Source organism: Rosa rugosa, chromosome 2 (genome assembly GCF_958449725.1).
Source record: "Rosa rugosa chromosome 2, drRosRugo1.1, whole genome shotgun sequence".
Classification (NCBI taxonomy): Eukaryota; Viridiplantae; Streptophyta; class Magnoliopsida; order Rosales; family Rosaceae; genus Rosa; species Rosa rugosa.
The window spans coordinates 640,550-760,283 of NC_084821.1; the positions used below are offsets into that span (position 1 = coordinate 640,550).

Genomic DNA, 119,734 nt, shown 5'->3' on the forward strand with positions numbered 1-119,734 from the left:
AATATGTGTCTGGCCCAAACTCTAGGTTACTTGACCTAGTTGTAATAGGGTTTTGAATTAGAGATATTCTCGGAGATATTCATAGATATCCGATTAATTGTACGATTATCTTTCCTTGTACAACTCTGATTCTATGTCTTGTAATCCACTATATAAAGAGGCTCCTATTATCAATAAAAGCACGACTCAATTATCTCCCAATTCAGTTTTCCTTAAACACGTTATCAGCACGACGCCCTAACCCTAAAACCTAATAGCCAAAACCCTAAATCCGAATACAAAACCTTGAAACCCTTTCGGCCCCCGCCGCACACCTTGAAGCTCTCCACACCAGGAGTCCAGAACCGGCCGGAAACCTACCGAACCTGCCACCGGAAGCTCCAAACCACCCGCAGAAAATACTCAACCGGTTCACCGCCTTCCGGACCTCCAATTGCTACCAAATTTTGCCAGCAGCAGTGTCTTGATCCCAGAATCCGGGAACCGGAAAATTTGTTCTCGGAACCGGTCTCAAAGTTTCTGAACCGGCCACAATAGAAGCTGCACCCTTGAACCGGTAGAGAGAAGAAAAGAAGAAGAAAGAAAGAAGAAAGAAGAAAGAAGCAGGCCCAGAAGCCCAATTGAAAAAAGAAAAAGAAAAAAGGAGGTAGCAGACCCACTGCCACGTCAGCTCCAATGACCTACTGCTATGTCAGCTCCGGCGACAGGTCACCTCAGGCCACTTTCTGGTGACTTTTTCTGGCCAAATTTTCCGGCGACCTATTTCGAGATAATTTTTACTAAAAGTTCCCGTTTTTGAAGTTTTTATTCTTTTTCTCGGGGACTTGCAACCTCCCTTCTTCATAGGGGAGACCAAAAAGCCGAACTGTGGGGGTTCATGCTCACTCCAAGCTTGGAGTTTGTAGAGTCCTCCAAACTTAGAGTTTGTTGAGAAGTTATGATTGACCACAAACACATCATTGTTTCGATCTAATCCAATACCTCTTGAAATTGGATTTCTTGGAAGCGACTACGCTCAGAAATCCCTAATTTCTTGGAAGCGACTATGCTAAAAAAATTTATATGTTTTCGTGGTAGTTTTTTTCGCTCCAAAACTAACCCTTTTTTCTTGTTCTCTTTCAGGATGAGTAACCTAAACAAACTAGACTTCGCTCCATTGGGAACAACTGGCTTTGGATATCACAAGTGGGTTTGTGATGTCCGCCAGCATCTTAAGGCCGATGGAATCTTGGATACGATTCTCGAGCCTAGCCAGGACGCGCTAACTGTTGAGCAAGCTCAAGCTTTGGAAGCAAAAGAGCAACCTTAGAGGCAAATAAGGCAAAAACCATCATCCTAATGACTCGTCATATGGATGATTCGCTCCAGTACGAGTATATGAATGAAGAAGACCCCAGGAGGCTGTGGGTCTCACTCGAAGAAAGATTTGGCAACGTCCGTGACTCCCTGCTTCCTGAACTAGAAGTGAGATGGCATAGCCTCCGCTTCTGTGATTTCAAGTCAGTTATTGACTACAACTCGGAAGCACTTCGCATTAAATCCTTAATGGAATTCTGTGGAACAGATATCACAGATGCGATGTTGATTGAGAGGACTTTCTCTACCTTCCCCGTCTCTGCTTTGATGGTTGCAAAGAACTATCGAATCAATGTTACTGCAGGACGCATCACAAGGTTTCATGAGCTCATTGGAGCTATGAATGTCGCTGAAAAGCATGACAACATCCTTGTGAAGAACTATAATTTGAGACCTTTTGGGAACAGAGCATATTCCGGAGTCCAATTATAGTCGTGCCTCTGAGGAAGGGCGCCAAGAGCGAAACCCTAAACCTAGGGACAATTCTGGACGTTCTGGTCCATATTCTCGCTCTAATAAGGAAGGTAATCACCAAAATAGGCGAACACGGAACCGAAGAGGTCAACGTGGAAAGAGAGAGGGAGGCAACGCCTCTGGCCATGTTGGTGGCGCCACCAACACTAAGAGCCATCCAAATGTCGCTTTCAAAACTCCTCAAACAATGGAGTCTGAGCATAGAGATGTATGTTCTCGATGTGGATCATCCGGTCATTGGGCACACATTTGTAAAGCTCGTGAAGAAATTGCCACCGCCTACAAAGCATATTGTAAAGCAAGAGAAGCTCACTATGTGGAACAAGAAGATCAAGAAGATGATCTAGAGTGAAGGGTTGAAGACTACAAATCTGGCTAGGATCAATAGATCGCCAATTCTGTTTAAGTCTTTATTTTTCAAGAGATGTAATAGGCAATTGCCATATACTTTGTGGTAAATGCCATTGGTTTAGTTTTCTTCACATAGGCTCATCCAAAATGAGTATGATGTCTAGGAAGGTGTTGAGATAAGTGGTACTTAAGCGAGCCTTGCTCCACCGACATCTCTCTACTCACCTGGTCATATTTATTTTGGAGTTACCGAAAGAAGTCAAACGACTACCTTTGTTTTGCATTAGCTAGCATTTGGATTAGATTCTCTTATTGGTTAAGAGACAATGATGTACTCCGTTGGCTTATGAATAAAATTTCGAGTTCTTTTCCTGATTCCATTTTGATTCTGAGCATATGACTTTGTGACTACGATGGCTGGGCCATCAGTATTAATTCAAGGACATGGAATAGCCCAAGTTCCCCTTGCCAAATGGCACCTTGATTACTGTCACAGAAACTCTCTACGCTCCTAGGGCAAATCGCACCTATGAATAGCCAACAAATTCCATGCAGAAACGCATGTAGAGAACGAAAAATGAGTTCCTTTGCAAATTGCATCTTAGAGAAGTTTATGTGTCTCTTTAGTGGACTCTATGTCACTATTCGAGCTATTAAATCCAATAAAGTTATGAGAGAAGATCTCTTAGATTTAGACACATAATGGCTTTGTCACGACATGATAGGTCATCCTGGTCATGATATCATGATCCGTCTACTAAAGACTTTACAGGGACATCCATTTTCTCGAGCGAAACGAAGCATGAATCAAAAGTTGATTCCTGGACTAAGTGTGACCGCCGCCGCTGCCTCTAGCGTCGCCGCCGTCCACCACCAGCCTAAGGCTGGCACAGTCCCTATCCATGACGCCATGAATAGCATCCATCATGGTGATGGCGCCCTAGGTGATGCTGCAATCACCAACTTTGCTTCAAATAGCGTTTCAGACGCTCAGGCCCAACCAAATCCTTATTGGTTGCTTCTAAAGCCTCTCGCTCGTTTTACAAAGCCTGTTCCTTAGGGAAATTAGGACTGAGACAGTCCTATGCAAATGATATGAAAATACTCATTCTGTTCTTACATAGAATCCATGGGGATTCTGTGGACTGATTCAACCAACTTGTGGAAGCTTAAATATTTCATGATGTTGGTTGACACGCAAACACACTAGTCACGTGTTGTGCCATTGTCCACCCGTAAATGCTGCTTATACTACACTCCTAGAAAATATCATATGACAACGGGCTCACTCCCCGGATCATCCTATTCAGTCAATTGGATTTGACATTGCTAGAGAGTTTACATCGAAGACTTTCGATGGTCATGGCATATCACTGGGACTGATGTTGGACATCATATTCTCATGTATACACCCAAATGGTCTAGCGGAAACGACTACGATGGTAGCCCGGAATTTGGTAATGCGCACCAATATCCTTATATCCGCTTGGGGTGAAACAATATTCCATGCAGCTATGCTAATTCATCTACGACCCTCCGCCACTCAATCTACCTCTGCGTTACAGCTAGTGACTGGGTACCATCTTGTACTTACAGAAATTTGAGTGTGTCATTTATGTGCCAATTGCGCCGCCACAACGCACTATGATGGGTCCTTACAGACGAATGGGCAACTACGTTGGATTTGAGATTCCAACAATTGTCCGCCACTTAATGCCCTTGCTAGGCGATCTCTTTACCGCATGTCTTGAGGATTGTCAGTTTGATCAGACAGTCTTCCCGTCGTTAGGGGGAGATAAGAACACTAATGTTCAGCAGGAACGACATGAATTGTCGTGGTCTGTCCCCACTATGTCTCATCTCGATCCCTGTTAAAGTGACGAGATCACACATATCTGCTGCAAGGATGGATGTCCTTACAAGAGGACGAAACGCCACCCTACACGGAGGTAGGCATGGCACCAACGCCGTAGAGAGTGGCACTCTGGCGTTATAGGCCATGGCCCCAGCTAGGATGCGTAGGAGGCCAGTGGATTCGAAGGATACTTTGGCACAAACCAATCCTTGGGTCATCGACACTCAAAATCCGTCTCATGAGAATCTTCCGGATTATGGTTATCGTTGGGGGACGCCTCAAAGTCAGAACCTATTCTTGAGAATATAGAGCTCTATGAAAATTACACTAGTGTACATGAGACGTGGGATAGAAACTCCATCATGATTGATGATGTATTCGCGCATTTCATTGCGCATGAGTTCGTTGAGTCCAATGATATCGAACCACGCTCCCTTGATGAATGAATGCCAACGTAGAGAAAATTGGCCTAATGGAAAGATGCGATCCAGGTTAAGTTGGATTCTCTAACAAAGAGGAAGGTTTTTGAGCCAGTGATGCCAACACCTCCTGACATAAAACCTGTTGACTAATGGGTCTTCGTTAGAAAGCGTGATGAGAAAAAGATATAGTAATCTCGCCTTATGGCGCAAGGCTTCTCACAAAACGTCCTGGAATCGAATACGATGAGACATATTCTCTCGTAATAGATGTCATTGCACTCCACTACCCTGTTAGTTTGGTACTTTCCGAATAACTGAACATGCAACTTACGAATGTGGTCACTACGTATCTCTATGGGGATCTAGATACGGAGTATACATGAAGGTTCATGGTGAACTTCATTTACCCAAGTCAAGTGGCTCTAGACCACGTTGAAACGCTCACTAAAGTGACTACTTGATTGGGAAGGGATATGCCCACGCGTTTCCATAACAAGTTTCGGATTCTATCGCGGTTCATGTTGGACATGATCTTCATTGGAAACCCTTAAAGAGTTAAGGGAAACTGCTGAACATTTGAAATCCGATTTTGAGATGAAGGATTTTGGGAGAACACGATTATGTCTCAGTTTGGAACTTGAGCATCGTGTTGATAGATGCTTAGGCATTTTGACAAGGTCAAACCTTCAAGCACCCCCATGATCGTCCGTAGTCTTGATCCTCAAAAGGATCCTCTTTGTCCAAAGGATGATGACGAAGATGTGCTAGAGGCATAAATGCCTTACTTAAGTACAATAGGCGCATTATTGTACTTAGCTCAATGTACAAGACCGGACATCTCATTTGCAGTGAACTTGTTAGCTAAGGTATAGCTCTGCGCCAACGCGACGCCATTGGATTGGTGTAAAAGATATCTTTCGGTACTTGAGATGTACGATTGATATGGGCTTGTTCTATCCCTACAGAGAGACGATGGATTCGGACCCATTACACACCAGGAACGCCGCCAACACTGGCCTGCGTCCTCTATCCCCATCCCAAAATGATAAGTGTTTTGGAAGGTTTTGCTGATGTTGGGTATCTCTCTAACCCACACAAAGATCATTCCCAAACTGGTTAAGTGTTCACCATGGGTAAGACCGCGATATCTTGGAGGTCTATAGAACAGACCCTAGTCGCTATATCTTCGAACAATGCAGAGATTATTGCTCTTCACGAAGTGGTTCGTGAATGTATATGGATTGAATCCATAATTACGTATGTTCGAACAATTGTGGTTTGAAGTCTACCACAGATATGCCTACGAGCATTTAGGATAATGCTGCTTGTTTTGAACGAATGAAGCAAAGCTACATCAAAAGCGACAACACCAAGCATAATCATCAACAACAGACTCTCCTCAAGATCAAAGTGAATTAGGTTTGATTTGAGGATAGTATGACAGACTTGCTCACTAAGTCATTGCCTAAATTCCACTTTCGAGAAACATGTTGGTAGCATCGTTTGCAGAAGTTATCCAAACTCCTATGACCGTAGTCATCAGGGGGAGATGCAGACATCAGGGGGAGATGTCTACATGTATGGTTTCGAAACGTGAAGGGTGTGTTGTGCTCTTTTTCCCCTTCGACCGAGGTTATTTTTGTCCCACAGGGTTTTTGTTACTCGGTAAGGTTTTTAATGAGGCAACGAGAGGAGCACCACGTTTGGGTGACACAAGGGGGAGTGTTCAAGTAAATCCAGAATATGTGTCTGGTCCAAACTCTAGGTTACTTGACCTAGTTGTAATAGGGTTTTGAATTAGAGATATTCTCGGAGATATTCATAGATATCCGATTAATTGTACGATTATCTTTCCTTGTACAACTCTGATTCTATGTCTTGTAATCCTCTATATAAAGAGGCCTCTATTATCAATAAAAGCACGACTCAATTCTCTCCCAATTCAGTTTTCCTTAAACATGATGTTAATTTATATTTTCTTAATCACTCGGGTACATCGGCTAAGGCTCGATCAAAAGGAGAAAGAATTGTTTGTCGGCTGCCATCTAGTGATTCGGCAGCAGTAAAAGGCCAAGGTTCTCTATGATCATGGCTGGAAAATATTTTTGATGTTAGGCCAAGAGTAATTTTCTTCACTTGGCCAAGAGTTCACTCGACAACGAGGCCGACATTGTTCACTAGTTCCTTAACCACTCGACTCAAGCCGAGGCTCAAGGAACTGGGGCGGCTATGTTTGTACCTGATTTTGGTAAATCGGCCCTTAAATCTTTGGCTGATAGATGAGGAAAATATGCTGGTTTTATTGTTGATACTCAATAAAATTTCATATTTATGAGATTTTATTAGATATTAACTTTTGGAGAATAAATTAGAAGGACAATAAATAACGGCGATAATTATTTTTTAGAATAATTAATGCCGAAACTTAATTAAGTTTGAAGGCATTAGAGAGAATATTGCATATTTAAGAGCAAATCAATTATAATGCTCGCCGCAAGAAGGATGCAATTATGGTGCGATGAAGGAATTTATTATGCCAAATTTCAACAGTATTTTCTTTCCTAAATGTCATGTTTGTAATAGTATAAATAGGAGGCATCTAGCTCATTGTAAAAGGTCCCCGACCAACACAACTCAAAATCAATACATCAAATTCTCTACAATATCAATCTTTTCATTCTTTCTCTAGCCTACTTTAATTTTTATCGCTTTCTTTACCTTCCACACTTTATCTTTCCTGCAATTTACTCTTCAGTCTCTTTAAATTTCATGCAATTTAATTAATTTGCATTTAGATTCTTGCTCTTTCACTTTCCGCACTTTACTTTCTGCAACCTATATCAAAAAATCCAAAAGAGAAGCAACATCGATGAAGACGCCAAAAGTCCTTGCAACAAAGGCAAGAGAACCCAACGGCCGAAACGGTTCCTTTCTCGGCCTACAGTCACTTGAAAGAAGTTAGATCAAGCGCAAATCTTATCAAAACCTTGCTTGGCCAATTGGTCGCGAGTTGGCATGCCTGCGTATCAAGAAGGAAAATTGGACTTCAAATCCCTCGGCTACTAATTTGGGCTGAGACGATTTTGAGGCAAACAGGTTCGTTCATTGATTTAATCTAGTTCGGTACCTTAACGATTAGTAATTTGAAAGCAAATTTTCAGAAGTGATATATTTATGCATACATAAACATGAACAACTAAGATGAGGACTAGTTGAGGACTTTTGTGTGAGGCCCACTTTTCAATCATATTTTCGCAAATGGAAACATCTAACGGTTGATTTGCAGTAATGTAATCGAAAAGTGGGTTTCCCAAACCATTGATAGAAAGTCCTCAACTAGTCCTCATTCTATGAGAACCACTAAAATGAGGACTAGTTGGGGACTTTTGCGTGAGACCAACTTTTCAATCACATTTCAGCAAATCAACTATTACATGTTTAGATATTTATGTGTAGATCATTTATGCAAATTTTCAACCAAATTGAAAATCGTTAAGACATTAACTTGATTTATTAGTTATGAACATGAATGGTTCATGTTTGACAGATTTGGTTCATCCATTGATTTGATCTAGTTCGGTAAGATAACGATTAGCAATTTGGAAGAAAATTTTCAGAAGTGATCTACTCATGCATACATAAACATCTAAAGGTTCCCTTGTCAGTCAGCCAACAATGAGGTGATCCGAAATCATCAACAACAATGAGGTGATCCGCCAGCCAGTTATTAGTGACATCAATGTTACTGCTGCCAAGGGAAATGTCGAGGGGAATCTGCTAATGCCTTTTAACTATGGAGTTCAACAGACGTGACATATTGGTGATTCAATGAACGTTAGGGTCCTTGAACAAGAAAAAAAATTAGCCTTTAGGGTATTTCTTCATGTACGTACTATTCAAAAAATCCCCAATTATATAAGATTTTTGTTCACTCCACCTGATTTTGAACTTTGAAGGCAAACATAGCTCAACTGAAGCTGTAAGGTATCTCATTAGTTTGTTACTTTGTTCTGGTGATCAAGGAATGGCTTTATGCTTTGCTGAAAATTTGAAATGTCCCATAACAATCAAATTACTTGTGGCGTATAAAGTAGAAATGAGGGCTCGATCGTAATGAAAATAATTCAAACAAGTTATATGGTGGACAGTTTAGAATTTAACAAATTACATATAAGTTATTGACAAAAGATGACTTAACAAATACATCCTCTAAAGATTGAATTAAACATATAAAGGACTAAATCTTACAAATAAGGACAATGTGCTCTCCACTTACCACATGTCATGAGTTAATTTACTTTTTTGCCATTAACTACATCTTTTGACTTCTAATCCCTTTATAAAGATTAAATCTTACAAATAAGGACAATCTACTCTCCACTTGCCACATGTCATGAGTTAATTTACTTTTTTACCCTTAACTACTTCTTTTGACTTTTAATCCCCTTTTTTACTTTTTTTTTCTGAGAATAATCCATTTATATTACTTTTTTTTTTTCTGAGAATAATCTTTTTATGTTACTTTTTTTTTTTTTCTGAGAATAATCCGTTTATGTTACTTTTTTTTTCCTTGGGAATAATCCCTTTAGGTTACTTCACAAAACCTCACTCTCCTACTACTCTCATCTCATCGTCTAATCCTGCTACTGCACTCACTGCACTCATACTCGTCCAGTTCTGCTACTCGTGTTCTGCTCCTGCATTCGTCATCGCCTAATCCTGCTACTGCACTCATACTCGTCCAGTTCTGCTACTGCACTTATACACTCATACTCGTCCAGTTCTGCTACTCGTGTTATGCTACTGCACTCGTCATCGCCTAATCCTGCTACTGCACTCGCTGCACTCATACTCGTCCAGTTCTGCTACTGCACCTGTACTCGTGTTCTGCTACTGCACTCGTCATCGCCTAATCCTGCTACTGCACTTGCTACACTCATACTCGTCTAGTTCTGCTACTGCACTTGTCATCGCCTAATCCTGCTACTGCACTAGTTCAATCCTGCTACTACACTCGCTGCACTCATACTCGTCCAGTTCTGCTACTCATGTTCTGCTACTGCACTCGTCATTGCCCAATTCTGCTACTGCACTCGTCCAATCCTACTACTGCCCTCGTAGCAGCTTCATTTGCAGTAGCAGGAGCAGTAACAGTAGCAGGAGCAAGAGCAGGAGCAGTAACAAGAGCAGAAGCAGTAGTGTCATATAAGTATATACGACACTACTTTTATATTACGAACTTAACAGAGACTTCAGGGAGGATAATTGGGTGAGCTATATATAGACATTATTCTGTAAACCAGTATACTTCTCAGATAACGATTTATTGGACTAAATTTGGCACCTACAGAGTGGATATAAGTGTATACATACACGTGATTCATATTCGACTCTCATAAAACACAGATTAGATGTTATTTACAATCCGAAAGCAAACTCGTCCCTCTTTTTTTTATAAAAAAAATAAGATCAAGAGAATATGGAAACTTATAAAGAAAGAAAAGTATTTCATCCTCGGTAAATAGAGAAACGAAGCCTAGAGATACAATAATACTACTCTTAATTTAGAGGCAATATCCAAAGCACCTCTCACTGATCACCAGGCAGCGACTTGATAATATCCGAATCACCTGGATCAATAATGCTGAGGCATGAAACGTGGAAGTACTTTCCACATGTTGTCCCCAGATCAACATTGTTTCCATTGTAGTGGTGGACCCCAACCTTGGCAAGCATGGCATAGTATTCGATCTCGGACTTGCGCAGAGGGGGGGGCAGTTGTTGGAGATTATGATCAGCTTCCCTTTGGATCTGCGAAGAGAGTCGATGACGGTTTTGTAACCGAGAGTGTAATTGCCACTCTTCATGACGAGAGCGAGCCTGTTGTCTATACTCTCATGGGTCTTCTTCGTTTTCTTCACAACAACCATGGTGCTCTCTCTCTCTCGCGCACGCTCTCTCTGCGGCCGAGTCAGGGAGTGAGGTTTGGAGGCCAGCAAACTCGTCCAGCTTAAACACTCATTATAACAGAATATGTACACAGATACTTGTAATTTCTCATCTGAAATACAACTCCTAATCTCATCAATTTCAGTACAGCAAAAGCAGCAGAGAGAGAGAGAAAGAGAGCAACAGAGACGATACAGCTGGCTTAATGTAGCAGCCGAGTTCACCAGTAATCACACTCTCAGTCTCGACGATGTTGATGAGGACGTTGGCAATTCGCGGCAGCTCCGGTGGGCCGGAATCGAGTGTGATCCGAACGAAATCGAAGATATCGAGCTCTTTAAGCTTGGAATTGGCCTTAGCAGATGCCTCGAGAAGCTCCTGCATAGTCGTGGCCTTCCTAATCCCCTCCAGCTCGGCCTCGATCAGATACTCCTTGGTCTTGGTGTTCCCTCTGATCACAACATCATGCACCCTCAGATTGGACCATGACTCGGGTGGCGGAGTCAACGAGGACGGAGCCGTGCCTTGACCAGGCGGAGCGGAGCTAAGGCAAGGGACGGAAGTGGCGCGTGAGAGGGTTACAGACGACAAGGGATTCGGCGGGTCAGATTTGGATTAGGATGTGAACGGGTAAAACGGCGGAGAGAAAACGAGAGATTTTGGATAGTGGCATAAGCGTAAATATTTCATCAAACTGAGCATTTTGGTCATTTTTTATTAAAATTGGGAGTCAGGCTTGCATCATTCTACTTTTGGGCCTGAGCTCATGTCCTTATTTGTATAAATCTTTTTTAAAGTGGGTTTTCTGTGTTTACATCTTTGGTCATGTGCTACTATGTAATTTTCTATTTTCATGGTTAATACTTTTTCCCCCATTTTGCTTTACCCTTATCACATACAGGTGAGAACCTATGCACCTATACAAGGAAGGGCATAAATCCATTTGAGAATGATAAGAACTGCATATGTTGGTCATCAAACTAAATACCAACAACAAAATAATAACCAAATTATATGACACTGGAAATGTAATTGTCCTATGTCTCATTCTGCTATGATTAAGGAGTTTTAAAATTGTGTTGTGAGATAAGTGTATAGAGCTATAGATAAGTTTTTATTAAGCTATTAATGCCTGAAAAATCAAGTAATTAGGAGAGGATTTTTACCCAGCTGTGCTCTTGTTTCGCTTAAACCACATGAGTCCCTGAGATAACAGAGGCTTGGATTATATGATGCGAGCATACCCTCATTTGTCCCCATTCTTGTCTTCACATAAGGACCAGCATTTGTCCATAGTGCTGAAATTTTTCTATTGCCACTCATAGAGTAGAGAGCATCAAATATGTTTCTGTATTTGGCACGCTGCACTACTGATAAAGTCGTAGGATCAACCTGCGGGAGACATGCAGAAACAAATGGAAAACTGAAGTATGCCTCAGCCGCCCCCGGCAATCAACCCGCAAGCAGCTTCCTGATAAAGAGTTAATGCCATTCCATCATTGCTAGCAATTGCTTTGTTTCTTAGAGTCCTAATAGAATAAAGGCAATAAAATCAAAATTCAAATAGGACATTCTAAATCAGAAGAACAGTAGTTAGACTTAAACCAGATAAACAGCCATCTAAACTCATTAAACAACAAAGGTTATCACTTCTTAACCCGAATAACAAACATTTGGATTTCTCTATGTGTCATAAGAACTAGTACAAAATCAGTAAAGAATTACAGTGAATACTTGTATGTTTTGGCTCATTGGGCACTCGGAAACTTACTCAAATAATCCAAGTTGAAGGCTTGTAGATAAAGTACGAATCACAATCCCATCAGGACACGACTGCAAACAACAATGAAATTCACCCAAGTTTAATCTTGAAAGCCCTTGTCAGAATTCAACATCAAGAATTCAAGATGTTAACTGTTAATGTCTAAAAGTTCGGCGGTAGCTGAACCTTCGTTAACGCTGATCCGGTGGGCGGATCGATACTTGCAATGAGTAAAGAGAGAGAAAGAGAGAGAGAGAGTGACACAAGATGTATAGTGGTTCGTCTCCGCCTTAGCGGGAGACTACGTCCACTTGAAAGCTTATACTAGTGTGTTGAGCCTTGCGGCCCAAGAGGGATTACAAAGCATGTAATGGGATGAATGGTGTTTAAGTGGGAGGAGAGTTCCTTTTATAGGTGAAGGAATGCTTCTCCTTTACATTGTTTTCGATGTGGGACAAGTAACAACTATTCTAGTATAGAAATGCCTAGTTGTGAGGGCATGTTGGCAAGGCCGGAAAGGTGGCTTCCCGGCGACGGATTTGCGACTTCCGGATACCGTAGCGTAGCTTGAACATAGGGCTACAAGATGCAAGTAGCGGTTGGGCCTCACCATGGCTTGTGGGTGTCCCAAAGAGGGTGTTAATTATGCTTGGTGAGATAGCAAATACTCTATATTGTTGGAGGTATGTACAAGTCCCCGAAGTCCCCAAGTAAGAGGAGCTTCTTGGTTGGGGAGTTCAAATCATGAAGTCATCAAGCATAAGTAACATCTGAGAGACGCACGGCCCCTACAAGTCCCCGAGCTCCGCAAGCAAGAAGGGACTCGCCATCCTGCATCACAAAAGACAACAAAGTTCGTGTATGTAGTTACATCGGAGGTGCACTAATGTATGAAGTGCATGAGATAATGGGGCGTCGCCCTGCCGCACGGCGGTAGGTCGTAGACTATAGACTCGTGGAGCCCGGAGGCTAGACCATATGTAGGAAAACGTGAAAAAGTGTGGTGCCCGGAGGCTAGACCACATGTATGAAGCATTGTGAGCCGAGAGCGTAACTAAAGCATGTTGGATAAGCGGAGCGAGTTAGGTGTTCGAGCGAGTTGGGTGTAGGCGCTGTATGAGCGTGCGGGGCGTAGCCCAAGCGAGTCGCGGCCATGCTTTGATACCCAAGCGAGTCGTAACCGTTTCGCAAGCGTTTATCCGAGCACGTTTAATTGAGCTATAAGTGTCACAAGGTTCACAATGAATGTCACATGAAAGTGAATTTAAGCATGTATGTGTGTAGCATGTACTTGTAGGAAAGTTGCTAACTAATAACATGTTGTAGGCATGCTTAAGGGTTATAGAGACATGTATAGTCATGGCATCAGCGGTAGCTCAAATTGCAAGAGCGCAAGAGATAAGAGGAAGGCACTTATCTGGCGGATGCGGTGTTTCGATGTCGAAGTTGGGCGGAACTTCGAAGTTGGGCGGAGGCCTGCAGTGGGCGGAGGCCTGGGGTAGGCAGAGCTGTGCCTTACCGTTGAAGTTGGTTGGCGGTGCCTCAGAGCTCAGCGAGGCTACAGTTGGCGGTGCTGAGGTGACGGCCGGTGCTGGTGCTAGAAGGAGGGTTCCAGAAGAGGCTGGTGGCGGTTGTGATCCCTCTGGCGGAGGACTCGTCGGCGGAAGGATTGGCTGGCGGAGCGGAGGTTTGGCCAGCGTTGAAGCTCGGCGGAGCGGAGCACCTACGGAGAGGATGATCGAAGATGGAATGGTGGTGGCCATGGTGAACAGATGATCTCCATGGGTGCCCAGACCAGGTGGGGGATGCTCAGCGGAGATGGAGTTCGGCGGTGAACAGTCCAGCGGAGGAGAAGTTCGGCGGTGAACAGTCCAGCGTTGGCTCCTTGAGGGGCAGCGGAGGCTCGTGTCGGCCTTTTGCTGGCGGGGGTTGGCCAGCGGAGCGGAGCCTTGGCTAACGGAGGATGCTCGGCGGAGCGGAGCTCGATTTGGTCGGCGGAGCCTGTCAGCGGTGCTCTGTCCATGGCCGGCGGAGGCAAGCTAGCGAAGACAGTCTGGCGGGGTGGAGACAGTCCAGCGGAGCGGAGCTCGGCGCTTGGCGGAGTTGGCTAGCGGGGTCTGGATGAGTTTCCGCTGGAGATTGGCGGTGCTGCCACCTGGCGGTGTCTCAATCCGCTGGCGATGGTGGTGAAGTTGCAGGCGCTTGATGGGAGAAAGGAAGCTTGTTTGGCGGTGCCTGCTGGGCGGACTGCCCTTGTGCTTGCCGCTAAGGAGTTTAGCGGGGGAAGCTCAATGGTAAGCTTAGCGGGGCTGCCGATGAAGCTTGGCGGATGATTGCTAGCGGTTTATTGCTTGGCTGGTGAAGTTCAGCGGAAGTGGCTGCCAGCGGTGCATCCCGGCGATGAAGCTCGAAGTTCGGCGGTGAACTTCCAGCGGTGTCGCTCGGTGGTGATGAGGCTGGCCGCAGGTGGAGCGAAGCGTGGTCAGCGGAGATTGCTTTGACTTGGAGCTCGGCGGAGGCTCAGAGTTCGGCGGAGCTGGGGTGCAGCGGACCTGGAACTCGGCGGAGGACTCCGAAGAGGAGCTGCGGAGCGGCGGTGATGTTGATCAGACCTGTGCAGCGGAGCAGATCGTCATCTTCATACCCTGTTGGGCGTTGACCCGCCATGGTCAGCGGAGATCAAAAGTTGATCAAGCCATGATGGGCGTTGACCGACTCTGCCGGGCGCTGACCAGCCATGGTCGGCGTTGACTCGGCCGATGGCACAAGTTAAGATGGTTGAGATGACTTAACTCAATGGTAAGTGTGATGAAGCCTTTGTGTTGGCTTCCTACAGACGGCGCCAATGTTAATGTCTAAAAGTTCGGCGGTAGCTGAACCTTCGTTAACGCTGATCCGGTGGGCGGATCGATACTTGCGATGAGTAAAGAGAGAGAAAGAGAGAGAGAGAGTGACACAAGATGTATAGTGGTTCGTCTCCGCCTTAGCGGGAGACTACGTCCACTTGAAAGCTTATACTAGTGTGTTGAGCCTTGCGGCCCAAGAGGGATTACAAAGCATGTAATGGGATGAATGGTGTTTAAGTGGGAGGAGAGTTCCTTTTATAGGTGAAGGAATGCTTCTCCTTTACATTGTTTTCGATGTGGGACAAGTAACAACTATTCTAGTATAGAAATGCCTAGTTGTGAGGGCATGTTGGCAAGGCCGGAAAGGTGGCTTCCCGGCGACGGATTTGCGACTTCCGGATACCGTAGCGTAGCTTGAACATAGGGCTACAAGATGCAAGTAGCGGTTGGGCCTCACCATGGCTTGTGGGTGTCCCAAAGAGGGTGTTAATTATGCTTGGTGAGATAGCAAATACTCCATATTGTTGGAGGTATGTACATTAACTTTCTTGTTCAAAACTCAAAACCCAAAACCCTGAAAGTGGAAAAGATGGGACCTTGGCAAGAATGTTGAAGCCCAGAAATCTGGGACTTCGGCGAATGGGAGATAACAATGGGGAGTAGTAGATGGCAGCGAAAGGAACATAAAGGGTCAAGCCTTGAAGAAACGCAGCGAGTCCGCCATTGACGAAGGGCTTTAGCGACGGCCAACGCTCAATAAACCGCACGTCGTACTCTGGCTTGGTCTTCTTCTTCTTGTTCTGGTCTATGATGAAGCTCATATCATTTGCAATTCTAGTGGCTACTCTCTGATTCTCTCCCGCCACCTTCTCTCTATTGTGACCAAACTGGATCCTAAAGTTACAATGCCCCGTCCGTCTTTGCTCATCAGGCCCATGATTTTTCTTGCAAAAAAATTGGAGGAGGGTGCATCGTAGCTGTAAGCCTGTAATAAAGGTATGCTTTTTTTTGTTTTTTACTTTTTTTTGATCAGATAGTTAGTTGTTAGTAACTCACACACCCATGTAGTGGTATCCCAACGCCAGGACACCTGCACCGACATTGCGGCGAAAGCCAGGCAAAGCCAGACTACTCCACTGCACCGCAGACGCACGAACCCAAAGGGTCCCTCAAATCTGCTAATGAGGTCATATTTTACTCTTTGGAGTTTGGATGTAATATCCGAACGTTTTGAATGAAATTCTATATTCCGATAAAAAATAATAATAATATAATATATCTTTTGAATAAATTTATGTCGAATTTTGTTAACTCAAGTCATAATGACATATTACATAGTTACATATCTTTCATCTATTAATTATGGACAGATAAGAAACAAATGACATATAAATTAGCATCATCATCATTCAACAGTTCTATACTCACTTATTTAAGTAAGCTTACGCACTATGAGACACAATGACATAGTGAATATGCAAAAAAAAAAAAAAAAACAATTAGAAAGATAAGTGTAAATAACTAAAATTTAAATATTAAAAGTAAATCGGCAGTCATGATAAAAATTGGAAGGATAATTTAATCATTTTGCCGATAAATAAATGTACCTGAGTTTTTTTTTTTTTTTTTTTTTGGGTTGAGAATATTTATAGAATGACATGAGTTTCCAATTAAACCCCGATAGATAGTCCCGTCCCCCAAAACACAAAACACTGTAAAACCCTAGCAAAGTCTCTCTCTCTCAGTCCCTCTGCACCAGAAATCAGCCCCATGGCGCAGAACCTTCTCCGCCTCCGGCGAAGCCTAAGCAGCAGCAGCAGCCTCGTCGCAAATCTCCACCGTTCTCTATCGTCCACCTCCGCACTCTCCTCTGTCCCACGCTCCTCTTCCCCTTCCCCTTCCTCCTCCTCCTCCGCCGTTGTTCAATCTCTCCAATTCCGATTCCAATCTCGATCATTCAGGTCGTCCTCCTTCTCTTCTGCACGGCCGCCTTACGGTAGCAACAACCAAAATGACGAGATTGGCCCCGACACCATACTCTTCGAAGGCTGCGATTACAACCACTGGCTCATCGTCATGGATTTCCCCAGAGATAACAAGCCTTCTCCCGAAGAGATGGTCAGAACTTATGAGGAAACCTGTGCTAGAGGCTTGAATATCAGGTCACCTTTCTCTCTACATGTTTCTACTTCTTTTAGTGTAAACTTGCTTGCAAAATTGGGTTGGTTGGTAATGTTATTGCTGTTAGATGCTGTATTACAGAGCCAATTGAATGTTAGCTAGGGCCAATAACGGAGCCATCGACCAGTTTAACCGAATTGAATGATAGAGGAAATGAAAACTAATACCATTCAAAGCAAAGCAAAAGTTTCAGCTTATACATATCTTCTTTCTTTGGATTTTTTCTGCCTTGCCTACCATGCCTAGCTTTCTGCCAAAAATATTAACCTTGTGTTAGTTCATGTGCTAGTATTTCGTCACTGCTTGTAAATGGTGACTGGTTTTAGCCAGAGCTACCACCATTATTAGGCTTGAATACGATGAAATTGTTTTCAACTCACTTGTTGATTTCAAGTATGGTCTTGTTAAAAATGAGTCAAATGAAGTCGCTTGGGACACAAAGTCCCATTTGCACATAGTTAGAGGGGGACTCGAAATACGTATGTATAGGTGTGGAGTTGGAATGAGAGAGATAACTTCAGTGCTAGTGACTACATGCACACTGGATTTGTAAATACATACATTGGCTAGATTTTGTATTTTTTATTTCTATTTTTCAAAACAATATCAAACACACAGGCCAGAGCTCAAACAATCTGTGGGGCTGTTTGTTACACAGGATTAGGGACTGAATTAAATAACCCAGCTTTCCGGCATTTGCATCTGTTTACTCTGTAGCTTATAAAACTTTAATTGTTTATTATCTATCAGCTCAAAAGCTTTTCTTTAATTGGAGAGGATTAGGGTTAGTTAGCAGCTTGCTGCTATATGGTTCATTTTGCTTAAGAATGAACTGGGTCATGTGGTACTGTAACTAGTTATTTTGTTCTGTCTCTGGAATTTCTCTGTTGGGCTTGCCATCGTCTTTGCCATGTTGTCATGGACTTATGATTAATGCTTGAGTGCTGTGTTAATCATTGCAAGTTGATTGACGCCAATTGCCTGATTGGTTGTTTTTCTGGTTTAGTTTTGGATGTAATGTAATGCTTGGTTGTGTATGGTTCATTGTTTGTTTGATGCATTCAGTGATTAAAGCACATTGTTTTAGATTGCCAACTTATGCCTCATTGCTTCATTTTTCTGCTTTAATATATTGAACCATATAGGTTATTTGGTTATGGAACTTTAATTGGTTATTTTCTTTGTGATTCAGTGTGGAAGAGGCAAAAAAGAAAATTTATGCTTGTAGCACAACAACGTATACAGGCTTTCAGGTGTTGATGACTGAGGAAGAGTCTGAGAAGTTTAATGGTAATTTCACAGCACTTTATGTTACCTTCAATAATCCTGAGACTTTTCAAAAAGTCAAGATAGTCCTGAGACTGACTTTCCTTAAACAGGTGTATCTGGAGTTATTTTTGTGTTGCCCGATTCTTACATTGATCCACAAAACAAGGAGTATGGAGGTGTGTTTTCTTTTCCTCCAACTTTGATGTTTATTTTCTTTGAGAATGCTGAGGTTGTAATTTACCAGCAGATTCAACCAATTATGTTAATTTTTGGTTTCCATTTAGATATGTAAAATAATGAGATAGTTAGTAATATCTCAAGCAGATTAGTTTTCATTTGAAGTTATTTTATTTATTTATTTAATTTATAAATTTCAGGAGACAAATATGAAAATGGGAAAATTACACCCAGACCGCCCCCATTTCAGTATGAGAGGCAGGGCTCAAGATACCGTGATCGTAACAGATACGAGCGACAAGGACCAATGCCAAATCAGCAAGGGAATTCCTCGTATGGCCAACAGGGTTCTCCACAAGGTGGAGGAAACTATAGGACTTCACAAAATTATCCACCCCAGACTTATGCCCCACCAGTACAAGGGGAACACAGAGGTCATACACCAGTTAATTCCCCTGGAGGAAGGGACGCATATCAGCCAGGTAGAGGTCCAACTCCTTCATATCAGGGCAATTACAACCAACAGGTGCAAGGGAACAGACCACAAGGAGAGCAGAGTACATATGCTCCTCCTGGTCAAGGGGAATATAGGGGTAATGATGGGACTTATGGTTATGGGCAAGGTCCAAGCTCTGGAACTCATGGACATGGTTTGAGTGGGCTTCAAGGCCCGGGAACAGGTGGATCTTATGGGCAAGGACCCAGTGGTGGATCTTATGGACAAGGACCGAGTGGTGGAGGTTATGGGCAAGGACCGAGTGCTGCAGGTTATGGGCAAGGACCGAGTGCCGCAGGTTATGGTCAAGGACCGAGTGCCGCAGGTTATGGTCAAGGACCGAGTGCCGCAGGTTATGGTCAAGGACCGAGTGCCGGAAGTTATGGCCAAGGACCGAGAGCTGGAGCTTCTGGACAAGGACCTGTATCTAGTGCTCAAGTCCAAGGACCCAGTGCTGGCTACCCTGGGCATGGAGATCAGAGTTTCACCCAAGAGGAGCCAAGGAGAATGCAAGGAGAACAAACAAACTATGCATACATGGGACAGACAGGAACTGACCAAGTAAGATCTCCTCTGTATAGTAACTAGATGAACATTTAACTACTGAAGTATCATTACCATTTGATAATGAATGAGGAAATTTGTAGTGACATTTTATGAAGCTCATGCTTGTTTTTTGTCATTTTTTTTTTTTGCAGGGAAGATATTAGTGATGTGTCACTCGCAGTAATGCAAATATGGATCAAGGAAGGACTTATGACTCATTTCATACTATGTACCTTCTGATGAAAAGCAAAAATTTGAATGTTTTGGAGTCTTTCTGTGCCAAATAATCAATCTACTTTCATCTGTGCGTCCCTTTTGGACTAGTGTAGTCAGAAATTTTAGTTTTCCTCTGTTTCATGAGCTTGAACGGAATATTTACTAATTGAGTATATAAGTTTTCTAAGATGCCCATGGAAGTCATTTTAGGTATGAGAAATGAATAATGTTGGTTTAGGGGAAGAAATTTTGCTCATCCCCCCTTAAACTGGAGCAAATCTCCTCTCCAACTACTCAGTCTCTTATTTAAAACTTGCGATTGGTTCCTTTAGTCCACAGTTCTACAAGCTTATTAAAAATTATAAAAATTTGAACCTGCAATGCCCCAATGGTAGCAATTACTATAATGTTTAAATTTCAAACACTGACATGGAACAACATGTAGATGCAAGATAAACATAAGGCATAACAGTTTACTGACATTAATCCTGCATCCACATGTTGTAGGATAGACATTAATATGAAGTCCTTTTTGTTTATCCACTGAAGTAGTCAAGAAATGTATCATTGTGTGATTTGTGTCTAATAGACCAACTAAAAGCTTTTTGAGGTTTACAGTGTCTCCAATGTTACAAGATTGGAGTGAAAGGAAGGAAAACCCCAGAAAAACTTTGTTTCATTTTGATTTGTTCCATCAGCCAAAAGAAGTACAAAACTTGTGCAGAATTACTGCAGAGCGGCAGGGTGAGGCTTCTATATCCTGATGCCTCACAAATTGTCTTGTATCATCTCCACCGTTTTGCCTTCCATAAGGATTTCTAGGATTGATTCCATTTCCATGTCGAATTCCATCCACTCTGTGCATGTTCTTCCTGAACAGTGATGCACTGCTGTCTAAGTTGATATTTCCCTTAGGTGGATTAGAAAAGCAAAATGAAGAAGCAACAGCCTGTACAAACAACATCACATAGCAATTAATCAGAATTCCACAAAGTTTACGAGTTTGAAACATCCAAGGACTAGAGATAAATTTAGATTGTAGCAATCCTTCATTTTCGTTGGACAAGAAAACGACAAGTACCTGGAGATCAAGCCGGTGAACATTAAAGATGTCCTTCATAGAGTGTGTATTATATGCTAATAGATAAGACCTATGTGCATGTTTTGCTGCACGGTTCAGATGGTAGTTGTTGGCAACTAACTTCTCCTGCATCAGTTGAAGCAATTTGATCTAAATTCGTGAAATCAGTTATTATCTAATGTTAATTAACAATAAGGAACAGAAACGTTTTTTAGCTTCTTCTGATTAAATTCGTACTCTTTAACAGGGACTTTTGCTTTCTGAAAACAGAATGAAAAATGAAATATGAAATGGAGAACAAGTCCCCTAAACACTAAAGCTACAATACTTATTGTATTAAAATTTAAAAAGCTTCCACATTAGACTGAAACGGACCAAGTTAGTAGCTTATACTTGGATTCTATTTCAGTTTCTTTGTTTTTTTGTATTCTTTTCATCAGTATATGAACCATGCCCTCAAATAGCCTGCAACTCTTCGGGAATGAGGAAAAGTAGTGCTTTTCCTTTTCCACCTTCCCCACGAGCTGTTCGACCAGCCTTGTGGATATATTCCTGCAAGAACCAATTCCATGGCACGCAGTATTCAGCATATGGATTAACAAGAATAACAAGAAACCAAAATCAACTGAAGTCCGCTCAAGAAAAAATATTACACACCTTGGGTTCATCTGGAGGATCACACTGCATAATCCAGTCCTACAAGCACAGAAAGGAAACAGAAAGAAGCTTACAATTAATATGACCACTCAATACAAACATTTCTAATAAAGAAGCATAGTAGTATAGCATACTGTTCAATTGTTTTTCCTATTGTGTATCCACCTCATGCATAATAACGAGTGAGATCAGAGTGCAGGGCAACTAAAAAGAGAAAAAAGAACATACCACGGCAGGGATACCCAGTCCACGGGCACCAACCTCAGTACAAAGTAAGATTATTTTCTCTGCTTTGCAGTAGTAAAAAAAAGTACCCGTGGACTGGATATCCCTGCCAGAGTAAACTTGTCCACATTAACGTATCTAAGAAGGTCAGAGTGGAATTTTACTGAGTTGCAAGAAGAGAAGAAGACCATCACTTTCTTTGATAGATTCCTCGTCAGGAAAGAATATAGGAGAAAAATCTCTTGGCACTTGGCACAAGACAATAGCCCTGTTGCAGCCCTATGTTCGTGGCCTGTAGTGCACACAATCTTGTCAGGTTCTAAAGATTACGGCTAAAATACAAGAATAAATAGGTCTATATGAGTATGAAGTGGACTTAATATTTAGTGTGGAATCCAAAAGACCAGTTGGATTCCTATCTTAGTTCTCCCATCATCCACTTCTATATACATAGGCGTTGTCTGGAAGGAAAAACCAGCAAGATCTTCAACCTACAGGTTTAATGGGAAAAGAATTAATATAAGAAGTAACTCATGTAACATATGGGCAATCCAGTCATGTAAAGAAGAGACAAAAACATTTTAGAAACTACTGAACTATGGCAGCATGTTAGGTCAATAAGTTATGCTAAAACAATGAAAAATAATGTGGAAAGCAAGAGATTGACTGAATAACTGCTATGAGATAGAGATATAATGCACAAACCTTCTTAGTCTGGGTTGCAGAAAATAAAGCTGTTTGCCTATTCTGCACATTCAATAGAAACTTGATCAGCTAATGCATATAACAAGGTTAAAGTCCATTTGCAATTGCAACAAAAACCACAGAAGGAAAAAAACATAAAAAGTTATTTTGAACTGCTGCAGTCCTGCTACTAGAAAAAAAAAAACCAAAAACATATGGATGCATCATGGTTCATACTTGATGTCACTTCTTAAGTTGCAATACTACCCAAGTACCCAGTTTGTTCAAATTATTTATCCGTTAAAAATATAGCAAAATACATTAAGACGGCTAATGCAAGCCGTATAAACTCTGCAAAGGCAAGATATAAGTACTAAATCAGTTCAGACAAATATATAACATCTGTCACAGGTTATCATCCAGACAGTACAAAAGCACAGTGTATGGAAATCAGGAACGCATTAAAACAATTGAAATACATTGAACTTCAAACTACACGAGGGATAGCAATACATATGTAAATGGCATCAATGACTCCCAAAAAAGGTTTAATCAGTACCTAAAGGGTAATTAATAATCAACCAAATGGTACAAATGGCATACTTATATTAGAAACAAAATCAACCCAAATGTTACAAGTTGCACACTTGTATTAGAAACAAAATCCCTCAAAATCAGAAACATAACTTTGCTTTATTTTTGCTTCAAACTTGTTCAATTGAAACTACTAAGAAATTATTATTCCATTGAATTCCATTTGTAAAGAACTCAGCAAATGCATCGCCAATAATTCAACTGGCCCTGTTCATTGAAACAATTAGGTTTCACATGCAGAAAAGGTTTTGGCTTAAAGTTCTACAGATAAGGCTTTGAATTACTCATAAACCAACACTGTACCCGTGAGTATATCTGGCAAAGAGTGTCTGAATGCATACGTCACTGGCAGAACATAAACTAAACTACATATTCATTTTTTCTCACCTACACAACACTCGATGAGAAGATCTTGAGCATCTCTTGCAACGCGTACATGTGGAGGCAACATCTCCTTAATGATCTTGATCATGGTTTCTGTGAAGAAACAGTAAGTTTACATCATTCAGTATTCAACTTCAATATGAGAACTAATAAGGTGTAACACAGAAATGCTGATGCTCTGATTTGAAATGAAACCAGTAAAAGTTCAAGCATGCTATAGATTGTATTTGGAAACCTCCAAGATATTTGATTAAGGAATCATTTAATCTATATACTTAAAAAATGCATCAAGTGAAGTATAAAAGGTAGACATAGAGTGAAAGCAAAATTGCTACCAAAACCAGTGAGCAAATTAGATCTACTTAAACATCTCTTAGGCTTCAACAGTCCATGTCCATCCAACTAAAACTACAGGGAAAACCAATTGAAATCAAGTGGGAAATACATGAGGCAGTTCGATTCAAGAAAGTGGGAAAGCTATGAACTGATACATGTTTGGCCAAACCAACCTCAGTTGTCATATCAAAACAGCCAGAGTTAAGATTGCTAGGATTCAATTGATGGTTTGGAATATTTCTGGAGTTCTTCGTGGACACAGAGACCAGAAAATCCTGTTAAGAATCCAAGGGGTCCTCTTAATCTTATAGTTCTGCGAGTCTAATGTCTATCAGTCTTTGGTGAATGAAATCATGTACTGTGTGACTTTTCTGTGTACCGTTACAGTTTACAGATACTTTCTCTTTTCCTTGCATTTTTGATGAACAAACTAAAATAACTTGACGAGGTAAACTTACGCAGTAACTAATAAAAGATCATGATAATAGTAGTAATAGTGAAATGATAATCAAATGTGCAGTAAATCTATTTTCACAACATAAAACCTACCAGTGAAGTTTAATCTTGAAGCCCTACAGCCAAATGACACGATATATTCTAAATTAAACACTACTTTTTCATTAATCACTTGTCAAGTTAGAAATTGAAATTACAAAATGAACAACGGTATAATTAGAGGGATGAATCCAAGCATGGAGGAACTGAGAGTTGGACTAGCAGCATTGCTTGGAGTTGACAATGGTACGGCCCACCGTTACAACTCACAAGAAACTATAGCTCAAATGCCATGGATTCTCACAGAACGTAGAAGCACTGTTGTAAAACCTGTGCAGCAACCGCAACTAACGCCATCCCAGATTGTGAAGTACACAGATACAACCAGTGTATAAACTTTAACATCATTCCAGTCGTGGTGGCTGAAGGAGGCTTTTCTATTGTTTCCTCATTCTTGCATTGTTGGAATTTTTAGGGCTTTCAGGATATTTCTTTACCTATAAACTGGTTTTGAGATCAACGAAGAGCAGTTGCTATTTAAAGGGTATTGAAGTTGATGCTGAGGTTAGGATTTTGATTGGATATCCTTATATTCGTATATGGTCAAGATGTCCAAGACAGTAGACGTCGTCGCAGCCTCACAATTAATGTCATGGACTTATAAAGATGGTAGAGAGCATGTATGGATTAATTTATGGCTCTGTGGACCGCTTGGGAAAGGAATGGTAATGGGAATATGGCAAAAGACAATTAAGATGGATGAGCACTGGGGAATATGGCAAAAGCTAGATTCATATGGTATTTTTCCCACTCTCAACGACTTTTGCCATTCTATGAGATTTATTTTATTTGAGCCTTGCTCAAGCACGATAAGTGATCAGCAACTTACTATTTACTTGCAAACTAAGCAATGGAGAATCATGTGTCATCCTATTCGATATTTATCTAATGAATAAGGTAGTAATTGTTGAAGGAATATCGATTTAGTGTGCCTTATCAAACTAGGAGTAGCAATAGGAGAGAAGGTTCTAGATTTCCCAATCCTACACGGATTGGTATTTCTTGTAACATTAGAACTAGTACTTTGTAATCCCTATATATAGGGCTCCTATTCTCAATAATAATACACACTTCTCTCATCAATCTCTCTCAATACCAATATACTTAAACACGTTATCAGCACGACTCTAGCCACAAAAACCGAAACCAACTATTCTGCCTACCTGCGTGCCTACTGCCCCAGCAGCCCCTAGCCCGAGCTAGCCAAGCCTTCGCTGCAGCCTGCTCCTTGCGCGCCCAGCGCTACGCGCCCCTGCGCTCCGTGCTGCCCGCCTACGAGCCCGTGCGTCTGCAGCCCCGCGTCGCTGCACTGCTGCTCCTACAGCTCTGCCGCACATCTGCTGTCCCTGCAGCACCTACGCGCCCCTGCGCACGCATCCCTACTGCCCCTGCAGCACCAACGCACACCGACTGCACCTTTCCCCTTTCCTGTGCACGTCCGTCTGTTTGCAGGCTCCGAAACATCTAGTTCGGAACCTCGGATCAAAATCTTTTCTTCATCAAAGTTGTTCATCTCTGTCTCTTCCATCTGACCTCCGAATTTCAGCCATATCGGAGTTATTTTGAGACCAGTACAACAATCAAAGTGAAAACTGTTCAGAAGAGAATTTGCTCCAAATTTCAACAAGCTTGACCTTATAAACATTCGCTGCACGCCTCTACTCGGATTGCTTCGCTCCATCACGCCTGCATCGACACGCGCGTGATCCAAATACATGTAAGTATTCAAAAGAGTAAGTTTTGAAGTTCCTATAATTCGGAATTTATATTTCTTCTTCTTTTCTCGGGGACTTGAAAACCTCCCTTCTTCTACATCCCACCTTTCTTATAACGTGGGTTCGATCATTGAAAAGCGGAATCGTGGGGATTCACGCAATTAACGAACTAAGAGCGTTCGTAAGACTTCGGACTAAGAGCGTCCGTAAGCATCGATTTACGACCATACAAACATCATTGTTTCGGTCTAATCCAATCATTCTTGGAAATCTTATTAGTTTTCATGGAAGCATTGACTCCGAAACTAACTTGTCCCTGTTTCATCTTTCAGGATGTCAAACATGAACAAACTCGATTTTGTTCCATTGGATTATGCAGGCAAAAGGTACTTAATTTGGGTCACTGATGTCGAGATCCACCTTATTGCCCGTGATTTATTGCATACAATCCAAGAGCTTTGTCCTATAGAAACAGCTCCAGACCCTCAAACTGAGAAAGATAATTCCAAGGCACTTGCCTTCATGAAACGTCACATGGATAGTGACCTACAGTTTGAGTTCATAAATGAGGATAGCGCCATAAAGCTTTGGCATGCGCTTCGCGAACGATATGGCAATGTTCGTGACTCCATACTTCCGAATACAGAAGCAGAATGGAAAGATCTTCGCTTCTCTGAATTTGACACTGTCATGCAATTTTATTCGGAAGCTCTCAGCATCAGAGCAATGATGCGTCTTTGTGGAAAAACAATCACAGAAGACCAGTTGATTGAGAAAACCCTCAATACCTTCCTCGTCTATGCTATGAGGTCCTCTGACTTACTCCGGACTCATGTAAATGCAAGACGGATCACAAGTTTTCAACACCTTATTGAAGCTATGGCCACTACTGAAAGACGTGGCAATGAACTTGTGCAAAGAAGATTTGATAGGCTTCAAGATAGCTATCAAGAGCATCGTCTTATGGCTAGAGAAAGTCGCCATCGACGTCATGATCCATACGATCGAAATGCTCAAGAAGGTAATCGCTCAAGGCGACAATCCCACGACCGTAGGAGGCGTGATTTTGAGGGACATAGGGTTGGAAACCATGGAGCCAACGTTGGCCATGGGCACCACTTTCCAACGCCACCAGTCCTAGGGACTATGCATATTGCGCCAATGCGCCTCAATCAAGGGAGAATCATCTTTATGGTGTCTATTTCTGATATGGAACGTCTGATCAATGGACCTGAATTTGCAATGTACCTACGAAGGTAGTCGCATCAGGGTGATCAAGACATCGAGTTCACAAAGACTTTAACTCTGGCGATGAAGACAAAATGCCGCAGATTTTTATAGTCTTTATTATTTCCAAGAATCATGTAATGGCAATTATGCCTTAAATCAATAAAATGACTTATTGTATTAACTCTTTCCCTCTAGGCGTACTCAAGAGTAATTGTGATGTCTAGGCAAGGTTTGATCTGAGAGAACGGTTTTAAAAGTGAGCAACGCTCCACCAAAATCTCGCCTTACCTTACCTGGTCACAACTAAATTGAAATTACCGAACGGATTGAGTGACTACGATTTGTCTACGGTTTGATTTTTATATTGGATTAGATTTTGGTCAAGAAACTTTGATGTAATCATTGGCTATTATTAATAAAGTATCGATTTATTTTTCATGTCATGGACATATTTTTTTCGAACTTTATTACTTCAAAGATATAAGAGCCAATGGTTTTCATGTGGAAACACATTGTGAGAATGGACAAGAGTTCCTTTGCATCACCTCTAATGACTACGGACATAAACGAGTCTTAGAGAAATTGATGTGTCGCTCTAGTGGGTTGTATGCAACCACTATTCGAGTCATTGAATCCAACCATGTCATGAGAGATGATTTATGGGATTCCGACACATATAGGCTTTGGCACGACCGTTTGGGACACCCAGGTCGTGACATGATGATCCGTATATTAAAGACTTCACACGGACATCCCTTTTCCAGAACGAAAAGAAGTAAAACTCGGTTTTTTGGACACCGAAGGAGCCCCTGCGCCTCACGGCGCCGTTCACCCCCAAATCCGGCCATCCTTGGCCGGCGCCGCCTTCCCCCTGCGGCCTCAGGGTGGCATTGACGCCACCAAGGCTCCTTTGTCTCCAACTTTTACTTCTAAAGTCACTTGTGATTTTGTGGCTCAACCAAAATCCTCATTGATTGCTTCTAAAGCCCATCATTAGTTCTGCAAAGCCTGCTTTTTAGCAAAGTTAGGATCGAGACCATCTTATGCAAAGGACACCAAAGAAAATATACCATTCTTGCAAAGAATCCAAGGTGATATTTGTGGACCTATTCAACCATCATGCGGACCATTTCGATATTTTATGGTATTGGTTGATGCATCGACACGCTGGTCACATGTCATGCTATTGTCCACAAGGAACGCTGCATTTGCTAAACTCCTAGCACAAATAATTAAGTTACGGGCTCACCACCCTGATCATCCTATTAAGTCTATAAGATTAGACAATGCTGGGGAGTTTACATCAAAAACTTTTGATGAATATTGCATGTCCATTGGGATTGATGTTGAACATCCAGTTCCTCATGTTCACACCCAAAATGGTCTCGCAGAAGCCGCCATTAAACGACTACAAATGGTTGCTCGAGCATTGGTGATGCGCACCAATCTCCCTATTTCTGCTTGGGGCTATGCAATATTGCATGCAACTGTGCTTATTCGTCTGAGGTCCACTGCCACTCAACCCTTCTCTGCGTCCCAGATGGTTACTGGGTATGAGCCTGATGTCTCACACTTACGCATATTTGGGTGTGCAGTTTATGTGCCTATTGCGCCTCCACAGCGTACCAAATTGGGTCCTCAACGACGATTAGGCATTTATGTTGGATATGATTCTCCAATGATTATCCGCTACATAGAACCCTTGACAGGCAATCTCTTTACCGCTAGATTCGCGGATTGTCACTTCGATGAGACAGTCTTCCCGTCGTTAGGGGGAGATAAGAACATCAATGTTAAACAGGAACGACAGGAATTGTCGTGGTCTGTCCCCACTCTGTCTCATCTTGATCCCCGAACCGCACAGTCCGAAATTGAAGTGCGGAGAATTCTCGATCTTCAGAACGTAGCAGAATCGATGCCTGATGCGTTTTCTGATATCGCTAAAGTGACGAGATCACACATACCTGCTGCAAACGTGCCTGCAAGGATTGAAGTCCCTAAAAGTAGAGGACATGACGCCAACTCAAGAATGCATGAGCATGGCGCCAACGTCCCATCTCTCAATGATGGTGACGTTATGGCTAGGCCCACGGCTCCTGCCAGGAAGCGCGGGAGGCCCATAGGTTCGATGGATTCTCGCCCAAGAAAGAAAGCGAGTTTGGCACAAAATAATCCATTAATCATCGATGTGAATAATCCATCTCATGAGAATATTCCGGATTATGGTTATGTCCAAGAGACATCATTGGGGGACGCTCCAATGTCAGAACCAACTCCAGAGAATAGAGAGATCTCCATAAATTACACTAGTGTACATGAGATGATGGATAGAAATTCTATGGCGATTGATGATGAATTTGCATATCATATTGCAAAAGGAATTATAGAATATGATGATATCGAACCTCGCTCTGTTGAAGAACGTCAACGAAGAGCAGATTGGCCTAAATGGAAAGATGCGATCCAGGTTGAATTGGATTCACTAACAAAGAGACAGGTATTTGGGCCTGTAACGCAGACACCCCCAAGTGTAAAGCCTGTTGGCCATAAATGGGTCTTTGTTAGAAAGCGTAATGAGAAAAATGAGGTGGTAAGATATAAAGTCCGCCTTGTGGCGCAAGGTTTCTCACAACGCCCTGGAATCGACTATGAGGAGACATATTCTCCTGTAATGGACGTTATAACGTTCCGCTACCTTGTCAGTTTGGTAGTTTCCGAAAAACTTGACATGCAGCTTATGGATGTGGTTACAACATATCTCTATGGGGATCTAGATTCAGAAATATATATGAAGGTTCCAGATGGACTTCAATTACCCAAATCAAGTGGCTCTAAACCACGGAGCGCGTTTTCAATAAGATTAAAACGCTCACTATATGGATTAAAACAATCCGGACGGATGTGGTATAACCGTCTAAGTGACTACTTGATTGGGAAGGTATATATTAACAATGAAATATGCCCATGCGTGTTCATTAAAAGAACAAGTTCCGGATTTGCAATCGTAGCAGTTTATGTCGATGACATGAACCTAATTGGAACTCTAGATGAGTTGAAGGAAACTGCTAAATACTTGAAATCCGAATTTGAGATGAAAGATCTTGGGAAAACACGGATTTGTCTCGGTTTAGAACTCGAGCACCGTAGTGATGGGATTTTGATCCATCAGTCTGCATATACTCAGAAGGTCCTAAGGCGCTTTAATGAAGATAAAGCGAAGCCTGCGAGTACTCCCATGATCGGCCGTAGTCTTGAGCCCGGAAAAGATCCGTTTCGTCCAAGGGATGAGGACGAAGAACCATTAGAGGGCGAAGTGCCCTATTTGAGTGCAATAGGCGCATTATTGTACTTAGTTCAATGCACAAGACCGGATATCTCATTCGCAGTGAACTTGTTAGCTCGACATAGCTCTGCGCCAACACGCCGCCATTGGATTGGTGTAAAGACAATCTTTCGATACCTAAGAGGTACGATTGATATGGGCCTATTTTATCCCTACAGAGAGAAGAGGAACGACGAAAGAATGGGATCGGACCCCATTAGGCATGGAGCCGCCGTCCATAACATGACCGTCGGCCATGTTGTCACCTCCAGCGCCGCCGCCGCCCATGGTGGCCGGCCTCACCCTACTCCCCTCCATCAAAACGACAATGATGGGATTTGCTGATGCAGGGTACCTCTCTGACCCTCACAAAGGTCGCTCCCAAACTGGTTATGTCTTTACCATGGGAAGCACTGCGATATCTTGGAGGTCTACGAAACAGACCCTTGTTGCTACTTCCTCGAATCATGCAGAGATTATTGCTCTACATGAAGCCGTTCGTGAATGTATATGGCTAAGGTCTGTGATTCGACATATTCAAGGAAGTTGTGGTTTGAAGTCCACCACAGATGAACCTACATGCATTTATGAGGATAATGCAGCTTGTATTGAACAAATGAAGTTAGGTTTCATCAAAGGCGACAACACCAAGCATATATCGCCTAAGTTCTTTTATAATCAGCAACAACAATCACTTCTAAAGATTGAAGTGAATCAAATCCGATCAGAGGATAATGTAGCGGACTTATTCACTAAGTCGTTACCTAAATCCACCTTCGAGAAACATGTGAAGAGCATCGGATTGAGAAAGTTATCCGAACTCCCACGATTGTAGCAATCAGGGGGAGATATCGACATCAGGGGGAGTTATGATGTCTACATGTTCGATCTCGAAGAGTAAAGGACGTGTTGTGCTCTTTTTGTCCTTCGACCAGGGTTATTTTTATCCCACAGGGTTTTTGTTACCTGGCAAGGTTTTTTAACGAGGCAACGGATGAAGCGTCACCACCAAGTTTGAAGCGGCACAAGGGGGAGTATCGAAGGAATATCGATTTAGTGTGCCTTATCAAACTAGGAGTAGCAATAGGAGAGAAGGTTCTAGATTTCCCAATCCTACACGGATTGGTATTCCTTGTAACATTAGAACTAGTACTTTGTAATCCCTATATATAGGGCTCCTATTCTCAATAATAATACACACTTCTCTCATCAATCTCTCTCAATACCAATATACTTAAACAGTAATAGTATATCTTGGTTATGAATCTAACCTTATAAGGTAATTGATCGAGAATCCTTTATATGTGCTTATGTCCGATGGTTAATTAGAGACTGGAATTTTGAAAGACTGTGATTGAATTTATTTGGTTTAGTAAGGAAACTAGGAGTATATTGTTTCATGACGATTTCCCTCTCTCTTTGTTTCGCTTCTTCCACCTCTTTTCCTACAACTATCCTCTACAAAGTAGTAGGATTTGCAAGTTTGAACTCAATCGTTTTACTTGGTTTTAACTTTTAAGAATCCGTTTCTATTTTTCTAACATGCTACATAATTGGAAACCTTTTCAATCCCCAATTAGGACAATTAAAAGACACTGCAAAGAAAGAATTTTATTTATTTATTTATTTTATTTTATTTTTTTAATAATAGTCCCTCCTACACAAAGTGGGATTTACAAGTTTGGACTCAATCTGGATTTACAAGTCCTTCTAGGAAAAGATCTACTTCTCTAATATGCTAAAGAATTGGAAACCTTTCAGTGCCCAACTAGGCTAAAAAACACTCACTATAAATAGGGAGAGGGTGTCTACAATATCTTCATTAATTCAATACTCGATATCTTTCTCTTATTTTCAGTCACATATATATTTTCTTTGTCATTTTCCTCGCAAAGATGGTGCACACATATGCTAGATTCGTGGTCGGTGTGGTTGGGAACGTCATTTCTGGCGGCCTTTTCCTCTCTCCAATTCCTACGTTCACACAAATATGGAGAAAAAAAGATGTGGAAGCTTTCGATCCAAAACCTTACCTTACAACAGTGTTGAACTGTTTGTTCTGGTGTTACTATGGATTGCCATTCGTGAATCCAAACAGCATTTTAGTTGTCACTATTAATGGAATTGGGCTATTTATAGAGCTCATGTATCTTACCATATTCTTCTATTATGCCGCAGCAAAAGGACGAAAGAGGGTTGCTATATACTTTATATGTGAACTTATTTTATTTGGGGCTTTGGTGGCTGCAACTATGTTGGCAATACCTGAGCATAAGATGGCGATAAATCGACGTTTGAGGGCTGTCGTAGTTGGTGTGATCTGTGATTTTTTCAATGTTCTCATGTATGGCTCTCCCTTGTTCAACCTAAAAGATGTCATTACAACTAAGAGTGTGAAATATATGCCATTCACTCTCCTAGTGGCGAACTTCCTAAATGGTTGTTGCTGGACATCCTATGCTCTTATTGGAAAAGTGGACTACTTCATTTTAATTAGCAACGGACTCGGTGCAATTTTTGGAGCAGTTCAATTGATGGTTTATGCAAGATACTACAAAACTACACCAAAAGATGAAGACCTCTCTAGCAAGACTACTAATGAAGTGCAACTTTGTACTAACGTCTAAATATCGCATATCGATCCATCTAGTCATAATTGCTTCAAAATTATAGGCCCTTAGTTTAATTTTCATATTTTAAAAGTACTATTTACCTTTTTTTTTTCATCTTTTTGGGATCAATGTTGTAGTTTTGATCAAGTATGTATAAAATTTGCTTATGCAGTCCAGGGCATTGAGTTACATTGATATTGAAAATTTCAAATTTTTTCAAACGTTGTTAAAAAAAGCGCATTATAGGATGCAACCATACCCATGCTTAACCCAATTCTTGGCATCAACCAATAACCTCCACTTCCCAACACATGTGACCATTTACTTGCATGTGTCTGCAATCGGTCCCGTGGATATGCGATTGAACCTGCTTACCAAAACGCCCCAGAAGCAATGGAAAGCTGAAATTAATATGCCCCAGCTACTCCAGCAATCAACCCACACCCAGCTTCCTGATAAAGCTTGGTCGCATACCATCATTGCTAGCTACCAATTGCTTTTCTTCTCAGATTCCTATTGATTAAAGCAAATCAAAACCCAAATACCAAGTTATTGTTGCCCTCGCTTAAATCGAGTCTACATATGTAGCTAGTATTTAATTGGCTTCAGATCAAATACGTACTTACTCGTAGAATCCAGCTATCTGACTAAAAGCAAAAGCATCAATCAAAATCATACCACGAATCATCTGCAGGCATCATATCTTTATCTGGCTATGCATCAGATTATTTAAACCCTGTTTGTTTCTTAATATGAACATAGGCGTGTTTCAAAAGTCAGAGGAAAGACCTTGACATTGTTCTATGGGAGCATATATATGTTGACGCTTTGGGAAATTAAATAGCGCCTAATAGGGGTATGATAATGTATTGCGGCAAGCATTGAATGAGAAAGCAACAAGCCCTGCTATTCCGCCATTGACAAAGGGCTTGATCAGCACTGAAGACGCCGGCCTCGTCTTTCTTCTTCTCTTCCAAAATCCTCTTTTTAGATTTTTTTTTTTTCCCTCACAAAAACTTCTGCACGCTCTCTTTTAAACAAAGGGTTTGTTATATCCAATTAAAAGTACACCATTTCCTATTACCATGGAACATATGGTGTAGATAATGTTCATCTCCTACTTTAAACTTCTGTTTAGATATCCCTTAACAGGTGGGAATTTAAATATCCCAAAAACACACGTTCTCTTTGCTTATGTTAATTAAAAGACCTAACCAGAATACAATATTGTTTGGACTCGTATAAAAAAACAAAACAGAAGCTGATGATCAGCACTAGCTGGTACTTAAAATTTATTCATGAAGCAGAAAATTAATGCCTTTTTGTTCTAGCTAAAATATTAATCTAACAGGTTTAGAAAGACAGAGAAAAATTGGATGAAATTGACTATATACCGTAGAGTTATATAGTCGGATTATACAAAGTCACCATACCCACACCTAACCCAATTCTTGGCATCAACCAAGGACTTCCATTTCCGAAGACATGTGACCAGTTACTTTTGAGTTTTCAATGTCGCTCTGTGATTCCTCCCATGAAATCAGCCTGCTTAAGTCGACATGCTAGAGCTAATGGAAAGCTGAGATATGCTGCAGCTGTTCCAGCAACCAACCCACAAACAGCTTCCTGATAAAGACTGGTTGCATACCATCATTCAAAGCAATTGCTTTCCTTCTTAGTATCCTATCATAAATTAAAGCAATCAAAATTCAAATACCAAGTTATTTTTGCCCTTCTCCTACAATTAATGAATGATTCAAGACTAGATAACAACTATAGCTAGCTGTTAGGTACTGAAATGGACCCAGATCGAATACTTACTCGTTAAATCCAAGTATCTGACTATAAGCAAAAGCATTAACCAAAAGCGTACGGGGAATCAGCTGCCGACAACAAGCAAATTTTGTAACTTAATTTGGACAGGCAAATAATTATCACATTCATAATATCATTTTCTTATGAAAATAGTGAAACCAAGCATCTTTATCCAGCTATGAATAAAATAGTTAATCCCCAAAACCTGTTAGCCATTTGCATTCTTTTAAACATAGAACAGTAATTGGAAAAATTAAAAAAATTAAAAGTAAAAAAAAACTTGATGAAGCCTTGATTTTCAAGTTCACAAGATTGTTTCGATAGGGAAACATGTCCTTTTCCCAGTTTGCGAGTTTGTAATCGAGGAACCCAGTGATAGAGCTAGAAACAAGCCCTCTGACTCCGCCATTCACAAAGGGCTTCATCACTGATCTCCACCTCTCATTCTCTGCACCTTTCTCTTCATCAACCTCGATCTATGCACTCCTCTCCCCGGTTTTACTAAAAAAAGTCCTTTTTGGAGAACCAGAAAGAGAGGAGTGATGTCACTCAATTTTGGTCCATGATGAATAAATGTGTGTTGTGCCACTTAGGAGGCTGTGGCCGGCCATATATTAACTTAGAGCTGCCCCTAAAATTCAATTACAATATTACACCCCAATTATATCAAGTAATAAAAGCCCGTAATGGCGTAACCCAATCATCCTATCATACAGTGAGAGGACACCATTTCAGTCTATGGTGAATGAAGTGTACGTACTGCGTGACTTAGCTGTGTACTATCACAGATGCTCCGTTTACCCAAAATATTACTTTCCATATTTACAGTTTTACACTTGTATCCATCCATGTGTACTGACATGTGACTTAGCATAAATAAATGATGAACAAACTAACTGATATCCTTCGGCAGGCTTTCTGCTCTCGGCTACCTACAGGAATTACCCTCGCACAAGGCACAACAAGGTAAAATTTCACATCAGATCATATGTAATTCCAGTTTCTCTTAGCTTCCACTCGCATGGAATAAGCACAAACGGAGTGGCGGCCGGTTGTATCCTAGGAGAAGAGCTCTCCGCTTTTAAAAATAAGTGTTAGATGAGGAGTAATGTTGTTTTAAGAGTTTGATGAGCAAAATCATCAAGCAGGAGCAAGAATTTGGTGCCAGTAAAGCGCATGCAGCAGCTGCAGACAATGCTGAAATTGCCCTGCACCTGATCTAACTAAAAGAACACAGATCGATGTATAACATACAGTTTCATTCAATACTCAGTATATGATCAAGAATTAATGCACAAAACTTTGGGGTTAAATTGCAATCTTCCATGCCATCTGTTATATCATAAGCTCGAAATATAGCTGCAGCACAATACCATTTGGACATCAAAATGAACAGCAGAACGTACTGATCTGTATTAACAACTTTCTTTGTTCATGAGCAAGTAATGCCTTCAATGTTCTAGCTAAAATATTAATTTGTATAGGTTTCAATATCGCAAAGGGACGAATTAAATGGATGATTATATCCTGGGAGGATGAGATATGCTCCAGCAAGCAAAGCCAAAAATATGTGCTTGAGCACTGCAACTCCGCCATTGACAAAGGGCCTGAGCATTGAAGCTTACATATATTCTAGCTTCAACTAAAAAGCCAAACAACTAAACAATCATTGTTTGCAATTTGAACGCTTACAGACCACAATTGCAACAAGGTGTGAGTAATTTAAAATTAAGTGACACAGTAAATAATTCAATTCTACAAACCATGGTCATGTCAAACTATTGATTAATCAAATCCAATCCAAATCCAGACTTAATGAGGTTAAACAAAAGAGGATATGAGATCTCAAGGAAAGCTTGACACCAACACTCAAAGAGTGAGGCTCCAGTGGGGGAATATTTGGCCAAACCAACCTCACCTCACCTGTCATTTCCAAACAACCACAGCGGAATATTTCTGGAGTTGTTCAAAAACAGCCCAGAATACCATGATCATAGGCGCACCTCTACATAGATGAAAAAAGAATCCAGTAGGATGCAATTGTCGTTTTGATTTTACAGCTTCACTCACAAAATCGAAGGAGGAAGCAAGCGAAGCACATGTAACAGCAGACAATGCTGAAATAGCCCCTGCGCCTGAACAAAAACAAGACAGATATGTAACAGATTCATTCAGTCAAATTCAATAGTCAGTTGGAGATTACATTTTATTTATTAATCTGAATGAAAATAGTAGATGTACTACTAAAGATCTTATCAACCTACAATACATATCCATGGAAGTTTGGAGCTACATATTCTTCCATATGCTATATGCTAGGCTAGATAACCAGAATAGTACTGTTTGGATATCAAAAGCAAAAGCAGAAAGTGATCAGTGTTAGTAACTTTGTTTGTTCATGAAGCAGAAAATGCCTTCTAGGTTCTAGCTAGAATATTAATCTTCATAGGTATAAAATTAGACAGCAGGGTCGACCAATCAAATTGGATGGTTATATCCAGGTAATTTTAGTTCTCTGAAGTCTATATGCGATTAACAAGTTCCGATCCGTGGATAAATAATACCATCAGCAAATATAAGGGTAGACATAAAACAATAACTAACAAATAAGTGGTCTTTGTTCTAGCTTAGTTTCAATTAGCAATCACATTTATTGATAATGCGTAGAGATTCATGTGATAAGGAAAGAAACGGTACCAAGCTTTGCATCCCCTTCGGAAAAACGCTTAGATTCCATGAAATAATGGAGACTTGGATTATAGGAAGCAAGCATACCCATGCCTAAACCAATTCTTGACCTCATGGAAGGACCTAACAATACATCTGACCATTTGTCTCTGATTCTCCAACAATCTGCAGTTGGTCCCATGGATTTAACCCTCTTATTGTGCCACGCTATGAATAATGGATAGCTGAAATATTCTGTTGCTGCTGTAGCAATCAACCCACAACCAGCTTCCTGCAAAAGACTCGGTGGCTTACCATCATTGCTAGAAATTGCTCTTCTTCTCAGAATCCTGTTAATATCTTTTACGGGTCAAAATTCATAGATACAATGACTCAAAATCACATAGCTAACCACTAGAATATACTTACTCGTATATTCCAAGCTGCTGACTATAAGATAAGGTTCCAAGCAAGGCTGTAACAGGAAACATCTGCAAACAAAAGCGAGATTTATAACCGAAGATTTGGATCTTGTGCAAAAATGCAAGCATCGTTATCTAACCATGAATCAATCTCAAAACCTGTTTGTCATGAAACAAAAACTCAAAAGCCTGGATGGAACGTACTACCTTGACCTGGACGTGAAAGACCGCCCTCAACATGGGATGGTCTCGAAGGTGGTCCTTCAGTACCATGTGGAATTTTGAGTAGGCGTATGCCCTTGAGCAGACTCAATAAGAAGCGCAGCCACTCCGCCATTGACAAAGGAATTAAGCACTGTTCTCTCTTTCTTCTCTTCCATGCTCCCTTTCAACTTGGTGCAATGGAGACCTTAAAACAATAAAGGAAGTCCTTTTGGGAGATATCAGAAAGAGTAGTCCTGCCACACCATTTCAGTGTGTTGAGTGAGTCCAATGTCAGTTGGTGACTGGATACTGTGTGACAGTGTGACTCTTGGGTGGACCATCATAGAATAGATGCCATGGTTTACCAAAAGAGATTTACCATCATAGAATAGAATACTTGAGCAGGTAACTAATGATAGTAGTGAAAGATCGAAGATGGCCGATCACACATTTATTGAAATAGTAATTAAAGCACAAATCCACCCAAGAGTTTCTCTCACCTTCTCTTAAGCTTACGGGATGACGCAGCCAGAATAACAAGGGCTTTACAACAATAAACCCCAAGATAGCCCAGCCCTTGTGAACCTCAACACATGTGACCGTTTACTACGGATCGAGCTTCCAAGTCTCTGCAATTCGTCCCATGGATTTAACCTGTTTAATAAATGTAACGGATTTAACCTGTTTATTAAACATAACGTACACGCACGCCAGAAATAATGGAAACTGGAAAGCTGGCTTGAAGGATAGAGTCTGCAGCTTTTTAAAGGTTGCTTAAGTACTAGAAAACAAATCCTAGGGCAACTAACAATTAGGCTTAAAACGTCACGGATAAAAAAAATCCAAAACAAACTAGAAAACTTAAGTTGCTAAAAAAAATAGTAAAAAGCAGTTTCGAGGCCCGAAAGTATCTCAAAGCCCGAAAAAGTCCATACATTGTGCTTGACTCCTGGCACCGCTTCCTTCTCCTAAAGGGTATAATAATTAGCATTATGACACCGAACGCCAAATTTGCAGTGTACCGATTTTACCTTTCTCAAGATCAAACTCCTCTTCAATCATTTTAACCAAATGCTCTATTTTTTCTTTTGGCAAACCTCGACGAAACGAACATAATTTATTAAATAGAAAAGTAAAAATAGTACATCAAAATCGGCAAGGGGAATACAACAACCTAACCCCTCGAAAATTAAAGAAACAAACATTTTCAAGAACAATAAAAAACTACAAACTAGCTAAATCAAAAATTAGGAAGACCTAAATGGTCTCTAGCACAAAAAGAAGTTGCAAAGTGTGGTATCGAACACATTATAGCAGTACATAATTAACATTAACTATAGGTAATTGGCTCCAGAATACTTACTTAGAGCATCTTTAGCAGACTCTTTATTTTGGCTCCTTAGCTATTTTAGAGAGCATGTTTAGTTTTTTATCTATTTTAGCAGCTGCACCAGACTCCTAAGTGGCTCTCTATTATGACTTTTAGCTATCTCGCTCCTAAATATAGAGAGCGAGATGAGGCTCTCTATAATTTAAAACATTCATTTTAAGTTATTTTATATAATTTATAAATACATTTAAACTATTTAATCTTCATTTAAAAAATAATATAAATTCAAAACTAGCTAAAATAGAGAGCATTGATGCAGACGTAATTATAAAGTGGCTAGCTAAAATAACTTTTTAGCTATTTTAGCTAAAATTTGATTAAAAAATGGCTAGCATTGCTAAAGATGCTCTTAGAGCATCTTTAGCAGTCGACTCTCTATTTTGGCTCCTTAGCTATTTTGGAGATCATGTTTAGCTTTTTATCTATTTTAGTAGCTGCACCAGACTCCTAAGTGGCTCTCTATTATAACTTTTAGCTATCTCGCTCCTAAATATAGAGAGCGAGATGAGACTCTCTATAATTCAAAACATTCCTTTTAAGTTATTGTAATACCCCGAAAAATCCAAATTAAATTCCGTGGATTTTTAGAAAGGATTTCGCGGTAGTAGGAGCGAGTACGAAGCTTGGAGAAGTTGTGGAATTAGTTTGAATGATTTTATTTCGAAAACGAACGTTATTTAGGGGTTCGTGAAAAATCGACTTTTTGTACATACGGAATTTGGGGAAACTTTCTTCATGAAAGTCGTAGAGCTCGTCGATACGAACTCGTGCATATGTAGAACGCGAAAATCGGAGTTCGTGTGAATTAGTTATGGATTTTTGAAGATATTTCCATTTTGGTATAAGTATATTTCTATTTTCGGAAATTGCAAGGAAGGACAGAAAATTTGGAAAACCAAAACCGAAACCCTCAGTTCTCTCTCTTCCTGCCCGAGCCCCCACGCAGCCACCACCTTCGCCGGCCGATTTCTTCACCTTCCGGCCACCATAGGTCGATTTCTTCAGTGGGTTTTGTTCACCACACTCCCTCCTACACGTCTGTGGAAGCCATATAGCACGGGAAGCACGGTGAAGGCTGCTGCAAGTCCGGGAAGTTGCGCCACCGAGCTGAAATTACCTCCAGTCGCCGGCCTTCATTCTCCCAGCTCCGGCCACCTTAGCTCGTGATTATCAAGGGCTTTTCTAGCCCAGAAGACGTAGATGCTCTCCTCAAAACGGCTTGCAATGATTCGATCTGTGGAGATCGAATTTTGGAACTTTTGAAACTAGGGTTCATCCGATCTGAAAATTTTGTGAGGTGAAATTCGACTCTTTTGGCTTATAATCTGACTTTGGTGTAGTTATGAAAAGTGAAATTGGAGTTGAGATGAAGGACTTTGATGTTGGGAGTTTTGTCAAATTTTGACTTTGGATGGGCGGCAGCGCCGCCACTGTGATGGTGGTTTCCGGCGACCTCCGGCCACCTTAAGGACAGTTTCTGTCCATTTTTGTGTTCTACGTGTCGATACGATCGTTTGCATATATAAGTCATAATTTTTAGAGATCGTATGATTAAGTTATGAATTTTACGATTTCGATCGATTTCGATCGTTCGATTTGTGATCTGTGAAGATCGGACAGCCCGATGGAATTATAGTTTTGATATGTTGATCGTAGGACTGTCCCAATGATTTTGTGTGGTCATGGGTGAAGATCCGACCGCTGGATCTTCGTATAAGTGTGTTTTATGATTTGTGCGCTAAGATAAATATCGTATTTGGTTAGGTGATTGACGGTTTGAGTTGGTGGACGATTGTGAATCGTATTTTGAGCTGTTAAGAAGACGCAGCGGGATTATAGGTGAGTAAAACTCACGTGGTTCATATTACGAACCAAGTACTCTTAATTACTTTATTTTTGTCGTAATTGTGTGAAAATATTTATGGAATAAATATTTGTTTTAAATCATATGGACTTGATCAACTACGGTCCATAGGTAAGTAGAACGATTTTAATTATACAAAATGAATTTCACGTTTTTCTTGTGTGAACTATAGTTGGTATTAGTGGTCATTCCTGAGTGGGTGATTACGTATATATATATTTACGTGATTATACGTAGAATGGTGTGACATTGAAGAGTGTGGAATTGTGATGATTTAATTATTATGGATTGAGATATGTTTTACCATATTTATATGTGATGATGATGATTGATGAGTTCATGTTGATATTCATGGTTGACATTGTGGGATGTATAGAGGTGGAGAATGTAGTGCTCTGAGGACATGGGAAAAGTCCGAAGAACGCCGGTTAAATAATAATCGAGATGTAGTGCTCTGAGGACAGGGGAAAAGTCCGAAGAACGCCGGTTAAATAATAACCGAGATGTAGTGCTCTGAGGACAGGGGAAAAGTCCGAAGAACGCCGGTTAAATAATAACCGAGATGTATACCGTTTACTTGAACCTTGGCCGAGGTGACAGGTAACGATGTAGTTAGAGCTCTAACGTGTTGTTGGGATGAACCAAAGTGGTGATGTCGCGCCCCGAATTTTGAATAATAAATTCAAATCCGAAACATGAATAATTACAATTACAAAATTCAAATTATTATTTTTAACTTTCAGAGTAACACGCCTCACACACTCAATATTACAATTCACTCTCACAAGCAATATTGTAAAGCTCTAAATGAGCATAACACACCTCACAACTTACAATTGCTGTAAAACTATAACAATTGCTCTAACCGCACGATCACCGTCCTGGTTCTCCTGTCCTGTAGGATTACCCGCTACACAATTTGAATAGTGTACCGGGAGTTGCAACAACACAAAACCCGGTAAGCTTTTTACAGCCAGTATGAGTAAACAAGAAAGAACTGTTGATTTTAAATTACAATTCTTATAACTCAACAACATCCATGCAATCACAAAGTAACTCCAAGACACCACAACATAAATGAAATGATACTCTTAAGACTCTCTTTTAAAAACTCAAACTTAAAAGACTCAAATATCCTCAACATTTCTAACAGGAAGTAACCACTCGTCCGGCCAAAGACGTGATTACCTATGTCCTGCCTAGGTCACCGTCTGCGACCTGTCACCGTCTGTGACATCTGATTTTGGACCCGTCTGGTCATAATCAGAAAAGTAACCACTCGTCCGTGCCAAAAGACGTGATTACCTATTCCCCACTTTGGTCACCACCTGTGACATCTGATTTCAGACCCGTCTGGTCATAAATCAGACAAGTAACCACTCGTACGGGCAAAGACGTGATTACTTATTCCCTACTTTGGTCACCATCTGTGACATCTGATTTCAGACCCGTCTGGTCATAAATCAGACAAGTAACCACTCGTCTGGCCAAAGACGTGATTACCTATCTCCTACCTTGGTACAAGGACCAATACATTTAAAACGAGACACACTTGACTCAAAAATGTAACCTCAAACTCACACAACTCTAACCATACATATTATTTCACCCACATAATACATATTATTTCACAACTCACATAATACATATTATTTCACGTAAATAATATATATACATAGACATTCACACAGGAATGCCTATTAATACCAACTATAGATCACACGATTGCATTTCACGTAAATAATATATATACATAGACATTCACACAAGAATGCCTATTAATACCAACTATAGATCACACGATTGCAACAATTAAAGCAATTAAATGCAATGGGTTCGTAATATGAACCACATGAGGTTTACTCACCTCTAATTCCCGCTGCGTCTTCTAAACAACTCAACAACGATTTTACGAATCGTCTGCCAAATCAATCAGTCAATCACCTCATAAGGTTTGAAACCCGAAGAACCCTAGTTTTGAATTCGTTCCAATTCGATCTCCACAGATGAAATCGATGCAATCCACCTTAGGGGAAATGATCTACATCCTCAGAAGTGCAGAATCCCCTCAAGAATCACGGCAAAAGGTGGCCGGAGGAGGGAGAACGACGGTGGGGAAAGGAGGTGATTTCCAGCTCGACTGCACCGTGTTCTTCGACTTGTAGCGGCTACCACGTTGGTTATTTCCCCTCGATGTCTTCTACAAAGTTGTAATATAGCTCAAGCCCAGCAAAATCCCTTTTGGAATCAACTCGATTCGAGGTTGGATGAGAGAGATATCGGCCGGTGAAGGAAGAGCAGCATCGGGCGAATTCCAGCTCGAGCTGTGCAGCTTCTCGGCCTCCTAGCACCTTCCATGGTTCTTTTCTCACTTTGATGTCTTCTAGGAAGTTTTAACTGACTTCAAGACGAATGAAAATACTTTTGGAATCAAGTCGATCGGAGGTCTGTGGAGGGAGATATGGCCGGTGGAAGAGAGAGGAACAAATCTGGGCTCGGGAGAGAATTGGGGAGAAAATATAGGTTTCTGAAATTTCTGTCCTCCAATGCAATTTCCGGAACTTTTTTTTGTATTTATAGAATTTTCCCGATTTTCAATCGCTTATAACTTTTTCATACGAACTCCGATTTTTGCATTCCATATGTCCACGAACTCGTATCGACGCGCTCTACAACTTTCATGAATGAAGTTTTCCCAAATTCCCAATGTATAAAAAGTCACTTTTTGAGACCTCCTAAATAACGTTCGTTTTCAAAAATTAATCATTCGAACTAATTCCATAACTTCTCCGAGCCTCGTACTCGCTCCCACTATCGTGAAATCATTTCTAAAAATCCACGGAAATTAATTTGGATTTTTCGGGGTATTACAGGTGATTTAGGGGGTTGAGTGATTGTAGGACCAAAGTGGTGATATTGTGGTTAGAGGATTGTGGAAATGTATTCGTTGTGGATTTCCGTGTGCTGTTTGATGTTTCCTTGCAGATGTTGAGATTGTTGGTTGTTTACTTGAGTTAAAGGAATAGTAATTTAATAAATCAACAGTTCTTTCTTGTTTACTCATACGGGCTGTCAAAAGCTTACCGGGTTTTGTGTTGTTACAATCCCGGTACACTATTCAAACTGTGTAGCGGGCACTAATACAGGTCAGGAGGATCAGGAAGGTGATCGAGCTGCGTAGAGTAGCTGCAAGTGGGTTATTCTGATTTTCTATTGAGAGGTTTGTTATGCTCATTTAGAGCTTTACAATTTTACTTGTGAGAGTGAATTTGTAATAATAAACTCGAGGTCTTCGAGATTTTATATTTGAGTGACGAGTGGTGTGTTTGTTTCTGAAAAAAAAATTCAGGACGTTATTTGTAGTCGTTTTATTCATGTTTCGGACTTTGAATTGATTATTCAAAATTCGGGGTGTGACAGTTATTTTATGTAATTTATAAATACATTTAAACTATTTAATCTTCATTTAAAAAATAATATAAATTCAAAACTAGCTAAAATAGAGAGCATATATTGATGCAGACGTAATTCTAAAGTGGCTAGCTAAAATGACTTTTTAGCTACTTTAGCTAAAATTTGACTCAAAAATGGCTACCATTGCTAAAGATGCTCTTAGTTACTTCATATATCTTCGCATCAAATCCAAATCATACCATGAAACAATAAAATTAAAATTAATTCTCTATATATTAAAACATGGCACATAATTATCGGTCAATAAATCCCACCCCTACTTACAAAGCGTTTGGTTTGAAAAATTTGTCCAAGTCAAGCTTGGTTTCAAACAAGTACTGGATACTACTTACAAGGCGGCATTGAATCAAGTCAAATTTATGACCAGGCCTGAGGAAGCACGATATCAAGTGAATTCCTAGGCAGAAAAGGAGACTGAAAAAAATGGGACTCTAAGTTTATAGATCGCCACTTTGTACTTATTGGGAAGGCTCCAGTTGATAGATTTCTAATCCCACCACAGTTTAAGATATCTACTGGCTTTGAAGCTCTAAATATATTGACACCGTTCGGATTATGCCTCAAACCTTGACAGAGATTGTGGAGGCTAGGGTGAGGACACAGGTGTTATAACCTTGAAATTAATGAAGAAGGCACAGAAGCTGCTGTTGTCGTGACTGCTGCAGAATTTGTTACTAGTTCAGTAAGATTTTGTGGCAGATCACCCATTTCTTTATCTGATCAGAGAATAAGTGAGTGGAACAGTGATGTTCATTGGGCATGTATTAAACCCCATTTCAGAAGAAGCCATCTAAGCAAATTTGTATTATTTGTTGGCGTGAGTCATACTTACCTTATTTATGTAGATATTCTGTAATATTCCATGATCTGTAATATTCTGTAATATCTGTAGTATTATTAGGTTTACTACTTGCCTTAGGAGTAGTACTTGTCTTATTAGGCACAATTGTAATTTGTATATAATTCCTTCTTGTAAGGTTAATGAAATATCTGAGTTATTCAGTCAAAATTATCTCTTGTTTTTCGTTATATTTGACTTGGTATCAGAGCAGAGATCCGATCCTGGACTCTGACTCATTGTTCTTTGATCCTTGACCCTTGTTCTTTGTGCTTGGATTTGTTCCTTGTTCTCTGATCCTTTCATCACCGTTGCCTTCTTATATTTCCAAGTACTTTGGTGTTGTTTTTTCCTTCCGCTGCGTATTCACCATGGTGAAAGATCAAGACGTTTCGACCGTGATCAAGCAAGATGGAGATGGTGATACTTCTCATGGTTCCAACCAAATTTTTGTCTCCGTTAAAGATGATTCAACTGGTAGTTATGGAGGTGTCAAGCTCAATGGCTCGAATTACCGAACCTGGAAGAAGATGATGGAGGCACACCTCTGTGGAATCGATAAGGTGGGCTATGTTGATGGTTCAATTACTGAACCACCAATTGCAGCCAACAATTATTCAAAATGGAAGACTGCAAATGGCTCGGTAACCTCTATTCTTTACAAATCCATGACTGAAGATGTTTCACAGATGATTATGGGATGTAATACAGCTGAAGAAATCTGGGAAAGCCTCAAGGAGATCTACTTTAACAGAACGGATTTTGCCTAGGTTTATGAGTTGAGCACTCAAGCCTCCCATATGACACAAGATGGAAAAACAGTTGCCATGTATTTTGCAAAACTGAAGGGGATTTGGCAAGAAATTGATCAGATGCGTCCATGTCGCATGAAGTGCTCGGATGATGTCAAGATTTATAAGGAGGAGCAAGATCTCATGAGAGTTCATATTTTTTTGGCCGGCCTAGATCCAATATTTGAGAATGCAAGGAGCGAATTGCTTCACCGGACTACCACACCAACCTTGCAGCAAGCCTTTGCTTATATTCGCAAAGATGAGACCCAGAGGGCTGGAACTAGAGCAGTTACTTCAGAAGTTGCAGGCCTTGCAATACAATCAAAGCCATCCAATCCCTCAAGTAATCGGTTACTCTCAAGCAATCGGCCTCCTTCTTCTGCGTCCCTCTCCTCAAGGTCCTCCTTCCGGGTTCTCCTCAAGTCTGACTTGTAACTACTGCAAGAATCCAGGCCACATCAAAGCAAATTGTTACAGGTTGGTTGGTTTTCCAGCAGACTACTTTGATAGGCCCCGACCTCAGGATAACAAACCCAAGGGAAAGGCTATTGTTCATCTTGTTCAAGACCAAGATTACTATGCGGTGACAGAACCAGATCACACCAACTTTGCTGGTAAGGATACCGCATCCGTAAGTCGCGGTGGTAATGGTAAGATTGGAGTTGCTTTAAAAATTTCTAGCTTTACTGGTGGCAATACTTGGTTAATTGATTCTGGAGTATCTGACCATATGACCTATGATCGTAGTTTCTTTCTTTTTCTCAATCGACCCTCTATTTCCTCTATTGTCAATGCCAATGGTGATTCTTTTCCTGTTTTAGGAATAGGGTATGTTCGTCTCACCCCTTCTTTGACACTACATGATGTTCTTTATGTCCCTGATCTCTCTCATCATCTTATATCTGTGCCTCAGCTTAATACTCAATCTCGGTGTTCTGTAACATTTTTTCCGTTGTATGTGATTTTTCAGGACCTCCTCACCAGGGAAATAATCGGCAGGGGTTATCTGAGGGGTCGACTATTTCATCTGGATTGCATGTTCGTTGGAATGAAGCCGGAGAAGGCAGTCCAAGCAGCTTTGATTTCGACTGGGGTTACTAATCAAGTTGAAGAATTATGGCTATGGCATCGAAGATTGGGACATCCTTCATTTAGTGTCATGAAGAAATCTATGCCATCCTTGTTTCTGGGCATTGATGAGTCTAAGTTACATTGTGAGTCATGTGTCTTAGCTAAAAGTCATCGTACTAGTTATCCCTTGAGTACTACTAGGAGTTCTTTTCCTTTTGAGCTTATTCATTCTGGTGTATGGGGACCTTCCCGTGAGTCAACCTTGTCTGGCAAACATTGGTTTGTTTTGTTTATTGATGATTATACCAGTCTTACTTGGGTCTCTTTATTGAAACACAAATATGAAGTCTTCTCTGCTTTCCAAGAATTTTTTGCCCTTGTTCAAAATCAATTTGGAACCAATATTAAAGTCTTTCATTCTGATAATGGGGGGGGAGTTTGTCAATTCTTAGTTTCACCAATTCTTTCATTCTTATGGGATTACTCATCAAACTACTTGCCCTCAAACCCCTAAACAAAATGGGATGTCAGAAAGAAAGAATCGTCATGTTCTTGACATAGCCCGGTCTCTTCTATTTAGTGCTCATATGCCTAAGTATCTTTGGGGAGATGCAATTCTCACTGCTTGTCATCTCATCAATAGGCTACCTTCCTCTGTTCTCAATGGTCAAACCCCCTATGTTGCCCTTTCACATCGTGTGTCTGTCCCTTCATTTTCTAATCTCCCTGCTCGTGTCTTTGGGTGTGTTGTGTTCATCCATGTTCCTAAGAATCAACGGTCCAAACTCGATGCCAGGGCATTAAAGTGTATTTTTGTGGGCTATGGTGTTAATCAGAAAGGCTACAAGTGTTTTCATCCTCCTACACAGAAAGTTTTTGTTACCATGGATGTCACCTTTTGTTTGGACCCAAAATGAACATTTTGGCCTGACAAGGCACGTCTTGGAGAAATTGAGCCAATATCAGTGGCTCAAGCTATATATTGTCGACAAGCTCGAAATATATATTTAGAGGCTAAATAAAGCCTACTATGGAAGTATGACAAGTCAACTTTAGCATATTTTCCTACTTCGGCTAGGAAAAACCGAGCTAGACAAGGAAGGAGGGGTGGCAGACTAACCAAATGAAATCAAAATGTGCTGAAACTTTCCAGATCCATTCTAGACAGCCCAAGGATCATTTCTTATGAAGAGTGCAAGAGCTTTTTTTGAGTGGAAGGCCTTCAAACAATCAGCCCAATTTTCTACAGAAGCAAAACTGGAAAACTGGAACTGTAAGAGGTCCAGCAGCATTTTCGGCCCAACCACATGGAATAAAAATCTGAAAATTTGTCAAGATGATCTAAACTCATAGTGGAACATTTCATATGAAGAAGTCGAAGGCATATAATGAAGTCTTGTTGGAGAAATAATTGAAGGAATAAAGGGGCAGAAACTGACCTAAAACCAGCTCAATATTCACATGTTCATGTTTCCTACCCACATGAAGAAAGCTAGATGCTTTTCTCTTTTTCCTTGGATATATTTTTCTTCTACAATCTCTTTAATAGATCATCACCACTTCCATGTTGCTGCACCTTCATGCTTTGCTTTCATTTCATCTTTTCTCTATCTTTTCCATATTTTACAAGTGAACTTAGATCTACTTTCATTATTTTTCTTCCACTCATCATTTCACTCTTCTTTTTCTTCCCTATATAAACACCTTCTCCTCTCATTCTAACACACACATTCACATTCAACAACAACATCTCTAAGATGATCTAAGTTCTCTCTAGAGCAAACCTCTCTAAGAGCAACTCCTCTCTTTCTCTTTCTCTTTCTCTTACCGGTGATCACACTCCTAGTCCTAGTCTTCTCAGAAGCCGACTTTCAGTGCCACCAAACCCTCTGTCAACGTGCTTCGGTCCTAGTCTCCTCGGGAGCCGACGGTAGTGCCGCGACCACAACGGTTACAGAACCAGCCAAGCAAGGGTAACGCCCTAGCAACCCAGCCAAGCTAAAGTCACGCTTTAGCAAGATCTCAACATTTCTCGGTGATGTCGCTCTGCTCGATCTACAATATTGAGTATCGATTGTGTTAACAAGAAGAAACTTCAGCAAAGTCCTCACCACGAGGCACAAAGAATCCCACGACGAGGTTGGTGCTCTCCTCGTCTACAATCGCTTGATAGAAGTCAGGTCAAGGGACACCCCCGACGACCGCACCCGAACGGTGCTGGCACGCCCACGCAAGAAAAGAGACTGTTGACCAGCTGCAGCAAAATTGGAGCCAAACACCTTTTATGAGGATGCATGTTATTTTTCTCCCATCAATCCTTCACTTCAGGGGGAGAAACACACTTTTTTGGAAAAGAAGTCTTGTGGGATTAAAATTCAGCCCATTGAAACCAATGACACTCCTGCAGAAACAGAAAAAACAATTGCCGAACAGAGCATTGTGAGTTCCGAAACAGAAAAGGCAATTGCCGAATCGTCTACCCTTCACCATGCAACTGTCGAACAGAGCATTGCGAGTTTCGAAACAGAAAAGGCAATTGCTGAATCGTCTACCCTTCGCCATGCAACTGCCGAACAGAGCATTGCGAGTTCCGAAACAGCAAAGACAATTGCCGAATCGTCTACCCTCCAAGAAGACCAAGCTCCTCCACCCCTCTTAGATATAGATAACCCTTGTCAACCAATCCCTGAGGAGCGTCCCAATCTTGAGGTTAGTGGTGTTTCTTCTAACTCTGATATTGGTGATAGTGTGTATGTTTTGCCTCCTAGGTCCACCCGTGGTAAACCACCTCGTCAATATGAACTAAGTTTAGATGTTAAGTCTAAGTATGTCATAGCTAACTTTGTATCCACCCACCGGTTATCCAAATCCCATGCTTCTTTTGTGAATCAAGTATCCTCTGTATGTGTTCCCAGTAAAGTGCAGGATGCTCTCAAGGATCCCAGATGGTCTCAAGCGATGAATGAAGAGATGGAGGCATTGGAGAAGAATAATACTTGGGAGTTGGTGCCACCTCCACAAGGAAAGAGAGTTGTTGGATGTAGATGGGTGTACACTATCAAACACAATGCAGATGGTTCAGTGAATAGGTATATATAAAGCAAGACTTGTTGCAAAGGGATATACTCAAACATATGGCGTGGATTATGAGGAGACCTTTGCTCCAGTAGCAAAGATTAATATTGTTCGAGTGTTGATGTCTCTAGCAGCTAATCTAGATTGGCCTTTGCAACAGTTTGATGTGAAGAATGCCTTTTTACATGGATAGCTATCTGAAGAAGTCTAGATGGATCTACCACCAGGATATGAGAAAACAATCACCACGAGCTTGGTTTGGAAGATTCTCTCAAGCTATGCGTCGTTTTGGGTACAAGCAGAGCAACTCTGACCATACATTATTTCTGAAACGCTGTGAAGGTAAATTAACTGCCTTGATTATTTATGTTGATGATATGATAACTACTGGTGATAATTCAGAGGATGTTGAAAGATTAAAAGATCTGCTTGCATCAGAGTTTGAGATGAAAGATCTTGGTTCTCTTAAATATTTTCTGGGTATTGAGGTCGCCAGGGGGAGTTCAGGAATTTTCTTATGCCAGAGAAAATATGTGCTTGATTTGTTGACAGAGACATGAATGCTAGGGTGTAGACCTGCTGATACTCCTATTGAGCAGAATCATAAACTGGCTGAGTACCCTAATCAAACTCTTACAGAGAAGGCTTGCTATCAGAGGTTAGTTGCCAGATTAATCTATCTCTCACATACTCAGTCAGACATTGCATATGCAGTTAGTGTTGTGAGTCAATTCATGCATAATCCAAGTGAAACTCATATGGAAGCTGTGATCCGTATTCTGAGGTATTTAAAGTCTGCACCTGGAAAAGGCTTGATGTTTTCAAAGCATAATCATCTGGATATTAGTGGTTATACAGATGCAGACTGGGCAGGTTGTGTTACGGATAGAAAATCCACTTCTGGTTACTTCACTTTTGTAGGTGGTAATCTTGTTACTTGGAGAAGTAAGAAACAAAAGGTTGTGGCCAGGTCAAGTGCTGAAGTAGAGTATAGAGGTATGGCTCATGGAGTTTGTGAATTACTTTGGTTGAGAAATTTACTTCGTGATTTGGGATTTAAACCCAAACGAGCCATGGATTTGTATTGTGATAATAAGGCAGCGATGGATATTGCTCACAACCCAGTTCAACATGACAGAACTAAGCATGTTGAGGTTGACAAACATTTCATTAAAGAGAAGCTCGATGCTAAGCTTATCTCTTTTCCTTTTGTCCACTCAGAAGAACAGTTAGCTGATGTTCTCACGAAGGCAGTATCAAGACATTTCATGACTCACTTGACAAGTTGGGCATTCGTGATCTGTATGCGCCAACTTGAGGGGGAGTGTTGGCGTGAGTTATACTTACCTTATTTATGTAGATATTCTGTAATATTCCATGATCTGTAATATTCTTTAATATCTGTAGTGTTATTAGGTTTACAACTTGCCTTAGGAGTAGTACTTGTCTTAGGAGTAGTACTTGTCTTATTAGGCACAATTATAATTTGTATATAATTCCTTCTTGTAAGGTGAATGAAATATCTGAGTTATTCAATCAAAATTATCTCTTGTTTTTCGTTATATTTGACTTTATCAGTGTGACATTTGAGTCTTCACATGCGTTTAAGCTAGCTAGCTAGGTCGACCTATTTTCAGTTGTCTTAAATTTGTAGCTTATGTCAAAAAAAGAAATAAAGAAGTTTTTCCTTTTTCTGAATGATACACGCATTTTCTATGGAATGCTCAAAAGTTTGGAGCTAAAATGCATTCTTCCATCTGTTGCATGCTAAGAATTATTTCCTCTTCTCCCCCATGCTAAGCTAGCTAGATAACCAGAATAGTAAAAACAGACACTGATCAGGATTAGTAACTTTGTCTGTTCATGAACAATCTCTTCTATGTTCTAGCTAGACTATTAATTTTAATAGGTTCAGAAATAACAAAGAGAAAAATTAATTATCTTCTAATTGATATAATGGCCCATTGGGGAACTCACCCCTAGCAAAAACGATCATATATGTAATAGCCTCAGAAAGTGAGGATCAAGTGGGAAATACATGACGCAGTTCGATTCAAGACTATTAACTGATACATGTTTGGCCAAACCAACCTCAGTTGTCATTTCAAAACAGCCAGAGCTAAGATTGCTCGGATTCTATTGATGGTTTGGAATATTTCTGGAGTTCTTCAAAAACAGCCCAGAATACCATGACCTTAGGCGCTTCGTGAAAACAGAGACCAGAAAGTCCTGTTATGAATCCAAGGGGTCCTCTTAATCTTAGAGTTTCACGTGCAAAAACGAGGGAGCAAGCATATGGTGCCAGTAGAGCGCATGCAGCAGCAGACAATGCTGAAATAGCCCCTGCACCTGAACAAGAACAACAGATATATAACAGATTCATCCAATGAAATGCAATACTCTATCAGTCAGAGACTGCATTTTGTGTAGTACATTTAATACATTATCAAGAATGCACAAAAGTTAGGAGCGAAATTGCATTCTTCCATCTGTAACATGCTAAGCTAGATAGGCAGAATCAGTATTAGTAACTTTGTTTGTCCATGCACAATGTCGACTTTTATGTCCTAGACTCCTAACCAGAATATTAACTTTAATAGGTTTAGAAATTAGTAGTAACAAAGAGATAAAATAGTTGGATGATTATATCCAGGAAATTTTGAATTCTTTTATGTCTGTGTGTTTACCAAGTTCATCGTTAAATCAATCAGCAAGGCAAAAAACAACTCGAGACACTCAAATAAGTGCTTTTCAGACCAGTTTTACTTAGCAATCAACTTATTAATGTCTAGGCACTCGAGTAATGTGGAAAGAATTTCTACCAGATTTTGCATCCTCTTCACTAAAACCCCGAGATTCCACGAGATAATGGAGACTTGGCTTATAGGAAGCAACCATACCCATGCCTAACCCAACTCTCCTCTTCCATGTGACACTTCCATATCTGAAGATATGTGACAAATTGCTTCTTAGTCTCCACCGCCCTGCAGCAGCCCCCATAGATTCAAACCGCTTCCGATAAAGCGCTAGATACAATGGAAAGCTGACACATGTTCCAGCTGCTCCTGCAATCAACCCACAAGCAGCTTCCTGATAAAGCCTTGGCTGCATACCCTCATTTGCAGCAATTGCTCTTCGTCTCAGAATCCTATTAAAGCAAACCCAAATTTAAAAACAAGTCCTGTATACTATTGAACACAATTGATGGCCATCAATCAAGATGACACAACAACTATAGCTATGTACTTAATTAATTGGTTCTAGAACTAGTACTTACTCGTAAATTCCAAGTAGCTGACTATAAGCCAAAGCATCAATCAAAACCAGACCAGGGATTATCTGCTAACAACCAAGCTTAGTAACTTTGTGCAAAAGCTGGTTATGTTTATCTAGGCTATGTATAAATTAAATTTTCTTATAAATCAAAATTAAGAAATTGGCGAGCTAGAAACCAAAGGAAGCCTGAAATGTACCTTGACAAAGATCCAACGGGGCACATATGTGGGATGGTTTCGAAAGAGAGGGACGTTCTTTAGGATGTGGAATCCTGAGTACTCTATTGCCCCATTCATAGAGCCTGTGAGAAGCCCAGCGACTCCGCCATGCACAAAGGGCTTGAGCACTGAAGGAGGAGGAGGAAGACCCCAAAAAGGTTTCAAGCCCTCAAACTCTGCTCTGTCTTTCTTCTCTTCCATGATCTTCATTTTTTCTCACTAAAACCTCTGCACTCTCTCTCTGTTAATTGCAATGGAGAACTAGAGAGGACCTCACTTTTTACATTTAATAGTCTTGAAAGAAGGGTCTTGTCACTCTTGTGTAGTTGTTCTCTTATACTAAAAAAAAAAGTACTTTCAGAGGAACCAGAAAGAGGAGTGCTGCCACTCCATTTCAGAGTTGGAGTCTGATGTCCACCAGTCTTTGGTGAATGAAATCATGAATATATACACTGTGACTTTTCTGTGTACCATTACAGATGCTTTCTCTTTCCATATTTACCTTGCATATACGATGCACAAACTAAAACAACTGGACAAGGTAAACTTACGTAGTAACTATTAAAAGATCATGGTAATAGTCGTAATAGTGAAATGATAATCAAATGTGCTGTAAAACATTGATAGATTTCACTACATAAAACCTACAAGTGAAGTTTCAATTTATCTTTTGAAAGGGTTAAAGAGTGTGTATTGATGGAATGGAGATCCTCAATTATAAAGAATTCAGCAAGCTGTTTCCAAATCCACAGATTTCATAGTCAATTTGATGCCAAAAATAACACATTATGCAGAACTCTAACAATTGTAAGCGTTGAAAACAAACTGCAAAACTTGTTTCTCAAAATGTCAAACCCCTGTTTATGCTGTGTACAAAACTTATTTCACTTCAACGTTCCTTGTGCACGTGCCTAATGAGAACATCTCTCAACTTCAGAATCAGCAGGGGTTGTAATATCCTATTCCAAACACGCCCCAAGAATTACTAGTACAAATATTTTAACTTCAGTAAATCCTACTCCAATCCCGCTATAAAAATTCCAATAATTGTTTGACTTTGTGGGCGTGAAACGGCCAACAAGGGGACTACAACATAACTAAAGATTATTGTTTGCAATTTGAACTCAAACACCGGTTGAAATAGCATCCATCCAGCAAAACTACAACCCAACTTTAGCTTCCAACTTCTGGATCTGGTTGAGGAAGATCCATGTCATCTGCATAATCAAGCATCAAACAATCAGAATAGCATCACGAAAAACTCAGAGACAGTTAAAAATAAAACAAAACACCCATCGTTCCCCCAGCAAATCCAAACTGTGTGGTGTGCATGTGAGTGAATGAGTGAAACAGAGAAAGAAAGTACCATGACATGGGGGGCAATTCTAACACAATATACCGGAAACCCAGTGTAAAATTTCAATGGTCCTCCTGTTTTCAGGGTTTTCATGGCACAATCAAAAGACCCAGTGTATGGATACTTCCCCTCAGCATCAGGTTGCATTTTCTGAATCTGGGTTTTCACATAATCAAAGGGCAAACTGCAGGCTGCAGCAAAAAAACCTGAAACAGTACTTGCACCTACAAAGAGCAAAGGTAGTGTCAATTCAACCAAACAGACCTTAGTAGACACATGAGTATATGAAACAAAAAGGCATCCACAAGTGCATGTGACCTGATATCTGAAATGCATTGACATTACTCAGAGCAGTGTAATTTGGTGTTCTAATGTTATACAAGATGTTTAAACAAAAAGGAATTATTCACCAACCAGAGGAGAATTTCATCTCCAAAAACATTTCATTCATCTGTTTTGTCTGAAGTGAGTTTTCACTTTAAGAAGGACAGTGTAGGATGGAATACAATGTAACTTATTTCAATGGGGGATCAGTACAGGGGGAAAATATACTTTCAAAGTACTGCAACATATGATGATGATGCAGAGAGAGATGTATATATTTAAACATCATAATTGGAAAAGAAATCTACCGCTTAACTATAGAATTTCACAATTATACAAAAGAATAATCATGTGACATTATTCAAAAGAATGTTGGTCAATAATATATGTAGAATTATTATAAAAACACAAAGTGAAGTTTGACGATATAGAAGAACTTTTCATATTGAACTTTTTGTAGCAAACTCCAAAACCTGCCATTGCATAGTAAGGAAATTACTCTTCATGCCGTGTTAACAATACTGTATACTTGCAATCCTCACATGCACAATTAGAAATAAAAAAATAGGCTATATTTATTAAAGTTCTGAAATCAGGAATATCAACTAAATAGAACCTAATTGCCAGTAAAGCCCAAAATATCAAAGAGTCAAATCTGTCAGATATATACTACTAGGGAAAAACCTTACCCAATATTGTAGTAGCTTCACCACAACCAAGGGAATCCTTGAAAAACTCAACACTTTGGTCATAAGAGGCAAGCATTCCCATGTTCAATGCCATTGCTCTTACCACAGTAGGGCCTGCACCTTTCCAAAGTGCCAAAACCCCTTCATCTGCAACAATGCGACCAAGAGCATGGAAAGCATTTGTATAGTGACGGCGCTGAGCAAGGGGTAAAGTGGCATCTGCCTGCATACGAATGAGAGCTAAATCTGCTGGACTTCCAACAGATGCTCCAATAGCACCAGCAGTTAGCCCACACAAGGCTTTCTGGTATAGAGGTAGGGGCTTCCCATCATTGGCCGCAATTGCTTTGTTTGTCAGAATCCTAAAAAAAAGTTTTAGAATAATAATGTTACAATGTAATTAACATGCTACATATAATACCACAGGATAAACTTACTTAACAAGATTCAGAAAATGGGACTGACCATGACAAAGCTTTAAATAAACAAATCTAAATTCTATAAAGTAGCAGGATGCAATCTGACTCGAGTACTGAATGCTGCAAAACACTCACCTGAATGATCCAAGACGAGCTGTGGTATATGTAGCTTGTCTTAGTAGTCCAGCAGAGAGACCCTGCACATAAAAATCCCAATTAGAGATTATAATCTGACAAGCTCTATGTAACTAAAGTTCAACCAAAAACATTCTTCCACATTTTGAGCCTCAAATCTGAGGTGCATTGGAAGGCAGCCATCATGGATGTGGCTAAACTTGGCAGATGATGAATTTTAAAAAACATGGTACATAACACATTTTAATAAACATGTAATAAGCGATACTGTTGAAGCCTTTCTTCCCATACAAAAGTCCATCAAGGTAAAACTACTAATAAAAACCTTTAATTTTCAAATATCATGTTCCAAATATCATGGATGTGGCTAAACTTGGCAGATGATGAACTTTAAAAAACATGGTAAATAACACATTTTAATAAACATGTAATAAGCGATACTGTTGAAGCCTTTCTTCCCATACAAAAGTCCATCAAGGTAAAACTACTAATAAAAACCTTTAATTTTCAAATATCATGTTCCAAATATCATGGATGCGGCTAAACTTGGCAGATGATGAACTTTAAAAAACATGGTAAATAACACATTTAAATAAACATGTAATAAGCGATACTGTTGAAGCCTTTCTTCCCATACAAAAGTCCATCAAGGTAAAACTACTAATAAAAACCTTTAATTTTTCAAATATCATGTTCCAAATGCAATATATATTAATGTCTCAGCCTGTTATATATTAACCTGTACCAATCTAACAGTCCCCATTTTATTGGAAAGGAATACATCTCTGATTGACATGAAGAATCTAAATCATTCCCAGTTCCTACAAGTAACTTCACTGCTACAAATTCAAAGCTAAATTAAGATCGTTACTTTAAGCACACCTTGATGCAAGACCTCAAACAGATAAAAATTCCTCATCAAACACATCCAGCACTAGATCAAGTAAATTATGAATCAAAAACTCAAACTCTATTCACACCGAATAAGCTTACCTTATACAATGAACCAAAACCCTCCTCCTTGATCATGGCCCTGGCAACTTGTCCAGCTGAGCCCTGACCCAATTGAATTCTCACCTACACCAAAACCAACACAACATAAACCCATTAAACCATCAATCCCATTCAACCACATTACACCACTAAACCAAATCAAAATCCAAAACAGACCCACAAATCACAGATCTGAAACCCATCAAAAGAAACCAACTTTAAGCTCAAAAACCCGAGTTGGAATCATGGGTCCAATCCAAATCTCACAAAAGTTACAAACTTGATGAGTTTCAGCACTCACCTTGATCATATCGATGGGTTGGATGACGCAGGTAGCGAGCATACCAGAGGCTCCGCCGTTGATGAAGGGCTTAACGGTTGGCCAGACACCAGTCTTGAGCTTATCCTTGTCTCCCATATTTTGGATTTGAACTCAGAAAGGTGAGAGCTCAAAGAATGAGAGACCAGAGATTCAAAAGGAGGCTGCTTTAGAGTTGCAGAGAGAAGAGAAGGAGGAGAACACAAAGGGCAGCACTAATATACCAACACTACACTCCTTTGCTTTCCTCACAATATTATTTTTAATTTTAAAAATAAATAAATTAAAATAAAAAAGACCTAGTTGTATGACCTCAGATTTCTATGGAATTACAGTGTTACACCCACTTTTTGTGTGACTGAATTTGATATTTTAAGTCCCAGTATTTCCTTATTTTTTTTATGGTAATAAACCTAATTTTATACTTTGGAAAATAGATTTTCATTCCAAAAAGAATAGCAACAACCTTCTTCTCCATAGCCTCCTTTGAACATGTCCATGATGGTTGGCAGCAGCACTTTCTCTACTTCAAAACTTAAAAAGTCTTTTTCTTGTCAAAGCAAAAAATAATAAGATGCATATTACATTTTATTTTTTTTGTTACAAAAAGTTTGGAGAGATGAAGGCTATCCTACATTTCTACGCTATGGCAGACCTATAATCTCGACCCTAAAGAACTGACATGGGACACGTACCTGTCTCCACAGCCTCTAGATATGGATTTCTGCATGAGATTCACAGATCGCACGACCCAACGCATGACTGCTGATAGTTGGGATTGAACTTGAATTGGGTCTCAACCACAGGCACGCTCATACCAATTGAACCAATCCACGTTGGTATATTACATTTTCTAATATGAAACCGGACAATAATTGTAACACTACTGTGAATGATAATTTTAAATTAAGATGTGACTTTATGGATTTCACTTGAAAATAAAAGAAATAGAAACTTGCAACCTTTTTTTTTTTAATTAAATCATGTAAAAGCCTGGTATTTGAGTCATGCAAGTAGGATACACATTTTACTTAAAAATTCAAGCAAGTGAGGAGTCAAAAAACCAGAAAAGCTGCTATATTAGGGGGGAGGAATTGAATGGGTAGGTGCTGTGGTTTGTTGTAGCAACTTTGACTTTCTGTTAAAAATGTGACTGCTGACCAAAGAAATTCATTCAATGCTTGCCTTATACTTGTGTATACAAGATTCACTTTACAGCCTATAACTCTAAACTATATATTAAAATCAAAAAGGGCAAGTCAGTAATTTAGTCAATGCAAATATTGGGCATTTGGACCAACCTCTTTTCCTTTTTTGGCTTGAAATATACCATAAGACTGTGGGAATGACGCTAAGAATCTTTTGTGTACAAAAACGATCGATATTTCTCAAGGAATCCATGTCTTGTCGAAAAATAAATGAATGGAGCTGCGTGTTGTGTTGGGTTGGGGGGTAGGAGGGCATTTTGGGGAATTCAATGACAAAGATTCATGTTGCCAACTTGCTCATTGCCCGCCTCACGAGGATCTCAGCTTTATCGGCTTATCCCAACCGGCGAGAGGGTTACGCATCCACACACCTTCAATTTACAACTTTGTCCCCCTCTGCACTTGACTCCAATATTTTATATAATCAAATCTATTTCTTTAAATTATTGTATTGGCTTTGTACAATATAAACAAACAATTAAAACGTGTTGGCATGTGCCATGCTAACTACTGGGCTCCATACAAATTAAGCAATGGTCTCCGGAATAGTTTTGTTTATTAAAATCAACAGTAAAACCATACATGCGTATAAAAGTTGACTTAGTTGAAATATTAACAGAAGAAATTCAAAAGCTGAAACTAAATCGTCTTGATCTAAACTCGGAAGACAAAGTTTGGTGAAAAATAAAGAGAAAAAAAATCACATTCACAAATGAATGATGATGATGGCATGGGATGGGATGGGCTGGCGGTTCATTTCAATCTATGAAGCGGCCCAACCTCCGACTTGTGTGTGGTCCTTTAACCTTTTTAGATATTTACTGCAGATTAACGACCTTTCAATCTATGGAAGGAGAAGCCCGTTAACGACCCAAAAGAATAAAGAACATGAAAGAAGCCCAACTTTGATGGATGTGGAGTATAACAATAGAATTAGAAGGTGAAACAAGCATGTTGATCCAATAGCCGGCAAACAAAGGATTAATATAAAACCAAATACAAGAAAAAAGGAGGACTAATTTGGAGCTACTTAGGTCCACTAGTAGTTGGGATTTTTTGCATTTTTTGCATTTTTCCTATTCATAAACTAATTAATTAGCATGTCTTACAATCATAGCTTGCTAGAATTATTGGCATGACCAAACAAAAAAGACACAACTATTAACATTTTCTGATTTTCCTTCAAATTGATAGCATATCCATACTTCAATTGTACAATAATTTGGTGAACAGACAACCTAGCCTTCAACATATCTCCATTATATAATGTCATAGAAATTACAATAATTAAGAAACTTCATATATAGAGTTCAACTTTAATTACACCAAAATGTTCATTATTCATCACTAGTGATGATTGAAATGGGTGCACTCATATTTCACCAACATTTCTGGTTGGTGTTATATGCTGTGTATTGAGTATCAGTTACTCCATTTGAAACTCATACTTCTGAAAACAGAGGTTTCATTTTTCTTTTTGTGAATTATATTGAAAGGGATGGAACCTTTAATTAACTCTAACTCAATTCTTGAATATTCCACCGTTAATTAACAAGACGTCAAGACGAATAGAAAGCATTATTGATTATGTAGATAAGTAATTACACAAAACTGAACAACTGTCGGTTTAAGAACCACTTAATTTGTTATTACAAATTATTTATTATTTTCGGGTTTGTTTTATGAGAGATTCTTGCTTAGGGCACCCGCACGGGACACGTGGTGGGGAGGGCCAATCACCGCCCAGCAGGGGGGGTGTTTTGGGTATTGCACATTAGAGAGCAGGGGCATTTTCGGAAAAGATGAAAAATTTTCTTTCCTCTGATTGGGTGGCCGTAAGGCCACGTGGTGGGGAAGCCCCCACCTAAGTATTTTTATTGTTTTATAAACAAAAAATTTGAAAGATGAGTAATGTTATCAGTGAGCAACAGCTAATCCAACTCGAGTGACACTTGGCTTGCTTCACATGGCCAAGCTGGTCCGCCAAATTTTCATCTTTCCTATATTACCCTCACCAAATCAAACTTCTGTCTCCCTCCATTTCCAGGTCTTAATTTGTCGTATTATCCTCTTATAGAATTTTAGTATTACCAACTCCACTAGTCTCTCATGCACAATTGAGTTTTTAAATAGTCGACTAAGGGCGGTTGGCAAGATTTGCAAGGTCTGGGTTTCAGTGGAACTCGTACTTAAAGTTTAAATCTCAACAATTTCAAAAGTCTCTAGGTAATCAGATTAAAACTTGTGCAGTTATCATTGGAGAATACGGTGAGATTTATGGGTCCACCAGTACGTTGTCGAGTATACCGATTCAAAAGCGGCTATCGGCGATGTGGAAAACCTCGGGACCAAAGAGGTCTATCCCACTCTCATAATTGATTGCAGGTAAATCAGGTGAATCAGCTGCTGGATTTGGAAGTTGAACTCTTAACATCAACGGATATTGATGGTGGTTAAAAAAAAAACAAAAACAAAAACAAAGGGGTAGTCGACTAAGGGCAAAAGTGACAAAAGAGAATGGCCGCTGGGACCCAAGGCAAGGTAGCTAGGCTGGCGCCAAGTGGCAAGGAAGGGCAAGCTGTCACATTTTTCCCTTCTTTAGCAGCGGACTTGAAATATTTGTCCATTCCCATTTTATCGAAAAAGAGTTAATATCACACACACACAACTCTATCATACGTTGATACACACACCCAAGGAAACAGTCAAGACCTGCTTTTATAGTTTCTGAATCCCAGTTTCTTCTTCTTCATCAAGTTTCGATTTTTATCAGACACAAAGAGTGAGTGAGAAAGATGAGAGAGATCATAAGCATTCATATTGGGCAGGCAGGTATTCAGGTGGGAAATTCATGCTGGGAGCTCTATTGTCTTGAGCATGGAATTCAGCCTGATGGTCAGATGCCTAGGTTTGGTTTCTATATACATGTTTTTCTTCTATGTTTTTACGTACCCTTTTGTTGTTTGTATATAAATCATGGGTCTTTGTTGTTTATCTTTTTGGTGGGTTTTGTATGGTGATGGTTGATGAACATGGGTTTTGATGTGTTAGGTCTTGTTGTGTGTTTTTTCATGGATGTTTGAGATCTTGATATTTGTGGACTGAGATTTTCCGTTTTATGGTTGTCTAGGTATCTGTCTATCAGTCTATGTGTAGTTGTTTATTGCATTTGGATTTGTGGGAGTTTTGGTTTTGGGGTTGTTTTTGAAATCACTTTCGTTGGACTTTTTTTAATGGATCTGGTGAATGGATTTTATGGATATTCCTAATAAATGATAAAACTGAAACCACATTAAAAGAAGTTCGGATGGAGTTAGATTCAATACGGTTGAGTGTGTGTATTTGCTTCCTCTGTAAGGTACTACTAAGCTTGTTGTAATCGAAATCTCTTGATATATTCTGTGTTTGTTTTCTGTAAATTGTTCGGATTCCATCTCAGTAAATCTTCTGTGTATAATGTGAGTGCTTAATGGAGTGTTCTGTTTTGTGTTTGTCTTCACAGTGACAACACAATAGGTGTTGGAAGGGATGCTTTCAATACCTTCTTCAGTGAGACTGGATCAGGCAAGCATGTTCCTAGGGCCATATTTGTTGATCTGGAACCAACTGTTATTGATGAAGTTAGGACAGGCTCTTACCGCCAACTATTCCACCCCGAGCAGCTCATTTCTGGTAAAGAAGATGCCGCTAATAACTTTGCAAGAGGACATTATACAGGTAAGATATGTTGCTTCTAAGTTGCATTGATGAGCTCTTTTATTATGCTAATCTTGTCGATTTAACCCTTCGGTTTTTCCTTTGCAGTTGGAAAGGAAATTGTGGATCTCTGCCTTGATCGAGTGAGGAAATTGGCCGACAATTGCACTGGTTTACAAGGGTTTTTGGTGTTCAATGCTGTTGGTGGTGGTACCGGTTCTGGTCTGGGGTCCTTGTTGTTAGAACGTTTGTCTGTGGATTATGGGAAAAAGTCAAAGCTTGGATTCACCATCTATCCTTCTCCCCAGGTACTTGCAGCTACAAATATTATTAGTTTCTACTTTCCTGTAATAGCTTATGTAATTTATTGCACAAACTTAGCATATGAGACATCATCTAGAAATGATTATCCTTAAGAATTTATAAACTGTTCTGTCATAGATAGATGTTTCTATATTAACAAAATGACAAAAAAATATGTTACTCTTTAGAATAAAAGAAGAGGAAAATTATAAAACTTGGTAGTATGTAACACTGAAACTCATATATGGCTTAATTCTTTTGCTTTTCAGGTTTCAACAGCAGTTGTCGAGCCTTACAACAGCGTTCTTTCTACTCATGCCCTCCTTGAACACACAGATGTATCTGTGCTCTTGGACAATGAAGCTATCTACGACATTTGCAGGAGATCCCTAGACATCGAGAGACCAACTTATACCAATTTGAACAGACTGATTTCACAAGTCATTTCATCCTTGACAACATCATTGAGATTTGATGGAGCCATCAATGTAGATGTCACAGAGTTCCAGACTAACCTTGTCCCATATCCACGTATCCATTTCATGCTCTCCTCATATGCTCCTGTCATCTCAGCTGCAAAGGCATACCATGAGCAGATCTCTGTTCCTGAGATCACCAATGCAGTTTTTGAGCCCTCAAGCATGATGGCGAAGTGTGATCCCAGGCATGGCAAGTACATGGCGTGCTGCTTAATGTACAGGGGAGATGTTGTTCCCAAGGACGTTAACGCTGCTGTTGCAACTATCAAAACAAAAAGGACTGTACAGTTTGTTGACTGGTAAGAAGACTGCCCAAAAAGGAAAAGCAAAGAACGGAAGTTAATAATTTGTTTTGTCTCTTTAGAAATTATTCATCAAATGATTTTGTGGTTGGATCAGGTGCCCAACTGGATTCAAGTGCGGTATTAACTATGAACCTCCAACAGTTGTACCTGGGGGTGATCTGGCCAAGGTGCAGCGAGCAGTTTGCATGATCAGCAACAACACAGCAGTGGCTGAGGTGTTCTCACGCATTGACCACAAGTTTGATCTCATGTACTCAAAGAGGGCTTTTGTCCACTGGTATGTTGGTGAAGGCATGGAAGAAGGAGAGTTCTCAGAAGCCCGTGAAGATCTGGCTGCACTTGAGAAAGATTACGAGGAAGTTGGTGCTGAAGGTGTGGATGATGAAGAGGGGGGAAGTGAAGATTACTAGAATTGATATGCAAGAGTGTTCATCCATCTCCCACAATCTCGGTTGTTCCGTTTGTTTTGTGTAGTGAAATGATGCAACATCTGCTGAGATATTTTCACAAGAACTATGTCATTATGTCCTAAATACGTGTTTATTTTTTGTGGTATCCATGAACATGAAGTGACATTTTAAGAAATGTGAATGGTTCTCTCAAGTTTCCTTAATTTGGTGCATTCTATCTCTTTATGACCTTTCACAATGGTTGCACGAAAATGGTTGATGTTCCTCACAAAAATGATTGATGTTTCTCACAGCGATGACATGTACTGAAGTCACATATTTTTGTTCAACTAAGGTTGAAGGTAAAAGTTAATTTCAATTTACTAGATGCTTACAGAGAACCCATTCTCCTCTTTAAACCTTTGAGGACCTGCTTCATTTTGTTCCCCTTTCGTGTTACCAATATCAGATGATTCAAATCAATCGTTAATCAAACCCAGAGAATAGCCGAGACAAACATTTCAGTGACTATTAATATGCATAATACATTATACATGGATTCTCAAGAGTTCCTTAAAAAATTACCCTTCACTAAATTCACTCATACAACACTAGAGTAGTAGGCGAGAGAAGAAGACTAGCCAATTCAGGCATCATCGGCCAGGCAGAACAACTGAGACAGAGTAGGAAGATCCCACAAGGCATCACTTGCATCATCATATGCAGTCTCCAAGTACTCGCTGACTCCGTTCATTGCATAAAATGAAGCAGAAGTTATCTGTCTTTCTATCTTTGCGTGTTCGAATTCTGTCAGCTGATTTGGCTCTGCTGCACTATGTGACACTCCAGTGGCAATGCCTTTTGTTAAATACAGCCCTTCATGGTTATGCGGAAGCTGATCAAACCCGCTTAAGAATTGCCATGGTTGATCGAAGTGGAACATAGCCGGTACTTGAAGATCCCCAATGCAATGGCTGAGGTCTGGTCTATATGCATCACCAGAGACCTCAATGTTCTGGGATTTGAAACTAGGCAGAGAGCTGCAATTAGCATTGTAGTAACTAGAACTCTGAATATTGTTATCGGTAATAGTACTACTAATTCTAGTACTAGCTTTAGGGGTGGTTTTTATGGTGTTGGGGGTTGAAGGGCTTTGTTGTTTCAAGCTCTTTTTGTGGTTGAGGAGGTTCTTGATTTTCAAAGACAGTGGAGAATTTGAAGGAACATGAGTACTGGTAAAGTTGGTTCTGGTATTCGAACCACGAAGAAGGCACGCAGCTTCATCATAAGCTCGAGCAGCTTCCTCGGCAGTTTCAAATGTTCCAAGCCACATTCTAATCTTCTTGGTTGTGTCCTTGATCTCTGCCACCCATTTCCCTGACGGCCTTTGTCTCACCCCAACAAACTTGCTTTTGGTGTTGTTGTTGCTGCTGCTCCTCTGCTTGAACTTGCTTTCTTTCTCGGCCAAGACCCTCTTTTCGTGCTTCTGCGATTGAAGTCCCATACCAGAAGGTGAAAGAGAAGAGAGGTTTCAAGGGGAATGAAAGAGGAAAATGAGTGACATTGTTATATATAAGCTAAGAGTTAAGACAACAAGGACTTCAGGCTCTAGTTAGTGGTGGGCGGCTCGTTTTCTTCTTCCTGTCAGCACGTCAAACTTAACTTTGTTCCTTACCTAGGATGGACTGCATTCCCAATGTTAACCATGACCAAATCATACTTTTGTCTGTTACTATTTGTTTACTTGTATTTGGTCTCTTTTCCCATGACTCTGTCTCTGTCTTTGGGAGACATGCAATCCATTCCTACATAACGTTTTGCCCCCAACTGAAGTAACCGAAGCATGAGCACCAGAACGCACAATGTTAAAACCAAAAAACAAAACTAGGATCAATAAACAAGGAAGAAATAAGTGACAAAGTCAGAGTGGTTAGAAGTAGGAGGCCTGTAGTAGTAGTAGTCGTCACTACTCACTCCACACCACCACCACAGCAAGGTCAACGGCGACAACCAGCAATATTCGTGAGAGCACGAACGCATGACACATGGAGTAGGAACCCCCTAATAATACAAGAAAACAATACAAATTCGGTCTCCCATTCTATTTGAAAAGAAAACGACAGCTCGCATTGGGTTTGTATACAAAGAATTTGCTGGGAATCTCATGCTGCACGCTGCGAATTTGGTAGAATCTTTCTTTGCATCACACAAGATGCCACTGCTTCCTAGAAATTAATCATACAAGATAAAAGAGGAAAAACAATGAGACAAATACACAGAAAACACCTTCACCGTATAACGCTTAAAACCAGACTAAACAACCCCCGATACATTTCGGGTTGGAGCATCATCTCATATGAATTACAGATTCGATTCCACAACATTCAACTTACCTAATGAACCCTGCATCAAAAGCTACCATGCAAGCCCTGACAACACTTGCTTTCCCGAAACCAGAAATAGGAACAAGCTTTTAGAAGCGACATGAAAAATTTCTAATAATATCATTTGCGTTCACAATGGTGCAACACCGAAATACTATAAGCCATTTTATTTCCTTTGGGGATCAAAATTGCAAATACAAAGAATCACCATTAATAATTCAGTCAAGATGCTGACAAATGTATGCGCAGAAAACGTCAAAACACAACGAGACCAAAACTGCTACAAGAATCCTCACCAACAAACCCTCCAAACTCAGGCACCAACCAAAGGAGCTGAGAAAAGAAAAGGCTCACATATCACAATCACCTATCCTTCTTTTCTTTTAGACTCAAAATTGCACTATAAATTGACACTTGGGTATACACATTCCTACCAAAAAAGGTTTGATCAAATTGTAATGATGACCCCTTCCACACTTCATCAAATGCTGGGTCACTGTCACACTCCATGCAAAACTGACTGATGACGACCATCTCATGGAAAAGAATTGGAGGCAAATACTAGTAACACACAAGACAGATACGGTGTATCTGAAAGAAGCAATATGGCCACTCCACGCCAAGATACTATGAGGAAAGGATAGACTGCAGTGCAAGCTGTTGCTGGGGTTGCAAGGAAGACCAAGTTGAGGCCAAGGTCTGGGGTGGCAAAGTCTGCTGAAGCTGTCTTAATAGATTTATCATCCGACTTGCTGTTTGTTCTGTTGCCAACTCCTTACCGGCACATAAAACCTGCAGGGAACAATTACACCCCTCAATAAAAATATTCAGGCACGCGTGAAAATGCAACAAAGAAATCTGCAGTTAATGAATCAGCTTATTGCTCATTGTGCATGTTACAATTTTCAGCGCAACAAAAAAGCGACAGGGTCAATCTGATTAGTTTATATTTCACAAACCTCTGCAAACACTTGAACAATTTTGGAAAGATTCTGATTGTTGGGTCCTAGAAGATCACTGTCAGACCTACAGAAGAAATGCAAACGTGCACACCTCTGTTAATGGTATTCCGACGCTAAAATATATCAAATGACAAAAAGTGGTAGGAGAGGGCACAAATGAAAACAAATTGAAGCTCTACCTCTCCACCATAGAGCAGAGCTGATCATGAACAACTTTGGCTTCAATCACGTCACCTTTTATCGGTAAACAGTTCAGCCATGCAGGGATGACCTGCAAACACAAGAAGATTGACATTTCAGCGTGCATAGAAACAAAAATATTGGAACACAGCAAAGAAAGATAACAATAAATCTTGAAAAGAGAAGAGAACACCCCATAGTGTTTTCATATCATTGTCATATGTTCCATACTTTCAAGTTTCATCAGAGCAACAATAATAAATCCATATGAAATTATGAATACAAAACAAACAAATGGAGGTACCTGAGGTGCATCTATACTATCACGATGATATTGGCAAATCTTTCCTAGAGCAGAAACCGCATTATCATATGCCATTATGTTGTCAGGTTGCAGGGCATTGGGATGCTGAATCACAACATTTAGCCTCGAAAGAGCCACTGGACAAAGCCACTTCAAAGTGTTAGTAGCATAAACACGTTAGGAAAATTACTAACAATTTAACACATGCACAAAAATTACCGCGAATAAGAGGTTTAATTACAGATCCACCAAACTCTGCACAGACACCAAGTCCATATACAGCTGCCTGAAAAGGAAAGGAAAATGACAAGAATCATAAAACATGAATGAGAATATATAACCTCATACACAAAAACAGTTTGACAAGATCAGACCTGTCGAACATCAGGGCTCTCATCATTACAAGCCTCCAATAGAAAGGGAAGAAATGTGTCATAATATCTGATCCAACACATCAGAACAAAATGAGTTCACAAAATAAGAATTACTGCACCTCGACATTTAATAGAACAAACTTACTTTAGAGCTGCTTCACGACACTGCTCTGCAACATCATCAAAGATGCATATTGCAATCCTTCTCTCTTCAGGTGTTTTATCCTTACCCTGTGCCAAAACATAATTCAGAAAACAAAGAAATTACCCAAATAATAAAGGCCATAAACAAAATCAAAAGTTAAGTACTTATTTTTTGAGAATAATAACTCAAGTAACTATATACATAAGTAAATTCCTAATCTTGGAACCTCAGAAAAAGCTGCTTCCTTCAGGCAACGAAAAAAGCTACTTACCCACATAGGTGTTAGATATGTTGATAGCTCATCAAAGAAAGGCAAGAAAGAGGCTTTGAATGTTTTAATCAGAGTTCCCAAAATTTCTCCGACCTGGAACCAGGAAAAAGAAGTGGTTCAGCAAAACAAACAGAAGAAGAAATATCCACATTATATAAATGCGACCCCACAAAACAAAAGGTCAGCAATATTAATGATGTGCTGCTAAGAGATTGTATTTGAATAACTTACTTGATCAAAAACTTCTTCCTCTTGTTCATTTTCCTCTTTAATCAGTTCCCTTTCCTCATCATCAAAATCTTCTGCTTGGGTCCTTTCTGCTCTCTCTCTTTTCCTACTTGAACTGGCAGTGATCACCTGCTTTATCTCCTCAACAATGGATCTGACCTGGCTTTCATCTAAAAGTGGTCCAGAGATCTGAAAGAAAATACAAGCATCCACTACAGTCATACAGAAGTAATAAAGTGGCATGTAAAGATGGAAACACCCAAACTTTGTGGTACTTTGCTCTGTTCATGATATAACTGAAATAACACTTCATTTCAAGGTGCAACATGCCTCTTTTCTCCCAAACTAAATAGACAGATTCTGTGCCAAGGAAAAGGATATAGCAATGCCATACTTTTCTGGATAAAAGCTAGAAAATAATTATATTAATTTGTTTTAATATATGACCACACCTGTATGCATTCATTTATCGCATCCAATATATTTGCGCATATTTCTGTATCAGGTTCCTGCACACATATTGCATTCTTAGCAGTCCACCAAAAAAATAATAATAAAGAATCAGGAGAGCATTTAGGTCATTGTTCAGGATCAGGGAGTCATAATTCATAATTAACAAACAATAAACAACCTTATGCAATGCTTCCACCAGAGCTGGAACAATGTAGTCAGACAATTGCTTTATATAGGTTTCATTACGACCTTGAGCTAACCCTTTCTCTATAGCTAACTTTGCAGAAAGCAGTAGCTCCGGCATTGCTAGAAACAAAGCAGAGATAATTCTTTATCAAGTTACGGATATAACGTCCAATGACATATAAAGAGGAAAGAGCAAATAAAGACATCTAGTATTAACAGTGAATAATACCTGAAACAGCTGCCTTCCTCACTTCTTCATGGAAATAAAATTTAAGAAGTGGAACTAAAGTTGGGGCAACCTGCAACAAAATGACCTTTTAAGTATCATATCACTTAAGCTCTGGAAAGAAAATAATTATGACATTGACAAACCTGATCAATCCAAGGAAAGAAACCTTCTTTCAGTTCATCTGCATAGCAACACAGCATATTGCAAGCTGTAGCTTTTTCTTCCAATACACTAGTCTTGATTCCAATCCTTTTATCTCCAAGAGTAATTGTTTCCATACTGCATTGCAAAGAAATATTTAGCATGACATACGCATAACACTATCCCCACATCTATATATTACATCCTACACATTTATATTGGTAATTTGGGCAGAGAACATCAAGGGTCTACAAACATAACTTGTTCTTTTAAGGATGATTTTTAATCTAGTTAGTTCATTGTCTGTGCAAGCATGTGTGTGTGTGTGTGTGTGTGTGTGTGAGAGAGAGAGAGAGAGAGAGAGAGAGAGAGAGCAATAAAAAAAAGATGCCCAAGTGAAAGGGAACAAAATAAACAAATTCAAACCTTTCATCATCAGATTCATCGATATCACTATTGTCATCTGCGGAGGTAATAGTTACATCTGGCTTAAGTTGAGCAGACTGAAGCAAAGGAGGCATTACAACGCTCATGTACGGGAGGAAATCTTGTCCTAAACACTTGCAGAGTCTAGCCCATGCCTACAACATTGTAAAAAAATTGTTATTGCAAAAAATAAAGTTGGTACTATTGCACTTTCTGAGAAGGGCACTATGAAGGTAAAAACATACTTGTAGCATGTAACTTGTAGTTGGGTCATCTGCCTCCATTTGAGACCCTTGCAATGACATCAGCACTTCCATGACCTTAAGGAAAACAATAAACATTAGCTGGTACATTTGTAGATTAACTTCCTAACCAACCCAAGAAATCAAAATGGCTACAGGTTTCTGACAGATTCTTGGATAAGTAAAGTGGTGGTGGTCAAGCTTATATTTATCAAAGAGAAAATCTATATGCAATCAAATCTACATAGGAACATATAAAATATGCATGCACAAGCAGATTAAAATATTTATCCGTCTTCTGTCCTACCAATAGCCATCATATATCTCAAGTAGAAATTCCAAAGGAGAAAAACACCAATGCAATGAGTGGTTTCATTTATGTATTACCTGCTTAGCATCATCCCTGAATTTCTCTTTTCCAACAGCCATACCAACCAAGCTAATACATTCCATGGATTTAGCCCGAAGCATGCGATTAGATTTATCAGTTGCATTCACCAAGATAGCTTTCAGGTAAGGCATAACGGCATCATAGTATTTTTGGAAATGCTCCTACAGATCCCAACACAATTAATTGATTCATCCTCAAGACAAACATTCACATAGAATAACAAACTATAAAGAAAATACCTGAGATGAATCAGCAACTGATGCCAAAGCAGTCAATGCCCCCTCTTGCACCATTTGTTTCCCATTCTGCAGAAGATATAAATGTCGACACACTTGTAAAATAGTATTTCAAAAGAGTATAATCATGTCAGTTCTGCATCATGAATGTGGTATAGTTTTATATAAAAGATTACCTGCAGAAGTACAAGCAATTTGCTCACTATTCCATCCAAATAAGGTGTCAAAATATCTGGTGTACAGTTCTCACTGAAGTTGAGCACTGCTGAAGCAGCATGTGCCTGCAGATATCAAGTTACAAGAAGTAGATTATTTAATAGGCATATATTTTCTATAAAAATGTAAAAATAAATAAATAAATAAACAAGGGTTCCTTATTTAATAACATGATCTTGAAAATGAGCAGTCTAGTGAAACACAACTGACCAAAATAAAAAGCATGCTGCCATATTTACTATCATCACCTTCTTCTGTTTTTTTTTCTTTTTTTTACAAATTTTCAAGTAGATAAACTAATAGTGTTTAAACAAATTTTCAATTTTTTGCTACTCTACAGTGTACTTTGTAATGATTTTTCATATTGGAAATCCTTCCTTCTCAATGAAACTAGCATGGTAACAAACAAATCCTTGACCTGTCAAATATTGCCAGTTAATTTGATCAATGTCGTCGGAAATAAGACCACTGATATCAATGTACCTGCACACGAGGGTTCTGAAAATCATCCATGGCAGCAGCTAATGCCGGAAGCACCCGTTGATGATATTGAACTTGCAGGTCTGGGCCCAAATCAGTAGACAACTGCCCGATTGCATTAATAGCTGCCCACCTTACACGAGGATGAGGATCTTGAAACGAGTTCAAGACCATTGCCACCACTTGCTCCAAATTTTTTATCATTACCTGGAGCAAAAATTAAAAGGAATAAACTAAGAATAAGGTAACTTGAATCCATTTGACTATAAGAAGAGGTATATGCACAAAAATACTTTGCAGGTGAACTTCTTGTTGATATAAAGTCATAATCTGTCAGTTTGTGTGCGCACATCATACATACAGGACAATCAACTCAAATTCAAATGAAAGTGTTTCACATATGTCCAGCGTGTTACTACAAGTAGAGAAGTATTAAAAAAAAAAACTTAGATTACTGTTCCCATTATAATTCTACCTAGTTGTCATCATGTTGACAGAATAACACCCTATATGAAAAACAATGGGGCTCTTATCACCAAGCCATATCATACAGAAAACAAGCATTGCATTCAAAAAGTGAAATATGCAAACATAAGCTGATGAGCAAACAACAATTCCTAGCTTGATCCACTAAACAGTGGCTATGGGGAGTGACAATTAGTTTCCAGACAGTGCAGGATTCAATAACAAAAAAAGGGCAAAATTGATACCTTAGAACAACCCTCAGCAATCTGTGCAAGGGCAATCAATGCTGCATGGTGTTTCTGCCACTCGGGGGCAGCCAAATAGGCAGGCAACTGCTCGGACGCAACGGGAACAATGGTATTCCCACCCAAGGAAATGGCAAGCCTATCCAAACACTCCTGCCCAACACTGTAATTACCACTCTCACCAGCATCCTCATCTTCAGTCTCCGCGGTATGCCATGAGGGATCATCCTCGATATCCAAAACCATCTTCATCAAAATGGCAAACAACCTACTAATAAACTGCGGCAACTTCCTCATCATCCCCGGGGCTCGCTCCCTGGCCTCGGCTAGAGTGATTACAAACTCTATGGCCAAGTGTCTGGTCCCTTCTTCCAAGGACTCAGCTTCAGCAACCTGCAGCATAGACCCAACCACCTCCACAATCTGCCTCCTGAGGAACCTGGGCTCAGTCCCAGCCAATTCAATGAACAACTCGAGTGCCTCCTGCGCCGTGGCCTCGTTCCCATTGTTCAAAGACTCCATCAATGTCCTCATCATCGCCGGCAATAGGTCCTGAAACCTATCCCTATCTCCGGAGCTGCTCAAACACTGAATGAAATTAATCACGGCATTCAAGGCGGCGATCTTAACGTCAGAGTTGGTGGAGGAGCTCAGGCAGTGCAAGAAGACGGTGTGCAATTCCTTGATGAACGGAACCAAGGAGTCGCCGATGTACTGAGAAAGCTGCGCGAATATCAAGAACGCCGATTCTTGCAGCTTGGGCGAATCGGAGGAGACGCATTGGAACATGAACGGGAGGAGCTCCGGCCAGCCGTTGTCCGGCAAGATTCCGGAGGCGAGCTCGGAGATGGTGTCGCAGAGCTTCTTGGAAATCGATTTGACCTCCTCGCGTTGAATACAGGACAGGAGAATCGATTTGAGGCTGGACTGCGTCGTCGGGGAGAGCCTGGGCCAGAGATAGGAGTCGTCGCGGGTGAGCTGCTTGCGGAGGAGAATGGCGGACATGGCCCGGGCCTCCTGCGCCGGCGAGAACTGGAGGAGGTGAGCGAGTTTGAGTGAGAGCGAGTCAGGATCGGTCTGCTTGCAGAGATTGAAGAGGAGCTCGGCCTGGGATCGCTGCTCGTTGGCGGAGGCCATCAGGTGGGAGATTAGGGTTTCGAAAGGGGCCGGGTCGGGGCCGAGAATCGTCGCGAGTTGCGCCTGCTGGAGCTGAGTCGACTCGGCCATTGCGAGTTAACAGGCTTCGCGGTCTCGGCGTCGGAGGAGGCGGCGGCGGCGGTGGTGAGTGTGAGGGAGAGAGGGGCTCTACCGGGGGGGGGAGGGGGGAGGGGTGAGGGTGGCTTTTGAGTTTTTGGGACTGCGCGAAGAGATGGGGGCGTGGGTGTTTAAAGTAGACGCGGGAGTAGAGGAGTGGGGCTTTTTTTCGCTAATTAGGGCAAACGCAACGCAAAATATATGTGGATAATTAGCTGTATTGTCCATATGTGTGGGTCATCTCAATAATCATCATTATTTTCTTCATTTTTAATGTATTAATTAAGGAGGGAATTTACCTTTCATGCAAGGATACAACACATTTTTGTGTATTTTATTGTGTTTTATAAAATATTTGTGTCCAAATAAAACCTAATCCGCAACTTTTTCACAAAGATGCTTTATTTGACGCTCCTAATAATTATTTCCTTCTTAATTGTTATGCATATTTATCGTGATTGTAGTGGTTTTCTTAATGCGTTTGTTTTAAAATGCACAGTACTGATATTAGTCGGAATGTATCGATCTGTATTGTTGTATGGTGATGGTTGGGTTGTCAAAAATTTTATCTTTTTGTGCTCTGGGACCTTAAATCGTCCATTTGAATCTCGTTTGTAATTTTCCTTTTAAAATGAAATAACGTTAATTATTTTTTTAGTTAATTTTTTTACTTATTCAAGACTATAGAAGATGTTACCTGAATTGCATGTTTTGCTCCTTAATAATAATGTCCAAAGACCCACCATCAACATAATTCTCCTAGCAAGGAAGAGAACCCTATGACATGACCTAGGGTTTGCAATCATCATACATGACCATCTAGCACATTTCCCTAATTTCGGTCAAAAATTATTTATATTTGTGTAAAATTATGAATCTGTTAATCAAACACTTAATAGTTCAATTGTAATGGTCGAAAACTATCACTTTTTTTTTTCAATTAATTGTTTCCTGCTTAATTGTTATGCTATTTATCATGACAATAACTGTTTTCTTAATGCGTTCATCTTGAAAATGCACCACTGCTAACACTAGTCAGAATATATCGATATGTATGGTAATGATTGGGTTGTCAAAATTCTATCGTTTTGTGCTCTGAGGTCTTAAATCATCCATTTGAATCTCGTTTGTAATTTTCCCTTTACAATCAAATAACGTTAACTATTCATTTAGCTAAGTTTTCTACTTATTTGGAACTATAGAAGATGTTATGTTTTTCAACCAGAAAACACGGATTGCATGTTTTTCTCCTTATAATGTCCAAAGACCCACCATCAACATAATTCTCCAAACAAGGAAGAGAACCCTATGACATGACCTAGGGTTTGCAATCATCATACATGACCACCTAGCACATTTCCCTAATTTGGGTCGAAAATAATTATTTACTTTTTGTGTAAAACTACCCCCAACACTTAATAGTTTCTCAAAAAAAAAAAAAAAAAAAAACAATGATTCACTTGTAAAGGTCCGTTGGGTTTGTTTTCGGTTACGAATTTTAAATGGGCCGCTAGTAGAATGGGCTTGTGGGCTTGCTTCGATCCTACAAATCCAAATATGAAAGAGTTGGCCGAAACCAGAAGACCCGCCTTTTTTTCAGTTCTCACCGGCGGGAAGACTTCCGTGTTCAAAATGTGTCGTTGTGACTTGTCTGATTCTCCGGGCATACCTGAGATTGGCTCAGTTTTAGTTTGAATCCGCGTTATAGAACAGAAATGGTGAGAACTTTTCTTTATTCGACTTGTTTTCTGTGTTTCCGGATTTGTCTTGAAACCTAAGACTCGGCCAGACTTGCGGGATTTTCGATAGATTGAGGAAGCAATGGGGCTGGAACTTTGGTTGCTACTTTATCTACAACTTCTGTTTTCTTTTTTGTGCTTCTCTGCTTCTCATTTTGCGAAGCCGAAGAAATGCCCACCAGTTGTTTGAAGAAATGCCTGTGTTGCCTCTTCGATTGTTTCCCAGTCTTTATTGGTCCCCATTCGGACATGTCACTCGATCAATTTTGAAATCTCAGCTTACATTTTTTTTTCATTGCAGACAGTTTGAAACTATACACATTTCGGAAACGCATTCTAATTGTTGCTGAAATGGTTTGAATGGCAGGTGAGGTGGAGACTTGGGAGTTCATTCTGAAGCTTAGTGGAAGGCAGAGAGGAGAAGAAGATGATTAGTAGGTTAAGTAGGCGTTACTTTTGCTCTGATGCTCCGCGGCCGTGGCTGTTTGTGGGTTTGGGCAATCCCGGCGATAAGTACAAGGGAACCAGACACAATGTACTATACCAATTATGCATTGGAACTATACTTTTAAGGTTTTTATTGAAATTTTCTTGTATAACAAGTTTTGAGTGTTCTTTTGGAATGGAACAGGTGGGGTTTGAGATGATTGATGTTTTCGCTCAGTCGCAAGGGATAGCCATGAATAGAGTCCATTGCAAAGCTATATTCGGGCAAGGCATGTGAAATCTTGGAATAGTTTTCTTTGGTTTTTAATCTTGTTTCTGGAGTTCATGGAAGTTTGGTATGGCAGGTTTTGTAGATGAAGTCCCTGTTTTTCTAGCAAAGCCTCAAACGTACATGAACTTGAGTGGTGAATCGGTAAGTGATTGACATAGTTTCACTTAACATCTGATGGAATCATACTTTGCACTTTCTACTGCAACTGTATCTTATGTTGAATTAGGAGTCGCTGTTAATCTATAATTGCATATGAGCACAAAAGTGATTATTACTCTGTATTCATTCCTCTATTACACTTATAAAAGTCATTGTAATTCTTTCATGGTGATTAACTTATTCAGTATTGTAGGCCTATTGAAGCTACTGCTTATGTTAGAGAGTTTTCCTTTTAATAAGATTCTAACCAATAATATTAGTGCATAATATAACTTATACCTCTATTCATTCAACTACAGACGGGACCGCTTGCTGCTTATTATAAGCTACCTCTCAATCGTGTGCTAGTGGTACTTCTCTTCTTCCATTTTGATGTTTCGTTACTTGAGCGCATATCTCTTTTGTTTTATATCTTTCATCTGTTTATTTGTCCTTGTATGTAGTTCCATGATGACATGAACTTACCGTGTGGGGTACTCCGTCTTAACCCAAATGGAGGTCATGGAAGCCACAGTGGGTATGATAAAAGTATTCTACTTTTACCTTCTTAGCATATTTACTTCTGAATGACTAAGTAATGATTATAACCTTTTGGCAAAAAATGTTAGAACCTACCTCTAGTTTGACACAGTGGTGATTAATACAGTTATAACTTAATGAATTCTAATTCTGTTATCATTGGGATATAGGAGTTGCTTATTGATATTCTGTTATTGCTAGAAAATCACTAATTCATTGTGTTGATTCTTCTCTGAAGAAGAGAAGAGTGAGGCCAAAATAGAGTGTTAATAGAGTTCTTCTGGTCGAGTTTATCTTTTGTTTTACTATCAACTATGAAAGCGCGTGTCTGACCACTGTCTAGTACTTTGTGATTGTCTTTTTCTGAAAGGAGCAGCTGTGAGATATCACTACTTATCAATTTTCTTATTGTTCAGGCTGAAGAGTGTGTTCTATAATTTTCGAGGGAACAGAGAATTCCCTCGGCTAAGAATTGGTTAGTTCAAATTTCCAAATTTTGTGCTTTGGTCACTGTTACTATATCCTTTGCACTGTTATAATTATATTGAATTTCTTTTCAGGTATTGGAAGGCCTCCTGGTCAAATGGATCCAAAAGCATATTTGCTCCAAAAATTTAATGCAACAGCTCAAGGACGAGTAAGTATATGGCTGTTTTGAACTGTCTAATGCTTTTAATTTACTGATTCTTTTGTGGATAGGATGGTAAGGAGATGTATTAATAGATGGTTGAAATCGTATCTTTGTTGCATATGGATTGGATCAGATTTTTGATTGAAATTGTATGATGAATCCTGCATTGATCTCTTGAAGTCCAATCTCACTTTCGTTTAATTCATAACTATGATAATGGAAGACTAGTAATGACTTTGAGCTTGTTCATAAGAGTAATCCGGTCAAGCTTCTTGTTGATCAACTACAAGGGCATTGCATTTTCCATCCGTTAGTAATCTGCTATTGCTCTTTGGTCTAGATCGACGCTGCTTTACAAGAGGGAGTCGATGTACTGAAGTTCCTGCTGTCCAAAGGGCTGAACGAGAGTGCAAGACGCTTCAACACAGAGCAAAAGTACAAGCACTTGACCACGGCAACATGAACATAACATTTCTGAATTCAGGAGACCAAGTATAAGTAAGCCCCTGTAAATTGCCTGAGAATGTGTGCAAAACAGAGGTAGGCATTGAGTCATTTCTAAGTGGGAAGTAACAGATTGCTGTGCAGCCTGGACAGTATTAAACATATGCTTTCTTATTAAAATGTAAACCCCTCAGCTGACCTCAGAAATTAATTGGCTCAGAATTCTCATATCCGATCGGATCTCTCATATATTTGTATATTATCCCAATTTATATCTGAATCATTTGAAAGCTTGAAGTAATGGAGGTGATGACTCTGGTGGGTTGGTCTCTCCTGTGCAAGTGGTGCATAGGAGCTATCATGAAACAGCAAAAATCCAAATCCTAAACCTAAAAAGAGAGTGGCGTAGTGCTCTGTGGATCCCATCCTCGCTGTCTCTTTACTGCTTCGCTTTTTCAATACAATTCTTACGCGCGGGCAACCAAAGTAGACTCGAACTCTCCCACACGCACACTCAAGGAATCAAGCATGCTACACAAATTTTGTAAAATAAAATCAAAATGATCAGACAAGTCAAATTTGGAAAGAAGTTTTACCCATTAACCCAACTACTGTATTTAACCGGAGACAAAAGTTACTATTCTGATGGTGAACAAATCAACTCAAAATAAAATAAGAAATTAGACACGAAGGAATAACGATGTTAAATAAATTTAGTAAAAATATTGTCACACAATATCATTTAGTTTACTGGCATAAGTCTGTATTTTGTAAATGAGAAGTTATGAATTTGACTCGCGAAATACTAATAGTAATTATGAGTTGTTGTTTTGATAAAAAATATAAAAAATTATCGAGTCTATCCGTTAAACTGAAAGAATTCTAATTGATTGATTGATTGATATTGATATTGTATATATAGGTAAATACATGATGAAAGCATCCTTCATTCCTTCCCATACAAGACAAGTGTGCTAATGGAAATTATCCACACAAATGGGGAGCATATCCACTATGAAAGTAAAGCGAAACGAAGACTACTAGTCTAATACTACTACCCAATAAAGCAGAAATTGACTGCTGCTCTGCGCGTGATATTCACCGGGTCGACAGGCGCGTGAGGAAACCATATCCTCCGATCACTATATCCTGTCCATCTAAGAAACAAACAAAAACACAGAAGCAAAACCAGAAACCCTTAATTATCAACACTCCCCGTCTCCCCAATTCCATCGCCAGAAACAACGAACAGAAACAAATCTTCATCTCATCCCGAATAGTCACAACGAAACCCAGCTCGATTCGATCACTGTTTTCATAAAAAAATGAGGAACCCATCTTCGACCTCATCTTCCTCCAAAGGAAAATCATCATCATCAGCAGCAGCAGCAGCAGCTGCACCCAAATCAGCAGCAGTATCGTCTTCCTCGAGCAAGACGCCGTGCTGCGTCAAGGTGGGTCTGAAGAGAGGTCCCTGGACTCCCGAGGAAGATGAGCTCTTAGCTAATTACATCAAGAAAGAAGGCGAGGGCCGATGGCGAACCCTCCCGAAGCGTGCCGGCCTCCTCCGCTGCGGCAAGAGCTGCCGTCTCCGCTGGATGAACTACCTCCGACCTTCCGTCAAGCGGGGCCAGATCGCCTCCGATGAAGAAGATCTCATCCTCCGCCTCCACCGCCTCCTCGGCAATAGGTATGTCTATCTATTCCGGGTGTTAGGGTTTCTAATGTTTTCCAATTGAATGAGATGATGAATTAATATATCCAACTGTCGTAACTGTAGATGGTCTCTGATAGCTGGGAGGATTCCGGGGCGTACGGACAATGAGATAAAGAACTACTGGAACACTCACCTGAGCAAGAAGCTGATCAGTCAGGGCATAGATCCAAGAACCCACAAGCCACTCAATCCAGATACCTCTTCTGCTGACCATGCTGCTGTCAACAATAATGGAGCAGCTGCTTCTTCATCCAAGACCAATCAGCATCGCGGCGGCACGAGCTCAAACCCTAGCCCTAAAAGTCCAATTACTTCTTCATCAGCTGAGGAAGCAGCTCCCAGTGCTAGGGAAAATGGGTACCATGTTACCAATGATGATGATCTGGGGGCTATAGTCCACGGAGCCAACGGCTACGGTAATGTTATGACCTCCAATGACTCTAATGGGTCTGCAGCAGGAATGGGAGCTTTGAGAAGCAACCTACTAATTGGAAATGAGGAGGATGAAGACATGAACTGTTGCACCGACGACGTCTTCTCTTCGTTTCTGAACTCTCTGATCAATGAGGATCCGTTTGCTGCTGCTGCAGCAGGCCAGCACCATTCGCAGCCATTACAAGGAATGCAACATCCTAATGGGATTGCACCACCTGCTGATTCTTCTGCTCAGGCTTTCGGTGGCTGGGAATCTGCGGTGCTCATGTCTTCCGCTTTCATCCAGAATGATTCTCACAGGGTTAATGTCGATCAAACACAATAGTGATCTACCAGTACCTGTTCGCAAAGCTGCATATTATCAAAAAGCAGTTGTTGCTTAATTAGTTGATTTATGGAAAGGCTAGGGTTGATTTGAATTCATATTATTGTTTGTGTATTTGTAATCTGGATTTGTTCATCCACCACTTGATCATTGTATATGATCATTTTATCATGTATGTTGTTCCGTTTGTTACTAGTATTGTAAACAAACTTAAGATTTCGATGTTTGTATTGAAATAGAGTGTGCTTATGTATGTGTGGATTTATCTTCGTTTTGTGTAAACAACTCTTGCTAGCTTACGAAAAATTTGCAGTTGATTTTGGAAGTGTTTGTAACTTAGATGCACTGAATTGTACATCAAGTATCTAAATTTTTTTCATGGATATACATGTTTAATGAACAAGAAGGTGCAATCCAAAAGCTCTTAATGTAGTAAAGATTTAACTTTACACATACAGGCATGATCAACGTTTTTAGTATTCATACTGCATGTAAGAATCTCAGATATTCAATTAATTTCATACCCTAATATTGCAATCGACCATATGCTGGTTGACATCTTGTTGAATTCTTATTATGGCCATTGATATAATGATGCATTTCCAAGATTAAACACACCAATTTTCTAATTATCAATGAATAAATGAAGATATATCACAGCTAATCGATGGATGTGTGTTCAACATATATATAGAGGCATGTATGAAGGACCAAAATCCAAGAATTTCAAACTATATATGATCACAATATATACATATCACGTCAAACAATTAGAAGTTACTATTAATTTGAGACAAAAACAGAAAACATATTTGTCACTGCCTCCTGTAAAAAACTTGGAAAACCTATATTATTCATGTTTTAGCAATAAACATCTTTATGATTAGTGATCAATGCCTGGAAGTACTTAAAAATCTCTTTTGGCAAGTAGGTACTCAATCAAAACTAAAGATGGGAAAGGAGTATCCATAATTCTCAAGTTTCACCAACAATTCTCTATATTTCTCTTCTTTAGCTACAAGGATCGGAAGAGAGGAAAGGCTGGGATAGAAGCAAATGAATGAGTTGTACGTAGTACCTATCGATCAGTACCCATTTGCCATCGATTCCTAATGGAAGCCTATACTTTAGAGCTTATATGAGATTCTGTTGGGTGCTTGAAGCAATAGCCATGCATAAAATTCAAGTTAATGAACAGAAAATACAGTTACTTTGTGCATACTCTGGCCATTGTATGATCAGTACTCTTAGTCAGATATGCATTTTCTCTATAGTTCTTTGCTTTTAGTGTAATTAACGAGTAACTCATGCATTATGTTTCTTGAATTTTATGTAATATATACATTATATAAATTTCATGTAATTGGGTGCTAACTAACTTGTTATCTTCGATTTTGGAATAAGTTATCATTAGTATAATAATTACATTTCTTCTTATTCAAATAATAGTGCATGTATTCGTACGTCTAGCTAGTTTTATAGACAGAAGCGCATAGGCTATATACTGGTAGCTCAGAGTGTAAGAACTGCAATTAATACCACCCTATATATGTTTTAGTAAAACTCTAACTAAAAACACTAGAATAGCATTCTACATATAGATGGAGATCCGGCCAGTTTAATTATATGCATGTGCTTCTAGTTTAGGAGTGATGAGCTTTTCTATAAAGAACTAAAAGGTTACTAGAGGAGTTTTTATAATATTGTGGTGTCAAAGCAATACTCAAAATTGATAATTAATCACTAGCTAGGTGGCATAGCGAGTTACAGTCAGGTTGCTCTTTCTTATATAGGTTAAGTCTTTTCTAAGAATGGGATGGGGAACATGGTTTGGAGCAAACTTATTTCAACATCTGACAAATGGTAGCCAATGGATAGAAATTAAAATTGCAAGGGTGAGATACTTATAAATTATGTAAAGCAATAAAAAGTAGGGTTGCAATTTACTAGTCCAATACCAATATGCATAGAAGTAGTGCTAGCTGATGATCAACACTCAATACATCATCCTGTAAAAAACTTGGAAGAACTATATTACTCATGTTTTGGCAATAAACATCTTATGATTAGTGATAATGCATGCCTGGAAGTAGTTAAAAATCTCCTTTGGCAGGTAGGTACTCGATCAAAACTAAAGATGGAAAATGATCATGAGTATCCATGATTCTTAACTGTTACCAACAATTCTCTATATTTCTCTTCTTTAGCTACAAGGAAGAGAGGAAAGGATGGGAGAGAAGCAAATGAATGAGTCGTACGTAGTACCTATCGGTATCCATTGATACCCATTTGCCATCGATTCCTAATGGAATTTTATACTTTGGAACTTATATGAGATTCTGTTGGGTGCTTGAAGCAATAGCCATGCATAAATTTCAAGTTAATGGACAGAAAATGCAGTTACTTTGTGCATACTCTGGCCATTGTATGATCAGTACTTTTAGTCAGATATGCATTTTCTCTCTAGCACTTTGCTTTTATGTAATTAATGATTCACTGCATGCATTATGTTTCTTAATTTTATGTAATATATACATTATATAAGTTTCATGTAATTGGTGCTAACTAACTTTGTTATCTTCGATTTTGGAATAAGTACGTTAATTATCATGAATATAATATTTACAATTGTTCTTAATTATTCAAAGAATATAATGCATGTATTCGTACGTGTAGCTAGTTTTATAGACATAAGCGCATAGGCTATATACTGGTAGCTCAGTGTGTAAGAACTGCCACTAACACCCTATGTTTTAGCAAAACTCTAACTAAAAACACTAGAATATATAGCATTCTACATTTAGAATAAATTACTGATGAAGATCCAGTCTAATGACTATGTGCTTCTAGTTTAGGAGTGATGAGCTTTTTGATAAAGAACTAAAAGGTTACTGGAGGAGCTTTTTATATATTGTGGTGTCGAAGCAATATTCAAAATTGATAATTAATCACTATAGTTATTTAAGAATGGCATTTAGGTGGCATAGCGAGTCATAGTCAGGTTGCTCCTCCTTATATAGGTTAGCTCTTTTTTAAGAGGAAAAAATTCACCAACGGTGTCTGGACACTTAGGGGACTTTCAGAATGATACCTGAACTTACAAAGTTATCAATGTGATACCTGGACTCATTTTTTCGTATCAACATCGTACCTATGACCAATTTCCGTAACGGCTCCGTGACGGAAATTGGCCGTAGGTATCACATTGATACGAAAAAATGAGTCCAGGTATCACATTGATAACTTTGTAAGTTCAGGTATCATTCTAAAAGTCCCTAAGTGTCCAGACACCGTTGGTGAATTTTTTCCTATTTTGCACATGCGATGCACGTGAGTCACTTAAGGAAGACAAAAGGACCGATTTACCCTCAAATTCTTTCTTTCTTTTCTTTTCTTTTTTTCTTTATTCTTCTTTCTTTCTTTCTTTCTTTCTTTCTTTCTTTCTTCTTCTTCTTTTCTGGTTTCTTCTTCCCCTGATTTGAATCATCAAGATTCAAATCATCTTGCTCGTCCGATTCCTACCGCCGATCGCCGATCAAACACCGCCGCTGCGTCTCAATCCACCTTCATGCACCATAGATGTTTCTGGTTCCCCCAACTTCAAATCCTATAGCAAATTGAAATTGTGCATTGAGGCTTCACCGCTCACTCCGAGTTCATCCTCGCCGTCGTCGCCAATGACTTGACCACAACAACCTCCACCACCGCACAACAACGTCGTCCTCCGCTGCTTCTCGATTGGGTTTGGGGATAAGGACTGCTTCTTCCTCCACCGCTAGCGAAATCGTGGAGGCTCAATGCCACATTCTAAGGGCCACCGACCGGAAGGACCGCCACAGCAAGGTTTGCACCACCAAAGGCCCCAGGGACCGCAGCATCCGGCTCGTCGCCCACACCGCCATTCAATTCTACGACATGCAGGACCGGCTTGGATACGACCAGCTTAGCAAGGTCGTCGATTGGCTAATCAAGAAAGCCAATGCCGCAATCAACGAGCTTGACTAGCTGCCACCGTTGAACCCAAACTAAATTTATGTTCATACAACATTTTCTCCGACGATGCCGATATCCGCCGCGCAGGACACGCAGAACGTGAGCCTCAATTTCTCGATGGTGGAGGCTCCGAGTTCTTTGTCTACTAATCGGCGAGGCACAATGGTGGGTAGCAGCGGAGTGGCGAAGCTGGTGAATAAGAACAGCTCGAATTTTCTGCAGGTGAGGATGGTGTGGAGGCCGAAGTTGTTAATCTTTGTCTGCCTAAAATTGCCTCTGATCGAAGTTGGGCTAAACCGATGAAGTTGCAGGTGAGGATGGTGTGGAGGTGGTGTTGCATGTCAGGAACGAAGGAGAGGATGGAGGGGTGGGATTGGAGCTGTGATTTGAGAGTGGAGGGCTGGCAGAGTCTGAGTTTCTGATCAATGGTGCATAAAAGGGGGTCGGAGGAGAGAACGAGAGTGGTGGTGGTCAAGTCATTGGCGGCGGCGGCGGGGATGAACTCGGAGTGAGCGGTGAAGCCTCAATGCACAATTTCAATTTGCTATAGGATTTGAAGTTGGGGGAACCAGAAACATCTATGGTGCATGAAGGTGGATTGAGACGCAGCGGCGGTGTTTGATCGGCGATCGGCAGTGGGAATCGGACGAGCAAGATGATTTGAATCTTGATGATTCAAATCAGGGGAAGAAGAAACCAGAAAAGAAGAAGAAGAAAGAAAGAAAGAAAGAAAGAAAGAAGAATAAAGAAAAAAAAAAAAAAAGAAAGAAAGAATTTGAGGGTAAATCGGTCATTTTGTCTTCATTAAGTGACTCACGTGCATCGCACGTGCAAAATAGGGAAAAATTCACCAACGGTGTCTGGACACTTAGGGACTTTCAGAATGATACCTGAACTTACAAAGTTATCAATGTGATACCTGGACTCATTTTTTCGTATCAATATGATACCTACGGCCAATTTCCGTCACGGAGCCGTTACGAAAATTGGTCACAGGTACGATGTTGATACGAAAAAATGAGTCCAGGTATCACATTGATAACTTTGTAAGTTTAGGTATCATTCTGAAAGTTCCCTAAGTGTCCAGACACCGTTGGTGAATTTTTCCCTTTTTAAGAATTGGATGGGGAACATGGTTGGAGCAAACTTAATTCTCTATCTCATAAATGGTAGCCAATGGATAGAAAAATTATAAGGCATGAGATGCTTATGTAAATAAACCAATAAACGCTAGGGGTTGCAAATTACTAGTCCAATTACCAATATGCATGCATGCATAGAACTAGCTAGCTGATGATCAACACTCAGTATTGCATATATATCACCATTGCATGCATGTTGAAGGTTTTAAGGTAAAGCTGGGAGCTAACCTGAACTTGTATATGCATATATGCATAATCTGAATTCCGAAGCAGGATCCTTCACTTGTATGAAAGCCACTTGTTAGAACGCAGCAACTTAGACCAATCAGCTGGATCGATCGAGTTGGTACATGTTGAAAGACAGGATCGATATAACGATCTGTGCTTAAAGCTAGGTTGTGTTGAGCATGAAATGATCATTTTTAATCATCAAAATATGCATGCCAGATCGATCTGAGAGTCGCCATGTACATGTACTTTTCTGAAGATTCCTGCAGAACAAGGAATTTGTAATGTATGGGTATATGGACTTCATAATTATTCTGATAAATAAATGCATGCAAATGCTAATGCTGTTCACAACATGAAATCGATGTATATATGAATCAAGCTAGGGTTACTAAATACATTACGCTTCAATTTTTTTTTTTTTTTTTTAGAACGACATTACGCTTCAATCATGCTTATGCAAAATTATTATATTTCTTCAAAAGTAGAACAATGGAGCTATAAGTTACAAAGAGGTTCTCTTTCTCTTTCTTTTTTATTTTATTTTCTGTTCTAAAATAAAAGGGCTGAAATTGTCGAGTTAGAAAGGTAGACACTCACTCATTTGATCAGGGAAGACTTCAAGAACACATTGGGAACATCAAGCCAAACATGTTGAACACCATCCATCAAGAAAAACTAAAATCCATAGGTAAATTAATTATGCTGAACACCATCCATGAATCAAAAAACCTAGCTTTAAAGCATCTCCAATAATAATAGCAATCTGTACTGGCTAGATAAGCAAAATATGAAATATGGACAATTGTTTCTAAACTTGTGCTCTAGCACCACTAGCCTATTGTAAGTGAAATTTGAATTTTATATAATTTTGTAAGGGGATGAAATTTTCACTCCCCATTTTACAGTCATGTTTTTTTTTTTTTTAGTAACTTAAATTTTATCTTTAATAATTTATTTTTGTCTTTTTTATAAGAGTTTCAATCAAAAAGGAAAAGAATGAGTGTAAATTGTAAAAGAGGAGTGTGGATTTCACTCACCTTTTGTAATAGTGAATACGAAATGTTGATACAGTATTGTTATACCTCTTTGAAGACTTATTTTCCATTTCATTCCTAGCTAAATAGATGAGGTTTGGTTTAAGTGAAATTTCACTTTATTTTGCAATTGCTTCAAAAATTGAGTGTTGGAAGGTATTCCCTTCTAACTTGGTCTATAGGTATGGGCCAACTAATATGTGATTGTTAATGTCTAATTGGGCCTTTGATCTTTGAGCACCCAGCCCAAGATAAGTAGTTGACATTTATGTGGCCCACCAAATGTTGGGCTCTACATGCATGTTTCTTTAAATCAAATTTTTGTTCTTTTTTGTTTTTGGCCAAAACACTGTTTTGTTTCTTTATTGGTGCCTGCTTAGAAATTAGAATGTTGTTGGCTCCTACTTTTGTGATTTTGACCAAAATCCAAAGACCCACATCCAACCGTCCACTCAAACTACCAGTCTTCTCAATCCACCAAGGAGATTGGTAGATATGGTTGACCCGTTGACCAGTTGCAAACACAGATTCTCCAACTTTGCACTACAACTATTGTTTTGACTCTGTCTCCCACCTGCTTTATGCACTTTTTAATTTTTCTCATAATCTATTTATAATTATTTTTCTTATTATTCTTTGATTCCAATTATTCTTTTTGCATTATTTCATACAAATCTAACACTCCAAATCATGTCTATCAGTCTTCTTCGTATATCTAATTACTTAGATACAAACACATGCAAAGCTATAAGTAAGAACTACCATACCAACCTACACCTATTTCTTGTTCATGTTCATGCTAGGCTTTTGGCTCCTATTAATAGTCAAACGTCACAAATATGAAATGATTCCTTTTTTTGAATACTATTGCTAATGGGTACTAATTCAACTATATGGTTATCCAGTTAGCAAATTGTTGTTTTTGTGGCTACTAAGAGAATAAAATATTTTTGGGTTTTATTTATATTTGTTGTAGTATATTTCTTGTATAGGACCAAGAGTTCTCTGGATTCAGGTCAAAATCCATTTCATGTAATGAAAAAGTTTTGTCTTGTTTAAAAAAAATGTAAGGCCGGATTTGGGCCAAACAAGATTGGGAGCTTGTCTATTACAAAAAAAAAAATAATAAATATTGGGAGCTTGTCTTCTAGTGGGTCGGATTTTGATACTTATAGTTTTCCGATTATGCGTTTCTCATGCTTTATAGCTATTATCTCATTGTGTTTCCGATTTCTTCATCTAAGTACATGCATGTTGACGGTACACAATTGGTGTACCGTCAAATTAGAAGAAGGGCTTAAAAGCGGAAAAGGAACATATTTATACAAAAAAAAATTCTCAAATTTTCCGTACATATCAAGACATAAGAACAAGCTATAAAGTAAGAAATAATGCATGCTAATGCGAGTGTATATTGAAAATGGACCTTTTAAAGTATGGTTGTAAGTAGCTAGCTACCTGACTAAATTAATCCAAATCAACAAAAAAAATCTTGCTTCCACATGTAATCAAAAACAGAAAAAGCTGATAGACAGTATGATTTTCATGTAAGAATTCGTTCATTTTGAGTTATTTGGTTCCTATATTTTGTACCTACCTCTAACTGGTAAGCTGAGTTTAAATATTGGTGCATTTTCATATTCCAACTACTCTTAATCGAACAGATATCATACCTAATTAAACTTGTGCATATTAACATGAAAACAGAGAAGGCATTTTGCTCCGAAATTTTGAGCCTCATTAAGAGCAACAACAGCAACGAAGAACATACACAACCATGTACTGCCATGAAGGAGCAAAAGAACTCATACACTGCCATGAATGAGAAGCAAAAACTAGCTACCAATGCATATAAAATTCTGCTACAAAATCTCCAACTTCCACAAACTTGAAGAACCAAGGTTTCACAGAACAGCAAGGAAGAAAAACCATGTAAATATATAAACGAAGAATTCAAATGATGAGACGAACTCACCGAATGATGCATATATATCCTCGAAAAGCTGCTTTTCCTTTGTTGCAGAACTCCAATATTCGAGCCCTTTCACCAAGTGCATTGCTTTATGATCGCGTAATGATAAACCAAATGGGGTCATGGAAATCTCACTGCCTTAAAAAGCTTAATAATAAGCTCGAAAGAAACTCGAAAAGTTTAAAACGGAGAAACTTGAGGCTGCAGAGAAAGCTAGCTCCCTAATATTTTTTTTGGTTTCTTCGTTCAGTATCTCGGATGCTAGCTTCTATTATAAGCACCCAGTTAATTTTTTCCCCTAGGGATGCACACGTGTCAGCCGAGGGTTGGTAGTTTAGTGTTGTACGTCCCAATGATGGGGCTTATAGTTGGAGGGTTTGTTTCGATTTGACCGGTAGATTTTGTATTACCGGCTTGAGAACGTATAAAACCGAACCAAACGTTCTTACCCAAAAAAGAGAAAGTCTGACTCTGAATCTGTTAGACAGACCAAACTTTCTAATCTCATTATTTTGGCTTCCAAACGCTGCCCCCTTCCAGTCCACAACTGCCTATCAAGCTCAGATTTTCACCTGCAATTTACAAATAACATGATCTAATTGGTTCCTTTGTATCGTGTACTAGGTTGGGAGATTCTGACTCGGGCTGTGTTTGCGGTCGGCATACTACTACTACATTTGACTTTGAGCTTCTGGACCAATAATTTAAGCGAGAGAAATTAAGAAGACCCCGCAAATTTTATCAAACTCTTAAGATACCCTTGAGGATCATTGATGTGATGTTAATTAATTTACATTTACTTTAGAGTTTGGATTGCTTATGTAGCCTAACTTTCAAGGCACATTAATTTGTTTCTTTCAAACATTTCAGTTCTAATAGGAACGACTTCAAAGTAAGCAATTAGCATCGAGAACAAAAAAATTACCTCACGAGCGTATACACATTTTCTCTAACGATAAGCGATCGGGTGCTACTCATGTGAATAAAGGTTTGAATGATCATATACATCGTACTAACCAAGTAACCAGGTCATTTTTCTTTCGAAGAGACGAAGATCTCGTACCACTTTCATTTACAGTAGTCGAAAGCTCGTCCAATAAGAGCTAGACTGTACCATGGAATCAATAGAGCATGAATAATGGACGGGAAGTAACATTTTTGGAGCATGTATGTATCTGAGCTCCAAAATTTGGCTTTACCTATACAAAATGTTTAATGTACGTAGTTCCACAAAATGTATACTCAAACAACAAGAGCATCAAGATGAATGAAACGTACGGATATCGTAAGACAGGGAAATTGAATGACAGAAGAATGAGGCTAATATATATCTTCAAGTTAACAACCCACAGTCAGATTGCTCTCTAAAGTAGTCAAGCAATAATACAGATGAAGGCAGAATTATTATAACCTACCATTCTACAACTTAACATACAATTCCCACTCGATCAGATATCAGATATCAAAGTGGAGGGAATGTTCAACATTCTTATGGATTATACAGGCCTCATTCCATGTACGTACCAACTAAGAGTCTAAGACTATGCATGTGCTACAACGAATTACGAATACACAATTTCAAAAATAGCTAGTGTGGTTGTGTACTACTTCTTAGATGTTGACTAATTCTATACGGAATGTAATACACGTACACGATAGATATTGCGGGTCAATCAGTTCTAATTAGTCGTGTTAGGACAATTATATCTAAAACGAAACACAAAATGACACGACACGAACACAATCTGCTATTGCGAATCTAAAACTTCACAAACCTTGCACATTCTTCACATTTAATATAATTCACAACAGTGATGGACATATTAAGAACGACCAACTTCAGCTAAGTATATTACTTGCCAAAACTCCCTAACATGATTTTTCATGCTCTTTTTGCACTATGGAGGACTCAACTCATTTATTTGTTTCTTGTTCCTTCGCTCAGCATGTTTGGCAATGATTATCATGCTGTTTTGGTACTTCGTTACCAACTCATGGCTCAATTGGTGATTTATGGAGTACAATTGTTGGTAAACCGTTTTCTCCTCAACTAAAAAATTTATGGCTTGCTGGCTGTCTGTTTGCTTTCATGGCTATTTGGAAAACACGTAATAAGCTTTGTTTTAATGATAAGAGGCCTTCTCTTATGCATGTTTTTCGCTCTATTAAATCTTGGTTGCGGTTTGCTGCTCCTCATTTGCCTGGTTATTCCCGTGGTGTGTTGGATTCTCAGTTGCTAGTGAGCCTGGGAATCCAACCAGTTGCTCGCAAATCAGTTGCTCCTCGGTTGGTTCTTTGGCATCCCCCTATTTTCCCTTGGATTAAGCTTAACACTAATGGGTTAGCTAAAGGTAATCATGGCCCTGCAGCTTGTGGTGGTGTTTTTCGGGTTGCGAATGGTCAATATTTTGGAGGTTATTGTCAAGGTTTAGGTCCACACTCAGCTTTCTTTGCGGAGTTAATGGGAGTTATAATTGGTATTGAGATTGCTTTTCGAATGGGTTGGCATTGTATTTGGTTGGAGAGTGATTCGACGAGTGTTTTAGCATGTATTTCCTCTACCTCATTTGCACCTCCTTGGCCACTGCGCATTGCTTGGTTGAATTGTTTATCTCACATTCGGTCAATGACATTTCACTGCTCTCATGTTCTTCGCGAAGGCAATTATGTGGCAGATAGGTTAACAAATTTGGGTTTGGCTTCTTCATCTCTGATTTGGCATGCCTCACCTCCACCCGAGATCTCTCCATACTTGAGAATGGATGACCAGGGGTTCCCTTATTCTCGTGTTTCTTCTTGATGTTGCTTTGGGCTTCTTGGGGTGTATCTTTTTCTTTTTCTCTGTTCCACAGATGGAAAATTTATTTATTTTCCATCTTTTATTTCTTTCTCTGGTCTGTACTTTTGGGATTTGGTTTTTGTCCTCCCTTCTCTTGTTTGTATTTTTCTTTATTATTAATAAATAACATTAAGGGGATGGGCGGTGGGCTCCCAGAGTGTGGTAGACCCTTCAATGTGGGACTTGCTCCATAAATCGTATACTTCCGAGGAGCTTATATCGCCTCATCCCTTATTTTAATTCAAAAAAAAAAAATAAAAAAAAATTCATGCTCTTAATTTCTCATAAGTCATAACTAGCTTCATTTAAGAACTTTTTCCTCAAGTGAAAAATAGACTCTACATGAACTTCCACAACTGCCCCTGCCACTTCTGGCGCTTTTCTTTTCTCTTCTCTTCTCACTCAGCCTCTCAAATTTGATATGCGATTTCTCAGATCACCCCAAGCCTCCGATCCGATCAAGCTGCTCTGCAATTTCAGGTAAATCTTCACTTCTCTTTTCTCAAGATTTCATTTTTGGTATCAAATTTTTAAGCTTCAATCACAGCTCAGATTGTTTCATACTTAAAGTTCGATTCTTTTGCCGTGTAGATTGTTATATATCTCATTTGGTTTCGACCCATTTCGAGTTTTTGTTGATTCAGCCTCCTTGTAGTTCATAATCGAAAAAGCTGGTGCCTTTGTCTCATAAAGATTGGATTTTTATTGAACTAATTGCAGGCCCAATTGAAAATACAGAAATGGGGGAGCGGAAAAGGCATAGAATTCTCATGGTTTCTGATTTTTTCTACCCCAACTTTGGTGGTGTGGAGAATCACATCTACTATCTTTCACAATGCCTTCTCAAGCTTGGTCACAAGGTCAGACACCATAGTCTCTTAAGCCTTCCGGGTTCTTTGTGTGCATACTTGTATCTTTAATTGTTTAATTGCACTGAAAACAAAAGCTCAAACTAAATTGCGGGTTTATTTACTTGTTTACATAATGGCCTTCAACTAATCACATGAATGCTGAAGCTTTGTGTATATGTAATTGGGCATTAGATAGCATGGCATGGTTATCATTGTTTATGTCTTGAATGGTGTTGCGACGCTTTGTTTTAATAACTTTGGAACATGTCAGCTCCCAAGTCATTTGAGCTACGCAGAATAAAGTATCTTTAGTTGCGTATTTTCTATGTTTCTTAGTTGTTGAGTAGATGAACTATCATTTTTGATTGTTCAGGTGGTGGTAATGACTCATGCATACCAGAATCGTTCTGGAGTGAGATATATGACAGGCGGACTGAAAGTGTATTATGTACCATGGCGGCCGTTTCTTATGCAGAATACTTTTCCAACATTTTACGGGACACTTCCAATTGTGAGGACTATCCTTATTCGAGAGAATATATCGTTGGTACATGGGCATCAAGCCTTCTCAACTCTTTGCCACGAGGCTTTGATGCACGCACGCACAATGGGTTATAAGGTTGTGTTTACAGATCATTCACTCTATGGTTTCGCTGATGCGGGAAGCATACACATGAACAAGGTCTTGCAGTTTACTTTAGCCGAAGTGAGTCAGGCCATTTGTGTTTCTCATACAAGCAAGGAGAACACTGTGCTACGGTCAGGTTTGCCACCAGAAAAGGTGTTTGTAATACCTAATGCTGTTGACACAGCTATGTTCAAGCCTGCACCAACGCGACTGAGTCGTCATGAAATTGTTATTGTTGTTATAAGTAGGTTGGTTTACCGGAAAGGTGCAGATCTGCTTGTTGAAGTTATTCCAGAAGTTTGCCGTTTATATCCCAATGTGAGTTATGTTAAGATTATAACTAATGAAAATATTACATTTCTCATATATTTATTCTATGAAATGAAGTTTGATATCAACAAGGACATTCAATGCGTATACTCAATATTTCTCTGATGGTTTGAGACAATCATATATTAATTACTTATCAGCATTACATGTAAAATCTTTTTTGCGATTCAAGGCCTTACTATAGCCTAAGGGGGATATAATTATCTCTCTCTCTCAATTTTTTTTTTCCAATCAAGAAAATTTGAGGGTGGATGAAGCATGACATAATTGGGATGTAATTATAGGCATAGTTAATTAGCACTCAATCATCTCATTCAGAAATATGTGGTAAGGTTCGTTTCATTGTTGGAGGAGATGGACCTAAACGTGTGCGGTTGGAAGAGATGAGGGAAAAACATTCCCTACAAGATCGAGTCGAAATGTTAGGTGCTGTTCAACACTCTCAAGTACGATCTGTTCTTATTACTGGCCATATATTCTTAAACAGGTATCTATTAATTTCTTCTTTCATTGTAACTGTTAATTATTTGGAGAATTGGTTCTGTAAGTAATTCAGTAGCGACACCGGTATAAGTGAAAACTTGCATTTTTGGAATCTGGTAGTTTAGTTTAGCCAGAGGTCAGTTTGGCTTTATCTACCATTTATAGAGATATTGCAATAGTTAGAAATAGAGTGCCAGTTTTCTCTTAGTTGAACTGAACAGCAACACTACTAAGAGAGTAACTACTGTTAATTGAATTTTGTATTAGCATTGTTTATATATTAGGCCACTCAAGATTATTGTTTCAGTTGGCTCTACATGATTATCAGACTCTATGGAAACTTTATCTATTCCCTTGTTGGTATCAATTACATTTTTGCCTTGTGAGCCAATCGTGTAGAAGCATAAACCTACAAGCATCATGCCTTCAGTTTTATATAGATGTGAATGAACTTGTATCAACATAAACTTGTACTATGACGTTCAAACATATTTGCCTTTTAAGTCCCTTTTTTCCCTCTCCCTAATGCAATTTTCTACCCTTCTGGCAGTTCATTAACAGAAGCTTTTTGCATAGCCATCTTAGAGGCTGCTAGTTGCGGGTTATTAACAGTCAGTACACGAGTAGGAGGTGTCCCAGAGGTATGAACTTTGAAATCTTTGACTGTATGTTTTCATCTCGTATAAGTTTTTTCTCTTAGAGTAGAATTTATGGAATCATTGCATCTAATTTGGCTTAGCTAACAGCCTAACACCAATTCTTTATATAGGTTCTACCAGATGACATGGTTGTACTTGCAAAACCAGATCCTAGTGACATGGTTCAAGCAATAGAGAAGGCAATATCAATACTTCCCAACATTGACCCAGAACAAATGCACAATCGTGTGAGTGTACTCTTCTAAATACGGTGGTCAATTACTGTTTGTACAGTGATTAAATGTGCTTGTTTTTCTTTTTATCTCTTTCTAGATGAAGGAACTTTACAATTGGCATGATGTTGCAAAACGAACAGAGATTGTTTATGACCGTGCCTTGAAATGCTCAAAGCAAAATCTCTTAAAACGACTCTCACGGTGTGCTTTCATCCTAATGTTTTGAGATTGCAGAAACATGTTAGGGAATATTCAAGATTTCTAATCACTTGATTTTTGGTTCATTTTTCTTTTCTTAATTTTATCATAGATACCTCTCATGTGGAGCTTGGGCAGGAAAGCTTTTTTGCTTGGTTATGATCATTGATTTTATATTTTGGCATCTGTTGCAACGATGGCAGGTTTGTAAAGCTTTTCCACTTGTTCTTAAGAGTTCCATATTCATTTGTTTTCCATTTAGTAATTCTCTTCCTTTCATTGTACATCAGCCTGCAGAGGATATTGAAGAGGTGCCTGATTTTGTTTTATCCCATGATCAAGATGATGGCATACCACGGGACAATAAGAACCAATGCTTTGGATGACTGCTGTTAAAGTTCAAAGTGCCCTCATGATATGGATTGACATTTCTATTTTATAGGAATGGAATGAACAGACCTAACTACAGATGGTGTTCTTTTCTCTTTTACACCGATGCTAGTACCTAGGACCTAAACCCTCAATGCCACATTGCCACTTGAGCTAAAGATCTTAGGCCACTATATTCAATTTAGTATCAGTTGGAAATTGGAATACACTTCCTCCCATTTGTATTCCTTCTAGTGTGAGTTCTCTTCAAGCAACATACTGTATTGCCAATTTTGAACAAATTTTGGCCTGAGCTCGACTTTCTGTCAAGTTTTAGGATTAACAAAATATTAACGAAATGTGACTCATCTCTTCGGTACTGGTTGTATTTTGTAATATGTTTATTCTCGGAATATATTGATCCTTCCCTGTTACTTCAGCACCCGAAGTATTGCATCCAATTTCGTGTATTTGGTTATGACTTATTTGCCTGATTGTAGTTCAAGTACTTTTTTTTCGTTGCCTGATTGTCAAGTTCAAGTACATGCTGTCCCACTAAAGCTGCAGTGATTTTCTGTGGTGCATTGTTTATATCCAGAAGGTCAGAATGACGTCGTTTAGCTCTTTAACCAGAGGATGGGCCAATTGGCAAGTTGTGTACGTGGAGCTAGCCTAAACATGAAACAAAGCACACACCTTTAACGCTTGGTTGAACTGAACCTCTTCACAACTAAACACAAACCACTTAGAGTTCATCATCCATGGCCGTATTGTGAGCATTCTATATCACACTCCATTAGCCTCTCTGATTGTATCAGAGCCATGGCAAGTACTAGTGCTCCTGCTCTGTCTTTGTCAAAACTGGATTTTCCATTTGTGTCCTCTCAAAGAAGCATGAGGATAGCTCCACTTTCACTCACTTTCAGCAAAGGAAACCTCCATCAATTTCAGATGCCTGGTCGCATTTCTAAGTTTAATGGGTCGAAATCAAGTGGGTTTGTCTTATTTTCTTCCTTAAATGGTCAAATTGAAGCTAACAATGCTCCTGAGGTCCAAGTTCAAAGCAGGTACCTTTCTTTCGGTTTATCTTATTGTATAATCTTCTGAATTGGTTTAGAGTTGGCATTTGGATTTAGGGTCTATTTGGTTGTAGTGAATTGGAATAATAGAAGAAACTGTGAATAACAACTGAACCAAAATTAAAGACTAAGAGGAGTGAGGAATAAAACTAAGAGGAACTTAGTTGCAAGTCGGAAGTCTCACAAAATTAAAGACTACATCTTTCTGTCTTTCTGCAATACTCTGAAATCTCCTCTTTAATTGCTCATGTGGTTTTATAGAGGTTTTAGGCTTTTGATATACTGATCAGCTTTGAAGAAATTGAATACACATGCTGGTTTTTAGCTTAAAGAGTTTTTTAGTTTTGGTTTCTATTGTTTATTACTTTGCATTTGTCCATTGTTTTCTTTTTAATTGTAATTGATGAGAATTTACATTTTCCTTTTCTGATGGTGGAGTTTAATGATTCTCTTGCCTAATTCGTAATGTCATTTTTACTTTGTTTTGTTGTAGTTTTTGGAACTGGAAGGGTTATTCTATCCGCTATCAACATGCTGGCAACAGTGGCCCGGCTTTAGTATTAGTTCATGGGTTTGGAGCAAACAGGTCTACACATTACTTCTCATTAGCAGACAACTAATTGATATAGGTATTTCATGCACAAATTGCTAAATACATCCATGACTTCGCACACACACATCCATTTTTAATTTGTTTCCCCAACAATTTGGTAATCATCTATTTTTAGGAGTTTCTTGCTTCAAGTACTTGCAATCCCGAGTTATTGCTGAGTCTCAGTGTATGCTATATGTTTAAGAGTTTTATTTTATGATCTCTCTTTCATTTCCTGATTAATTTATCAGGGTCATTACTTGTTATTCTTTGCAGTGACCACTGGAGAAAAAATATTCCAGTTCTAGCAAGAGCACATAGGGTGTACTCTATTGATCTCATTGGTTATGGGTACTCTGACAAACCAAATCCTCGTCAATTTGGTGAAAGTCCCTTTTACACATTTGATACATGGGCCACTCAGATAAATGAATTTTGTGTTGATGTTATCAAGGATGAAGCATTCTTCATATGCAACTCTATTGGAGGTATCAATGTTTCTCATGCTTTATGAGTCCTTATGCATATCTATTCTCTTTAATATTTACTGGATCCTGTGATCTTTAATAATATATATATATATATATATATATATATATATATTTTGTATTATTAATAACAAAGATTAACCTATCTAGCCTTATAAGTTTTTGTGGCCTTCACATAGGTCTTGTTGGTCTTCAGGCAGCATTTATGGAGCCACAGATATGCAAGGGTCTAATGCTTATAAATATTTCTCTTCGTATGCTTCATATTAAAAAGCAGCCTTGGTATGGGAAACCATTGATAAAATCATTTCAGAACTTACTGAGGTAAAGCTAGATTATATAGCTGTTGTTTCTTATGTTAAGTTCCTTTGTTCAAACTTAAAGTTCATGATAGTTATGCTGTTGTGGCAGAAATACTGATGTTGGCAAATACTTTTTCAAAACTGTTGCGACACCAGAGTCTGTGAGGAATATCCTTCGCCAGGTAATTTCTGATATCCTTTGCCATGTATTCTGATATGTACCTATATTATTTTTTGATAAGCTGCTAGTACATAAACCAAGGTGATCGGATTGGCCAACAAAGTTTCTTTACAATTTAATGACTTATTTATCTTCACAGTTGTTGAGAAGTGCTTAGCCCTGATGATGAAGAAGTCATTAAGTTGTGATGATGATGAGTGCTCCAACAAAATTAATGCATACAGAAGCAACAGCTCATTATTAGGTCACAGAATTGTAATGCATATAACTCTTTTGCGTCTTTACTGCAACAACAGAGTTTTTAGCTATGATAAGCTCTATTTAGTTTGGTATGAGTCAATGGCCTTGATGTGCTGATAAGGCCTGGCAACCTCATTGCAAACTGTAAACACGTAGCTAAATATAGCTTCTTCACTCTGAGGCAACACGTAGCTAAGCAGATATGTCTCAACATGAAACAAGCCTTAATCTACTTCATTCTTGCCACAACAAGCATTTTTTGTTTCTTCCATCAACACACTTTCTGCTACATTAATTTTTGAGTTGTGCAGTGAATTCCTTCCATCATCTGTGCTATTAGCAACTAAAGAATCACGAAAACTTGCAGCCTTACTTTTTTGTGTTTTGGTTCATGTTTACTGATACCAATAATTGCATTTCAGTGCTACCATGATACCTCCCAAGTGACAGATGAACTAGTTGAAAAAATCCTTCTTCCAGGACTTGAGCCTGGTGCCGTAGACGTGTTTTTGGAGTTCATTTGTTATTCAGATGGCCCTCTACCTGAGGAACTATTACCTAAAGTGAAGGTTAGTGTCCTAAACTGATTATGGTATGATGACTAATTCCCAGCAGTCAAAGGTTACTAATACTAATATTTAAAAATGCTGCTTGTTGTTTTGCTCTTCTTCTCTTTACAGTGTCCTGTTTTGATAGCATGGGGTGACAAGGATCCATGGGAACCTATTGAACTTGGACGTGCCTATGGGAATTTTGAATCTGTAGAAGACTTTGTTGTTCTTCCTAATGTTGGCCACTGCCCTCAGGTCTCTCTCTCTCTCTCTCTCTCCCCAGTGCACGCACATGCAGGGGTTATAATTTGTTTCTATAAACGATATATGTTGAACTAGTGTAGGTTCTTATAAGCTTCTTTTGAGTGGACTCTTCATAATATAGCTTAGTAGATTAGACTAAATTGTTGAGGAAAGGCATGACTATATATTAAATGTACGTAGATTATGGTTTAGTATTAGAGTGTTATGAGAAACTGGTGCCTAGCTCCAAACCATAAGTAGATTTATTTAGTCACTGATAGCTGAGTTTAATTTGTACAAATGCTCATCATATTCTTGATGGCAACAAATATCGATTCTTACTTTGTTATAATGTACCTGAAGGATGAAGCACCTGATCTTGTAAATCCACTGGTCGAGTCATTTGTGGCACGCCATGCTGCACTCTCATCCAGTATTTCATAAACTACCTGATCCAGATTGCAGTTTCTTTGTTTTGTGCTGCAAAGTAAAGATGCTGATTTCTTGGGAGGCCATTACTAGTAGTCAAGGCTCAATCCTCTCACACCAGAATGGGTATTGCAGATACATATTGCGCCCTTGTTTACACTCTCAAATATTATACAAACTCCTTTTGTTTTGTCCATACCAAGTTGTAGGTTCTCTTCTTCCTACTGTCTTTAATTACACATTTACAATTTGTTTAGTGATATATATGTCAGCTTCACACTGAGCAACGTTATATGCATACAATCACATGAGCAGACCTTAGTTTTTCAGCAGAATGGGCTTCATGCTCTTCTGCAGGAATACCATTGTATGATTTTCTATAGCATGATTCAACATATGCATCATTTGAGAATCTAAGATTGTGCATCATCAAATAATTGATGGACTAGTATCACTTAATATTCCAATTAATGAGAAAAACAACAAACAGAAAAGAGATTAGGAAAGAGGAGCAATGTAATTATAATTTCAATTTTCCTTTACTTGCCCAGAAAGAAAGCAGGCACTATACATGATTCTTCGATATTTCATATTCGTCAAAATACAACTGTCCAAGCATTTTTGCAATGCTAAGAATGGCTTTCAGGAACTGTACTATATTGAATGTAAAACTAGGTATTATTATTACATGTAAAAGTCGGAGATCATAAGAAGCAAGGAATTCATCTTCAGAAGATAGACATTAACAGCAGGCTGTTAGATGCTATACTAATGTAGCGGCAGCAAATCTTGGCATAGTCACTTCCTAGAGGCTGATCCGACGGTTAACTGTACCTCTGATAAAAGGTCGGATAGCAAAAGTCGTGACTGTAGTGTCCTAGGTGAGCTTCAGTTTGAGAAGTTGGATAAGCTGGTCCGGCCTGAAGAGGAGCATACCCGACTACCCGAGTGTTGATGCCCAAGTTCCCATGTGTCCAACAATAGCTTGAGGATGAGAATTTGGATATGGTCCGGTCTGAGAAGGATACTGATACTGATTCACATACCGAACTGTCATTGTCGGCGCTACCATTTGTCTAACAGTTGGTTGTTGTAAAAACTGAGAACCGTTGTTGCCGCCGTGAATTCAAAATCCGAGCGTTGGTAATTCCCAGCTTCCCATGTGTCCAAAAACAGCCTGAGAATGAGAATTTGGATATGTTCCGGTCTGAAAAGGATACGGATACTGATACTGATGAGCATATCCAAGTGTACTCGTCGGTGCTACCATGCGTCCAACACTAGGCAGCTGTAAAAACTGAGAACCATTCCTTCCTGTTCCGGTTGTGTAATGATTGTATGTGACAATGTTACTATTGAAAGCAGATGGAGAGAATGATTTTGCTGCTGGATTGAGATGAGATTTCTTGTGAGGAGCAGCAGCGGCTTTTGTGGGTGATGTAACAAATAACGTACTAACACCATCAGCTTTATGTTTCTTTGGGAGCAATTCTGGCACTGGCTCAGGAGGAGGTACCACAAAGGCACCAAGCATATCTGCGCGAATGCCTTGATAAGGTTCTTCATGCCCGTTATCGAATTCAATGAGCCGAGTAGCCAGGAAATTGAATTGGCCCATTGAATCGGATTCTGGTTCTTCCCTTTTCTTGTTCTTCTTCTTCTTCTTGTCCGCCATTGCATATTCAAACATTACCACAACAATAGTTAACCTGTATTCTGCCTGGTACCAACGATTATAGGCCAAAACAAGGCAGACTTGTCGACCACCTAGATGGACAAAACTATAGCTATGGCTGCTATTCCGTGTTGGAGAAAACTGATCATGATTCGGCATCTGGTGAGATTCGATGTGCCTCAGATGTTCATATTCCTTTGACATCTGGTAGACGTGTATGCTATACCAATGGCTCAAACAACTATAAGTAAACATTATGAAACCACCATCATCACCATCACAATTTAGAACTAGAGCTCTGCCACCTGAGGAGAGAAGAGGGTCAACACTAGAGTGTATCAAAGCGATACAGCACTTGAGGATCCGAAGAGAGAAAGATGTTGGTGCCTACAGTTACATACATACAATATGGGAACAATGAAGGCTTTGGGTCCGGGGACGGAAGAGCTGACCATTTGCCCTCGCTGGTGGAATATTTACAAGTGCAGCAGTCTCAGGTGGTACACACGACAGCAAAGTCTAGTAGATATTGGATCCCACCTAAACCACAAAAGCTCAAAATCAATGTTGATGGAGCTTTTTTGCCCTCAAAGAATATTGGGGGTATAGGTGGGGTTATCAGAAGAGATAATGGTGCTTTTGTTGCAGGTTTCTCTCACTCCCTTCAGTTTGTGTCGTCTCCAAAACAAGTGGAATCACTTGCCATTAGAAGTGGTGTTGATTTACTGAGGCAGCTAAGGTTACAGGAGGTTTGCATAGAGAGTGATTGCCAGGTTGCCATTCAGGAGGTTGGTGCTGATGATTTTGAGTTGAGTGAAAATGCCAACATCCTTGCTGATATCCGAAATAGCAGTAAACATGTTAAGGACTTGTCTTTTATGTTTACTCCTAGAACTGCCAACATGGTGGCTCATAGACTAGCTGCTTTTGCTTATGAATCCAATGCCAATCAGGTATGGATTGACCAAGCTCCAGCATGTATTCTGGACGCTTTACAATTCGATTGTAACCATCTACATTAATTCAATGAAAGCTTCTGCTTTTACTCAAAAAAAAAAATTAAAAGTTTTTATAGAATAATTTTTTAATTTAGAAAGAATTCCATATATATTTTCCGAGTTGATATACATAACTTAGTCTACTCCTCCTTTCAAAAAAAAAACTTAGTCTATTCCTTGTTGAATTATGTTTGTAATCCTAGTAAGTCAATATCCATCGACTACGTAAACTATTAGTATTAATTTCAATAAGGTTTATAGTTAAATTTTTAATAATCCTGCAAATACCCTTTGTTTATTAGATTTTTTTTTTAATAGGGTTCTTGACCCAAAGCACCAAAAGGAGCAAAAATTATCCCACTTACCCCAGTAACAGATTTTTGTTCCCACTAACCCAATTTAAAAAGAAATGACAAATTTACCCTAAGCTTAATTAATAAATGGGGAAATGATCATTTACCCAATTTTAGCTTTAACCCCATTTATCCAAAACACTCTAAGAGATTATTTCCCTAATACCCAATTAATTCTTTTTTTTATTCTTTTTATTTATTTTTGGGACACTTTTACCCTCTCCTTCTTTGTCACTTAGAGCAGATGCACCGGAAGGGTAATTGGGTGACCAATTGCTCACAAAGCTCAGATTGATTGATGCACCGGTCCAAAATTAGTCGACCAATTGATGGGGCCCACGCAGTCAGGCGATTGGGTGACCAATTCTCGGTCACTCTCTAGGTCGGGCAATTTGTAGGGCCCACAGTGCAATAGTGGGTCCATTCTCCAGAAATTGGCTTTAATTTTGGAAAAAAGTTGCTTGAGAGGAGAGTCGAACACTGTACCCGTTAGACAAGTTGACAATAAAGCCTTTAAACCACTGAGGCAAACACTTGATCTGATCAATATTTCAACAATAAAATGGCCAACTTTTTTGATTCGTATTAAATATTGTTAATTATTTTGTCAAATGTTACCATTCAAATTATCATAAATATTTTGTCATTATTTAAATGGATGTATTAATTAGTGTACCATTATTATCATTTAAAAATAACTAATAAAATGGATGTATTAATTAGTGTACCATTATTATCATTTAAAAATAACTAATAAAATCAAATTGTAAGCTTAATTTCATTCATAAATAATTAGATTGATTAATTAATATTGGATTGGCAGGCAAATTGCCTTCTATTGGTGCATTGTGCAAACCAAAGGCAATTGCCGATTTTAGATGAATAGTGGATTGGCAGTACCAATTTAGTTGGCAAATTAGCAATTGCCCTTGGTTCATGGGTGCATTTGCTCTTAGAGAGAGAAATGATAGGAGACCTTGCCGGACTCCGGTGACTAGTGGCCGGCAGCGGACTCCGGTGACCGGAATCCCGAATCCGACTACCGGACCGGTGACCGGATTCCGGCGTCTGATTTTATTACCCCCCAATAATATCCAGTAATCATATTATTGCCCCCCAATACTCATATTATTGCCTCCCAATAATCATATTATTGCCTCCAATAATCATATTATTGTCGTCTAGTGAATTGTATAAACTCCCAAAACCAAAATGAATACACTACAGGCACAATTGATCAATTTATAATCATATTATTGCCCTCCAGTGAATTGCATAAACTCCCAAAACCAAAATGAATACACTACAGGCACAATTGATCAATTTATATGCATATTATTGCCCCCCAATACTCATATTATTGCCTCCCAATACTCTTACTTTTATACGTTATCAGCACGCTCAGAGCCAATAGTCAAGAAAAAAAAAACTCTAGTTTACTAGTTTCTTTCTGTCAAAAAAAAAAAAAAACCTTAAGAAGGAAAAAAATTTCTTCTTTTCTGCCGCCATCCAAAAAAAAAAAAAAATTTGTTTTGGCCGCCGGCCTCACCGCACCCAGCCAAGAGAAATTGATCTCCACACCCAACAGCAGGACCAGAGCAATTGATCTCCGCGCTGCCCTTGAGACCCGATCTCGACCTCAACGACGACTCCTCTGCACCTTTGCCGCACCCAGATCGAATTCGTCAGCCCCCCACCGTCGTAGCACCTAGATCAGCGACGACGTATCAGCCCACCCGCCACCTCGCTGCCCAGCCCCTGGCCCCCCACCGTCGTAGGAGCTTGATCTCCATAGCCGCTGGGTTCTGTTCTTCAATCGAACCGGACTCGAGGACGCCGATTTTCGAGGCTGACGGTGGTCGCTGAGTCGTCTCAGCCGGGAAGAGAGAGAGAGAGACAGGGTCTGGGAAGGAGAGAGAGACTGAGAAGAGAGGGATGAGTTTTAATTTAATTAATAGGGGCTAAAATGTCAATAGATGTTAGATTGGGTAAATGAGGTTAAATAACTCTTAGTGGAGTAAGTGGACAATTTTTAAGCTGAAATTGGATAAGTGGTCACAACATAAATTACAGCCACTGCCATGCCTCTCTCTCTCTCTCTTTCTCTGCGCCATGCCTCTCTCTTTCTCTTTCTCTCCCTGTCGCTCCACTCTTTGTTGACGAAGTTCTCACCGGCGGTCTTATTCCTCCACCGCTTCCCGGAGATCTGGTACTCATGGCCTCGCTCCGCTACCGAGCCGTCGCACCGGATCTATGAGGCTTCTACGACACCGACCCGTCGAGATACACTTGCCTTCCGTGGCTACCAAGCTATTGTCGGCGACCAGGAGAAGGTGTTCGTGGTCAGACACGACTGGGCAGCATCAGAATCGTCGTCATAAGAGAGCGGTGCGGAGGAGGAGGCTACTCTGCTAGACCCGGGCACCTAAAAAAATGCTCTGTTACCCCTCTATTGGGGGGGGGCAATGGACGTCTATTAGGGGCAATAAACTTTTCCATCGACCTATGAGATCTTCGACGACCTCTTTGGAGACCTTCGGTGAGGTTTTCAGAAAAATTCGGTGGGCGGCAGCCGGTGACCGGATTTCGGCGAAAGTTGGCGTGATTGTGGCGACCGGTGATCGAATTGCAGCGGCCGGTGACAGGGCTCCAACGAAGTCCCTATGGTTTCTCTCTCTTCCTCTCTCTCTCTCTCTCTCAAAGGGGTGAGGGTAAAATAGTCTAAAAACAAAAACAAAAAAACAAAAAAAAAAACTTAATGGGGTATTAGGAAAGACTTCCTTAGAGTGTTTTGGATAAGAGGGAATTAAAAAAACTTAATCAGGAACAGAATTTTGGAGCCAAAGACACCGCAACTAGGTAGATTAGGAAGGTCAGGGTCGGTGAGACGATTCACTGCATGTAGCAGTTTAGTACGTATTACCATTGATAGAACAGCTGGATGGAGGAAAAGGTGACAGAAGATGGCTCAAATTGACAGCTTGAATAAGCCAAGATGATGTAAAGGGATTTATCATCTAAGCTAATTATTTCATGCCTCTCTGCGGCTGCAATCTCAATATTCCTCTTCATATCGATCGATAATATAATAATAGCTAGGTTTAGGGTTTTTGCCTCTTTGGGATCGTAAAAGCGCTCTTTTATAGAGTTTCCTATCACCCTGACCCACTGCCTGTTAACTTTGGAATATAATTTCTTGCTAATTTACAGTAAAAAATTTATAAATTAATATTGTTGAGATTACGAAAAACTATTAATTTAGAGAATGTTTAAGGATATCTCTATTTGTGTTTGGCCCAAACTCTAGGTTACTTGACCTAGTGGTAATAGAGTTAAATTAGAAGGATCTAGATTCCTATTCAATGTACGATTACTTTCCTTGTATGATTGAGATTCTATACATTGTAATCCTCTATATAAAGAGACCCCTATTATCAGTGAGAATACACACAGCGAATTTCTCTCAGTTTCTGATTCCCTAAAACACGTTATCAGCACGAAGCACTAACCCTGAAACCCTAATTTCGTAGCCCTCAAATTCCAACATCCACCGCCCCACATATTGAAGCCCTAGCCTCAAGGAACCCAGAACCGATGGCAGAACCACCGAAACCGGCCGAAAACCGCCTGAACCGGCGGCCGGAATAGGCTGAACCGCTCGGGTTAGCCTCGCTACCGGAAGCACATTTGCCTGCCTTATGCCTGCCCTCCGCAGATCTGCCGAGCCCCTGCCGAGATCTGCCGAGCAGCTGCTGAGCATCTGCAAGACCTGCCGAGAGCCCTGCGCACACCTGCTGAGAGCCCTGCGCACCTGCCGACAGCCTTCCGCACACCTGCCGAGCAGCTGCCGAACCCCTGTCGAGAGCCCCTGCAGCAGCCCTGCACAACCCCTGCAGCAGCCCCCGCAAGCCAACGCAACTGCCATGCACCGCCCTGCCTAGCTCCAGCCACCAGTTTCCGGCCACTTTTCCGGTGACCTCCGGCGACCTTTTTCCGGCCATCTTAAACAACTTTTCCGGTCAAGATTTCCGGCTATTTTTCAAGGTAAACTTTACTAAAAGTTCCCGTTTTTGAAGTTTTTCATTCTTTTCTTCTTTTCTTTCGGGGACTTGCAACCTCCCTTCTTCTACCCCCCTTTCTTCTTCATAGGGGAGACCTAATTAAGCCGAACTGTGGGGGTCCATGCTCACTCCAAGCTTAGAGCTTGTTGAGATCTCCAAACTTAGAGTTTGTAGAGAATTTATGATCGACCACTTGCATCATTGTTTTGATCAAATCCAATCCCTCTTGGAATCGAATTTCATGGAAGCGACTACGCTCGGAAATTCCTAATTTCTTGGAAGCGACTACGCTCAGAAATTTTATATGTTTTCGTGGTAGCTTTTTCCGCTCCGAAACTAACATTTTTCTTGTTCTCTTTCAGGATGAGTAACCTGAACAAATTGGACTTTGCGCCATTGGGAACAACTGGCTTTGAATATCACAGGTGGGTTCATGATATCCGCCAGCGTCTCAAGGCCGATGGAATCTTGAATACGATTCTCGAGCCTAGCCAGGACGTGCTAACTGTTGAGCAAGTTCAAGCTTTGGAAGCAAATAGAGCAGCCTTAGAGGCAAATAAGGCGAAAGCCATCATCCTAATGACTCGTCATATGGATGATTCGCTCTAGTACGAGTGTATGAATGAAGAAGACCCCAGAAGGCTGTGGGTCTCACTCGAAGAAAGATTTGGCAACGTCCGTGACTCCCTGCTTCCTGACCTAGAAGTGAGATGACATAGCCTCCGCTTCTGTGATTTCAAGTCAGTTCTTGACTACAATTCGGAAGCACTTCGCATTAAATCCTTAATGGAATTCTGTGGTAAAGAGATCACAGATGCGATGTTAATTGAGAAGACTCTCTCTACCTTCCCCGTCTCTGCATTGATGGTTGCTAAGAACTATCGAATCGATGTTGCTGCAGGACGGATCACAAGGTTTCATGAGCTCATTGGAGCTATGAATGTCGCTGAAAAGCATTACAACATCCTTGTGAAGAACTATAATTCGAGATTCGTGGAAATAGAGCATATTCCGGAATCTAATTATAGTCGCGCCCTTAAGAGAAGGAGCCAAGAGCGAAACCCTAACCTTAGGGATACTTCTAGACGTTCTGGTCCATATAATCGCTCTACTTGGGAAGGTAACCGCCAATATAGGCGAACACGGAACCGAAGAGGTCAACGTGGAAAGAGAGAGGGAGGCAACGCCTCTGGCCATGTTGGTGGCGCCACCAACACTAAGAGCCATCTAAATGACGCTTTCAAAGCGCCTCAATCAATGGAGTTTGAGCAAAGAGATGTATGTTCTCAATGTGGAGTGTCTGATCATTGGGCACACATTTGTAGAGCTCGTGAAGAAATTGTCACCGCCTACAAAGCATATTGTGAAGCAAGTGAAGCTCACTATGTGGAACAAGAAGATCAAGAAGATGATCTAGAATGAAGGGTTGAAGACTACAAATCTGGCTGGGATCGATAGATCGCCAATTCTGTTTCAGTCTTTATTTTTCCAAGAGATGTAATAGGCAATTGCCATATACTTTGTAGTAAATGTCATTGGTTTAGTTTTTCTTCACATAGGCTCATCCAAAATGAGTGTGATGTCTAGGAAGGTTTTGAGATAAGTGGTACTTAAGCGAGCTTTGCTCCACCGACATCTCTCTACTCACCTGGTCATATTTATTTTGGAGTTACCGAAAGAAGTCAAACAACTACCTTTGTTTTGCATTAGCTAGCATTTGGATTAGATTCTCCTAATGGTTAAGAGACAATGATGTACTCCGTTGGCTTATGAATAAAATTTCGAGTTCTTTTCATTATGACTCAATTTTGATTCTGAGCATATTACTTTGTGACTACGATGGCTGGGCCATCAATATTAATTCGAGGACATGGAATAGCCCAAGTTCCCATTGCCAAATGACACCTTGATTACTGTCACAGAAACTCTCTACGCTCTTAGGGCAAATTATTGCCCTATGAATAGCCAACGGATTCCATGCGAAAACGCATGTAGAGAACGGAGATGAGTTCCTTTGCAATACCTCTAACGATTGTGAACAAAGGCGCATCTTAAAGACGTTTATGTGTCTCTCTAGTGGACTCTATGTCACAATTCGAGCTATTAAATCCAATAAAGTTATGAGAGAAGATCTCTTAGATTTAGACATATATTGGCTTTGTCACGATAGGATAGGTCATCCTGGTCATGATATGATGATCCGTCTACTAAAGACTTCACACGGACATCCATCCTTTTGAGCAAAACGAAGCAAGAATCTGATGACGCCATAAAAGGCGCCAACCATGAGCATAATGCCATGGTTGTTCCTCCTAGTGGCCATGACGCCATACATGCTAATTTCCATGGCTCCAACGCCATGATGGGAGATGTAGTCACACATTTTGCTTCTAATAGCGCTACAGACGCTCAGACCCAACCAAAATCCTCATTGGTTGCTTCTAAGGCCTCTCGCTCATTTTGCAAAGCCAGTTCCTTCGGAAAATTAGGACTGAGACCGTCCTACGCAAAGGATATGAAAATACTCATTCTGTTCTTACATCAAATCCATGGGGATTCAACCAACTTGCGGACGTTTAAATATCTCATGATGTTGGTTGACACGCAAACACGCTGGTCATGTGTCGTGCCATTGTCCACTTGTAATGCTGCTTCTGCTACACTCCTAGCACATATCATATGACAACGGGCTCACTCCCCGAATCATCATATTCAGTCAATTGGATTTGACTATGTTGGAGAGTTTATATCGAAGACTTTCGATGGTTATTGCATTGAGACTGATGTTGGACATCATATTCCCATGTACACACCCCATTGGTCTCGCGGAAACGACTACGATGATAGTCTGGACATTGGTAATGCACACCACTCTCCTTATATCCGCTTGAGGTGATGCAATATCGCATGCAGCTATGCTAATTCGTCTACGACCTACCGCCACTCAATGTACCTCTGCTTTACAGCTAGTGACTGGGTACAAGTATTTTATACTTACGCACATTTGAGTGAGCCATTTATGTGCCCATTGCGCCGCCACAGCTCACTATGATAGGTCCTTACAGACGAATGGGCAACTCGGTTGGATTTGAGATTCCTACAATCGTCCGCCACTTAATGCTCTTGCAAGGCGATCTCCTTACCGCTACATTTGCGGATGTCACTTTGATGAAACAGTCTTCCTGTCGTTCGGGGGAGATAATAACACAGATGTTCAACAGGAACGATAAGAATTGTCGTGGTCTGTCCCTACTATGTCTCATCTTGATCCCTATTAAAGTGACGAGATCACACAAATATGCTGCAAACATGCCTGCAAGGAAGGACGTCCCTACGAGAGGACGTAGCGCCACCCTACAAGGAGGTAGGCATGGCGCCAACGCCAAAGAGAGTGGCACTCTGGCGTTACAGGCCATGGCCCCAGGCCCCAGCTAGGATGCGTGGGAGGCCCGTGGGTTCGAAGGATACCTTGGCACAAACCAATCCTTGGATCATCGACACTCAAAATCCGTCTCATGAGTATCTTCCGGGTTATGGTTATCGTTGGGGGACGCCTCAACGTCAGAACCTATTCCTGAGAATATAGAACTCTATGAAACTTACACTAGTGTACATGAGACGTGGGATAGAAACTCCATCATAATTGATGATGTAGTTGCGCATGAGTTTGTTGAGTCTGATGATATCGAACCACGCTCCGTTAATGAATGAATGCCAACGTAGAGAAATTTGGCCTAAATGGAAAAATGCGATCCAGGTTAAGATGGATTCTCTAACGAAGAGGAAGGTTTTCGAGCTAGTGATGCCAACACCTCCTAACATAAAACCTATTGACTAATGGGTCTTCGTTAGAAAGCGTGATGAGAAAAAGAGATAGCAATCTCGCCTTATGGCGCAAGGCTTCTCACAAAACGCCCTGGAATCGACTACGATGAGACATATTCTCTCGTAATGGATGTCATTGCACTCCACTACCTTGTCAGTTTGGTAGTTTTCGAATAACTGAACATGCAGCTTACAAATGTGGTCACTACGTATCTCTATGGGGATCTAGATACGGAATATACATGAAGGTTCATGGTGAACTTCATCTACCCAAGTCAAGTGGCTCTAGACCACGGAGTGCGTTTACAATAAGATTGAAACACTCACTAAAGTGACTACTTGATTGGGAAGGGATATGCCCACGCATTTCCATAACAAGTTTTGGATTCTATCGCCGTTCATGTTGGACATGATCTTCATTAGAATCCCTTAAAGAGTTAAGGGAAACCGCTGAACACTTGAAATCCGAGTTTGAGATGAAGGATTTTGGGAGAACACGATTATGTCTCGGTTTGGAACTTGAGCATCGTGTTGATAGATGCTTAGGCATTTTGACAAGGTCAAACCTTCAAGCACCCCCATGATCGTTCGTAGTCTTGATCCTGAAAAAAATCCTCTTCGTTCGAAGGATGATAATGAAGATGTGCTAGAGGCAGGAGTGTCTTACTTGAGTACAATAAGCGCATTATTGTACTTAGCTAAATGCACAAGACCGGACATCTCGTTTGCAATGAACTTGTTAGCTAGACATAGCTTTGCGCCAACGCGACGCCATTGGATTGGTGTAAAAGATATTTTTCAGTACTTGAGATGTACAATTAATTTGGGCTTGTTCTATCCCTACAGAAAGATGATGGATTCAGACCCATCACACACCAGAAAGTCAGAAACACCACTAACGCTGGCCTGCGTTCTCTATCCCCTCCCCAAAACGACATAAGTGTTTTGGAAGGTTTTGCTGATATTGGGTATCTCTCTGACCCACACAAAGGTCATTCCCAATCCGGTTAAGTGTTCACAATGGGAAAAGACCGTGACATCTTGGAGGTCTATAGAATAGACCCTAGTCGCTATATCTTCGAACAATGCAGAGATCATTGCTCTTCACGAAGTGGTTCGTGAATGTATATGGATTGGATCCATAATTACGCATGTTCGAACAATTGTGATTTGAAGTCTACCACAGATGAGCCTACGAGCATTTAGGATAATGCTGCTTGTTTTGAACAAATGAGGCAAGACTACATCAAAAGCGATAACACCAAGCATAATCAGCAACAACAGACTCTCCTCGAGATCAAAGTGAACTAGGTTCAATCTGATGACAGTGAGGCAGACTTGTTTATTAAGTCATTGCCCAAATCCACATTCGAGAAACATGTGGCAAGAATTGGTTTGCGGAAATTATCTGAACTCCCATGATCGTAGTCATCAGGGGGAGGCGCAGACATCAGGGGGAGATGTCTACATGTTCACCTCGAAACGTGAAGGGTGTGTTGTGCTATTTTTCCCCTTCGACCGAGGTTATTTTTGTCCCACTGGGTTTTTGTTACTCGGCAAGGTTTTTAACGAGGCAACGAGAGAAGCACCGCGTTTGGACAACACAAGGGGGAGTGTTTAAGGATATCTCTATTTGTGTTTGGCCCAAACTCTAGGTTACTTGACCTAGTGGTAATAGGGTTAAATTAGAAGGATCTAGATTCCTATTCAATGTACGATTACTTTCCTTGTATGATTGAGATTCTTTGCATCGTAATCCTCTATATAAAGAGGCCCCTATTATCAATGAGAATACACACAGCGAATTTCTCTCAGTTTCTGATTCCCTAAAACAGAGAAGTTTTTATATCTATAAATGAATAATTTATTAATTTCAAAAGAATGTATTCTTTTGAGTTGAATTACATAACTTCGTCTCGTTTGATTAGATAATCTATTCCTTGTTGAATTATGTTTCTAATCCTAATAGGTCAATATCCATTGACTACGTAAACTATTATATTAATTTCAATAAGATTAATGGTTATATTTTCAATAACCCTGCAAATGTCCCTTGTTTATTAGATTTTTTTAATAATTTTTTTTTTTAAAACCCCACCCTTAATGAGGCTCGCCTTCTTTTATTTTTTGAATCAAACCCAAATTGGGTGCTAATATATATATTGCAACAAAAGCCAGAACATGCCATTACATACCCTTCCGCCATAGATAAGAAGATAGTGGTAGTACCCACAGTGGCACATAGCTATAAACCTACTCATTAGACCAATTAAATACGTAGACAGAGCGAGAACCCTCCTTTGGTACTACTCCAGAGGCACTAGAGGTACATAGAGTGTATATAAATGCATAACTTCCTAATATAAGGAATTATTGTAATTAGATAAACTAAAAAACATAGGAATGGGCCTATGGCAAAACACCCCAGCCCAATTTAAAGCCAAAGCAAGCAGCCCCAAGAGATTGGGCTCAGCTCAAGGCCCAACAGCAGAAGGATGACCCGAGCCCGCCACCCCATTCCTAACCTCCAGCCGCTGTCCATGTTTCCCGATCAAACAACGCCGTGACCTCCTTCACGAAATCGCACAGAAAACTGATCCTCCACGCCGCCACCACGATCCGCGCAGATCCATCATAGCCACGCCGCCCCAACGATCTTCCCAGACCACCAGAGCCTCGCCGCCACACCGATCTACCACAAAACCGCCACAGCCACGTCGTCACAGGCCCTGGAAATCCCCTGCCGAAGATGCGCGCCGCCACAGATCTTGGAAGCAATCGACGCCCACCATACCTGCCTAATCCGACCAAAAACCGGACTCCACCGTCACCCATTCCACTCGAAACCTCGAACATCACCCCACCCATGAGACTACCAAGGCAATAGTTTTCAAGTCCCCGCCCGGCAGCCGCCTAATACCGGCATGGTGAAAACCACCACCAGTCTCAAGCGCCGCCGGAGGAGAAGGAAGTAGCAAAACCTAGACACAGAGTCCGAGTTTTGTTGGAGAGCCTGTATTAAACTAATGTCTGCTCGCCTTCGTTTATTAGATTTGCTTCAACTTATGATATTATTCTTACAAGGGTAGAAAAGTAAAATGATCATTATTTTCAAAATAATTTTTTAATAGAAAATAAAAGATAAACAGATAACTACCCGACCTTAAAAGGAACTAATAGCATAATCATAATTATTTTTTTAAAATGCCAATTGACACACGCTCACGTACGTGTGTGGTAAGAGGCTAGTAGAAATGTGATAGAAGTTGATCACGTACATTTTGAATTATCCTAATGAAAATGATATAGTGACGGAATCACCTACATATGAAGCTATGGAGGGATCGATATTGAATACATGTACTAAACATGATTAAGATCCAATTGACAGTTGTGCTCTACCAACTGTTTTCTCCAAAAGATGCATTTCAAGCTATAGTATATAATCTTGAATAACTACTTCCTACATGAAAAAAAAAATACCAAATTATGTGCGTAAATTGTAAAAAATCAAGGATGAAGTTCAATTCAGTTTAGATATAAAGAACAAGCATAGGACTGTAGAAGCATATTTTGTGAAATAACTAAACTGAGAACTTAAATAGAAGTTGTACGTTAAAAGTTCCTTAATATGTATCATAAATGTTCAAGCTAAAAATCTTTATATTCAATTACTATAAAAATCTCAATTTGCTCTGTGATGACCTAGTCGCTCAGCTAAGGCCTAAGGTTACTCGTAATTGGCCTCCCATCTTCGACAGCACTCCCAAACCTTATGGTAGTTGCTATAGCTGGCCTTAGCATGCTCTTCCTTAGCTAGTGTGACTGTGTGTGCCGTGCTCGATGATGGCGGCAGTGTGATTTTGGTCTCGGATTCGGGATTTGGGCAACGAGCCATTGCAGCTGTTGTGGTGGAGGCCATCTGTTTTCTTCTACCGCCGGTGGACGCGATGTTTTGTCTACTCTACTGGATCGCGATGGCGTTGTTGACAGAGCGGACTGGCTGGAGTCAGACGTCGACCAATGGTGGAGTGAGTTCGATGGTGTTGTTGACTTAGAGTGCTATTTTAATCAGTCGATGACGTATCTCTTTGATATGGGTGTGATCGATATGCTTTCTTACTAATTTAAATCGGCTGAGGTGTTTAATAATGCCACATTTCAGAGTCCTTTTTTCTGTGTCAGGTTCTTGAGGCCGAGTCATATCAAATTCAAGTAGGTGAGTAGCTAGGAAATTGAACTGGCCGATTGAGTCGAGTCGGGTTCTTCCTTTTTCTTTCAAATGGCAATAAAAGAAAGAACGTTAGAGACCGAATTTCACATTTACACAATAATTCTCTTATGTACTATTGCACAAACTAATGGTCAGCAATTTTTGGTTCCAAGCGTTCCGTATATCATACGTACGGTAATTACGATATGTCGTATGCTAAACAGTCAATCTTACACAAGGGCATGGTTGTGGTCGTGAAAGTGAAAATTCTTGTAGATAAAATGAGGCAACCATTTTGAACCTGCAAAGCAGAGTAAAGCATGTAAAGGAATTATCTAATTCAAACATATTATTCCCATTTCTTCCTCTGTTCTTTACCAACACCATCAGCTTTATGTTTCTCTTGGGAGCAATTCTGGCACTGGCTCAGGAGGAGGCACCACAAAGGCACCAAGCATAGCTGCGCGAGTGGCATGCCCATTGAGATCGAATTCAATGAGCCGAGTAGCCAGGAAATTGAATTGGCCCATTGAATCGGATTCTGGTTCTTCCCTTTTCTTGTTCTTCTTCTTCTTCTTGTCCGCCATTGCATATTCAAACATTACCACAACAATAGTTAACCTGTGTTCTTCCTGGTACCAACAATTATAGGCCAAAACAAGGCAGACTTGCCGACCACCCAGATGGACAAAACTATAGCTATGGCAGCTATTCCGTGTTGGAGAAAACTGATCATGATTCGGCATCTGGTGAGATTCGATGTGCCTCAAATGTTCATATTCCTTTGACATGTGGTAGACGTGTATGCTATCGCAATGGCTCCAAGAACTATAAGTAAACATTATGAAACCACCATCATCACCATCACAATTTAGAACTAGAGCTCTGCCACCTGAGGAAAGAAGAGGGTCAACAGTAGAGTGTTTTGTCCATCGGTGAGCCGCCGCATTAAAGCGATACAGCACTTGAGCATCTACATCGGCCGAGAGAAAGATGTTGGTGCCCACAGTTGCACAACCACCCATCTACAGGGTCCAATGGAGGGTCCGGCAGAGCTGACCATTTGCCCTCGCTCGGATCGAATGCCTCGAAACTCAAGAGAGACAAATATGGTCCGCAATCGAGAGCATAGAGGTTGCCATCGTCCAACTCCATCAGCACGGTTCCGTATTTTTCATTGACGAAACTTGGGAAGCACGCCTTCTTGATCTCAAGCTTGGGATCCACGCTAGGATCAGTCTCAAACACATAAACTAGTCTACTTGAAATTTGGTGTCTGCCGCCGGCAAACAGAATTTTGGAGCCAAAGACACCGCAACTGGGTAGCTTAGGAATGTCATGGTCGGTAAGACGATTTACTGTACGTAGCAGTTTAGTATTACCATTAATAGAACAGCAGGATGGAGGAGAAGGTAACAGAAGATGGGTCAAATTGACCGCTTGAATAAGCAAAGATGATGAACCATCATGGTTGTGCTCTTGGAAACACATGTAAAGGGGTTTATCATCTAAGCTAATTATTTCATGCCTCTCTGCGGCTGCAATCTCAATATTCTTCTTCATATTGAATTATTGATCGATAATATAATAATAGCTAGGTTTAGGGTTTTTGGGATCTTTTGATTTGTTCGCTCTCTTTTATAGTGTTTTATCACCCTCACCCACCGCCTGTTAACTGGGAATTAACCCAACGTTATTTTCTTGCTGATTTACGGTAATTTTTTATTATTATAAATTATCATTCTTTTATTAATTTAAAAAGAATTTTATATTTCCGCAATATTACCAGTTTTGAATGAATTTTGCCATTTTATCTCAAAAGGATGGTGTGGCCCGGGTGGGTAAGAACAAATTTCAGCTCGATACAAAAGGCTTTTGGCGGCGGCGTGCTACGTTTTTTTAATAAGATGTGGAGACTGGAATGAGGCTAGGCTGCTGTTTGGGCCTAAGGTTTTGGCTGTCCTTTAGGCCTTGGGCTGCTAATTTAGTTAGCTGTTTTTTAATTCTAATAATTCCCTACTAGTGTAGGGAGCATTAGCGAGCAGCAATGAGTTTTGGTTACTTTGCATATAGTTGCATATTTACTATGCTATAGTGTGCTATAGTGTTATCATAGTTTATAGGCTTGCTTTTCATAAGTGAGCATCGAATGATCAATGAGTAAACTTATTTCTATGTACCATTGTGATATCACACTACTACTACAATCTTCATATCTGTCCATAGATAGCAGAGGGAGAGTATGTCATGGTCATTCTGGCTTAAGATTAATGAAAAATAAATATGTTTTGATTCCAATATATATATATATATATATATATATATATATATATATATATATATATATATATTCCTATTCATTTCCTCCTATTTTCCCCGCACTTGCAAGATCAAACCTATCCTCTATTCATTCACTGCAAAACAATTAGTTGTATGTACAAATAAAATTACGAAATCTTAAAGCCCTCTTCCCTCTTTGATAATGCAGAAGTAAAGGATTGACGTAGAGAGGCCAAGTTAGGGAGCCTCTAGTTTTCTTTCACAGCACCATCTCACATCACATCATGGCATTTGATGGTAAAAAACTCTATTACAACCGAGGCAATGATTCCTCATAGAATGCTACAAGTATATTTAGAATTAATTCAATGAAACCAAACATGAACGCATTGCTATTAAAAGTATAAATAAAATAGCAATGAAAAGTTAAAAATGGAGATGAACTAAGGGGAAATGATCATTTACCCAATTTCAGCTTAAAAATTGTCCACTTGCTCCATTAAGAGTTTTTTAACCCCATTTACCCAAAACACTCTAAGGGATTATTTCCCTATTACCCAATTAATTATTTTTTTATAAATAAAAAAGAATTTTTGGGACTTTTTTGCCCTCTTCTTCTTTCTCACTTAGAGGGAGAAGTCATCCTCCTCCTTGCCGGACTTCGGTGACCAGTTGCCGGCAGTCGACTCCGGTGATGGGAATCCGGTGACCGGTGACCGGAATCCGACGACCGATCACCGAACTGGTGTCGGGATTCCGGTGTTTGAATTTATTGCCCTCTAATAATACCCAATAATCATATTATTGCCCTCCAGTAATCATATTATTGCATCCCAAAAATCATATTATTGCCTCTAATAATCATATTATTTCCGTCAAATGAATTGTATAAATTCCCAAAACCAAAATGAATACACTACAGGCACAATTGATCATAATATTGCCCCCCCCAGTAATCATATTATTGCCCCCCAATAATCATATTATTGCCTCCCAATAATCATATTATTGCCTCCCAATAATCATATTATTGCCCTCCAGTGAATTGCATAAACTCCCAAAATCAAAATGAATAAAATGAATACATTACAGGCACAATTGATCAATTTATATGCATATTATTGCCCCCAAATACTCATATTATTGTCTTCCATTAATCATATTATTACCCCCCAATAATCTTATTATTATCTTCCAATAATCGTACTCAACCAACTGAAGCAACAAAATCCTTGACTTGCGAAATGAGTTGGTTGGATTTCGGCAACTTCGGAAAAATATAGAAGGCGTGAACCATAGTCGGATACTCGATCAGCTTCTGATTAAACCCATTGAAGTCCGGGACTTTCTGGTTAAACCCATTAAAGTCTGAAACTTTTGGGTTGAAAGAATTGAAGTCTGAAGCTTTTGGGTTGAAAGAATTGAAGTCTAAAGCTTTGTTTAAACCTGTCGCTGAATTCAGAAGCCTTGGGCTTGAAGCTGTTCCAGCCCTCATTCGGGTCGGACCCTTTCTGCTTGTAGTCTAATCCTTCATTGAACCCAGACCCTTTTGGGGTCAAATTAATCAAAAAATTCACCTCACCGCCGACCTTGATGTCGAAGTTCCTCCTCGCATCAGGCCTCTTGCTGCCGTATGAGCTGCTCCAGATCGAGTCGTTGACGGAAAGGTTGGCGAGATTGGATGTCTGGACACGAAGCTGGTCGCTGAATTACCTGAAGGATTGGTTGTTGTTGTTCTCCATTGAACAAGCTATCAAATCTT

At 39.9% G+C, this 119,734-nt stretch overlaps 14 protein-coding genes, 2 long non-coding RNA genes and 2 pseudogenes across 18 annotated transcripts; 8 read left to right on the forward strand and 10 right to left on the reverse strand.

The window, feature by feature from the left end:
• Positions 1 to 9,922: 9,922 nt before the first annotated feature.
• LOC133733396 (large ribosomal subunit protein eL30-like) lies at positions 9,923 to 10,397 on the reverse strand (annotated as a pseudogene).
• A 1,116-nt stretch (positions 10,398 to 11,513) lies between these two features.
• On the reverse strand, positions 11,514 to 15,870 carry LOC133733682 (mitochondrial dicarboxylate/tricarboxylate transporter DTC-like). 2 transcript variants are annotated; one of them, XM_062161330.1, is made up of 3 exons: positions 15,612 to 15,870; positions 12,179 to 12,240; positions 11,514 to 11,878 (listed from the first exon to the last, which is right to left on the reverse strand). In XM_062161330.1, the coding sequence occupies exons 1-3, from the start codon at positions 15,834 to 15,836 to the stop codon at positions 11,860 to 11,862; spliced, it is 306 nt and encodes a 101-aa protein (XP_062017314.1). In that variant the 5' UTR covers positions 15,837 to 15,870; the 3' UTR covers positions 11,514 to 11,859. The 2 variants fall into 2 exon arrangements, with proteins under 2 accessions (XP_062017314.1, XP_062017313.1); XM_062161329.1 differs by having other exon boundaries at positions 11,523 to 11,936.
• An 846-nt stretch (positions 15,871 to 16,716) lies between these two features.
• Positions 16,717 to 20,089, forward strand: LOC133732533 (multiple organellar RNA editing factor 1, mitochondrial). Its single transcript, XM_062160104.1, has 5 exons — positions 16,717 to 17,177; positions 18,389 to 18,486; positions 18,576 to 18,641; positions 18,843 to 19,699; positions 19,837 to 20,089. Exons 1-5 carry the CDS (start codon positions 16,786 to 16,788, stop codon positions 19,846 to 19,848), a joined length of 1,425 nt encoding a protein of 474 aa, XP_062016088.1. The 5' UTR covers positions 16,717 to 16,785; the 3' UTR covers positions 19,849 to 20,089.
• Positions 20,090 to 20,476: 387 nt separating this feature from the next.
• LOC133734629 (DEAD-box ATP-dependent RNA helicase 27-like) lies at positions 20,477 to 22,315 on the reverse strand (annotated as a pseudogene).
• Position 22,316: 1 nt separating this feature from the next.
• LOC133732829 (uncharacterized) lies at positions 22,317 to 24,379 on the reverse strand. The gene is made up of 4 exons (XR_009857341.1): positions 23,888 to 24,379; positions 23,529 to 23,618; positions 22,569 to 22,610; positions 22,317 to 22,354 (listed from the first exon to the last, which is right to left on the reverse strand). It is a non-coding gene; the product is annotated as an uncharacterized LOC133732829 (long non-coding RNA).
• Positions 24,380 to 32,578: 8,199 nt separating this feature from the next.
• On the forward strand, positions 32,579 to 33,310 carry LOC133734639 (bidirectional sugar transporter SWEET5-like). The gene has a single exon (XM_062162253.1). It carries the CDS (start codon positions 32,579 to 32,581, stop codon positions 33,308 to 33,310), a length of 732 nt encoding a protein of 243 aa, XP_062018237.1.
• A 2,980-nt stretch (positions 33,311 to 36,290) lies between these two features.
• On the reverse strand, positions 36,291 to 39,234 carry LOC133727810 (uncharacterized). The gene is made up of 4 exons (XM_062155212.1): positions 38,407 to 39,234; positions 38,207 to 38,268; positions 37,808 to 38,127; positions 36,291 to 37,245 (listed from the first exon to the last, which is right to left on the reverse strand). Exons 1-4 carry the CDS (start codon positions 38,470 to 38,472, stop codon positions 37,037 to 37,039), a joined length of 657 nt encoding a protein of 218 aa, XP_062011196.1. The 5' UTR covers positions 38,473 to 39,234; the 3' UTR covers positions 36,291 to 37,036.
• Positions 39,235 to 52,862: 13,628 nt separating this feature from the next.
• LOC133734785 (mitochondrial dicarboxylate/tricarboxylate transporter DTC-like) lies at positions 52,863 to 54,824 on the reverse strand. The gene is made up of 4 exons (XM_062162399.1): positions 54,383 to 54,824; positions 54,187 to 54,248; positions 53,732 to 54,057; positions 52,863 to 53,258 (listed from the first exon to the last, which is right to left on the reverse strand). The coding sequence occupies exons 1-4, from the start codon at positions 54,611 to 54,613 to the stop codon at positions 53,029 to 53,031; spliced, it is 849 nt and encodes a 282-aa protein (XP_062018383.1). The 5' UTR covers positions 54,614 to 54,824; the 3' UTR covers positions 52,863 to 53,028.
• A 397-nt stretch (positions 54,825 to 55,221) lies between these two features.
• On the reverse strand, positions 55,222 to 58,854 carry LOC133732363 (mitochondrial dicarboxylate/tricarboxylate transporter DTC-like). The gene is made up of 6 exons (XM_062159899.1): positions 58,622 to 58,854; positions 58,321 to 58,404; positions 57,328 to 57,389; positions 56,774 to 57,135; positions 55,770 to 55,984; positions 55,222 to 55,620 (listed from the first exon to the last, which is right to left on the reverse strand). Exons 1-6 carry the CDS (start codon positions 58,736 to 58,738, stop codon positions 55,564 to 55,566), a joined length of 897 nt encoding a protein of 298 aa, XP_062015883.1. The 5' UTR covers positions 58,739 to 58,854; the 3' UTR covers positions 55,222 to 55,563.
• Positions 58,855 to 62,485: 3,631 nt separating this feature from the next.
• On the forward strand, positions 62,486 to 65,243 carry LOC133730096 (tubulin alpha-5 chain). The gene is made up of 5 exons (XM_062157768.1): positions 62,486 to 62,755; positions 63,350 to 63,564; positions 63,652 to 63,851; positions 64,116 to 64,624; positions 64,725 to 65,243. The coding sequence occupies exons 1-5, from the start codon at positions 62,643 to 62,645 to the stop codon at positions 65,038 to 65,040; spliced, it is 1,353 nt and encodes a 450-aa protein (XP_062013752.1). The 5' UTR covers positions 62,486 to 62,642; the 3' UTR covers positions 65,041 to 65,243.
• A 282-nt stretch (positions 65,244 to 65,525) lies between these two features.
• On the reverse strand, positions 65,526 to 66,608 carry LOC133730097 (ethylene-responsive transcription factor ERN1). The gene has a single exon (XM_062157769.1). It carries the CDS (start codon positions 66,521 to 66,523, stop codon positions 65,666 to 65,668), a length of 858 nt encoding a protein of 285 aa, XP_062013753.1. The 5' UTR covers positions 66,524 to 66,608; the 3' UTR covers positions 65,526 to 65,665.
• Positions 66,609 to 67,555: 947 nt separating this feature from the next.
• On the reverse strand, positions 67,556 to 74,910 carry LOC133734795 (uncharacterized). Its single transcript, XM_062162411.1, has 20 exons — positions 73,578 to 74,910; positions 72,871 to 73,074; positions 72,348 to 72,452; positions 72,175 to 72,240; positions 71,932 to 72,096; positions 71,548 to 71,622; positions 71,303 to 71,457; positions 70,879 to 71,014; positions 70,736 to 70,805; positions 70,499 to 70,626; positions 70,320 to 70,376; positions 69,871 to 70,056; positions 69,640 to 69,732; positions 69,369 to 69,454; positions 69,224 to 69,290; positions 69,069 to 69,135; positions 68,850 to 68,986; positions 68,545 to 68,636; positions 68,363 to 68,429; positions 67,556 to 68,195 (listed from the first exon to the last, which is right to left on the reverse strand). Exons 1-20 carry the CDS (start codon positions 74,802 to 74,804, stop codon positions 68,031 to 68,033), a joined length of 3,348 nt encoding a protein of 1,115 aa, XP_062018395.1. The 5' UTR covers positions 74,805 to 74,910; the 3' UTR covers positions 67,556 to 68,030.
• A 1,464-nt stretch (positions 74,911 to 76,374) lies between these two features.
• LOC133734796 (peptidyl-tRNA hydrolase, mitochondrial) lies at positions 76,375 to 79,338 on the forward strand. The gene is made up of 9 exons (XM_062162412.1): positions 76,375 to 76,549; positions 76,938 to 77,105; positions 77,202 to 77,286; positions 77,362 to 77,429; positions 77,747 to 77,797; positions 77,891 to 77,964; positions 78,383 to 78,441; positions 78,527 to 78,603; positions 78,938 to 79,338. The coding sequence occupies exons 2-9, from the start codon at positions 76,998 to 77,000 to the stop codon at positions 79,058 to 79,060; spliced, it is 645 nt and encodes a 214-aa protein (XP_062018396.1). The 5' UTR covers positions 76,375 to 76,549; positions 76,938 to 76,997; the 3' UTR covers positions 79,061 to 79,338.
• Positions 79,339 to 79,927: 589 nt separating this feature from the next.
• Positions 79,928 to 81,771, forward strand: LOC133728319 (transcription repressor MYB5). The gene is made up of 2 exons (XM_062155731.1): positions 79,928 to 80,731; positions 80,822 to 81,771. Exons 1-2 carry the CDS (start codon positions 80,367 to 80,369, stop codon positions 81,516 to 81,518), a joined length of 1,062 nt encoding a protein of 353 aa, XP_062011715.1. The 5' UTR covers positions 79,928 to 80,366; the 3' UTR covers positions 81,519 to 81,771.
• On the reverse strand, positions 81,406 to 90,149 carry LOC133728320 (uncharacterized). 2 transcript variants are annotated; one of them, XR_009855782.1, is made up of 5 exons: positions 89,894 to 90,149; positions 89,592 to 89,730; positions 87,482 to 87,559; positions 86,882 to 87,144; positions 81,406 to 81,544 (listed from the first exon to the last, which is right to left on the reverse strand). It is a non-coding gene; the product is annotated as an uncharacterized LOC133728320 (long non-coding RNA). The 2 variants fall into 2 exon arrangements; XR_009855781.1 differs by lacking the exons at positions 87,482 to 87,559; positions 89,592 to 89,730 and having other exon boundaries at positions 89,894 to 90,147.
• A 2,904-nt stretch (positions 90,150 to 93,053) lies between these two features.
• Positions 93,054 to 96,904, forward strand: LOC133732238 (phosphatidylinositol N-acetylglucosaminyltransferase subunit A). The gene is made up of 9 exons (XM_062159739.1): positions 93,054 to 93,209; positions 93,450 to 93,589; positions 93,954 to 94,526; positions 94,871 to 95,025; positions 95,572 to 95,662; positions 95,791 to 95,907; positions 95,993 to 96,096; positions 96,206 to 96,296; positions 96,384 to 96,904. Exons 2-9 carry the CDS (start codon positions 93,470 to 93,472, stop codon positions 96,477 to 96,479), a joined length of 1,347 nt encoding a protein of 448 aa, XP_062015723.1. The 5' UTR covers positions 93,054 to 93,209; positions 93,450 to 93,469; the 3' UTR covers positions 96,480 to 96,904.
• A 205-nt stretch (positions 96,905 to 97,109) lies between these two features.
• Positions 97,110 to 100,902, forward strand: LOC133732239 (uncharacterized). The gene is made up of 8 exons (XM_062159740.1): positions 97,110 to 97,529; positions 98,035 to 98,127; positions 98,410 to 98,621; positions 98,801 to 98,945; positions 99,033 to 99,105; positions 99,767 to 99,913; positions 100,025 to 100,150; positions 100,502 to 100,902. The coding sequence occupies exons 1-8, from the start codon at positions 97,285 to 97,287 to the stop codon at positions 100,580 to 100,582; spliced, it is 1,122 nt and encodes a 373-aa protein (XP_062015724.1). The 5' UTR covers positions 97,110 to 97,284; the 3' UTR covers positions 100,583 to 100,902.
• A 1,717-nt stretch (positions 100,903 to 102,619) lies between these two features.
• LOC133734664 (uncharacterized) lies at positions 102,620 to 104,479 on the forward strand. Its single transcript, XM_062162278.1, has 2 exons — positions 102,620 to 103,195; positions 104,417 to 104,479. Exons 1-2 carry the CDS (start codon positions 102,620 to 102,622, stop codon positions 104,477 to 104,479), a joined length of 639 nt encoding a protein of 212 aa, XP_062018262.1.
• Positions 104,480 to 119,734: the final 15,255 nt, after the last annotated feature.

Bases quoted from the DNA above. Each gene is read 5' to 3' on its own strand.
- LOC133733682 (XM_062161329.1), bottom strand. From the start codon at position 15,836: ATGAGCTTCATCATAGACCAGAACAAGAAGAAGAAGACCAAGCCAGAG. The intron at 12,241-15,611 runs GTCCCATCTTTT...TGTTGTTTGCAG, and splicing joins GCTTCAACATTCTTGCCAAG to TCGTGTCCTGATGGGATTGT. The intron at 11,937-12,178 runs GTAAGTTTCCGA...TTATTCTATTAG, and splicing joins CTTCAACTTGGATTATTTGA to GACTCTAAGAAACAAAGCAA.
- LOC133732533 (XM_062160104.1), top strand. From the start codon at position 16,786: ATGGCGCAGAACCTTCTCCGCCTCCGGCGAAGCCTAAGCAGCAGCAGC. The intron at 17,178-18,388 runs GTCACCTTTCTC...TTTGTGATTCAG, and splicing joins GCTAGAGGCTTGAATATCAG to TGTGGAAGAGGCAAAAAAGA. The intron at 18,487-18,575 runs GTAATTTCACAG...TTCCTTAAACAG, and splicing joins AGAGTCTGAGAAGTTTAATG to GTGTATCTGGAGTTATTTTT.
- LOC133734639 (XM_062162253.1), top strand. From the start codon at position 32,579: ATGGTGCACACATATGCTAGATTCGTGGTCGGTGTGGTTGGGAACGTC.
- LOC133727810 (XM_062155212.1), bottom strand. From the start codon at position 38,472: ATGGTACTGAAGGACCACCTTCGAGACCATCCCATGTTGAGGGCGGTC. The intron at 38,269-38,406 runs GTAGTACGTTCC...TTTTGTTTGCAG, and splicing joins TCTTTCACGTCCAGGTCAAG to ATGTTTCCTGTTACAGCCTT. The intron at 37,246-37,807 runs GTACCGTTTCTT...GTTTTTGTTCAG, and splicing joins CGAAGGGGATGCAAAGCTTG to GCGCAGGGGCTATTTCAGCA.
- LOC133734785 (XM_062162399.1), bottom strand. From the start codon at position 54,613: ATGAAGATCATGGAAGAGAAGAAAGACAGAGCAGAGTTTGAGGGCTTG. The intron at 54,249-54,382 runs GTACATTTCAGG...GGTTGTTAGCAG, and splicing joins CCCGTTGGATCTTTGTCAAG to ATAATCCCTGGTCTGGTTTT. The intron at 53,259-53,731 runs GTAGAAATTCTT...GTTCTTGTTCAG, and splicing joins TGAAGAGGATGCAAAATCTG to GTGCAGGGGCTATTTCAGCA.
- LOC133732363 (XM_062159899.1), bottom strand. From the start codon at position 58,738: ATGGGAGACAAGGATAAGCTCAAGACTGGTGTCTGGCCAACCGTTAAG. The intron at 58,405-58,621 runs GTGAGTGCTGAA...GTTTTGGTGTAG, and splicing joins AACCCATCGATATGATCAAG to GTGAGAATTCAATTGGGTCA. The intron at 55,621-55,769 runs GTACTTTCTTTC...TTGATTATGCAG, and splicing joins GAATTGCCCCCCATGTCATG to ATGACATGGATCTTCCTCAA.
- LOC133730096 (XM_062157768.1), top strand. From the start codon at position 62,643: ATGAGAGAGATCATAAGCATTCATATTGGGCAGGCAGGTATTCAGGTG. The intron at 62,756-63,349 runs GTTTGGTTTCTA...TTGTCTTCACAG, and splicing joins CCTGATGGTCAGATGCCTAG to TGACAACACAATAGGTGTTG. The intron at 64,625-64,724 runs GTAAGAAGACTG...TGGTTGGATCAG, and splicing joins ACTGTACAGTTTGTTGACTG to GTGCCCAACTGGATTCAAGT.
- LOC133730097 (XM_062157769.1), bottom strand. From the start codon at position 66,523: ATGGGACTTCAATCGCAGAAGCACGAAAAGAGGGTCTTGGCCGAGAAA.
- LOC133734795 (XM_062162411.1), bottom strand. From the start codon at position 74,804: ATGGCCGAGTCGACTCAGCTCCAGCAGGCGCAACTCGCGACGATTCTC. The intron at 71,623-71,931 runs GTAATACATAAA...GTTTTCCTTAAG, and splicing joins TCAGGGATGATGCTAAGCAG to GTCATGGAAGTGCTGATGTC. The intron at 68,637-68,849 runs GTACCTCCATTT...TTGTGTTTGCAG, and splicing joins ATAGTATAGATGCACCTCAG to GTCATCCCTGCATGGCTGAA.
- LOC133734796 (XM_062162412.1), top strand. From the start codon at position 76,998: ATGATTAGTAGGTTAAGTAGGCGTTACTTTTGCTCTGATGCTCCGCGG. The intron at 77,965-78,382 runs GTATGATAAAAG...CTTATTGTTCAG, and splicing joins GGTCATGGAAGCCACAGTGG to GCTGAAGAGTGTGTTCTATA. The intron at 78,604-78,937 runs GTAAGTATATGG...TCTTTGGTCTAG, and splicing joins ATGCAACAGCTCAAGGACGA to ATCGACGCTGCTTTACAAGA.
- LOC133728319 (XM_062155731.1), top strand. From the start codon at position 80,367: ATGAGGAACCCATCTTCGACCTCATCTTCCTCCAAAGGAAAATCATCA. The intron at 80,732-80,821 runs GTATGTCTATCT...TCGTAACTGTAG, and splicing joins CACCGCCTCCTCGGCAATAG to ATGGTCTCTGATAGCTGGGA.
- LOC133732238 (XM_062159739.1), top strand. From the start codon at position 93,470: ATGGGGGAGCGGAAAAGGCATAGAATTCTCATGGTTTCTGATTTTTTC. The intron at 93,590-93,953 runs GTCAGACACCAT...TTGATTGTTCAG, and splicing joins TTCTCAAGCTTGGTCACAAG to GTGGTGGTAATGACTCATGC. The intron at 96,097-96,205 runs GTGTGCTTTCAT...ATTTTATCATAG, and splicing joins CTCTTAAAACGACTCTCACG to ATACCTCTCATGTGGAGCTT.
- LOC133732239 (XM_062159740.1), top strand. From the start codon at position 97,285: ATGGCAAGTACTAGTGCTCCTGCTCTGTCTTTGTCAAAACTGGATTTT. The intron at 98,946-99,032 runs GTAAAGCTAGAT...CTGTTGTGGCAG, and splicing joins TCATTTCAGAACTTACTGAG to AAATACTGATGTTGGCAAAT. The intron at 100,151-100,501 runs GTCTCTCTCTCT...ATGTACCTGAAG, and splicing joins ATGTTGGCCACTGCCCTCAG to GATGAAGCACCTGATCTTGT.
- LOC133734664 (XM_062162278.1), top strand. From the start codon at position 102,620: ATGTTGGTGCCTACAGTTACATACATACAATATGGGAACAATGAAGGC. The intron at 103,196-104,416 runs GTATGGATTGAC...TTGGATTGGCAG, and splicing joins ATGAATCCAATGCCAATCAG to GCAAATTGCCTTCTATTGGT.